At 45.3% G+C, this 143,857-nt stretch overlaps 4 protein-coding genes and 4 pseudogenes across 7 annotated transcripts; 5 read left to right on the top strand and 3 right to left on the bottom strand.

Moving 5' to 3' along the window:
- Positions 1-5,016: 5,016 nt before the first annotated feature.
- On the bottom strand, positions 5,017-6,438 carry LOC130887477 (splicing factor U2AF 65 kDa subunit-like). Its single transcript, XM_057789958.1, has one exon. The coding sequence runs from the start codon at positions 6,436-6,438 to the stop codon at positions 5,017-5,019; it is 1,422 nt and encodes a 473-aa protein (XP_057645941.1).
- A 7,195-nt stretch (positions 6,439-13,633) lies between these two features.
- LOC130887636 (transcription elongation factor A protein-like 8) lies at positions 13,634-14,129 on the bottom strand (annotated as a pseudogene).
- Positions 14,130-33,235: 19,106 nt separating this feature from the next.
- Positions 33,236-33,901, top strand: LOC130887542 (transcription initiation factor TFIID subunit 10-like). The gene has a single exon (XM_057790036.1). It carries the CDS (start codon positions 33,236-33,238, stop codon positions 33,899-33,901), a length of 666 nt encoding a protein of 221 aa, XP_057646019.1.
- A 7,941-nt stretch (positions 33,902-41,842) lies between these two features.
- LOC130887316 (splicing factor U2AF 65 kDa subunit-like) lies at positions 41,843-101,712 on the top strand. 2 transcript variants are annotated; one of them, XM_057789693.1, is made up of 2 exons: positions 41,843-41,917; positions 100,555-101,712. In XM_057789693.1, exon 2 carries the CDS (start codon positions 100,609-100,611, stop codon positions 101,710-101,712), a length of 1,104 nt encoding a protein of 367 aa, XP_057645676.1. In that variant the 5' UTR covers positions 41,843-41,917; positions 100,555-100,608. The 2 variants fall into 2 exon arrangements, with proteins under 2 accessions (XP_057645676.1, XP_057645675.1); XM_057789692.1 differs by lacking the exon at positions 41,843-41,917 and having other exon boundaries at positions 100,294-101,712.
- LOC130887319 (transcription elongation factor A protein-like 8) lies at positions 60,589-61,101 on the top strand (annotated as a pseudogene).
- LOC130887317 (splicing factor U2AF 65 kDa subunit-like) lies at positions 68,231-69,725 on the top strand. Of its 3 annotated transcripts, none has more exons than XM_057789697.1 (2): positions 68,231-68,450; positions 68,551-69,725. In XM_057789697.1, the coding sequence occupies exons 1-2, from the start codon at positions 68,231-68,233 to the stop codon at positions 69,723-69,725; spliced, it is 1,395 nt and encodes a 464-aa protein (XP_057645680.1). The 3 variants fall into 3 exon arrangements, with proteins under 3 accessions (XP_057645680.1, XP_057645679.1, XP_057645678.1); XM_057789696.1 differs by having other exon boundaries at positions 68,536-69,725; XM_057789695.1 differs by having other exon boundaries at positions 68,231-68,497; positions 68,577-69,725.
- On the top strand, positions 92,603-93,098 carry LOC130887318 (transcription elongation factor A protein-like 8; annotated as a pseudogene).
- A 36,161-nt stretch (positions 101,713-137,873) lies between the features above and the next one.
- Positions 137,874-139,458, bottom strand: LOC130887514 (splicing factor U2AF 65 kDa subunit-like; annotated as a pseudogene).
- Between the last annotated feature and the right edge of the window lie 4,399 nt (positions 139,459-143,857).

Below are 143,857 nucleotides of genomic sequence, written 5' to 3'. Positions count from 1 at the left end.
ATCTCTGTGAGTTTGAGGCCAGCATGGTCTAGAAGAGCTAGTTCCAGGACAGTCACCAAAGCTACAGAGAAACCCTGTCTTGAAAAACAAAAAAAAAAAAAACAAAAAAAAAAAAAAAGGAAAAAAGAAAAAAGAAAAAAAAATCCAAAGAATGCAGGTTCAATTCCCGGCACCCATGTGGCAGCTCCCAACTATAACTCCCTGTAACTCCAGTTCCAGAGAATCTTATACCTTTCACACAGACACACATGCAGGCAACACACCACTCAATACTCATTAAAAAATAAAAATATTTTTAAATATCTCAGCAAAGAAATGCTTTTGAAATAGTAAATTTTTTTTCGGTTTGTAGTTTTAAATTTTTTTTAACTGACTTTTACTGCACTCAACAATTTTCTCTGCTCCCCTCCCTGACTTTCTGCTCCCCTTCAACCCTCCTCCATGGTCTCCATGCTCCCAATTTACTCGGAAGATCTCAGGAGATCATGTCTTCTTCTACTTCCCATGTAGATTAGATCTATGTATGTCTCTAAAAAAATTTTAATCTTTAGTTTTGATATAGTCATCCGATTGGTTCTGTTTGCCATGAAGTGCTTTTGCAAACTTCAAAGCTGTGGGAATATGGTCGCTTGTCATTAACTGTACTGTAAAGATGAGGCGAGCAGAGGGCCGCTTCCAACCACCAGGCTTCTGGCCACCGTCTAGCTTTACCTGAAATAACAACACACAAATTGTATTCATTTAAATTACTGCCTGGCCCAGTAATTTCTACCCTCTTATTGCCTAATTCTCACATCTTGATTAACCCATTACTAATAATCTGTGTAGAACCACGACATGGTGGCTTATCGGGGAATATTCAGCATGTCTAACCTGGTGGCTGGATCAATGGCATCTGGCTCCATGGCATCTGACCTCATTGCCCTTCTTCCCAGCATTCTGTTCTGTCTACTCCACCCACCTAAGGTTAGACTATCTAATGGGCCAAGGCAGTTTCTTTATTAACCAATGAAATCAACACAAACAGAAGACCCTCCCACATAACTGTACTCATCAGCATCAAAGACCCTGGAGGAGATCGTGTTAAAGATTAAGAATGGAAACCTGGACAGAGGCGAGGATGCAGATCGTCAGGCATCCAGTTCTCTTCTTTTGGCAAACAGGTTCGGTAGTCACAAGTTTGCCCCACCAGGCCCAACCCCACCCCTCACATCACCCTTGTCAGTCTGCTACTGAGCCTGCTAATCTCTCCTCCACCTTGGAGGAAGCATCAGTTACCGTTGTCTCAAGTGAGGGACCTGAGGTTGAGGGTCCAAGTACCCTGCTCAGAGTCCTGGGATGAATGGACAGGTCTGCCCTATCTGCAGGTTTCCGCAACTTCTGTAACTGGGGTTTGCATTTTCCAGTGATTTGGGGTGTTTCCCTAGATTCCTTGCTTCCTGATGCTGTTTCTGCTCATTAGTAAATCTGCATGCCTTAACTTTCAAAAATGGACTTGGGAAGATGGAGGGACGGCTCAGCAGTTAAAAGCACACACTGTTCCTGAGGAGGACCCGAGTTCCGTTCCCAGCACCCATGTCAGGTGTCTCACAACCACCATAACTCCAGCTTTAGGGGTTCCAACATCTTCCGGCCTTCGCTGGCATTGCACTCAAAATCAGATACAGACACACATACAATTTATTAGAAACAAAGCAAAACAAAAAATTCTACATAGCCCTAGTTGTCCTTGAACTCAGTATGTAGACCAGGCTGATTCTTGAAGATCTGCCTGCCTCTGCTCCCTGGGACTAAAAGCAAGTGCCACTATACTCTTCTTTCTTTAAAAATATGCCTATAATCCTAGCACTTGGGAGGCAGAGTCAAGTAGGTGGCAGAGACAGGTGGATCTCTAAGTATGAGGTCAGTCTGGTCTACAGATCAGGTTTCAGGACAGCCAGGGCTACATAGAGAAACCCTGTCTCAAGAAGAAGAAAAATATAAACAAATAAAATCAGATAATTTTTAATGTGGGTAATGGGAATTGAACCCAGGTCTTCTGGAAGAGCAGCCACTGCTGTTAAACACTGAGCCATCTCTCCATCCCCCAAAATCAGATCTTTTAAAAACTAGAACCTGTGAGCAAGGTATGGTGGCTTATACTTAAAATCCCAACATTTGGAAGATGGAGACAGGAGGATGAACATTACAAGACTTTCCTGAGCTCCATAGAGTTTGAGGCCTATCTGGACCAAAAAAAAAAAAAAAAAAAAAAAATCTGGGGCTGAGGGTGTAGCTCAGTGGCAGAGAGCTCAAGCTGGGATAACAAGGGAAAATTATCGGAACATGAGAACAGAAAGGAACCTCTCCATCTGAGTCTAGTTAAACTCTCCCTGCTGAAAAGCAGGAATTCCGGCATAATTAACAACACTTGCTTTGAAAGCTGCCCACAGAGGGACATTATTTCTTTTATATATCTATGTTTTCAAATAAAAATGTTGAAATGGCAATAAACCAATCTTAATGCCTCGATTCATATGATCTCAGTGAGGGCCTCACTCTTGGCCAGATATTTTGTGAGAGTCTCACAAATAAGACGACTCACCTTGGTTCACAGCGAAGCTACCCTGACCTCCTATATCCCTGTGCTCGGGTGGGATTTTTGTTTTATTTTCCAGACAGGATCTTACATAGCCCAGGTTAGTCTTTGTCTTGGTTTCGGTTTCTACTGCTGTGAAGAGACACCATGATCGAGGCAACTCTAATTTTATTGGTGTGGCTTACAGTTTCAGAGATTTAATCCATTATCATCATGGTGAGAAGCATGGTGTGGTGCAGGCAAACCTGGTGCTGGAGAAGAAGCAGAAGAGTTCTACATCTTGATCCACTGGCAATGGCAAGTAACTGTCATATTGGGTGTGGCTTGAGCATATGGGAGGCCTCAAAGCCCACCTCTGCAGTGACACACCTACTCCAACAAGGCCACACCTCCTAATAGTACCCCTCCCTATGGGCCAAGCATCTAAAGACATGAGTGTATGGGGGTCATACCTATTCAAGCCACCACAACCATGAACTGACTTTGTAGCAAGGATGACTTTGAACTTCTTATCCTCCTTTCTCTATCTCCAATGTGCTAGGATTATAGGGTTGCACCAGCATCCCTGGTTTATGTGGTGCTAGGGATCAAACCCAGGGATTCTTTCTCTACCAAGTGTCCAGTATCGCTAATCCTGACCTAGTGTTTCGTCTGATCTGCTCTGATCTTCCCTGCATATTTCAGGGATCTCATGAAATGATTAGGATTTAAATATAATAGCTTCAAAACTCACCAAAAGTTTGTGTGTGTGTTTGTGTGTGTGCGCGCACATGCGCGTGTGTGTCAGGAGCCAATTTCCCAAAGATTATAGCAAGGATCATTGTCCTGGTGGTGTTTGCAGAGAGCCCCACGACCGAACTGTATTGAGAACTGTTTGTTGGCACAGCCCACTCCACACCCACCTATCTTGAGAGGTATCTGTTAGCTGAACCTGCCCCACATTCCAACTGGGTAGAAAACTGTTTGTGGTTGGAATCACAAAAGGAACGATTCCGTTTTCATAGAGAACACTAGGTGTGTCGACTTGTGACCTCCTAACCGACAACTTGTGACCTTCTGACCAAAGACTCGTGACCTTGTGACTGACTCGTGACCAAATGTTGACTCGTGACCATTGCTGCAAGATCCCTTCATGCCCTCTCTGCCTGTGTTTCCTCAGCCTCCAGTGCCTTGCCTGAAGCTGGCCAACTGAATTCTAGTGCATAGAGTGCAGATGGGGGTTGTGAGGCACAGGGCAGTTGGAGGTCCCACCGTGGCAGACAAGGTCAAGAGGAACTTGCTGGGGGTGCCTTCCTTGATCCCATCTCCTCCTCTGGTTTCTTGGGTCTGTGATGTCGCTGTAAGGGACAGCTGTCACTGTCCTCGCTGTCCCCATATGCACCCAGCTGGCTCAGGGAGGAGGCCCGGGATGTCTGGGTTGCAAGTTTGTCTGTCTTCCTGCTCTTGGGGACACCCATGACAGGCATCTGGAGCTGCTGAGCCCCTGTTGGCTTCAGCCAAGCAGTGTGTACACTTAATATAGAAGCTGAAGATAGGCAGGCCCAGGTAGGCCTCGCTAAGGAATGGGCTGAATTCAGCCTTCTACGTCACGGCTTTAATCCTCTCCAAAAAGACTCATGTAGTCAGATAGAGAGATTCAAAGATGAAGAAAACCTCTAAATGGTTTACAATGTGTTAAAAATATATGCAGGCTAAAGGTTAATTTTTTCTTATATACAACAAAATGTTTAATGAGCAAATTCTTATTAGCAAATATAAAACTGCCACAGAGAAGAAGAGCAGGACAGAGACAATGGGTTGGGGGTCAGGAAAAGGCTAAAGAATCAACTACTTAAGAAACCAGGAGCGGGGGGAGGGGGCAATATGTGGGAGTTGGGGGAGGGAAATGGGAAACGGGGAGCAGTTGGAAATTTTAAGTAAAAAAGAATAAAAAAAAAAAAAAAGAAACCAGGATGGAGAACTGGAAGGACCAAAAGCCAGAGGACGGGAGCTGTGGTCCGCAAAGGGAGAGGGCAGGGCACTGAGGGCCAGACAAGAAAATTCAAAATAGTTTGGCCATAAAATATAAACACGCTATGTTCCTACCATGTGGGAAAAGGCCGAGGAAAAAGGTGTCAAGGGATAAGAAGCTGTTTGGGACGGGGCTGTGGGGGTACTACCTGCCTGGCTGTGCACACAGTCCTCATCCCAGCCCCTTCCCTCTGTGTCTGTGTGGGTGCGTGTGTCTATGTGGGCCTGTGTGCACTTGCCCAGTCCACTTCCTGCCCTAGCCCCCCGAACCCCCCACCCCCATAATTGCTGCCATTCCAGTTGCTGCCTTCTGTCATTCGGCTGTCACTCCTCTGCCCATCCATCATCTTCAGAGGGGAGAAAGGAGGGGGGGAAAGGTGGGGGGAAAGTCCCCAGCCAGCCCTCCCCCTACCCTCCCCCAGCCACATCTACCAGAAGTCCCGGCAGTGGTAAGAGTCAGGGTCACAGTATTTTGTGACCACCACTCTGTTGGCGAACTGGCGGCCAGTTAGGCCCTGCATGGCTTTCTGGCAGTCTAACACAGAGGTGAACTCCACAAAGATCTTTCCACAGCCAGGCACCTCGACGCCGTCCACGGGCCGGGGAATCTCGATGGACTTGACCAGCCCGTATTTGCTGCACTCATCTCGCACGTCCTCCACAATCTCCTCGTACTCCTCATCGTCCAACAGCTCTTCAGGCAGCACCATGTTCATGAGGCAGAGGACCTCAGTCGGGTGACCGCCCATCTGCACCTGAGAGCCCATCAGGCCGGGCACTTGAAGGGTTACAGTTGTCTGATTGATGGTACTCAGCGTGGCATTCTTGGCTCCCACACTCGCCCTCTGGACAAGCAGCTTCTTGTCCCCTAGTTGCATCCCATGCAGCCCCGTAATGGCCTGATCTGTGACGCTGATGTCCACGTACTCACAGAAGGCATAACCCTTGGAGAGCCCTGTGGCACTATCCTTGACCAAGTTGAAGGCCTTCAGAGGCCCAAAGGATGTCAGCAGTTCTTTCACCTGGTCATCATTCAGGTAGTTGGACAAGCCCCCGATGAACAGTTTGTGCGCAGAGTCTGGAACTACACTGGATACAATGCCAGGCACATAAACAGAGGGGTTCTCTGACATGCCAGGCAGTGGCTGATAGTCATGAGGCCTTCGAATCTTCAGTGACTGGCCCTGGAAGATGATGCCATCCAAGGCCATGGCCTGGGTCGTTTCATCCACTGAGCGGAACTCCAAAAAGGCAAAATTCTTGTCTTGATTGATCTGCACAGCCAAGACTGGGTTGCCAGGGGCCTGAGTCAATCCGCAGAAGCACATCTGGGCATTGAAGAAGTCCATCATAGCTTCCTCAGTGATGCCAAATGGAATGCTGCCCACGTAGAGGCGTCTGGCCTGTCTGGTCATCTGACTCCCAACAACAGGCACGGGCGTTGGGATCACAGCCAGACCATCAGGAGTCATAGTGGGGAGAAGGGCAGTGGCTGGAATCTGACCCGCAGCTTGCATGGCCTTGTACTGCATTGGGGTGATGTGCTCAAAGCCAGGTGGTGGCACGTCCCAGTATTTACGCACCTTCTTCTTCTTCTTCTTCTCATGGTGAGGGGGATGAATCAATCCACCATGCTCCTCTTTATCGCCTCTGGTCAAAGGTTTGCTTTGCCTTCGTCTGTCTCGGTAGGCACTGTGCTCATCCTGGTTAAGATGATCTCGGCTCCGGTTCCTGTGCTTCTGGTCCCGGGTTCTAGAACGGCTGTGGCTACGCTTCCAATGGTGGTTCTCCTTGTCCCGTTGTTGTTTGTTCTCGTTGAGCTTCAGCTGGAACTCGTCCAAGTCCAGCATGCTTATGCGTCTGCATAGGGTCCTGTGCAGCTTTGCCTCACTGTGTGCTGCCTGCCCCTTTTAAAAGAAAGAGAGTAGTTGGGTGTGGCGGTACACACCTTTAATCCCAAAACTTGCAAGGCAGAGGTAGATTGATCTCTGTGACTTCAAGGTGTGCTAGCGTGCACCTTTAATCCCAATGCCTGGGAGGCAGAGACAGACTGATCTCTGTGAGTTCAAGTTGTGGTAGCACACACCTTTAATCCTAGCACTGGGGAGCCAGAGACTGGTGGTTCTCTGTGAATTCAAGGACAGCCTGATCTACACAGTTATTCCAGGACAAAGATGTACAGAGAGCCTGTCTCAAAAAAGAAAAGTAAAAATAAGAGAAATAGAGGTTAAAAGAAAGACGCATAAACATGGAAAATACAGAGAATCTTGATACTGTATGCTATTAAGCTCTGTTTGAATTGTTTGAATGCCTAGGAAGGAGCAACAGCTGCTAAAAGACTTTTGTTTATAAATGCTGCCTCGTAACCCAAGATAGATACTGTGAAAATATTTGCCTTCAAAACAGAAGTCAAAAATTATGTTAATTTGGAGAAGAGATTTTGCTTTTGTTTCCACAGAAAATGAGAGGCTGTGGATTCATTCTGAGTTAAAAAAAAAATTCAGTTTGAGCCGGGTGGTGGTGGCCCACGCCTTTAATCCCCGCACTCGGGAGAAAGAGGCAGGAGGATCTCTGGGAGTTCGAGGCCAGCCTGGTCTAGAAGAGCTAGTTCCAGGACAGGAACCAAAAGCCACGGAAAAACCCTGTCTCGAAAAATAACACACACACACACAAAAAAAATCCAGTTTGATCAAGCAAGAACACCTGAAAAATCTCCAGGAGGAAGAGATAGCCCAGATGTCTGAGGTCTACATCCAGAACAGATTCAAGACTGCTACTGAGATGATCAGGACTCACAGGATATTTCAGTCAGGACTTGACTATAACTCTAAATTTTCTTTAGGTCCCCATTAGATTATCAGCGGCCCCCAATCAGCAGGAAGTAGCCTGAAAAACTACACCCACTTTCCCCCAAAAAATGAACTAAGAATGTTTTCCTTTGTTTATAAAAAGAGGGGGAAGTGGTGCGGGAGAATTGTCTGTATTCTGTCAAACGCGTTTTAAATAAACACTGGTTGGCCAGGCTGGAAGTATAGGTTGGTAAACCAGATACGAGTAGAAGAGGAGAATGCTAGGAAGGAGGAAGCCCATTCCTCACAGGGCAGCCCAGACCACCGAAGAAGCAACATGGGAGCTGCCCAGCTAGAAAAGGTACTGAGTCATTTGGCTAGCATAGATAAGAACAATGGGTTAATATACGTGATATGAGGGTGATAAAAAGCCTGAGTTAATGGGCCAATCAGTTTATAATCTTATGGAGACCTCTGTGTAATTTTCTTTGGGGCTTGCCGGTTCTGAGGTACAGGGTGGGATGGAAATCCCCACAGCTGGCCCTCATGTTACAGACACCTGTCATTCTCTTGAGCCTCCTGGTGAGTCCCAGTCAAGTGGAAAGCACTGTGTGAAGGCTGGTAAGAAACCCCCTTGTATTGACCAGTGAGCCAAGCTAGTTCTTTGTAGGGGGTGGGGGTGGTGGGGAGTGGGTTGGGGTGCTGCCATCCTGAGGTCATATAGAGGCAGATCACAGTTTATTGGGGCCGCTGTTGCTGTTTGTATTCGGGAGTGTGCAACAATTGGTTTTTTTCATCCAGATAATGACTGTGATCGACCCGCAGAACGACAACTGGGTTGCTGTTTTCACTATTATGAGTGTTGCCACAAATGTTTGTGTGCAAGCTTCGAGGGGGCTCAGTTTATCTTCCTCTCCTCCTCCTTGTTTGCAATACCCGCCCCACCATATAACTGCTGTTATATGGAAGTATTCTGGGTACATTGATTTGAATAAATATTTGTTGAGTGCTTATTGCATGTTAGGTATCGTCCAAAGTCCCAGGGTCTGTGGGGAATGAATCAGGTAAAGGTCACTGCCCTCCTGGAATCTCTACCCTTCTCTCTGGGTCAGAAAATGCTAAGGAGAAAGTAACAACAAAGCAGAGGGTATGCCAGGTGGGGACAGACACTAGACCAGAGGCAGATAGAATTTGTTGAGCAAACGGGTAGTGAGTGAGAAAATGTTTGGGGAAAGAGTTTTGGGATAGGGTGGAGGTGCCACAACAGGTGCAGAAGTCCTGGGCCAAGGCCCAGCTCGGTTTTCTTGATGGAACAGCCCATCAGGGAAATCATCTCCAGCGCTTCTCTGAGGAGCCATAGCATGTTGTGAGGGGGCTTCCAGAGCCGAATGCTCTGGGCCACGCCACCTGTGAAGTCTTTGAAAACCTCCATAGTGACCCCCCGCCCGCCACCGCCACGCCTAATAGGGTCCATTTAACCTGCAAGCAGACAGTGTGCTATTAAGTGCCAGGCTGGAGATGTGAACTGGAGGGAACAGTCAGGCAGAGTGGTGAGGGAAGTGAGACATGCCTGTCTCCTCCCCTGGTTCAGCCAGTGTGCCATGGCCCTTGGCCAGGCTTCTGAAGTCCAGTCCTGTTCCTAGTCCCGTTAACTGACTTGCCATATGCCTTCTCCAGCAGGGTGCTCCAGAATTCCTGGCGCTGGGCACCATGCATGAACAACAGCTTGTTATTCTTAGTGGGCAGTCGGTCGTCCACCACCACATTCATCCACTGCCCGAACTGCCAAAGATGTGGGTGGCAAGGGGACATTTCTTTGCATACAGGTGAACTTTATCCCCAGAGCGTCTCCTGGTGGCCTTTCCGAGAACATACATTACGATTTTTGTAAAAAACTGGTGTGTGTGTGTGGCAGGGTGGGGTAGGGGGTGTTATGTTATTTCTTTCCTACCACCTTCTGAGTTTCAGGGATCAAACTCAGGTCATCAGGTTTGGGATAAGTGCACTGAAGGCACCTTGACCAAGGCCCTTGGAATACGTGAAGGAAAGATAACAAAAGCCCCCAAATTTCTCGAAGTAACCAAACCCAGGTATTGCACCAGTGACAAGAAAACCCTACCCATGGGGCTAGAGATTTGGCTCAGTGCTTAAGAGTGCTGACTGTTCTTCTGGGGAGCACGGTTCAATTTCCAGCTAATGCATATAAAATTAGGATAAATCAGTCAATGAACAAGAAAAGAGAAAAGAAAACCCACCTTCATTTAGAATAAGGGCCTGTATTGATAAAAGACATCTGGAGGTTGAGCTTTCAGATCTTAAAATCCTCTCCCTATTCTATGACATTCAGAATTGTTCCTGGATCAGCTAAAGGGTCAGGTCATACAAAATACATGGTGGAGATTTTCAGTGTCATGATAACCATGTGTGTTCCTGAGAATGTGCATGCATGTGGGTTCAAATGTGTGTGTGCTCATGAGTGTGCTCACACACAAAAATGGGAATGGGGAGAGAACCACAAACCATTAATTATTTTCTTTAGCACTTTGAAAAACTTAGCTGACATGATTTCTTTCATGAGTGGGTATTTCTCTAAATATTGTGAGAAAGCTATTTCAATTAGTGCTATATTTGAGAATCCAAGTAAGTGCATACATGATCTCTCTCTCTCTCCTCTATCTTTCTCTGTTGGTTTGAATTAGAATGACCCCCATAGGCTCATATATTTGCCTGTTCATCACCAGGGAGTGCAAGTATTTGAAAAGATTTGAAGCACAGGGAGGTGTGGCCTTGCTGGAGGAAGTGTCTCACTGGGAGTGGGCTCTGAGGTTTCAAAAGCCCAAGCCAGGCCCAGTAGTTCTCTCTTCCTACTGCCTGTGGGTCAGGATTGTAGCTCTCAGCTCTAGATTCAGTGGCATGCTTGCCTTTGTGCTGCCAACGCTCCCTGCCTTGGTGGCAATGGACTAACCTCTGAAGCTGTAAGTCAGCCCCAGCTAAAGGCTTTCTTCTATAACAGTTTCCGTGGTCATGGTATCTCTTCAAAACAATAGAACAGTGACTCAGTCTCCCTCCATCTCACCCTCCCTTCCTCCCTCTTCCCTCCCTTCCCTTCACCTGAAAATGGAAGATGCTGGCATAGTTTTCCTTGACATTCTGCCCCTGGACATCACATAGAACAGCAGTTTGGGACATGTAATAAGGGTGCCAATGGCAGATAGCAGCCTGCAGTCCCCTTAAAGGCAGACAGGAGGGGTTGATCCTTGAATAGCCCCACGTGTGTAGAGGCCCCAGATCCCAGTCAGGGGAGCATCCCCCAGATCTCCCCAGCAGAGATAGCTCTGCCTTTTACTGAGGTGTGTTGGGTAAGGGGCCAAATGGAAAAACTGAGGCAGAGCTTGGGTTCTGAAACAGTGAGGACATTTGTAGTTCAGTCTGAGGAGCCACAAATCAGGGTATCATTTGTGGTTTGGGGGAACGTAGGGAGGCTGCATAGCACCCTGCTTTCCTATCTGTTGAACATATCCAATAACCCTTCTGTATGATTCCTTGTGAACGGGCTGGAGAAGCAGTCAAAGGCCCAAGAGGTCTCCCTAGAAAACTTCTGTCATCTCATCTCAGTATTTAGGTGGTGAAGGATAAAAGCTTTCTAAGTTCCTTGGCCACCAACCTGGTCTACAAAGAGAGCCCTTGTCTCTGAAAACCTGCCAAGAGCTGGAGAGATGGCTCAGCAGTTAGGAGTACTTCCTGCTCTTTCAGAGGGCTTAGGTTCAGTGCAGCACCCACATCAGATCCTTTGCAACCACCTGTAACTCTAGCTGCAGGGGACCTGACAGCGCCCTCTCCTGGCCTCTACAGGCACTGCACTCAAATGCACAAACCCATGCACAGAAACAACTATACAAAATTAAAAAGAAAAATTGCAAAATCCCCCCAAATTCCAATCAACCAATCAAGAAAAGATGCCTCGCAACTGGAAAACATCTCAGGAGTTAAGAGCACTTGCTGCTCTACCGTGCGCACCAGAATGCAGGTCCGAGCATCCACATCAGCTATCTTATTAACACCTGTAATTCCAACCCCAATGGATTGTAATATCTTTTTCCAGATGCTGAGGGCATCAGACACACATCTGTGAATACTCTTACACACATCTGTGCAAATTCTGACACATACACATACATCAATAATTAAAATAAAAGTTTAAATGTAAAAATGAAAAAAATGTCTATCCCATTGCCCACATGCTACTGGAAAAGCTGGGCTCTGTCCATATGCCACCATGAGCCCTGGAGCTAGCTGAGCATGGAGCACAGTGCCCCTGTGGAAGCATGGGAGCATGGTGCCATGCATCAGTCACCCACTGCCATCTGTCCCCTGGGATTGGCCCTCAGTGACAGGCCAGGTAACTGTTGGTGCTATGTGGACTCCAGGTTCTGGGAAGTTTCTGTGATGGTTGGTAGCCTCTGGGCTTTGGAGGGAGGCTGCAGTCTGGAGGGAATGGTAAAGACTCCACAGTCATCAACACAAGGGAGCTACAAAGGAGACACTGATCTCCTCCTCTTGTACCCAGCATCACTCGGGCCCACTGAGCCACAGAGACGATTGTGGTCCTAGGGCTCTTTGGCCTCTTGCTATACTTATTTCTGCCATTTTCCCTGCCACAAATATGAATTAGAGTGGCCCAGGGTCCTGCCCTGGGCCTGAAAGGGTGCGAGATTGTGAGGGAGGACTACCTCAGGGAGGAGGAGATAATCTGGTACCTGGAGTAGTGTCATGTCACTCTATTGCCCTGTTATTGATGGCCCAGACCAAAGAAGTCCTACCACCTACCCTGAACTCATTGGATTGTTGGCAGTGACCTTAAATTTTTCACCCCCTTTTGTTGTTGTTGTTGTTGCTCGGTCACTAGGCCTTTGGCTAGCCTAGAAATCACATTGTAGACCAGCCTGAACTTAAATTCATGAGTAATCCTCTTGCCTCTTCTAGATTTTGGGATTACAGGGACATGCCACCATATCCAGTTTTTTTCTTTATTGAAATAATTTATTCGTTTCTCTTTTATGCGCATCGCTGCTTCTCTGCCTCCGTGTATGACTGTGTGAGGGTGTCTGATTTTGGAACTCTTGCCAGTTGTGAACTGACACGTGGGTTCTGGGAATTGAAACTGAGTCCTCTGGAGGAACAGTCAGTGCTCTTTTTCAATTTTTATTATCTATTTATTACCGTTATTAGTTTTGTTTGTTTTGTTTTTGAGACAGGGTTTCTCTGTGGAATAGCCCTAGCTACATAGGGAGACCTCGTCTCAATAAATAAAATTTAAAAACCTTGAACAAAACAAATAAACGTAAAGTGCCTGTGTTTACCGTTGGACTACCAAGAAGCCCCACAGAGCTTCTGGGAAGGGGCTCAGGCTACACCTAGATCTCATGCACAGAAGGCAGTATCTCAACAGTGTGTAGCACTGGATTCAGCCACGCCATGAGACGAACAGGGTCCCAGAGTACAGCTGATGTCAGCTGCAACCTCATGAGACACTGGGTTAGCCCTGCCCCTCCACTTCTGAGGCTCTCCAACAGAACCTGGGAGGTGAGAATTTCTTGCTGGTTGTTTTGTTTGGGACAGTCTCACATGGCCTCAGGTTGTCCTTGAACTTTTGCTTCTTTTGTCCTTTTTATTTTATTTTATTTTTTTATCTATGATTGCCAGTTTTATTCCTCTGGCTAAGAAATCTAGAGGTAATTCCAGGTTTACATTTTTTTAATAGTTCTTCATCAAGAGTTTAGTGCCTTTATTGCCTCTACAAGCTGGTTACAAATTAATTTTAATTAACTCCCACTTATTAAAAAATCTGCAGTTCTTTGTGAGACACATATTCATTAAAAAATACACACAAGCAAAAGGCAAAATTAAAACACAACACACAAAAAAGCACTGTTAAGTTTTTTGATACGTATAATTATACATGTACACACATAATTAGGAATTTACCTATATATGCGAGTTGATACTATATATGCTGCTTTTAAATTGTATAATATGGAATGAACACATTTCCATGCATAAGGGTGAAACTTTCCAACTGAAAAATAAACGTGGAAAATGGGTCAAAATCCTAAAATCCAATGAGATGCTGGTAACACCAAAACTATCTAAAATACCGCCAGGTAATTAAAAGTAAAATGAAGTTCAAAGATACATCAGAAAACGCTAAGAGAAAGAAAGCAGCAGCCAGATTTCAACATCAGAGAAAAAAAAGATTTCAAGGCCTGAAGCACACAGGATACAGAGGGCTTCGGGAATGTCTTTGTTTCCAATGCATCATCACAAACTTGTTTCTTACTCTTCTTATCTCTTCCCTAAGCCTTTCCAACTCATCCACTCCTCTTATCACTTCATCAGGGTTCAGATGCCTTGTGGGAGTGTCCTCTTAGGGTTCAGGGCTGGGTTCAGCAGGCTCTGCTCTAAGACTTCCATCTGCATCCTCCCCCACACTTTCTCCAGAAGCCAGAAGATTTCCTCTTGCCTGCTGAGGGCAGTCTTCTGAAGGATGGCCTTCATCTGCCTTTGGTGTATTCTGGGGTGTTCCTTCACACTTGTCACAAGACTTTTGCATGTTGAGTATTTCTTTTTTTGAATAAATTAACCCTGTAGGTACCTGAAGATTTGCCTCTCTTCTTGCACCTTGATTTATGTCGCGCCCCAAAGACAAGAGTCCTGGAAAGCGCTGGGATACTCTTCTCTTGCAGGACTGAGCTGCTACTCTGCCCTTTTTATCTTGGTGCTAAAATTGTAGCTATGAACCACCATGCCTAGTTTGACGACTAAAAAACATTGTCTGTCTGAGAATGTGTGCAACTCTGGTGGCTTGGGGCCAGTGACCGGGGTGGGGTGGGGTACATTCCTGTGCACATAGTGGCCATTATGGGGTGCTGAATTCCTTGGAGCTGAAGCGGAGAACTTGGCTGTTGGGGTCTGAACTCCGGACTTCACTATTTTGTAGCAAGTGCTCTTAACTGCTGGGCTGTCTCTTCACGTGCCTCCAGTTGCTAAGCCTTGGGTAATACATTATGCAGCAACAAATATCTACTAATTGTATCATCCCAACTCACTCCCAAACCAGACCACAGTAGGTACAGAAGGGCCCTAGAGAACACAAGCAACCCAGACTTCCAGGATTGAGAGTCATTCCACAGACCAGTCCCTCACAACAATCATTATTTTTGGGGGTCCCACTTTCCCGATGGAGGCCAGCCTCTTGTTTTCCACTCACTGAGAACGCGTTGGCAGAAGTCTATGTGAGAGAGCTCATTAGTGATGAATTAATGATGAATTCGTGATATCCTATGGTGAAGGAATAGGAATGTTAAGGGATGAAGGGCCCCCTCCCTACCTCCCATGCACCTCTGAGTTCTAGTGAGCAGTAGGAGGTGCTGAGCTATCTGACCACAGCCTGGTTCTGAGAGACAGGCTTGGGTGCTAGCCCAGGATTAAACTAGGAGGCTTGGCAATAGCATGATCAGAACTGCCTTAGCTCTGATGGCATTGGGACCTAGTGCCAGGGACCTCCCTGCTTCCCAGTGCCCACCTTGGGCCGCTGCCAGGAGATGTTCTGCATCTTTTTAGCATTTTGACCGAGATCCTTGGAGCCTATAGACTTGGATACAGCAGGGTAAACATGGTGCTCAAACAGTTCCCCCTTCCTTAGACATGCCGCTCAGAGCTCCTCAAAGATTTGATTCTTGTAATTGTGGGCATTTTGGTGTTGGCCCACACCCTTGGCCTTGAGCCCGTTCCTTTTTATAGAAGGCACTGTTCCCTTTTCAATATAAATGGGCTCTGTTCGATTAAAAAATAAAGTCAAGTAACCCAATTTAAAGTGGTACTGAAGCTGGGTGGGTGGGAATAGCAACAGTTTGGGCGGTGGGAATAGGAGATTCAGAAGCTGACCGTCTATGCTTACAGAGGTTTTATCTTTTTAATACTATTCTGGGTGGTTTTATATGTCAAACTGACTCAAACTAGAGTCATTAGGAAGGAAGGAATTCTGAGGAGGTTTCTCAATTAGTGATCAAGGGGGAGGGTCCAGTTTACAGTGAGTGATACCATCCCTGGTCTGGTGGCCCTGGGTTCCATAAGAAAGCAGATGGACCAAACCATGGGAAGCAAGCCAGTAAGCAGCTCTCCTCCTCAGTCTCTGCATCAGCTCCTGCCTCCAGGATCCTGCTGTTTGAGTTCCTGTCTTGACTTGCTTCAGGGATGAACAGAGATGTGGAAGTGTAAGCCAAATCAACCCTTTCTTCCCCAGCTTGCTTTTTGGCCATGATGTTGTGCTGCAGCAATAAAACCCTCACTAAGACTTTACTTACTTACTTTTATATGCATTTGCACATGTGCCTGAGTGTTTATCTGTGCATCATATGCTCACAGGGGTCTAAATAGGCATCAGATCCCCTGGAACTGGAGTTACAGATGGCCGTGAGCTGCCACACAAGTGATGCGATTCAAGCCAAGTCTTCTGCAAGAGCAGTAGGTGCTCTTAACCCCTGAGCCCCTCCACCTGCATCTGCCTCCCAAGTGGTGGGTAAAGGTGTGCACCACCACGCTCAACCTTATTTAATTAAAAAACGTGTAGGGAGTCTTGTCTGCCGGTATGTCTGTGCAGGTGTATGCAGTGTCCTTGGATGCCAAAAAAGTCCATCAGATCCCCTGGAGCTGGAGTTAGTGTCGTTTGTGATCTGCCTAATGTCAGTGCAGGGAACTGAACCAGTGTCCTCTGGAAAATCAATGCTTCCTTCCTTCCTTCCTTCCTTCCTTCCTTCCTTCCTTCCTTCTTTCTTTCTCTCTCTTTCTCTCCTTTTTTTCCTCTCCTTCTCTCTTCCTTTCTCCTTTCTTTGAGACAGGATCTCACTCACTATGTAGCCCTGGCCTGGAATTTGTTATTGAGACCAAATTTGAACTCACAGAGATCCTCCTGCCTCTGCCTCCCAAGTACTATATTTTGTTGTTGTTGTTTTGTTATTAAATATGCACGGGTGTTTTGCATGCATGCACATCTGTGCATCATATGAGTTCCTGGTGCCCTCAGAGGCCAGAAGAAGAATCAGCTTCCCTGTAACTAAAGTTGCAGATGCTTGTGAACTGTCATGTGTGTTCTGGGAATTGAACCTGAATTCTCTGGGAGAGCAGCCAGTGCTCTAAATCATGGAGGAATAGCTCCAGCCACTGATTGTTTATTTTAATTTATGTGTCTATGTGTGGGTATATGCACATGGGTGCAGGTACCCAAGAAGCTCCTATGTGGGTGCTGGGAACCATGCCTTCATCCTTGGAAGATCAGCAAGCACTCTTAACCTCTGAGCCATCCCTCCAGTCCTTGTGCTCTGTTATCTGAGTCAGTGCTGTCAAACAATGCCCTCCAAAGGGACCCCATCATCTCTGCTCTCCCTGGCTGAGCTCAAGGCCTCCAATGTCTTCACTTCTTCGCTGTGCCTTATGAATGCCTCGCCATTCCTCCCATCTGTGAGCAGGAAGGGCATCTCTTCTTGATGCCCTTGAAGCCTTGATCTTCTCTTCTGTGAACCAGCCACCCCGTTTTCGTTTTCAGAGGCCGGGTGACAATAACCCAAGCACTCTGCAGACATGATGCTTGCTCTGCCTTTGTCCTGGAGTGATGACTCCACAGTCAAGAGCACTTGCTGCACAATAACGTGGCCCCGTATTGGATCTCATCTCCATAGGAGAAGCCTGAGGGTCTGTGAATGTCTGTAACCCTACCTCCCAGGAATCTGACAATATCCGCCCCCTCCAACACACACATGCACACACACTCACACAAACACAGACATGTACACATATAAATAAAACACATCTTTTAGATTTATGGGGCTGGAGAGATGGCTCAGAGGTTAAGGGCACTGAGTGATCTTCCAGAGGCACTGGTTCAGTTCCCAGCACCCATGTTAGGCAGCTCACAATTGCCACTAACTCCAGTCCCAGGGTATCTGATGTCCTTTTTTGGCATCCAAGGACACTGCATACACCTGCCCAGACATATAGACAGACAAGACTGCTTACACGTTTTTTAATTAAATAAGGTTGAGCATGGTGGTGCACACCTTTACCCAGCACTTGGGAGGCAGATGCACGTGGAGGGGCTCAGGGGTTAAGAGCACCTACTGCTCTTGCAGAAGACTTGGCTTGAATCGCATCACTCGTGTGGCATCTCACGGCCATCTGTAACACCAGTTCCAGGGGATCTGATGCCTATTTAGACCTCTGTGAGCACATGATGCACAGATAAACACTCAGGCACATGTGCAAATGCATATAAAAGTAAGTAAGTATTGTCTTAGTGAGGGTTTTATTGCTGCAGCACAACACCATGGCCAAAAAGCAAGCTGGGGAAGAAAGGGTTGATTTGGCTTACACTTCCACATCTCTGTTCATCCCTGAAGCAAGTCAAGACAGGAACTCAAACAGCAGGATCCTGGAGGCAGGAGCTGATGCAGAGACTGAGGAGGAGAGCTGCTTACTGGCTTGCTTCCCATGGCTTGGTCCATCCGCTTACTTATGGAACCCAGGGCCACCAGCCCTGGGATGGCACCACTCACTGTGAAGTGGACCCTCCCCCTTGATCACTAATTGAGAATCCTCCTCAGAGTTCCTTCCTCCCTAATGACTCTAGTTTGCGACACAACAAACCACCCACAAGAGTATTAAAAGGATAAAACCTCTATAAGCGAAGATGGTCAGCTTCTAACTCTCCTGTTCCCACCGTCCAAACACCTGCTATTCCCACCCACCCAGCTTCAGTACAGCTTTAAATTGGGTTACTTGTCTTTTACTTTTTTTTTATCGAACAGAGCCCATTTATATTGAAAAGGGAACGGAGGCTTCTATAAAAAGTAGCTGTCTCAAGGCCAATGGGGTTCTCGGTGAGTGGAAAACGAGGGGCTGGCCCCCATTGGGAAAGTGGGCCACCCCCCAAAAAAAGGTTGGGGTGGGAGAGGGGGCTATGGAATGGCTCTCAATACTGGAAGAGTGGGTTGTTTGTGTTCTCTAGGGCCCTTCTGTACCTACTGTGGTCTGGTTTGGGAGTGAGTTGGGATGATACAGTTAGTAGATATTTGTTGCTGCATAATGTATTACCCAAGGCTTAGCAACTGGAGGCACGTGAAGAGACAGCCCAGCAGTTAAGAGCACTTGCTACAAAATAGTGAAGTCCAGAGTTCAAACCCCAACAGCCAAGTTCTCAGCTCCAGCTCCAAGGAATTCAGCACCCCCTGCCGACCACCATGTGCACAGGAATGTACCCCACCCCACCCCAGCAACCGCCCCAAGACCACCACAGGTGCACACATTCTCACACAGACAATTATTTTTAGTTGTCAAACTAGGCATGGTGGTTCCAGCTGACGTAAGCTGCACTGTGGGACTCTGTTCCTCTGAAGGTGTGGCTGGGTCCAGTGCTCCACTGCTGAGATACTGCCCTCTGTGCATGAGATCTCAGTGCACCCTGAGCCCCTTCCCAGAAGCTCTGTGGGGCTCCATGGTAGCCGAAGAGTAAACACAGGCACTTTACGTTTATTTGTTTTGTTCATGGTTTTTAAATTTTATTTATTGAGACAAGGTCTCACTATGTAGCTAGGGCTGTTCCATAGTGTCAAAAACAAAACAAACAAACAAAACTAAGAACAATAAAAATTAAATAATAAAAATTGAAAAAGAGCACTGACTGCTCTTCCAGAGGACCCAGGTTCAATTCCCAGCACCCACGTGGCAGTTCACAACCGCCAAGAGGTGCAAGGTCTGACAACCTCTTACAGTCATACATACAGGCAAAGAAATCACCAATGCGCATGAAAGAAAAAATAAAAAACTTATTTCAATAAAGTAATAAACTGAGTATGGTGGCATATACCTGGAATCGCAAAATCTAGAAGAGGCAAGAGGATTACTCATGATTTCAAGGTCAGGCTGGTCTACAAAGTGAGTTCTAGGCTAGCCAAGAGCTTAGTGACCTTGCAACAAAAACAAAAACAGTAAAGGGGGGTGAGAAATTTAAGGTCACTCCCAGCAATGCAGTGAGTTCAGGGTAGCGTGGCTAGAGGAGACCCCGTCTTTTGTCTTTCAGACAAAGCTCAAAACTTTCTCACCTGTCACAGGGGGTAGGACTTCTTTGGTCTGGGCCATCAATAACTGGGCAATAGAGTCACATGACACTACTCCAGGCACCAGGTTATCTCCTCCTCCCTGAGGTAGTCCTCCCTCACAATCTCGCACCCTTTCAGGCCCAGGGCAGGAGCCAGGGCCACTCTATTTCATATTTGTGGCAGGGAAAATGGCAGAAATAAGTATAGCAAGAGGCCAAAGAGCCCTAGGACCACAATCGTCTCTGTGGCTCTATGGGCCTGAGGGATGCTGGGTACAGGAGGAGAAGATCAGTGTCTCCTTTGTAGCTCCCTTATGTTGATGACTGTGGAGTCTTTACCATTCCCTCCGGACTGCAGCCTCCCTCCAAGTCCCAGAGGCTACCAACCATGACAGAAACTTCCCAGACCCTGGAGCCCACACAGCACCACCTTTTACCTGGCCTGTCACTGAGGGCCGACCCAAGGGGACAGATGGCAGTGGGCGACTGATTCATGGCACCATGCTCCCATGCTTACACAGGAGCACTGTGCTTTATGCTCAGCTAGCTTCAGGGCTCATGGTGCCATATGGACAGAGCCCAGATTTTCCAGTAGAGTGTGGCGATGGGATAGACATTTTTTCAATTTTTGATTTAAACTTTTATTTTAATTATTGATGTGTGTGTGTGTGGGTCAGAGTTTGCACAGATGTGTGTCAGAGTAGGCACAGATGTGTGTCTGATGCCCTCAGTGTCCAGAAAAGAGTATTACAATTCCTTGGGGTGGGAATACAGGGTGTTAGATAGCTGATGTGGATGCTGGGACCTGCACTCTGGTGCTCATGGTAGAGCAGCAAGTGCTCTTAACTCCTGAGACTTCTTTCCAGTTGCGAGGCATCTTTTTTTGGTTGGTTGTCTGCATTTTGGAGGGACTTGCAATTTTTCTTTTTAATTATGTATAGGTGTTTTGTGCATGGGTTTATGCATTTGAGTGCAGTGCCTGTAGAGGCCAGGAGAGGGCGCTGTCAGGTCCCCTGCAGCTAGAGTTACAGGTGGTTGCAAAGGATCTGATGTGGGTGCTGTACTGAACCCAAGCCGTCTGAAAGAGCAGGAAGTACTCCTAACTGCTGAGCCATCTCTCCAGCTCTTGGCTGGTTTTCAGAGACAAGGGCTTACTTTGTAGACCAAGTTGGGGACCAAGAAACTTAGAAAGCTTTTATCCTTCGCCAGCTAAAAGCTGAGATGAGATGGCAGAAGTTTTCTAGGGAGACCTCTTGGGCCTTTGACTGCTTCCCCAGCCCATTCACAAGGAATCATACAGAAGGGTTATTGGATATGTTCAACAGATAGGAAAGCAGGGTGCTATGCAGCCTCCCCAAGTATCCCCAAACCACAAATGATTCCCTGATTAGTGGCTCCCCAGACTGAACTGAAAATGTGCTCACTGGGCTATTCAAGGATCAACCCCTCCTGTCTGCCTTTAAGGGGACTGCAGGCTGCTGGCTGCCATTGGCACCCTTACTGCATATCCCAAACAGCTGTTCCCTGTGGTGCCCAGGGGCCAGAATTTCAAGAAAAACTATGTTGGCATCTTCCATTTCCATGTGAAGGGAAGAGTGGGAGGAGGGAGGGAGTGAGGGAGGGAGGGAGGGAGACTGAGACACTGTTCTATTGTTTTGAAGAGTCACTGTTCTATTGTTTTGAAAGAATCTCAGATTCCGAAGATACCATAGAGAAAATAAACACGCTGATCAAAGAAAACAGCAAGGCCAACAATCTCTCATCACAAAACATTCAGAAAATATGGACACAATAAAAAGACCAAACCTAAGAATAATAAGAGTAGAAGAAGGGGAAGAAGCGCAGCTCAACGGTCCAGAAAATATATTTAATAAAATTATAGAAGAAAACTTTCCGAACCTAAAAAAAGATATACCTATGAAGGTTCAAGAAGCATATAGAACACCAAATAGGCTGGATCAAAAAAAAAAAATCCCCTCGCCATATAATAATCAAAACACAAAGCATTCAGAATAAAGAAAGAATATTAAGAGCTGCAAAGTGAAAAGGCCAAGTTACTTATAAAGGTAAACCTATCAGACTTACACCTGACTTCTCTATGGAAACCATGAAAGCCAGAAGGTCCTGGATAGATGCATTGCAGAAACAAAGAGACCATGGATACAAGCCCAGACTATTATACCCAGCCAAGATTTCGTTCACTATAAATGGAGGAAACAAAATTTTCCAGGATAAAAACAAATTTAAACAATATGTAGCCACAAATCCAACCTTATAGAAAGTAATAGAAGGAAAATCACGAACCAAGGAGTCCAACAATGACCACAATAACTCAGACATCTAGAGACCCTTCACCAGCACAACTCAAAGAAGGGAAACACACAAACTCTACTACTAAAAAAGTGACCGGAGTTAACAACCACTGGTCATTAATATCACTTAATGTCAATGGACTCAACTCACCTATAAAAAGGCACAGGCTAAGAGATTGGATACGAAAACAGGACCCAACATTCTGCTGTTTACAAGAAACACACCTCAACCACAAAGACAGGCACCTATTCAGAGTAAAGGGCTGGGATAAGGCTTATCAAGCAAATGGACCTAAGAAACAAGCAGGTGTGGCCATACTAATTTCTAACAAAGTTGACTTCAAACTAAAATCAATCAGAAGAGATGGAGAGGGACATTTTCTACTCATAACAGGAATAGTTCATCAGGATGAAGTCTCAATCCTGAATATCTATGCTCCTAATATAAAGGCACCCACGTACGTAAAAGAAACATTGCTAAAACTCAAGCCAGACATCAAACCACACACAGTAATAGTAGGAGACTTCAACACTCCTCTCTCACCAATGGACAGGTCAATTAGACAGAAACCTAACAGAGAAATAAGACAATTAATGGAGGTAATGAATCAAATGGACTTAACAGACATCTATAGAATATTCCACCCAAATAGAAGAGAATATACCTTCTTCTCTGCAGCTCATGGAACCTTCTTGAAAATTGAACACATACTCGGTAACAAAGCAAACATCCAGAGTTACAAAAAAATATTAGTAACCAAATGTATCTTATCAGATCACCATGGATTAAAGCTAGAATTCAACAACAATGCTACTCCCAGAAAGCTTACAAACTCATGGAAACTGAACAGTCAACTACTGAACCATACCTGGATTAAGGAAGAAATAAAGAAAGAAATTAAAGTCTTCCTTGAATTCAATGAAAATAAAGAAACAACATACTCAAACTTATGGGACACTATGAAAGCAGTCCTGAAAGGAAAGTTCACAGCACTAAGTGCCCACTTAAAGAAAACAGAGAAAGCACACATTGGAGACTTAACAGCCCACCTGAAAGCTCTAGAAAAAAGAAGCAGACTCACCTAGGAGGAGTAGAAGACAAAATAATCAAACTGAGGGCTGAAATCAACAGAATAGAAACACAGAAAACAATTGAAAGAATCAATGAAACAAAAGCTGGTTCCTGAAGGAAATGAACAAGATTGATAAACCCCTATCCAAACTAATCAAACGGCAGAGAGAGAATTTGCAAATTAATAAGATCAGAAATGAAAAGGGGGACATAAGCACAGACACAGAGGGAATTCAGAGAATCATTAGATCTTACTACAAAAGCCTGTATGCCACAAAACTGGAAAATGTAAAAGAAATGGACACTGTTTTAGATAAATACCATATATCAAAGTTAAACCAGGACCAGGTGAACAACCTAAATAGACCTGTTAGTCGCGAAGAATTAGAAGCTGTTATCAAAAACCTCCCATTCAAAAAAAGTCCCGGACCAGATGGTTTCAATGCGGAATTCTACCAGAACTTCCAAGAAGACCTAATACCTATACTCCTTAATGTATTTCACAATATAGAAATAGAGGAGTCATTGCCAATTCCTTTTATGAAGCTACAGTAACTCTGATACCAAAACAACACAAAGACTCAACCAAGAAAGAGAATTACAGGCCAATCTCACTCATGAACATCGACGCAAAAAGAAGCATACAGAACACCAAATAGGCTGGATCAAAAAAAAACATCCCCTTGCCATATAATAATCAAAACACAAAGCATACAGAATAAAGAACGAATATTAAGAGCTGCAAAGGAAAAAGGCCAAGTTACTTATGAAGGTAAACCTATCAGACTTACACCTGCCCTCTCTATGGAAACCAAGAAAGCCAGAAGGTCCTGGATAGATGCATTGCAGAAACTAAGAGACCGTGGATGCAAGCCCAGACTATTATACCCAGCCAAGCTTTCATTCACTATAAATGGAGAAAACAAAATTTTCCAGGATAAAAACAAATTTAAACCATATGTAGCCACAAATCCAGCCTTACAGAAAGTAATAGAAGAAAAATCACGAACCAAGGAGTCCAACAATGAGCACAATAACTCAGACATCTAGAGACCCTTCACCAGCACAACTCAAAGAAGGGAAACACACAAACTCTACTACTAAAAAAGTGACCGGAGTTAACAACCACTGGTCGTTAATATCACTTAATATCAATGGACTCAACTCACCTATAAAAAGGCACAGGCTAAGAGATTGGATACGAAAACAGGACCCAACATTCTGCTGTTTACAAGAAACACACCTCAACCACAAAGACAGGCACCTATTCAGAGTAAAGGGCTGGGATAAGGCTTATCAAGCAAATGGACCTAAGAAACAAGCAGGTGTGGCCATACTAATTTCTAACAAAGTTGACTTCAAACTAAAATCAATCAGAAGAGATGGAGAGGGACATTTTCTACTCATAACAGGAATAGTTCATCAGGATGAAGTCTCAATCCTGAATATCTATGCTCCTAATATAAAAGCACCCACGTACGTAAAAGAAACATTGCTAAAACTCAAGCCAGACATCAAACCACACACAGTAATAGTAGGAGACTTCAACACTCCTCTCTCACCAATGGACAGGTCAATTAGACAGAAACCTAACAGAGAAATAAGACAATTAATGGAGGTAATGAATCAAATGGACTTAACAGACATCTATAGAATATTCCACCCAAATAGAAGAGAATATACCTTCTTCTCTGCAGCTCATGGAACCTTCTTGAAAATTGAACACATACTCGGTAACAAAGCAAACATCCAGAGTTACAAAAAAAATATTAGTAACCAAATGTATCTTATCAGATCACCATGGATTAAAGCTAGAATTCAACAACAATGCTACTCCCAGAAAGCTTACAAACTCATGGAAACTGAACAGTCAACTACTGAACCATACCTGGATTAAGGAAGAAATAAAGAAAGAAATTAAAGTCTTCCTTGAATTCAATGAAAATAAAGAAACAACATACTCAAACTTATGAGACACTATGAAAGCAGTCCTGAGAGAAAGTTCACAGCACTAAGTGCCCACTTAAAGAAAACAGAGAAAGCACACATTGGAGACTTAACAGCCCACCTGAAAGCTCTAGAAAAAAAGAAGCAGACTCACCTAGGAGGAGTAGAAGACAAAATAATCAAACTGAGGGCTGAAATCAACAGAATAGAAACACAGAAAACAATTGAAAGAATCAATGAAACAAAAGCTGGTTCCTGAAGAAAATGAACAAGATTGATAAACCCCTATCCAAACTAATCAAACGGCAGAGAGAGAATTTGCAAATTAATAAGATCAGAAATGAAAAGGGGGACATAACCACAGACACAGAGGGAATTCAGAGAATCGTTAGATCTTACTACAAAAGCCTGTATGCCACAAAACTGGAAAATGTAAAAGAAATGGACACTTTTTAGATAAATACCATATATCAAAGTTAAACCAGGACCAGGTGAACAACCTAAATAGACCTGTTAGTCACGAAGAATTAGAAGCTGTTATCAAAAACCTCCCATTCAAAAAAAGTCCCGGACCAGATGGTTTCAATGCGGAATTCTACCAGAACTTCCAAGAAGACCTAATACCTATACTCCTTAATGTATTTCACAATATAGAAATAGAGGAGTCATTGCCAATTCCTTTTATGAAGCTACAGTAACTCTGATACCAAAACCACACAAAGACTCAACCAAGAAAGAGAATTACAGGCCAATCTCACTCATGAACATCGATGCAAAAAGAAGCATACAGAACACCAAATAGGCTGGATCAAACAAAAACATCCCCTTGCCATATAATAATCAAAACACAAAGCATACAGAATAAAGAAAGAATATTAAGAGCTGCAAAGGAAAAAGGCCAAGTTACTTATGAAGGTAAACCTATCAGACTTACACCTGCCCTCTCTATGGAAACCAAGAAAGCCAGAAGGTCCTGGATAGATGCATTGCAGAAACTAAGAGACCGTGGATGCAAGCCCAGACTATTATACCCAGCCAAGCTTTCACTCTCTCACCAATGGACAGGTCAATTAGACAGAAACCTAACAGAGAAATAAGAGAATTAATGGAGGTAATGAATCAAATGGACTTAACAGACATCATAGAATATTCCACCCAAATAGAAGAGAATATACCTTGTTCTCTGCAGCTCATGGAACCTTCTTGAAAATTGAACACATACTCGGTAACAAAGCAAACATCCAGAGTTACAAAAAAATATTAGTAACCAAATGTATCTTATCAGATCACCATGGATTAAAGCTAGAATTCAACAACAATGCTACTCCCAGAAAGCTTACAAACTCATGGAAACTGAACAGTCAACTACTGAACCATACCTGGATTAAGGAAGAAATAAAGAAAGAAATTAAAGTCTTCCTTGAATTCAATGAAAATAAAGAAACAACATACTCAAACTTATGGGACACTATGAAAGCAGTCCTGAAAGGAAAGTTCACAGCACTAAGTGCCCACTTAAAGAAAACAGAGAAAGCACACATTGGAGACTTAACAGCCCACCTGAAAGCTCTAGAAAAAAAGAAGCAGACTCACCTAGGAGGAGTAGAAGACAAAATAATCAAAATGAGGGCTGAAATCAACAAAATAGAAACACAGAAAACAATTGAAAGAATCAATGAAACAAAAGCTGGTTCCTGAAGAAAATGAACAAGATTGATAAACCCCTATCCAAACTAATCAAACGGCAGAGAGAGAATTTGCAAATTAATAAGATCAGAAATGAAAAGGGGGACATAACCACAGACACAGAGGGAATTCAGAGAATCGTTAGATCTTACTACAAAAGCCTGTATGCCACAAAACTGGAAAATGTAAAAGAAATGGACACTTTTTAGATAAATACCATATATCAAAGTTAAACCAGGACCAGGTGAACAACCTAAATAGACCTGTTAGTCACGAAGAATTAGAAGCTGTTATCAAAAACCTCCCATTCAAAAAAAGTCCCGGACCAGATGGTTTCAATGCGGAATTCTACCAGAACTTCCAAGAAGACCTAATACCTATACTCCTTAATGTATTTCACAATATAGAAATAGAGGAGTCATTGCCAATTCCTTTTATGAAGCTACAGTAACTCTGATACCAAAACCACACAAAGACTCAACCAAGAAAGAGAATTACAGGCCAATCTCACTCATGAACATCGACGCAAAAAGAAGCATACAGAACACCAAATAGGCTGGATCAAACAAAAACATCCCCTTGCCATATAATAATCAAAACACAAAGCATACAGAATAAAGAAAGAATATTAAGAGCTGCAAAGGAAAAAGGCCAAGTTACTTATGAAGGAAAACCTATCAGACTTACACCTGCCCTCTCTATGGAAACCAAGAAAGCCAGAAGGTCCTGGATAGATGCATTGCAGAAACTAAGAGACCGTGGATGCAAGCCCAGACTATTATACCCAGCCAAGCTTTCACTCTCTCACCAATGGACAGGTCAATTAGACAGAAACCTAACAGAGAAATAAGAGAATTAATGGAGGTAATGAATCAAATGGACTTAACAGACATCTATAGAATATTCCACCCTAATAGAAGAGAATATACCTTCTTCTCTGCAGCTCATGGAACCTTCTTGAAAATTGAACACATACTCGGTAACAAAGCAAACATCCAGAGTTACAAAAAAATATTAGTAACCAAATGTATCTTATCAGATCACCATGGATTAAAGCTAGAATTCAACAACAATGCTACTCCCAGAAAGCTTACAAACTCATGGAAACTGAACAGTCAACTACTGAACCATACCTGGATTAAGGAAGAAATAAAGAAAGAAATTAAAGTCTTCCTTGAATTCAATGAAAATAAAGAAACAACATACTCAAACTTATGGGACCCTATGAAAGCAGTCCTGAGAGGAAAGTTCACAGCACTAAGTGCCCACTTAAAGAAAACAGAGAAAGCACACATTGGAGACTTAACAGCCCACCTGAAAGCTCTAGAAAAAAAGAAGCAGACTCACCTAGGAGGAGTAGAAGACAAAATAATCAAAATGAGGGCTGAAATCAACAAAATAGAAACACAGAAAACAATTGAAAGAATCAATGAAACAAAAGCTGGTTCCTGAAGAATATGAACAAGATTGATAAACCCCTATCCAAACTAATCAAACGGCAGAGAGAGAATTTGCAAATTAATAAGATCAGAAATGAAAAGGGGAACATAACCACAGACACAGAGGGAATTCAGAGAATCATTAGATCTTACTACAAAAGCCTGTATGCCACAAAACTGGAAAATGTAAAAGAAATGGACACTTTTTAGATAAATACCATATATCAAAGTTAAACCAGGACCAGGTGAACAACCTAAATAGACCTGTTAGTCACGAAGAATTAGAAGCTGTTATCAAAAACCTCCCATTCAAAAAAAGTCCCGGACCAGATGGTTTCAATGCGGAATTCTACCAGAACTTCCAAGAAGACCTAATACCTATACTCCTTAATGTATTTCACAATATAGAAATAGAGGAGTCATTGCCAATTCCTTTTATGAAGCTACAGTAACTCTGACACCAAAACCACACAAAGACTCAACCAAGAAAGAGAATTACAGGCCAATCTCACTCATGAACATCGACGCAAAAATCCTCAACAAAATACTGGCAAACCGAATCCAAGAACACATTAGAAAAATTATCCATTATGATCAAGTAGGCTTCATACCAGAGATGCAGGGCTGGTTCAACATACGCAAATCTATCAATGTAATCCATCATATAAATAAACTGAAAGAAAAAAAACCATATGATCGTTTCATTAGATGGTGAAAAAGCATTTGACAAAATTCAACATCCCTTTATGATAAAAGTCTTGGAGAGATTAGGGATACAAGGGTCATACCTAAATATAATTAAAGCTATTTACAGCAAGCCAACAGCTAACATCAAATTAAATGGAGAGAAACTTAAAGCCATCCCACTATAATCAGGAACACGCCAAGGCTGTCCACTCTCTCCATACCTCTTCAATATAGTCCTTGAAGTTTTAGCAATAGCAATAAGACAACATAAGGGGATCAAGGGGATTCGAATTGGAAAGGAAGAAGTTAAACTTGCATTATTTGCAGATGATATGGTAGTGTACATAAGTGACCCCAAAAACTCCACCAAAGAACTCCTACAGCTGATAAACACCTTTAGCAATGTGGCAGGATACAAGATCAACTCCAAAAAATAAGTCACCCTCTTAAACACAAAGAATATGGAAGCAGAGAGGGAAATAAGAGAATCATCACCTTTCACGATAGCCACAAACAGCATAAAATATCTTGGGGTAACTCTAACCAAGGAAGTGAAAGATCTATTTGACAAGAACTTTAAGGCATTGAAGAAAGAAATTGAAGAGGATACCAGAAAATGGAGGAATCTCCCCTGCTCTTGGATTGGGAGGATCAACATAGTAAAAATGGCAATTCTACCAAAGGCAATCTATAGATTCAATGCAATCCCCATCAATGTCCCATCAAAATTCTTCACAGATCCTGAGAGAACAATAATCAACTTTATATAGATAAACAAAAAACCCAGGATAGCCAAAACAATCTTATACAATAAAGGAACTTCTGGAGGCATTACCATCCCTGACTTCAAACTCTATTACTGAGCTACAGTAATGAAAACAGCGCGGTACTGGCTTAAAAACAGAGAAATCTTCCAATCGAATCGTATAGAACACCCGGATTTTAACCCACAAACCTATGAACACCTCATTTTCGATAAAGGAGCTAAAAGTATACAATAGAAGAAAGAAAGCATCTTCAACAAATGGTGATGGCACAACTGGATGTCAACCTGTAGAAGAATGAAAATAGACCCATATGTATCACCATGCACAAAAATCAAGTCCAAATGGATCAAAGACCTCAATATCAATTTGAACACACTGAAACTGATAGAAGAGAAAATGGGAAGTACCCTACAACACATGGGCACAGGAGATCGCTTCCTATGTATAACCGCAACAGCACAGACATTAAGGGCAACATTGAATAAATGGGACCTCCTGAAACTGAGAAGCTTCTGTAAAGCAAAGGACACTGTCACTAAGACAAAAAGGCAGCCTACTGACTGGGAGAAGATCTTCACCAACCCCGCAACAGACAAAGGTCTGATCTCCAAAATATATAAAGAACTCAAGAAACTAGACTTTAAAATGCTAAATAACCCAATTAAAAAATGGGACACTGATTTGAACAGAGAATTCTCAACAGAAGAAGTTCAAATGGCCAAAAGACACTTAAGGTCATGCTCAACCTCCTTAGCGATCAGAGAAATGCAAATCAAAACAACTTTGAGATATCATCTTACACCTGTCAGAATGGCTAAAATCAAAAACACCAAGGATAGCCTTTGCTGGAGAGGTTGTGGAGAAAGGGGTACCATAATCCATTGCTGGTGGGAATGCAAACTTGTGCAACCACTTTGGAAATCAGTGTGGCGGTTTCACAGGAAATTTGGGATCAACCTACCCCTGGACCCAGCAATACCACTCTTGGGAATATACCCAAGAGAGGCCCTATCATATGACAAAAGCATTTGTTCAACTATGTTCATAACAGCATTATTTGTAATAGCCAGAACCTGGAAGCAACCTAGATTTCCTTCAATGGAAGAATGGATGAAGAAAGTGTGGAATATATATACATTAGAGTACTACTCTGCCGAAAAAAAATGACTTCTCGAATTTTGCATGCAAATGGATGGAAATAGAAAATACTATCCTGAGTGAGGTAACCCAGACCCAAAAAGAAGATCATGGGATGTACTCACTCATAATTGGTTTCTAGCCGTGGATAGGGGCCAATGAGTCTATAATTTGTGATCCTAAAGAAGCTAAATAAGAGGGTGAGCCCAAGGAAAAACATATAGTTATCCTCCTGGCTGTGGGAAGTAGACAAGATTGCCGGGCAAAAAATTGGAATCTTGGTGGTGGGGGGAGATGGGGGGAAGGGGAGATGGGGAGAGAAAAGTGCTAAGGAGAGGATGGGGGGATCTTGGGGAAATGGGATGATTGGAGATAAAGGAAGATTGGATAGGTGAGCAGGGAAGCACATATCTTAGTTAAGGGAGCCACCTAAGGGTTGGCAAGAGACTTGAACCTGGAGTGGCTACCAGGTGCCAGGGCAATGTCCCCATTTATTTCCTTGGGCAGCTGAGGATAGGGAACCTGAAATGACCCTATCCTATAGCCATACTGATGAATATCTTGCATATCACCATAGAACCTTTATCTAGCGATGGATGGAGAAAGAGACAGAGGCCCACACTGGAGCACCGGACTGAGCTCCCAAGGTCCTAACTAGGAGCAGAAGGAGGGAGAACATGAGCAAAGAAGGCAGGACCACGAGGGGTGCACCCACCCACTGAGACAGTGGGTCTGATCTATTGCGAGCTCACCAATGCCAGCTGGACTGTGACTGAAAAAGCATGGGATAAAACCGGACTCTCTGAACATGGCGGACAATGAGAGCTGATGAGAGGCCAAAGACAATGTCATGAGGTTTTAATCCTACTTCAGGTTCTGGCTTTGTGGGAGCCTAGACAGTTTGGATGTTCACCTTCCTAGACCTGGATGGAGTGGGGAGGACCTTGGACTTTCCATAGGGCAGGGAACCCTGACTGCTCTTGGGGCTGGAGAGGGAGGAGAAGAGGAGTGTGGGAAGGGGAGAGGGGAGGGAGGAGGGAGAGGGAAATGGGAGGCGTGGAGGAGGTAGAAATATTTTTTCAATAAAAAAGTAAAAAAAAAAAAAGAATGCAAACAGCAACAGCGGCCCCAATAAACTGTGATCTGCCTCTATATGACCCTAGGATGGCAGTACCCAACCCTACTCCCCGCCAACCCCATCTACTACAAAGAACTAGCTTGGCTCACTGGTCAATACAAGGGGGTTTCTTACCAACATTCACATAGTGCTTTCCACTTCATTGGGACTCACCAGGAGGCTCAAGAGAACGACAGGTGTCTGTAACATGAGGGCCAGCTGTGGGGATTGACAGAATACAGACAATTCTCCTGCACCACTTCCTCCTCTTACTTTTATAAACAAAAGAAAACATTCATAGTTCATTTTTTTCGGGAAAGTGGGCGTAGCTTTCCAGGCTACATCCTGCTGTTTGAGGGCACTGATAATCTTATGGGGACCTAAAGAAAATTTAGAGTTATAATCATGTCCTGACTGGAGTATCCTGTGAGTCTTGATCATCTCAGGCAGCAGTCTTGAATCTGTTCTGGATGTAGACCTCAGACATCTGGGCCATCTGTTCCTACCGGAGCCTTCTCAGGTGGTCTTCCTTGAGCAAACTGGATTTTTCTTAACTCAGAATGAATCCACAGCCTCTCATTTTCTGTGGAAACAAAAGCAAAATCTCTTCTCCAAAGTAACATACCTTTTACCTTCAGTTTTCAAGCCAAGGTATTTTCAAAATACCTATCTTGGGTTAGTTCAGCAGCATTTATAAACAAAAGTCTTTTAGCAGCTGTTGCTCCTTCCTCAGCATTCAAGCAGTTCAAAGAGAGCATAATAGCATACAGTATCAAGATTCTCTGTGTATTTTCCATCTTTATGCAGCTTTATTTTAACCTCTATTACGTTTATTTTTATTTTTACTTTTACTTTTTGAGACAGGTTCTCTGTATATCTGGAATAACTCTGTATACCAGGCTGTCCTTGAACTCACAGAGGGAGAAGCACCAGTCTCTGCCTCCCCAGTGCTAGGCTTAAAGGTGTGTGCAACCACAACTTGATCTCACAGAGATGAGTCTGTCTCTGCCTCCCAGGCATTGGGATTAAAGGTGTATGCTACTACCACACCTTGAAGTCACAGAGATCAATCTACCTCTGCCTCTCTGCCTTGCAAGTGTTGCGATTAAAGGTGTGTACCCTGGTTCCTGGGGTGCATCTTGAGGACAGTTTCTGGTCAGCTAACTAAATCATTCTGTTTGTGTCTGGTCAGCTAACTAAAGCATTCTGCCCCACGTGGAGATTAGCTGCAGGGCTTTGACTCCACCCTTGGTATGGTAATTTCCCACCTGCGTGGGTGGAAATCCTAATGCAGCAGCTAGGTATATAAGGATTTCCCCAAGGTTGAATAAATGGCATTCTGCTGATCTCCTTCGAATGACCTAGGGCTCTTTGTGTGTTCTTTCAATCTCCAGGCCCTTGCCTGACCTGCAGAAGGTACAGTGGCCCGCGAACTGTACCGAGGGTGTAACACAAAATCGGGTGTTACACACCCAACTACTCTCTTTCTTTCTTTTATACTTTTAAAAACTTTACCTGGGGGTTCGTGGCCTCTCCCACCAGCCCCATGAGCTGCAGTGTCTTGGGTCCGGACCCCGAGGCAGCGCTGCTGGCCTGTGCCGCCTGTGTTTCGCATCCGGATCCGGCGCCTCAGTTGTCTGCTCCCGCCAAGCTGCCCACCAGCATAGCCACGGAGAGCAAGGCCAGCCCCGCGGGGATGACAGGGGGACCCGGGGCTGGAGTTGCCACTATGGCCATGGGCCCCATAGTGGCGCGAGCCAGGGAGCCTGCGGAGCTCCGCCAGCTGTCCTTGGTGGTAGTGGGCGGCGCGGCTCCCCCTGAAGGGGCAATGTCTAAGGGGGTTTACGCCCTGCCGAGCGCGCCCAACAGAGAAGTGAAGCCCATAGTGTCCAGCACGCCACCGGTGGACTTCTTGATGCAGCTGGAGGATTACACCCCTACGATCCCAGATGCAGTGACTGGTTATTACCTGAACCGTGCTGGCTTTGAAGCTTCAGACCCACGCATAATCCGGCTCATCTCACTAGCTGCCCAGAAATTCATCTCAGATATTGCTAATGATGCCCTACAGCACTGCAAAATGAAGGGCACAGCCTCTGGCAGCTCCCGGAGCAAGAGCAAGGACCGCAAGTACACCCTAACGATGGAGGACTTGACCCCAGCCCTCAGTGACCATGGCATCAATGTGAAGAAGCCGCACTACTTCACCTGAACCACCTAACCCAGGTGTATTTGTCTTTCCCTCTGTCCCCACAACAGCCTGTTTTCATAATAAACTTCATTGTGGAAAAACAGCAACAACAACTGTGGCGGAGCAAATGAATGTAGACAGATTATATAGATATATACAGCTTTAATAAGGAAATAGACTTACAGGACCACAGGTTCCCGCGGCGGAGCAAAAGACAAAAAAGGGCTGCTGGGCTCACGCCCGGCAGATTTATCCGTAAACATTAGCCCGAGGCGAACACGCCCCCAATGGGTGGGGCTATGTCCCTACATCTCCCCCTTTTGTCTAAATAAGATAGAACCAAACCAAATACAACTATATACAATAATAACAAATAATAAATATAACAAACAATATTGAGAACAAAACTTTTGCTAAACATTCTATCTCAAGGAGTCTAAATAACATAGAGAGTAACTACAATTATATAATCTTCAACTCCGTCAAAGATCTGAGAAGGGAATAAAGATTACTTAACAATCGAGAGATATCCAAAATGTGCAACAATTGACAGAGACAACTGACTACCTGGGCAATCACCCAAAGTCTCGTTTGCAATGTTGAGTCAACCAACTTTGGCTAAGGCCTAACATAACTGGCATACCATTATTAAAGGCAAGGAACTTTCTTAGGACTATCCTACCCTGTCTTGGCAAGATAAGACAATCCTGTTTCATCCACTTAGGGATATTCTGTATCTTTGTCAGAAGTTGAGGTATGGGCTTTTCTTAACCCAAAGGCCAGTTCTGCCAAGAAGACAAACTCCCAGTGGAGTGTCTTTGGTGCTCAACGTTCTCTCGGGAGTAGAGTGGTGTTGCCAGGAGTAATTGTGTCTCTTTGGCATAGAAATTTTAGGTTAGATTAAAGGCCATTTTCTACAGCTCTTCGAAGAGGCTGAAGATCATACTATCTATACTAAATATAATCTCTATGTAACTAAAAGACCTGATAAACTTAAAAATAAATATGACAAACATATAATTCTCAATACCTATCTAACTTTGAAGACTAAAAGAATAAACAACTGTGCAATATATGAAGACAATGATCTTCAACTGTAAACAATGTCATAGTATCAGAGGTAGAAATGTACAATGTAATATGGTAGAAGTATCAATACAATATAGACAAAGTTATAAGCATACTCATACAAAAATAGAGGTAGGAACACTCACATTCAATATTCAACATATCAGTATACAAGAAACAGTACCAGTACAATTTTCTATAAACAGTAATTCACAAATACCAATCATCCCAAAAAACCAGTTAATCCCCCTTCTTCTTCCTCTTCTCTCTTTTTTTTTTTTTTTTTTTTTTTCCAAAAAATTATCACCCCATCCCCTCAACCCTAAACCAACCACTAAAAGATGCCCCCAACCCTGAGGGCAAACTCTGTTGGGAGAGGGGACGTCGTCCTCTAAGATTGCTTCTAGCTGACATGGGGGCGACGTTCTTCTTAGGGGGTCCTGTGAAAGCAAATGTTGGTAAAATTCCCAAATTAACCTTTGACCTAAGAAAATTGTAACTAGTCTCAGAGCATTTTGAGAAGGTCCGACCAGAGTGTTGTCAAAAATGTGCACCATTCGAAATTGTCTCTTGTAGTTGGTACCAAAAAACAGGTCTAATATTAGCGCTTTTTTTAAAAAAAAAATCATGACGTCATAAAAACCAGATGGAGTTGATGTTGTGGGGCCCCATCTTCATCCTGGAAACTTCAAAGATTACTGTAGGAAAATTTGTTGCTTGTTACGGGAAATTTAAACATTAACAACAAGGACATATACTGACATATAAAGAAAGACACAGATATGAGGAAAAGCAAAGAAAGTTTAAGACATATATATATATATATAAATTAATACTTACAGAACAAGTCCCTCCATCAGTAATTAAATATTAGGGGTACCTTAAATTCTTTGAAGATGGGTATTTTCCTGTGGAGATAAGAAGAGAACCCTGCCCCCAACCTATTTGTATTACTTACCATCAGTATGATTGCCATCCATGTGATTGAATTGTTATTTATCTTTCCCAACTGGCTTCTCTTCATCAAAACGAACCTTTATCAATTTTGTTGGAATCCACAATTTTTCCTCACCTGTGGAGACAAGAGCAAATCCCCTTCCCCAACGCAGCACATCTCCTGGCTTCCATTGTGAGGTCAGCACATCCTTGAAATAAACTGGTTGATTTAGTTCAGTAGACTTTTCCATTATCCAATGTCTTTCTGCAGCCGATGTTCCCTTCTCATTAGCGTTGAGGAAATTCAAGGTTAACAAAGCATTATGTAACCTATTTCTGGGGGTGTTTTCCACCCCTTTCTGTTTGTTCAACATATCCTTTATAGTTCGATTTGATCTTTCTATGACTGCTTGACCTGTAGGATTGTATGGTATACCTGTAACATGCTTGATATTGTAATAATCAAAAAACCGTTTCATTTTTCTAGAGACATAAGCAGGACCATTATCTGTCTTTATTTGTGTAGGAATACCCATAATAGCCATGACTTCTAATAAATGAGTGATAACTGAATCAGCTTTTTCTGAACTTAAAGCCGTTGCCCACTGAAAGCCTGAATACGTGTCAATGGTGTGATGAACATATTTTAATTTGCCAAATTCTGCAAAGTGGAACACATCCATCTGCCAGATTTCATTCCTTTGGGTGCCCTTTGGATTAGCCCCTGCAGGCAGTGGCGTTTGGTTATAGAAAGAGCAAGTAGGGCATTTCTTTACAATCTCCCTAGCTTGTTGCCATGTAATAGAAAACTCTTTCTTCAAACCTTTGCTATTAACATGATGTTTTTTATGAAATTCAGAGGCTTGTAGCACACTACCAATCAATAATTGATCAATTTCTGCATTACCTTGTGCTAGAGGACCTGGCAGACCCGTATGGGATCGGATGTGTGTTATGTACATAGGGCAAAGCCTGTTCCTAATCAAATCTTGCACCTGGATAAACAAAGAGGTTAGTTCTGTATCATCAGGTATAAATTCAGCAGTTTCAATATGTAAAATAACTCTTTCTGCATATTGTGAATCAGTAACTATATTAATAGGTTCTTTAAAATCCCTTAGCACCATAAGAATGGCATATAATTCTGCCTTCTGGACAGAATCATAAGGACTTTGTTCCACCTTACCCAAGTCTTCTGATTTGTAACCTGCCTTCCCTGATTTATTGGCATCAGTATAGAACGTACGGGCTCCAGTTATTGGAGTATCACGGACGATTCGAGGAAGGATCCAAGAAGTTCTCTTTATGAAGTTAAGCCTCTTGCTTTTTGGATAGTTGTTATTAATGTCTCCCAAGAAATTAGCACAAGCTCTTTGCCATGGTTCATTATCTTCCCATAATTTCTTTAGTTCATCAGCAGTGAAAGGCACTATAATTTCTGCTGGGTCTATGCCTGCTAGTTGACGAAGTCTCAACTTGCCTTTTATAATTAACTCAGAGACTTTTTCTACATAAGTTTTCAGTTTCTTACTTGGTTTATGTGGTAAAAAGATCCATTCCAAGATAATATCATCTCTCTGCATTAAAATTCCTGTAGGGGAAATTTTTGATGGTAGTATGACGAGAATACAGTCGAGCTCTGGATTTACCCTGTCCACATGCGCCTGTTGTAATTTTTCCTCAATCATTGTCAGTTCCTTTTCTGCTTCAGCTGTTAATTCTCTGGGACTGTTTAAATCTTTGTCACCATCCAAGGTTTTGTTCAAATGAATTATTAGATCAGGTGTTATTCCAATAGCTGGCCGTAGACTGGAAATGTCCCCTAATAGTCTTTGAAAGTCATTAAGAGTCCGTAGGCGATCTCTCCGAATTTGTGCCTTTTGTGTCTTAATTTTTTGTAAACCTATTTTATAACCTAAATAATTAACAGAATCTCCCTTCTGAATCTTTTCAGGAGCAATTTGCAATCCCCATTTTGGTAAAAGTATTTTTATTTCTTCAAACAGTCTGTTCAAGGTATCCATGTTTGAATCGGATAACAAAATGTCGTCCATGTAGTGATATACTATCGATTTGGGAAATTTCTTGCGTATTATTTGCAATGGTTGATTCACAAAATATTGGCACAGGGAGGGGCTATTTAACATACCCTGGGGGAGGACGGTCCAGTGGTACCTCCTCGAAGGTTGAGAATTATTATAAGTAGGCACTGTGAAGGCAAATTTTTCTCTATCTTCTTTTTGTAAAGGTATAGTGAAAAAACAATCCTTTAAATCAATAACTATGAGAGGCCATCCTTTTGGCAATAAAGAGGGCAAAGGAATTCCAGATTGCAGAGGGCCCATAGGTTGAATAACCTTGTTGATAGCCCTGAGATCTGTCACCATTCTCCATTTACCTGATTTTTTCTTAACCACAAATACAGGAGAATTCCAAGGGCTGGTAGATTCTTCTATATGTCCAGCATCTAATTGCTCTTGTACCAACTGTTCTAAAGCCTGTAACTTTTCCTCAGCTAAAGGCCATTGCTTTGTCCATATTGGTTTTTCAGTCAACCATTTTAAAGGCAAGGCTGTTGGTATCTCTGAAGGGACATCAATTGCTTGTTCTTGTACAGCCCGAATGGCCGGTTTTCTCCGTTTGTAATATCTTTTAATATTATCCCCAGAAATATAGGCTCTAGAAGTAGCAGGGATGTTAATTTGGGTATTCCATTGTTGTAATAGGTCACGACCCCATAAATTCATTGCAATATTGGCTACATATGGCCTTAATTTTCCTATTTGTCCCTCTGGACCTATACATTCAACCCATCTCGTGCTCTGCCTTACTCGAGATAGGGTTCCAATTCCCAGGAGCTGAACATTTACATTCTGAAGAGGCCAATATGGATGCCAAGATTCTGGGGTAATGATACTTACATCCGCACCTGTGTCCAGCAGGCCAGTAATAAAAATGCCATTTACACACACTCTCAGCTTTGGTCTTTGGTCATTTATAGAAGTTTGCCAAAACACACGGAACTCATCTTTCTGATCATTATTGCTTGTAACAGTAGGCATGGGGCTTTCTAATTGTCCTGACGAGTCACGTTCTCTGTAGTAACTGGAAATGACTGAACCATGTTTGCCATGGGGGCCTGTGAGGCCCCCCTCTCACGTTTCCCGTCTGTATCAGGTTGCCTTGTCTATCTCTTGTAGACCTGCACTCATTCGTCCAGTGTCTGCCCTTTCCACATCTTCTACATAAACCTGAAGGCTGAGTCCTCCTATTTCTGTTATTTCTAGAAGATGCATTATTATTATTCCTGAAAATCCGTTGTCTACAATTCCTTTTCATATGACCCATTTTGCCACAATTAAAACATTTGGTATTCTGATGTCTCCTTTTACCATTGGAAATTGCTTCTTCTACCCATGCTTCAGTGCCATAGTCAAATGTATCAACATCTAGTGTATGCAAGACCCATTCTTCTAATGGCGCTGATCTGAGCTTTAAAGGTCCCAAAATCCTTTTGCATTCCACATTTGCATTTTCATAAGCCAAAGTCTCGATCATTATACGTCTTACTTCTGGGTCAGATATCCCTATTTGTACAGCTTTAGTTATTCTTTGTAAAAAGTCACTAAAGGGTTCTCTCTGACCCTGTTTAACTCTGACAAATGATTCCATCCTCTGTCCTGGGTCTTGCACCCTGTCCCAAGCCCTTAAGGCTGCTGTAGTACACACGGAGAGTATGTTTTCATCCAAATTAGCTTGTTCCTGAGGCTCAGAAAATAGCCCCTCTCCCAAAATTTGATCTATGGAAATCTCAGTTCCCTTTGCTCTTTCTTGCTGTTCTAAAAGTCTAGCCTCTTGCCTGAATAAGCATTTCCATTTTAATTGCGTTCCACTCTCAAGGACAGCAGAGCTCAGCTGAAACCAGTCAGAGGGCGTGACCTTATTCGTGGTGGCCCAAGACCTTAGCATCTCTTTAACAAAAGAGGCATTCATTCCAAAAGTCATTACAGCCTGTTTAATTTCTTTGAGATCATTCATACGGACAGGTTCCCATGTATCTTCCTTGATGAACCTAGGGTTTCTGGAACCAACTACTTTCTCAGTTGTTACAACTGGAAAGGCAGGTAGAACTGTAGGTAGAGCTTTGTGGGAATTGTCCCGGAGGGATTTACCCACAGATTTAGTTAAAATATGCTTTTCTACCTCTTGCTCTTCTTCCTCAGAATTTAGAAATTCCTCAATCATTTCAATTCTATTCACCATTGCCTTCTTTAATGTCTGAATCTCCTGTCCAGAATTATGTTCTAAAGCCTTCATTGAGGATTCTAAAGTATGAAGTTTGTCCATTAGAGATAATGTCTCATCTTTGGACATAAGTTTTATAGCATATACCGTGCCTTCTTGTACAGATAATCTTTCTGTCAATCTGTCATAAGCTTTAGACAAAATCCGATTGTCACATTCAGCAGTTTTGATTCTCTCAGTTAATGTTTCTGTTCCTACTGAAAGGGACTGTAGCTTACGATCCAAATCAGCTGTTCCTTCTTCCATAGTAATGAATTTCTCCTTAATATCAGCCGTTAATATTTCAGTTCCTACTGAAAGGGACTGAAGCTTACAACTCAAATCAGCTGTTCCCTCTTCCATAGTAATGAATTTCTCCTTAACATCAGCCTGTACCTCTTCTAAATTTTTTTCAGTTTGTCGAGTTGTGTTAAACAAAGATCTGTTCTCTGCCTGGAGAACTTCAAACTGATTTTTGAGAAGATTGTTGTCATTCTCAATTGTTTTTAAGCGTTTTTCAGTTTGTCGAGTTGTGTTAAACAAAGATCTGTTCTCTGTCTGGAGAACTTCAAACTGATTTTTGAGAAGATTGTTGTCATTCTCAATTATTTTTAAGCGTTCAACCTCGTCTCGTAAAGACTTTATCATATTTCTATTATCAAACCATACAGTACCAAGGAAAACTACGAATCCCAGAAAGATCCATATCTGTGGGCTGACAGACACTTCTTGTAAAATCTCCCACATGGTACAACTGAAAAGGCTGTTAAAGTCTTGAATGGTAATGTTTTCAGACATTTTTCTTATTTATAAAAGAAAATTATGTACCTGTAATGAAGTTTTCCTGCCAGTGGTGGCTAAAGAAATGCACCTGAGTCCACGTGGTCTAAGCCAGAGCCGGTCTGAAACAATTAACTCAAAACAAAAATTATTGTACTGCCTGTTAAGGAAAGGGGTTGGTGGCTTTTACTTCAAAACCGCGGGTGCTTCACTTAAATCAGGCAGTGAAGGTTTGGAAGAAACAGGGAGCTATTAACTGCTCTGTGGGGGTTGCTGCTCTGCGACCGTAGTGGCCTGGAGTGGGGGAAGGGAAAGCGAGCAGGGAGCACGCTGTAAATCGCCTTCCTGAGCTCAGGCAACTAGCCGGGAAAGGTGGAGCTTGCGCCCCCCCTGTCTCAGGGTCGTGGGTTCGAGCCCCACGTTGGGCGCCAAATGTGGCGGAGCAAATGAATGTAGACAGATTATATAGATATATACAGCTTTAATAAGGAAATAGACTTACAGGACCACAGGTTCCCGCGGCGGAGCAAAAGACAAAAAAGGGCTGCTGGGCTCACGCCCGGCAGATTTATCCGTAAACATTAGCCCGAGGCGAACACGACCCCAATGGGTGGGGCTATGTCCCTACAAACAACAACAACAACTAACAAACCTGGGGCAGGTGGCAAGGTGAGGGGAGAGTTGCACAGGGCCCCACGTGGCCGCATAAGCATGTGGGAAGTTGACGAGTTCGAGCTGAAGCTCAACAAGAATAAATAAGAACTGGACAAGGAGAACCTGCATTGGAAGAGTAGCCGCAGCCACTCTAGAAGCTGGGACCGGAAGCACAGGAGCCGGAGCCGAGATCTGCATAACCGGGACCAGTGCAGGGTCTCATGAGTCAGACTAAGGCGAAGCAAACCTTTGACCAGAGGCGCTAAAGAGGGGCACTGTGGATTGATTCGTTCCCCTCGCCATGAGAAGAAGAAGGTGCATAAATACTGGGACGTGCCACCACCTGGCTTTGAGCACATCACCCCAATGCAGTACAAGGCCATGCAAGCTGTGGGTCAGATTCCAGCCACTGCCTTTCTTCCCACGGTGACTCCTGATGGTCTGGCTCTGACCCCAACGCCCGTGCCTGTTGTTGGCAGCCAGATGACCAGACAGGCCAGACGCCTCTATATGGCAACATTTCATTTGGCATCACTGAAGAAGCCATGATGGACTTCTTCAATGCACAGATTCGCTTGGGTGGATTGACTCAGTCCCCTGGCAACCCAGTCTTGTCTTGATTTATCTGCACAGCCAAGAATTTTGCCTTTTTGGAGTTCTGCTCAGTGGATGAATCGACCCAGGCCATGGCCCTGGATGGCATCATCTTCCAGGGCCAGTCACAGAAGATTCGAAGGCCTCATGACTATCAGCCACTGCTTGGCATGTCAGAGAACACCCATCTGCACTCTTTGCGCTAGAATCCAGTTCGCCAGTTTCGGGCAAGGGGCTCGAGGCTGAGGAAACACAGGCAGAGACAGACCAACACATGGACCTCCAATCGCTGGTACAAAAGCCCTTCTTTAATAGCACCATGGAGGCTTAAGGACCCTGCAGTCAATGGCCAACAGGTGAAAATCCCATCCTCTGATCCTCTAGGCAAAGCACAGCTTTCAGTATCTTCAATTAGAAGGGGAAGAGCAGCTAAAGGCCGGGACTCAATTAGTCCCAAACATTCTTCCCATTTCCTCAGTGAGAGAAGTCCTCAGCAAGGTCAGCAGTCTCTCACTGAGCCCTACTCTTGAGACTTTTATCTACATAACAAGACAATCTACTTATTCTCCATGCTGCTCTGTGTATCTGCCGCCCCTACTTTGTCTCTCACTCCAGGAAGCCTCGTGATGCTATCATTTCTGTTGCTCAGGATGGTACACTGGCCACAATGCTTGCACCCTTATGTTTTTCCCTATAGAACTCCCATTAGTCCATACATAATGAAAATTGATTTCCCCCATCAATCTGTTTTCAGATCAGTTTCATTTATACACTAGGCAAAGAATTTTGGAAAGTCAAGGGACGCAGCAAAGCCTTGGGCAGAATTTACTGTTGTCTGAGGCATAATTAAGGAACAGTAAAGAGGCCAGGCCTGCCTGGAGTAGACAGTAAGAGAGGCAAGAATCAGAGGCTGGGGACTGGAGAGATGACTCCATGGTTCAAAGCAGTTAGCTGCCCTTGCAGAGGAATCAGGTTCAGTTTCCAGCATCCACATGGTGGGTCACAACCATGTGTATCTCCAGCTCCAGAAGATCTGATGCCCTCTCCTGGCCTCAGCAGGCACTGCATGCATGAGGTTCATAAATATACCTGTAGGCAAAGCCCTCATATACATGAATTAAAAATAAATAAGTAGGGGGCTGGAGAAATGGCTCAGAGGTTGGGAGCACTGACTGCTCTTCCATAGGTCCTGAGTTCGGTTCCCAGCAACCACATGGTGGCTCACAGCCATCTATGAGCTGTGCCCTCTTCTGGCATGTAAGCATTCATGGAGGGAATGTTGTATACATAATGAATACATAAATCTTTAAAACAATAAATAAAAATAAATAAGTAGGGGCTGGAGAGAAGGCTCAGTAGTAGTTAGGAGCACTAACTGCTCTTCCAGAGAATCTGGGATTTCGTTCCCAGCACCCACATGGTGGCTCACAACTGTCTGTAAAATTCCAGTCTCAGGGGACCTGATGCCTTTTTCTGGCCTCCATGGGCAATCCTGTAGTTTATAGACATCCTCACACACAAACAAAAACAAAACAGAACATAAATATACCTAAAATAATCATAATACTGTTTTGTTTTCCTTTTTTGAGACAGGGTTACTCTGTAGCTTTGGAGCCTATCCTCAAAACGAACTCTTGGAGATCAGGCTGGCCTCGAACTCATAGAGATCTGCCTGCCTCTGCCTCCCGAGTGCTGGGATTAAAGTGAAAGACCCCCTTACTTGAAAAACCCCCATGCCCATGTTCTATTTTAAACTTTGCTGAAATTCAGTTGGGCCCCTCAGCTCAGCAGCCGATGCTAAAACTGGATATCTATGGGTTGCAGACTCCCTGACTAGGTAAGAAGAGGGAATGCTCCACCCCCCAAGGCAGTCTATCCAAATTGTCAAACTTGCTGCAGAGTGCTCTATCTAGCTTTGTGGATTTTGGGGACTATTCCACCCCCCACCCAAGACATCCTATCTAAATTGTCAACCTGCTACAGGGTGTTTTGTTTGGCTTCATGGTTTTTTGGCGAAATTTGAGAATAGACACGGGGCCATCCCCAGGGTGATCTAAGCCCGCCAATTTGAGAACCAAGAAAATGCTGTTGCTAGACAAGCTTCTTATGTAACTCCTAAATCCTTATAAATACATGATGTGCCATCAGCCTGGCGTGCTCAGTAACTTAATTGTAACTTAGTTGCTGCAGCATCCTCAGGCACCTGTGTAATCAATAAAGACACCTCTTGCTGATTGCATCTGTTGGCCTGAATTATTGAGACTGGCAGATTTCTCCCACCACCCTTGAGGCGTGTGCCACCTCCACCCAGCTCATCATTCCTTTTTAAAGGAAAAGAAATTATGAATATCCTTACAAAGCCATAAAACATTTTTTAGATGAGTTAGAAATGAAATCAGGGAGAAACCAATCAGGAAGAGAGGTCACATTATCCATGGCCCCTGAGGGTGATTGCAGAACCCTTTGTGTTTGTTTATTTGTGGTGTTTGTTTATATTTTGGCTTTGGGTTGCCTGGTTCAGAGCTGGGAGTGAAACCCGGGTCCCCAAATTTTGTCGGTGAGAGGCCTATTACTGAGCTATACATCCTGAAATCCTGGCCTTAACTGCTAAGGCCTTTCCTGACTTAAAGATGAGGTGGGAACCATGGGCCATTGGAAGAGTGGCGCCCAGACATGGGGCACTGAATCTACAGAAAGCCTGAGAAAGCTTGGGAAAGAATAAAGTGTGTTTTCTTGGTAGCAACAATTTCTTGGGTCTGCTCTGCCTGCTAGAGGCAAGCAAGCACTCTCATCTAAGAGAGGCTTCCTGACTCAGCTTCAGCTGCAAAACCCTGCAGCTCATTAAGAGGTCCTGCCACGAAACACTTAAATGGTATTGATAAAAGCTGACTGAATGCTTGTTTTCGGCCGTAGCAAAAAAAAAAAAAAAAAAAAAAAAGTTGTGCTGTTTTAAAATGCTGGCATTCTGGTCCATCCTGCCAGGGCAAACTCTGACTGTTTGAGGCGGGAGGGCCGACTACAGAGAGGACTTGATTGTTGTCTGTGGATGTAATGCTGCAGTTTGCTTGTTGGCAAAGACCTTGAAACGCCACAGAGTTGTGGTGATAAACATGGCTACAGCCGGTACCTCAGCAATGAGGCTGGAAAGCTAAGGAATGACTTGATCCAGCCGTCAAAGCCACGGCTTTCGTCCTACTGATATTGCTTGGTAAATTAAAGACTCATGTGGTCAGAAAAAGAGAGAGATACAGTAAAGAGAGATTCAAAGACAAAGAAAATTTTAAATGATTTACAGTGTGTTTAAAAATATATTGAGGCTGAAAGATAAAGTTCTTAAAAGTAAAAAAAAAAAAACAAAAATAAGGAAGTAGTTGGGTGTGGTAGTACACACCTTTACTCCCAACACTTGGGAGGCAGAGGGAGATTGACCTCTGTGACTTCAAGGTGTGGTAGCACACGCCTTTAATCCCACTGCCTGGGAGGCAGAGACAGACAGATCTCTGTGAGTTCAAGGACAGCCTGGTCTAAAGAGTTATTCCAGGACGAAGATATACAGAAAATATAAAATAAAAGTAAAAGTAAACAAAATAGAGTTAAAATAAAGCTGCACAAAGATGGAAAATACACAGAGAATCTTGATACTGTATGCTATTATGCTCTCTTTGAATTGTTTTAATGCTGAGGAAGGAGCAACAGATGCTAAAAGATATTTGTTTATAAATGCTGCTGAACTAATCCAAGATAGATATTTTCAAAATACCTTGACTTCAGAATTTGGATCTAAGGATATGATACTTTGGAAAAGAGTTTCTTCTTTTGTTTTCACAGAGGATGAGACACCGTGGATTGCTTCTTTGATCACAATATGGTATGATAGACCATGCCCTCCTGAAGGGTTGCTGTGAACACCCTTAAAAAATTGCTTCGCTCAACTGCCAACTGAGATGAACCTAGCAGACAACAGGTTATCCTATAAAAGACCCGAATAACAGCGCCCCCATTCAGCAGGAAGCAGTTTGGAGAGAAAAAACTGCGCCCATGTTCCCATATATTGTTTATAAATGTTCTTTTACATTTAAAGAGGGAGATGATATAGATGTGAATAATTTGCATTGATATGAATCTTGGTTTACTGATATTAATTTAAGGTCAATTTTATTATATGTATATGTATTTCTGATATTGATTAAGGTATTGTGATTGTGTAGTTCACTTAAAAATGTAATGTCTATAGGTTGTTAATGGATAATTATCAATAATAGTCAAGTTTGTAGTCATGTTAGTTAGATTTTCTAGATGTGCATGCATATATTTCAGATAGGCATTCATCATATCTTTCAAAGGCTAGAGAATATGGTATTTTAAATGTTTTAATAACTTAGGGTTTTTCATGACAATGAGACACTCTGCTCCTGGCAGCACCAATCTACTTCAAGAAGAAGATGGCATCGAAGAGGATCCTTATGGAGTCTGATAGCCATCAGGGCAAGGAACTGTTCTTGCCTGGACTATTGCATAAACTGGACACAAAGAACCCGCAGAGAGAGGACTGCTGAACTTGCCTAAAGGTGAGATGATCTTTCGGGGTTCCTGATTTATGAAAGAGTCTGTGAGACATTCTGCAGGACCTAGCAGATAGTGACTGAACTGCCTTTAAATTTCCTGCTTCATGGAAAAGTCTCTGGATACGATGGGCCTGTAGGCCGAAGATGGATGCCCCAACGGTACAGAGAAACTTTGGGTGACTGTCCAGGCAGCGAGATGTCTCTGTCGTTTCTAGAGTTTTGAATATTGCTTACTTTTTGTTTGCTTAGGTAATATTGTATTCTTCTGGCGTCTTTGATGGATTTGAAGAATAGATAGATAGTTATAGTTTTCCATTGTTATGATAAAAGATAAAATAGATATAACTGTTTTGTCATATGTAATTTTGCTATGTTAAAGTTAAAGCCTTCCTTTTTTTGTTTAAACAGAAAAAGGGGAAGTGATGTGGGAGTGTCATATATCAATCTGTTGATTTCATTGGTTAAGTAATAAAGGAACTGCTTGGCCCTCATAGGTTAAAATGTAGGTGGGTGGAGTAGACAGAACAGAATGCTTGGAGGAAGAGGAAGTGAGCTCAGACTCGACAGCTCTGCTCTCTGGAGCAGACGCCATGCTCCCCTCTCCCTGGTAGATGCGATGAAGCTCTGACCCAGGATGGACGTAGGCTAGAATCTTCCTGGTAAGCACACCTTGGGGTGCTACATACATGAATAGAAATGGGCCAGGCAGTGTTTAAATGAATAGAGTTTGTGTGTCATTATTTTGGGGCATAAGCTAGCCAGGCAACCATGAGCCGGGCTGTGGGAAGAGGCCCGCAGCCCCTACTACAGAAGAGAGGAGGGCAGATTCAATTCATGTTTTCTGAAAACCTTTTGGGCCCTAAAAGAGAAGTAGAAACATAGCCTAATGGCTATTGCAGTAATCCTAGAGAGCGTTCTCAGGAGAGTAGTTACAATAGCAGCAGAGACCCTGCAGCCTCAGGCTAGATGAAGTAATCAGTGGTAAAGGGGTGCAGACACTCACTGTTCCTTGTCTGCAGGCACTTGAGGAGTTAGTTCCCTTAATCCTCTGGGCCAGAGAGTCTAGAGACCTCCACACAGGAAAATCCTTTGGCACGGAAAAGAGTTTCATAAAAATCAGTATGAAGCAGAGTTGAAGTTTATTGTTTTTTTTAAAGATTTATTTATTTATTATGTTTACAACATTCCTTCCATGTATGCTTGCACAGCAGAAGAGGGCACCAGACCTCATTATAGACAGCTGTGAGCCACCATGTGGTTGCTGGGAATTGAACTCAGGACCTCTAGAAGAGCAGTCTGTGCTCTTAACCTCTGAGCCATCTCTCTAGCCCCCAGATTTGAAGTTTATTATAGAACGTTTTTATCAGATTGAAGAACAGGGATTATTAGAAAGCAACTCAGGGAAAAAGTGAAACAGAAGTGTGGGTATTGTTTTCCCAAAGGAGCCCCCCCCACTCACTTTTGGTGGGTTTTAAAGCTATTATATTTAAATCCTAATCATTTCATGAGATCCCTGAAATATGCAGGGAAGATCAGAGCAGATCAGACGAAACACTAGGTCAGGATTAGCGATACTGGACACTTGGTAGAGAATGAATCTCTGGGTTTGATCCCTAGCACCACACAGGGATGTTGGTGCAGCCCTGTAATCCTAGCACATTGGAGATAGAGAAAGGAGGATAGAAGTTCAAAGTCATCCTTGCTACAAAGTCAGTTCATGGTTGTGGTGGCTTGAATAGGTATGACCCCCATAACTCATGTCTTTAAATGCTTGGCCCATAGGGAGGGGTACTATTAGGAGGTGTGGCCTTGTTGGAGTAGGTGTGTCACTGCAGAGGTGGGCTTTGAGGCCTCCCATATGCTCAAGCCACACCCAATATGACAGTTACTTGCCATTGCCAGTGGATCAAGATGTAGAACTCTTCTGCTTCTTCTCCAGCACCAGGTCTGCCTGCACCACACCATGCTTCTCACCATGATGTTAATGGACTAAATCTCTGAAACTGTAAGCAACACCAATTAAATGTTTTCCTTTATAAGCGTTGCCATGATCACGGTGTCTCTTCACAGCAGTAGAAACCCAAACCAAGACAAAGACTAACCTGGGCTATGTAAGATCCTGTCTGGAAAATAAAACAAAAATCCCAGCCTTGGCTGTCCTGGAACTCACTCTGTAGACTGTACTAGCCTTGAAGTCAGAGATCCACCTGCCTCTGCCTCCCGAGTACTGGGATTGAAAGTGTGTGTCACTGCCGTCTAGCGTCACCAAGTCTCTTAGGTGGCTAGAAAGCACAAAATCGAGTGGCTGGGACCTAGGTGAGAATCCAGTGGCTTTTGTCTTGAGAGTCCATTGCTAGTAATCCCACCTACTCTTGACAAAGATGACAATGGTTGCTGTACTTGCAGCACAAGGCCCCACAACACCATGCGAAAGGACTTGGGGCAGCTGTCTTCTTTAGAAATGTTAGCCATAGCAATGGCAGTGGGGGGCAAAGCAGGGTTTATGACTCGCTGCTGTCAGCACTAAGAAACAAGCTCAGACACTGGCAACCCAAATGGGGGTTCTAACCAACCTTTACAGTCAGAATGGTGAGACATGACTCTTAGGTGGACGATGATCCTGGACGGCACTTGCAGGGAAATGAGGAGGTAAAGCTCACCTTAAATGGCCTGGGCTGTCCATGGTGATGTCCAATTCTCTTGGGTGCCAGGACCTTCTGAGATGCTTGCAGACCTCCAGCAGAGGCTGAGCCCCCTCAGTCCTAGTGCAGCCATGACAGAGGCCTCCCAGGAAAGCTCAGAGTGTAAGGCACCCAAGTCACTCACTTCCCTGTGTAGATGGCCTGAGATCTGACCCAGATTTTCCAGCCTCTGCAGAGCTGCTGACATCTCAGGATGAGTGACCTTTGGTCCATATAGAGGCAATGCTGTCCCAAGCATTGTAAAGTAGTTAGCTCATCTGTGGGTGCTGTCTACTAGAAGCCAATAGCAACCAGCCTCCAGCTGTGGCAGCCAACAGAGTCTCTAGACATGGCCAAGAATCCTTAGGCTGGGTAAAATAGTCTCCCTTGTTGAGAACTTCTGTCCTTCCTTCCTTCCTTCCTTCCTTCCTTCCTTCCTTCCTTCCTTCCTTCTTCCCTCCTTCCCTCCCTTTCTCTGTCACTCCCCCTTTCTTCCTTTCTTCCTTCCTTTCTTTCTTCCTTCCTTTCTCTCTCTTTCTCTCCCTTTTTTCCTCTCCTTCTCTCTTCCTTTCTTCTTTTCTTTGAAACAGGATCTCACTCACTATGTAGCCCTGCCTGGAATTTGTTATTTAGACCAAATTTGAATTCACAGAGATACACCTGCCTCTGCCTCTCAAGTGCTATATTTTGTTGTTGTTGCTTTGTTATTAAATATGCACGGGTGTTTTGCATGCATGCATATCTGTGCATCATATGAGTTCCTGGTGCCCTCAGAGGCCAGAAGAAAGAATCAGCTTCCCTGCAACTAAAGTTGCAGATGCTTGTGAATTGACATGTGGGTTCTAGGAATTGAACCTGAATTCTCTGGGAGAGCAGCCAGTGCTCTAAATCATGGAGGAATAGCTCCAGTCCCTGATTGTTTATTTTAATTTATGTGTCTATGTGTGGGTATATGCACATGGGTGCAGGTACCCAAGAAGCTCCCATGTGGGTGCTGGGAACCAAGCCTGCATCCTTGGAAGAACAGCAAGCACTCTTAACCTCTGAGCCATCCCTCCAGTCCTTGTGCTCTGTTATCTGAGTCAGTGCTGTCAAACAATGCCCTCCAAAGGGACCCCATCATCTCTGCTCTCCCTGGCTGAGCTCAAGCCCTCCAATGTCTTCACTTCTTCGCTGTGCCTTATGAATGTCTCGCCATTCCTCCCATCTGTGAGCAGGAAGGGCATCTCTTCTTGATGCCCTTGAAGCTTTGGTCTTCTCTTCTGTGAACCAGCCACCCCGTTTTCCTTTTCAGAGGCCGGGTGACAATAACCCAAGCACTCTGCAGACATGATGCTTGCTCTGCCTTTGTCCTGGAGCGATGACTCCACAGTCAAGAGCACTTGCTGCACAATAACGAGACCCCGTATTGGATCGGACTATTTTACATAGCAGAATTAATTTACCATAGACAGAAACTAAAGAGAACCCCAAATGTTTTTCTCTTGTATCAATAATAAATGAAAATCATGTTTTTAAATATCTATAAACATTATAAAGAATCAAAAGAGCCATTTTGATCTAAGCTCATCTCTTTCATACCACGAGAGGGTGCAGGACCTCAGGACAGACAGCCAAGAGCCACCCTGTCTCCACTGGGAATCAAGCCCAGGACATCTCACATTACAGGCAGTGCTCTTAACCACTGAGCTATCTCTCCACTCAGTAGCAGGGAGAGCTATCTGTGAGTAGAGGTGGGAAGGATTGTTGGCAGCTGAGCTCAGGAGTAGAGGATCCTAGCCATGGAGCACCTTTGTGACAGGGGAGGCTGCAGCTGCTCTGAGAGTCCCCACAGCGTGGTGCCCGGGACTGTGCACAGAGGTTCCTAGCTTGGGCAACATAGCTGGAGCCTGTGGCGAATTCTCCCTGGGCCTGCTTTTTTACCCATGGTGACGGCTGCCGGGAGAGTCCCCTCAGCAAGACCACGGCTGCCCCCCAAATCCTACAGTGACCAGGGTGGCCTGCCACGCCCAACCCGGTTGCAAAGATTGCTCCTGCGGGCCCTGCTCCCTGCCCCAGAGACCTGCACTCTCCAGTAGTGGGGGTGCCTAAACAGGTGCAGAAGTCCTGGGCCAAGGCCCAGCTCGGTTTACTTCGATGGAACAGCCCATAAGGGAAGACATCCTCAGTGCTTCTCTGAGGAGCCATAGCATGTTGTAAGGGGGCTTCCAGAGCCTAATGCTCTGGGCCACGCCACCTGTGAAGTCATCAGCACCCTCCATAGTGCTACCTCCCCGCCAGGGTCTCGTAGGGTCCATTTAGCCTGCAAGCAGACAGTGTGCTGTTAAGCGCCAGGCTGGAGATCTGAACTGGAGGGAACGAACAGTCAGGCAGAGTGGTGAGGGAAGTGAGACATGCCTGTCTCCTCCCCTGGTTCAGCCAGTGGCCCTTGGCCCTTGGCCAGGCTCCTGAAGGCCAGTCTGGTTCCTAGTCTAGGTAACTTACTTGGCATAGGCCTTCTCCAGCAGGGCGCTTCAGAATTCCTGGCGTGGGCACCATGCACGAACAACAGCTTGTTATTCTTAGTGGGCAGTCGGTCGTCCACCACCACATTCATCCACTGCCTGAACTGCCAAAGCTGTGGGTGGCAAGGGGACATTTGTCTGCATACAGGTGAACTTTATCCTCAGAGCGCCTTCTGGTGGCCATGCCGAGAACATACCAGCAGTAATCACTCACATTAGGATTTTAGTAAAAAACTGGGGGGTGTTTGTGTGTGCATGTGTGTGTGTGTGTATGTTTGTATTATGTCATTTCTTTCCTACCACACTCTGAGTTTCAGGGATCAAACTCAGGTCATCAGGTTTGGGATAAGTGCACTGAAGCCACCTTGACCAAGGCCCTTAGAATACATGAAGGAAAGATAACAAAAGCCCCCAAATTTCTCGAAGTTTCCAAAGCCAGGTATTGCACCAGCGAAAAGAAAACCCTACCCATAGGGCTGGAGATTTGGCTCAGTGGTTAAGAGTACTGACTGTTCTTCCAATGACCAAGGTTCAATTTCCAGCTAATGAATATAAAATTAAAATAAATCAGTCAATGAACAAGAAAAGAAAGAAAGAAATCCCAATCTATCTTTAGATTGAGGCCCTGTCTTGATAAAAGGCTTCTGGAAGTTGAGCTTTCAGATCTTGAAATCCTCTCCCTATTCTCTAACATTTAGAATTGTTCCTGGATCAGCGAAAGTGCCAGGTCAAAAAAAATACAAGGTGGAGATTTTCAGTATCATGATAACCATGTGTGTTCCTTGGAATGGGCACGCACGTGCATTTACATGTGTGTGTGTGTGTGTGTGTGTGCATGCGTGTGCACACACACACAAATGCGATTGGGGCGAGAACCACAAACAACTGTTTTCTTTAGCACTTTAAAAACCTTAGCTGAAATGATTTCTTTCATGAGCGGGTATTTCTCTAAATATTGTCAGAAAGCCATTTCAATTAGTGCTACATTTGAGAATCCTAGTAAGTGCATACATGATCTCTCTCTCTCTCCTCTATCTTTCCCTGGTGGTTTGAATGAGAATGACCCCCAAAGGCTCATATATTTGCATGTTCATCACCAGGGAGTGCAAGTATTTTAAAAGATTGGAAGCACAGGGAGGTATGGCCTTGCTGGAGGAAGTGTCTCACTGGGAGTGGGCTCTGAGGTTTCAAAAGCCCAAGCCAGGCCCAGTAGTTCTCTCTTCCTACTGCCTGTGGGTCAGGATTGTAGCTCTCAGCTCTAGATTCAGTGGCATACTTGCCTGCGTGCTGCCAACGCTCCCTGCCTTGGTGGCAATGGACTAACCTCTGAAGCTGTAAGCCAGCCCCCAGTTAAAGGCTTTCTTCTATAAGAGTTACAATGGTCATGGTGTCTCTTCAAAGCAATAGAACAGTGACTCATGCTCCCTTCATCCCTCCCTCTCTCCTTCCGTCTCCCCCCCCACCTCCCTCCTTCCCTCCCTCACTCCCTCCCTCCTCCCACTCTTCCCTTCACATGGAAATGGAAGATGCCAGCATAGTTTTTCTTGAAATTCTGGCCCCTGGGCACCACAGGGAACAGCTGTTTGGGATATGCAGTAAGGGCACCAATGGCAGCCAGCAGCCTGCAGTCCCCTTAAAGGCAGACAGGAGGGGTTGATCCTTGAATAGCCCAGTGAGCACATTTTCAGTTCAGTCTGGGGAGCCACAAATCAGGGTATCATTTGTGGTTTGGGGGAACTTTGGGAGGCTGCAAAGCACCCTGCTTTCCTATCTGTTGAACATATCCAATAACCCTTCTGTATGATTCCTTGTGAATGGCTGGGGAAGCAGTCAAAGGCCCAAGAGGTCTCCTAGAAAATTTCTGCCATCTTATCTCGGTATTTAGGTGGTGAAGGAGAAAAGCTTTCTAAGTTCCTTGGTCACCAACTTGGTCTACAAAGTGAGCCCTTGTCTCTGAAAACCAGCCAAGAGCTGGAGAGATGGCTCAGCAGTTAGGAGTACTTCATGCTCTTTCAGACGGCTTGGGTTCAGTGCAGCACCCACATCAGATCCTTTGCAACCACCTGTTACTCTAGCTGCACGGGACCTGACAGCGCCCTCTCCTGGCCTCTACAGGCACTGCACTCAAATGCACAAACCCATGCACAAAACACCTATACAAAGTTAAAAAGAAAAATTGCAAGCCCCTCCAAAATGCAGACAACCAACCAAAAAAAAGATGCCTCGCAACTGGAAAGAAGTCTCAGGAGTTAAGAGCACTTGCTGCTCTACCATGAGCACCAGAGTGCAGGTCCCAGCATCCACATCAGCTATCTAACACCCTGTAATTCCCACCCCAAGGAATTGTAATACTCTTTTCTGGACACTGAGGGCATCAGACACACATCTGTGCCTACTCTGATACACATCTGTGCAAACTCTTACACAAACACACACACACACATCAATAATTAAAATAAAAGTTTAAATCAAAAATTGAAAAATGTCTATCCCATCGCCACACTCTACTGGAAAAGCTGGGCTCTGTCCATATGGCACCATGAGCCCTGAAGTTAGCTGAGCATGGACCACAGTGCACCTGTGTAAGCATGGGAGCATGGTGCCATGAATCAGTCGCCCACTGCCATCTGTCCCCTTGGGTCGGCCCTCAGTGACAGGCCAGGTAAAAGGTGGTGCTGTGTGGGCTCCAGGGTCTGGGAAGTTTCTGTCATGGTTGGTAGCCTCTGGGACTTGGAGGGAGGCTGCAGTCCCGAGGGAATGGTAAAGACTCCACAGTCATCAACAAAAGAGAGCTACAAAGGAGACACTGATCTTCTCCTCCTGTACCCAGCAACCCTCAGGCCCATTGAGCCACAGAGACGATTGTGGTACTAGGGCACTTTGGCCTCTTGCTATACTTATTTCTGCCATTTTCCCTGCCACAAATATGAAATAGAGTGGCCCAGGGTCCTGGCCTGGGCCTGAAAGGGTGCGAGATTGTGAGGGAGGACTACCTCAGGGAGGAGGAGATAACCTGGTGCCTGGAGTAGTGTCATGTGACTCTATTGCCCAGTTACTGATGGCCCAGACCAAAGAAGTCCTACCCCCTGTGACAGGTGAGAAAGTTTTGAGCTTTGTCTCAAAGACAAAAGACGGGGTCTCCTCTAGCCAGGCTACCCTGACCTCACTGCATTGCTGGGAGTGACCTTAAATTTCTCACCCCCCTTTACTGTTGTTGTTGTTGTTGCAAGGTCACTAAGCTCTTGGCTAGCCTAGAACTCACTTTGTAGACCAGCCTGACCTTGAAATCATGAGTAATCCTCTTGCCTCTTCTAGATTTTGCGATTCCAGGTATATGCCACCATACTCAGTTTATTACTTTAATGAAATAAGTTTTTCATTTTTTCTTTCATTCGCATTGGTGATTTCTTTGCCTGTGTGTATGACTGTAAGAGGTTGTCAGACCTTGCAACTCTTGGCGGTTGTGAACTGCCACGTGGGTGCTGGGAATTGAACCTGGGTCCTCTGGAAGAGCAGTCAGTGCTCTTTTTCAATTTTTATTATTTATTTTTTATTGTTCTTAGTTTTGTTTGTTTGTTTTGTTTTTGAAACTATGGAACAGCCCTAGCTACATAGTGAGACCTTGTCTCAATAAATAAAATTTAAAACCCTTGAACAAAACAAATAAACGTAAAGTGCCTGTGTTTACACTTCGGCTACCATGGAGCCCCACAGAGCTTCTGGGAAGGGGCTCAGGGTGCACTGAGATCTCATGCACAGAGGGCAGTATCTCAGCAGTGGAGCACTGGACCCAGCCACACCTTCAGAGGAACAGAGTCCCACAGTGCAGCTTACGTCAGCTGGAACCACCATGCCTAGTTTGAAAACTAAAAATAATTGTCTGTGTGAGAATGTGTGCACCTGTGGTGGTCTTGGGGCGGTTGCTGGGGTGGGGTGGGGTACATTCCTGTGCACATGGTGGTCGGCAGGGGGTGCTGAATTCCTTGGAGCTGGAGCTGAGAACTTGGCTGTTGGGGTCTGAACTCTGGACTTTACTATTTTGTAGCAAGTGCTCTTAACTGCTGGGCTGTCTCTTCATGCGCCTCCAGTTGCTAAGCCTTGGGTAATACATTATGCAGCAACAAATATCTACTAACTGTATCATCCCAACTCACTCCCAAACCAGACCACAGTAGGTACAGAAGGGCCCTAGAGAACACAAGCAACCCAGTCTTCCAGGATTGAGAGCCATTCCACAGCCCCCTCTCCCACCCCAACCTTTTTTGGGGGGTGGCCCACTTTCCCGATGGGGGCCAGCCCCTCGTTTTCCACTCACCGAGGACCCCATTGGCCTTGAGACGGCTACTTTTTATAGAAGCCTCCGTTCCCTTTTCAATATAAATGCCTCTGTTCGATAAAAAAAAAAGTAAAAGACAAGTAACCCAATTTAAAGCGGTACTGAAGCTGGGTGGGTGGGAGTAGCAGCTGTTTGGACGGTGGGAACAGGAGAGTTAGAAGCTGACCATCTTCGCTTATATAGGTTTTATCCTTTTAATACTCTTGTGGGTGGTTTGTTGTGTTGCAAACTAGTCATTAGGGAGGAAGGAACTCTGAGGAGGATTCTCAATTAGTGATCAAGGGGGAGGGTCCACTTAACAGAGAGTGGTGCCATCCCGGGGCTGGTGGTCCTGGGTTCCATAAGAAAGCAGATGGACCAAGCCATGGGAAGCAAGCCAGTAAGCAGCTCTCCTCCTCAGTCTCTGCATCAGCTCCTGCCTCCAGGATCCTGCTGTTTGAGTTCCTGTCTTGACTTGCTTCAGGGATGAACAGAGATGTGGAAGTGTAAGCCAAATCAACCCTTTCTTCCCCAGCTTGCTTTTTGGCCATGATGTTGTGCTGCAGCAATAAAACCCTCACTAAAACAATACTTACTTTTATATGCATTTGCACATGTGCCTGAGTGTTTATCTGTGCATCATGTGCTCACAGAGGTCTAAATAGGCATCAGATCCCCTGGAACTGGAGTTACAGATGGCTGTGAGATGCCACATGAGTGATGCGATTCAAGTCAAGTCTTCTGCAAGAGCAGTAGGTGCTCTTAACCCCTGAGCCCTTCCACGTGCATCTGCCTCCCAAGTGGTGGGTAAAGGTGTGCACTACCACGCTCAACCTTATTTAATTCAAAAACGTGTAAGCAGACTTGTCTGCCTATATGTCTGGGCAGGTGTATGCAGTGTCCTTGGATGCCAAAAAAGGACATCAGATCCCCTGGGACTGGAGTTAGTGGCATTTGTGAGCTGCCTAACATGGGTGCTGGGAACTGAACCAGTGCCTCTGGAAGATGAGTCAGTGCCCTTAACCTCTGAGCCATCTCTCCAGCCCCATAAATCTAAAAGATGTGTTTTATTTATATGTGTACATGTCTGATTTTGTTTGAGTGTGTGTGCATGTGTGTGTTGGAGGGGGCGGATAGGGTCAGATTCCTGGGAGGTAGAGTTACAGCCATTCGAAGACCCTCAGGCTTCTCCTATGGTGATGAGATCCAATACGGGGCCTCGTTATTGTGCAGCAAGTGCTCTTGACTGTGAAGTCATCGCTCCAGGACAAAGGCAGAGCAAGCATCATGTCTGCAGAGTGCTTGGGTTATTGTCACCCGGCCTCTGAAAAGGAAAACGGGGTGGCTGGTTCACAGAAGAGAAGATCAAGGCTTCAAGGGCATCAAGAAGAGATGCCCTTCCTGCTCACCGATGGGAGGAATGGCGAGGCATTCATAAGGCACAGCGAAGAAGTGAAGACATTGGAGGGCTTGAGCTCAGCCAGGGAGAGCAGAGATGATGGGGTCCCTTTGGAGGGCATTGTTTGACAGCACTGACTCAGATAACAGAGCACAAGGACTGGAGGGATGGCTCAGAGGTTAAGAGTGCTTGCTGTTCTTCCAAGGATGCAGGCTTGGTTCCCAGCACCCACATGGGAGCTTCTTGGGTACCTGCACCCATGTGCATATACCCTACATAGACACATAAATTAAAATAAACAATCAGGGGCTGGAGCTATTCCTCCATGATTTAGAGCACTGGCTGCTCTCCCAGAGAATTCAGGTTCAATTCCCAGAACCCACATGACAGTTCACAAGCATCTGCAACTTTAGTTACAGGGAAGCTGATTCTTCTTCTGGCCTCTGAGGGCACCAGGAACTCATATGATGCACAGATGTACATGCATGCAAAACACCCGTGCATATTTAATAACAAAACAACAACAACAAAATATAGTACTTGGGAGGCAGTGGCAGGAGGATCTCTGTGAGTTCAAATTTGGTCTCAATAACAAATTCCAGGCCAGGGCTACATAGTTAGTGAGATTCTGTCTCAAAGAAAGGAAGAAAGGAAGAGAGAAGGAGAGGAAAAAAAGGAGAGAAAGAGAGAGAAAGAAGGAAGGAAGGAAGGAAGGAAGGAAGGAAGGAAGGGGGAGGAACAGAGAAAGGGAGCAAAGGAGGAAGAAGGAAAGAAGGAAGGAAGGAAGGAAGGAAGGAAGGAAGGAAGGAAGGAAGGAAGGAAGGAAGGAAGCATTGATTTTCCAGAGGACACTGGTTCAGATCCCTGCACTGACATTAGGCAGATCACAACCGACACTAACTCCAGCTCCAGGGGATCTGATGTCCTTTTTTGGCATCCAAACACTGCATACACCTGCACCGACATATAGGCAGACAAGACTCCCTACACGTTTTTTAATTAAATAAGGTTGAGCATGGTGGTGCACACCTTTACCCACCACTTGGGAGGCAGATGCAGGTGGAAGGGCTCGGGGGTTAAGAGCACCTACTGCTCTTGCAGAAGACTTGGCTTGAATCGCATCACTCGTGTGGCAGCTCACAGCCATCTGTAACTCCAGTTCCAGGGGATCTGATGCCTATTTAGACCCCTGTGAGCACATGATGCACAGATAAACACTCAAGCACATGTGCAAATGCATATAAAAGTAAGTAAGTATTGTCTTAGTGAGGGTTTTATTGCTATAGCACAACACCATGGCCAAAAAGCAAGCTGGGGAAGAAAGGGTTGATTTGGCTTACACTTCCACATCTCTGTTCATCCCTGAAGGAAGTCAAGACAGGAACTCAAACAGCAGGATCCTGGAGGCAGGAACTGATGCAGAGACTGAGGAGGAGAGCTGCTTATTGGCTTGCTTCCCATGGCGTGGTCCATCTGCTTTCTTATGGAACCCAGGGCCACCAGCCCAGGGATGGCACCACTCACTGTGAAGTGGACCCTCCCCCTTGATCACTAATTGAGAATCCTCCATACAGTTCCTTCCTCCCTAATGACTCCAGTTTGCGTCAGGTTGACATATAAAACCACCCAGAACAGTATTAAAAAGATAAAACCTCTGTAAGCATTGATGGTCAGCTTCTGAATCTCCTATTCCCACCTCCAAAACTGTTGCTATTCCAACCGACCCAGCTTCAGTACAGCTTTAAATTGGGTTACTTGTCTTTATTTTTTAATCGAACAGAGCCCATTTATATAGAAAAGGGAACAGTGCCTTCTATAAAAAGTAGCGGGCTCAAGGCCAAGGGTGTGGGCCAACACCAAAATGCCCACAATTACAAGAATCAAAACTTTGAGGAGCTCTGAGCGGCTTGTCTAAGGAAGGGGGAACTGTTTGAGCACCATGTTTACCCTGCTGTATCCAAGTCTATAGGCTTCAAGGATCTGGGTCCCAATGCTAAAAAGATGCAGAACATCTCCTGGCAGCGGCCCAAGGTGGGCACTGGGAAGCAGGGAGGTCCCTGGCACTAGGCCCCAATGCCATCAGAGCTAGGGCAGTTCTGATCGTGCTTTTGCCAAGCCTCCGGTTTAATCCTGGGCTGGCACCCAAGCCTGTCTCTCAGAACCAGGCTGTGGTCAGATAGCTCAGCACCTCCTACTGCTCACTAGAACTCAGAGGTGAATGGGAGGTAGGGATGGGGCCCTTCATCCCTTAACATTCTTATTCCTTCACCATAGGATATCACGAATTCATCATTAATTCATCACTAATGAGCTCTCTCACATAGACATCTGCCAAGGCGTTCTCAGTGAGTGGAAAACAAGAGGCGGGCCTCCATCGGGAAAGTGGGACCCCCCAAAAATAATGGTTGTTGTGGGGGACTGGTCTGTGGAATGACTCTCAATCCTGGAAGTCTGGGTCGCATGTGTCCTCTAGGGCCCTTCTGTACCTGCTGTGGTCTGGTTTGGGAGTGAGTTGGGATGAAACAGTTAGTAGATATTTGTTGCTGCATAATGTATTACCCAAGGCTTAGCAACTGGAGGCAGGTGAGGAGACAGCCCAGCAGTTAAGAGCACTTGCTACAAAATAGTGAAGTCTGGAGTTCAGACCCCAACAGCCAAGTTCTCAGCTCCAGCTCCAAGGAATTCAGCACCCCGTAATGGCTACTATGTGCACAGGAATGTACCCCACCCCACCCCAGTCACTGCCCCCAGGCCACCAGAGATGCACACATTCTCAGACAGACAATTTTTTTTAATCGTCAAGTAGGCATGGTGGTTCATAGCTACAATTTTAGCACCAAGATAAAAAGGGCAGAGTAGCAGCTCAGTCCTGCAAGAGAAGAGTAACCCAGTGCTTTCCAGGACTCTTTTCTTTGGGGCGCCACATAAATCGAGGTGCAAGAAGAGAGGCAAATCTTCAGGTACCTACAGGGTTAATTTATTCAAAAAAAGAAATACTCAACATGCAAAAGTCTTGTGACAAGTGTGAAGGAACACCCCAGAATACACCAAAGGCAGATGAAGGCCATCCTTCAGAAGACTCACCTCAGCAGGCAAGAGGAAATCTTCAGGCTTCTGGAGAAAGTGTGGGGGAGGATGCAGATGGAAGTCTTAGAGCAGAGCCTGCTCAACCCAGCCCTGAACCCAAAGATGACACTCCCACAAGGCATCTGAACCCTGATGAAGTGATAAGAGGAGTGGATGAGTTGGAAAGGCTTAGGGAAGAGATAAGAAGAGCAAGAAACTAGTTTGTGATGATGCATTGGAAACAAAGACATTCCCGAAGCCGTCTGTATCCTGTGTGCTTCAGGCCTTGAAATCTTTTTTTCTCTGATGTTGAAATCTGGCTGCTGCTTTCTTTCTCTTAGCGTTTTCTGATGTATCTTTGAACTTCATTTTACTTTTAATTACCTGGTGGTATTTTAGATAAATTTGGTGTTACCAGCATCTCATTGGATTTTAGGATTTTGACCCATTTTCCACGTTTATATTTCAGTTGGAAAGTTTCACCCTTATGCATGGAAATGTGTTCATTCCATATTATACAATTTAAAAGCAGCATATTTAGTATCAACTCGCATATATAGGAAAATTCCTAATTATGTGTGTACATGTATAATTATACGCATCAAAAAACTTAACAGTGCTTTTTTTGTGTGTTGTGTTTTAATTTTGCCTTTTGCTTGTGTGTATTTTTTAATGAATATGTGTCTCACAAAGAACTGCAGATTTTTTAATAAGTGGGAGTTAATTAAAATTAATTTGTAACCAGCTTGTAGAGGCAATAAAGGCACTAAACTCTTGATGAAGAACTATTAAAAAGAAATGTAAACCTGGAATTACCTCTGGATTTCTTAGCCAGAGGAATAAAACTGGCAATCATAGATTAAAAAATTAAATAAAATAAAAAGGACAAAAGAAGCAAAAGTTCAGGGCCAACCTGAGGCCATGTGAGACTGTCCCAAACAAAACAACCAGCAAGAAATTCTCACCTCCCAGGTTCTGTTGGAGAGCCTCAGAAGTGGAGGGGCAGGGCTAACCCAGTGTCTCATGAGGTTGCAGCTGACATCAGCTGTACTCTGGGACCCTGTTCGTCTCATGGCGTGGCTGAATCCAGTGCTACACACTGTTGAGATACTGCCTTCTGTGCATGAGATCTAGGTGTAGCCTGAGCCCCTTCCCAGAAGCTCTGTGGGGCTTCTTGGTAGTCCAACGGTAAACACAGGCACTTTACGTTTATTTGTTTTGTTCAAGGTTTTTAAATTTTATTTATTGAGACGAGGTCTCCCTATGTAGCTAGGGCTATTCCACAGAGAAACCCTGTCTCAAAAACAAAACAAACAAAACTAATAACGGTAATAAATAGATAATAAAAATTGAAAAAGAGCACTGACTGTTCCTCCAGAGGACTCAGTTTCAATTCCCAGAACCCACGTGTCAGTTCACAACTGGCAAGAGTTCCAAAATCAGACACCCTCACACAGTCATACACGGAGGCAGAGAAGCAGTGATGCGCATAAAAGAGAAACGAATAAATTATTTCAATAAAGAAAAAAACTGGATATGGTGGCATGTCCCTGTAATCCCAAAATCTAGAAGAGGCAAGAGGATTACTCATGAATTTAAGTTCAGGCTGGTCTACAACGTGATTTCTAGGCTAGCCAAAGGCCTAGTGACCGAGAAACAACAACAACAACAAAAGGGGGTGAAAAATTTAAGGTCACTGCCAACAATCCAATGAGTTCAGGGTAGGTGGTAGGACGTCTTTGGTCTGGGCCATCAATAACAGGGCAATAGAGTCACATGACACTACTCCAGGTACCAGGTTATCTCCTCCTCCCTGAGGTAGTCCTCCCTCACAATCTCACACCCTTTCAGGCCCAGGCCAGGACCCTGGGCCACTCTATTTCATATTTGTGGCAGGGAAAATGGCAGAAATAAGTATAGCAAGAGGCCAAAGAGCCCTAGGACCACAATTGTCTCTGTGGCTCAGTGGGCCCGAGTGATGCTGGGTACAAGAGGAGGAGATCAGTGTCTCCTTTGTAGTTCCCTTGTGTTGATGACTGTGGAGTCTTTACCATTCCCTCCAGACTGCAGCCTCCCTCCAAATCCCAGAGGCTACCAACCATCACAGAAACTTCCCAGAACCTGGACTCCACATAGCACCAACAGTTACCTGGCCTGTCAATGAGGGCCAATCCCAGGGGACAGATGGCAGTGGGCGACTGAACCTGGCACCATGCTCCCATGGTTCCACAGGGGCACTGTGCTCCATGTTCAGCTAGATCCAGGGCTCATGGTGGCATATGGACAGAGCCCAGCTTTTCCAGTAGCATGTGGGCGATGGGATAGACATTTTTTTCATTTTTAGATTTAAACTTTTATTTTAATTATTGATGTATGTGTATGTGTCAGAGTTTGCACAGATGTGTGTAAGAGTATTCACAGATGTGTGTCTGATGCCCTCAGCATCCGGAAAAAGGTATTACAATCCATTGGGGTTGGAATTACAGGTGTTAATAAGATAGCTGATGTGGATGCTGGGACCTGCATTCTGGTGTGCAGGGTAGAGCAGCAAGTGCTCTTAACTCCTGAGATGTTTTCCAGTTGCGAGGCATCTTTTCTTGATTGGTTGATTGGAATTTGGGGGGATTTTGCAATTTTTCTTTTTAATTTTGTATAGGTGTTTCTGTGCATGGTTTTGTGCATTTGAGTCCAGGAGAGGACGCTGTCAGGTCCCCTGCAGCTAGAGTTACAGGTGGTTGCAAAGGATCTGATGTGGGTGCTGCACTGAACCTAAGCCCTCTGAAAGAGCAGGAAGTACTCCTAACTGCTGAGCCATCTCTCCAGCTCTTGGCTGGTTTTCAGAGACAAGGGCTCTCTTTGTAGACCAGGTTGGTGGCCAAGGAACTTAGAAAGCTTTTATCCTTCACCACCTAAATACTGAGATGAGATGACAGAAGTTTTCTAGGGAGATTTCTTGGGCCTTTGACCGCTTCTCCAGCCCGTTCACAAGGAATCATACACAAGGGTTATTGGATATGTTCAACAGATAGGAAAGCAGGGTGCTATGCAGCCTCCCTACGTTCCCCCAAACCACAAATGATACCATGATTTGTGGCACCCCAGACTGAACTACAAATGTCCTCACTGTTTCAGAACCCAAGCTCTGCCTCAGTTTTTCCATTAGGCCCCTTACCCAACACACCTCAGTAAAAGGCAGAGCTATCTCTGCTGGGGAGATCTGGGGGATGCTCCCGTGACTGGGATCTGGGGCCTCTACACACGTGGGGCTATTCAAAGATCACCCCTCCTGTCTGCCTTTAAGGGGACTGCAGGCTGCTAGCTGCCATTGGCGCCCTTATTACATGTCCCAAACTGCTGTTCTATGTGATGTCCAGGGGCAGAATGTCAAGGAAAACTATGCCAGCATCTTCCATTTTCAGGTGAAGGGAAGTGAGGGAAGAGGGAGGAAGGGAGGGTGAGATGGAGGGAGACTGAGTCACTGTTCTATTGTTTTGAAGAGATACCATGACCACGGAAACTCTTATAGAAGAAAGCCTTTAACTGGGGGCTGACTTACAGCTTCAGAGGTTAGTCCATTGCCACCAAGGCAGGGAGCGTTGGCAGCACACAGGCAAGCATGCCACTGAATCTAGAGCTGAGAGCTACAATCCTGACCCACAGGCAGTAGGAAGAGAGAACTACTGGGCCTGGCTTGGGCTTTTGAAACCTCAGAGCCCACTCCCAGTGAGACACTTCCTCCAGCAAGGCCACACCTCCCTGTGCTTCCAACCTTTTCAAATACTTGCACTCCCTGGAGATGAACATGCAAATATATGAGCCTATGGGGGTCATTCTCATTCAAACCACCAGAGAAAGATAGAGGAGAGAGAGAGATCATGTATGCACTTACTTGGATTCTCAAATATAGCACTAATTGAAATAGCTTTCTCACAATATTTAGAGAAATACCCACTCATGAAAGAAATCATGTCAGCTAAGTTTTTCAAAGTGGTAAAGAAAATAATTAGTTGTTTGTGGTTCTCTCCCCCTTCCCATTTTTGTGTGTGAGCACACTCATGAGCACACACACATTTGAACCCACATGCATGCACATTCTCAGGAACACACATGGTTATCATGACACTGAAAATCTCCACCATGTATTTTGTATGACCTGACCCTTTAGCTGATCCAGGAACAATTCTGACTGTCATAGAATAGGGAGAAGATTTTAAGATATGAAAGCTCAACCTCCAGATGTCTTTTATCAATACAGGCCCTTATTCTAAATGAAGGTGGGGTTTTCTTTTCTCTTTTGTTGTTCATTGACTGATTTATTCTAATTTTATATGCATTAGCTGGAAATTGAACCGTGCTCCCCAGAAGAACAGTCAGCACTCTTAAGCACTGAGCCAAATCTCCAGCCCCATGGGTAGGGTTTTCTTGTCACTGGTGCAATACCTGGGTTTGGTTACTTCGAGAAATTTGGGGGCTTTTGTTATCTTTCCTTCACGTATTCTAAGGGCCTTGGTCAAGGTGGCTTCCGTGCACTTATCCCAAACCTGATGACCTGAGTTTGATCCCTGAAACTCAGAAGGTAGTAGGAAAGAAATAACATAACACTCCCTACCCCACCCCCGACACACAGACACACACCAGTTTTTTACAAAAATCGTAATGTATGTTCTCGGAAAGGCCACCAGGAGATGCTCTGGGGATAAAGTTCACCTGTATGCAGAGAAATGTCCCCTTGCCACCCACATCTTTGGCAGTTCGGGCAGTGGATGAATGTGGTGGTGGACGACCGACTGCCCACTAAGAATAACAAGCTGCTGTTCATGCATGGTGCCCAGCGCTAGGAATTCTGGAGCACCCTGCTGGAGAAGGCATTTGGCAAATCAGTTAACCAGACTAGGATCCGGACTGGGCTTCAGGAGCCTGGCCAAGGACCATGGCACACTGGCTGAACCAGGGGAAGAGTCAGGCATGTCTCACTTCCCTCACCATTCTGACTGACTGTTCCCTCCAGTTCACATCTCCAGCCTGGCACTTAAGAGCACACTGTCTGCTTGCAGGTTAAATGGACCCTATGAAGCATGTTGGTGGCGGGCGTGGGGGGCACTATGGAGGTTTTCAAAGACTTCACAGGTGGCGTGGCCCAGAGCATTCGGCTCTGGAATTTCCCTCACAACATGCTATGGCTCCTCAGAGAAGCGCTGGAGATGTCTTCCCTGATGGGCTGTTCCATCAAAGTAAACCGAGCTGGGCCTTGGCCCAGGATTTCTGCACCTGTTGTGGCACCCCCACCCTATCCCAAAACTCTTTCCCCAAACATTTTCTCACTCACTTCCCGTTTGCTCAACAAATTCTATCTGCCTCTGGTCTAGTGTCTGTCCCCACCTGGCATACCCTCTGCTTTGTTGTTACTTTCTCCTTAGCATTTTCTGACCCAGAGAGAAGGGTAGAGATTCCAGGAGGGCAGTGACCTTTACCTGGTTCATTCCCCACAGACCCTGGGACTTTGGACGATACCTAACATGCAATAAGCACTCAACAAATATTTATTCAAATCAATGTACCCAGAATACTTCCATATAACAGCAGTTATATGGTGGGGTGGGTATTGCAAACAAGGAGGAGGAGAGGAAGATAAACTGAGCCCCCTCGAAGCTTGCACATAAACACTTGTGGCAACTCTCAAAATAGTGAAAACAGCAACCCAGTTGTCGTTCTGTGAGTCGATCACAGTCATTATCTGGATGAAAAAAACCAATTGTTGTACACTCCCTAATACAAACAGCAACAGCAGCCCCAATAAACTGTGATCTGCCTCTATATGACCTCAGGATGGCAGCACCCCAACCCACTCCCCACCACCCCCACCCCCTACAAAGAACTAGCTTGGCTCACTGGTCGATACAAGGGGGTTTCTTACCAGCCTTCACACAGTGCTTTCCACTTGACTGGGACTCACCAGGAGGCTCAAGAGAATGACAGGTGTCTGTAACATGAGGGCCAGCTGTGGGGATTTCCATCCCACCCTGTACCTCAGAACCGGCAAGCCCCAAAGAAATTACACAGAGGTCTCCATAAGATTATAAACTGATTGGCCCATTAACTCAGGCTTTTTATCACCCTCATATCACATATATTAACCCATTGTTCTTATCTATGCTAGCCAAATGACTCAGTACCTTTTCTAGCTGGGCAGCTCCCCTGTTGCTTCTTCGGTGGTCTGGGCTGCCCTATGAGGAATGGGCTTCTTCCTTCCCAGCATTCTCCTCTTCTACTCCTATCTGGTTTACCAACCTATACTTCCAGCCTGGCCAACCAGCGTTTATTTAAAACACGTTTGACAGAATACAGACAATTCTCCCGCACCACTTCCCCCTCTTTTTTTGTAAACAAAGGAAAACATTCTTAGTTCATTTTTTTGGGGAAAGTGGGTGTAGTTTTTCAGGCTACTTCCTGCTGGTTGGGGGGCGCTGATAATCTAATGGGGACCTAAAGAAAATTTAGAGTTATAGTCAAGTCCTGACTGGAATATCCTGTGAGTCCTGATCATCTCAGGCAACAGTCTTGAATCTCTTCTGGATGTAGACCTCAGACATCTGGGCTATCTCTTCCTCCTGGAGATTTTTCAGGTGGTCTTGCTTGATCAAACTGGATTTGTGTGTGTGTGTGTGTGTGTGTGTGTGTGTGTGTGTGTGTGTGTGTGTGTGTGATTTTTCGGACAGGGTTTTTCCGTGGCTTTTGGTTCCTGTCCTGGAACTAGCTCTTCTAGACCAGGCTGGCCTCGAACTCCCAGAGATCCTCCTGCCTCTGTCTCCCGAGTGCTGGGATTAAAGGCGTGGGCCACCACCACCCGGCTCAAACTGGATTTTTTTTTAACTGAGAATGAATCCACAGCCTCTCATTTTCTGTGGAAACAAAAGCAAAATCTCTTCTCCAAATTAACATAATTTTTGACTTCTGTTTTGAAGCCAAATATTTTCACAGTATCTATCTTGGGTTAGGAGGCAGCATTTATAAACAAAAGACTTTTAGCAGCTGTTGCTCCTTCCTAGGCATTCAAACAATTCAAAGAGAGCATAATAGCATACAGTATCAAGATTCTTTGTATTTTCCATGTTTATGCGTCTTTCTTTTAACCTCTATTTCTCTTATTTTTACTTTTCCTTTTTGAGACAGGCTCTCTGTACATCTTTGTCCTGGAATAACTGTGTAGACCAGGCTGTCCTTGAATTCACAGAGAACCACCAGTCTCTGCCTCCCCAGTGCTAGGATTAAAGGTGCTACCACAACTTGAACTCACAGAGATCAGTCTGTCTCTGCCTCCCAGGCATTGGGATTAAAGGTGCATGCTACCACACCTTGAAGTCACAGAGATCGATCTACCTCTGCCTTGCATGTTTTGGGATTAAAGGTGTGTACCGCCACACCCAACTACTCTCTTTCTTTCAAAAGGGGCAGGCAGCACACAGTGAGGCGAGAGCTGCACAGGACCCTATGCGGACGCATAAGCATGCTGGACTTGGACGAGTTCCAGCTGAAGCTCGACGAGAATAAACAACAACGGGACAAGGAGAACCACCATTGGAAGCGTAGCCACAACCATTCTAGAACCCGGGACCAGAAGCACAGGAACCGGAGCCGAGATCGTCTTAACCAGCACGAGCACAGTGCCTCCCGAGACAGACAAAGGCGAAGCAAACCTTTGACCAGAGGCAATAAGGAGGAGCATGGTGGATTGATTCATCCCCCTCGCCATGAGAAGAAAAGAAGAAGAAGAAGAAGAAGAAGAAGAAGAAGAAGAAGAAGAAGAAGAAGAAGAAGAAGAAGAAGAAGAAGAAGAAGAAGAAGGTGCGTATAAATACTGGGACGTGCCACCACCTGGCTTTGAGCACATCACCCCAATGCAGTACAAGGCCATGCAAGCAGCGGGTCAGATTCCAGCCACTGCCCTTCTCCCCACTATGACTCCTGATGGTCTGGCTCTGATCCCAACGCCCGTGCCTGTTGTTGGGAGTCAGATGACCAGACAGGCCAGACGCCTCTATGTGGGCAACATTCCATTTGGCATCACTGAGGAAGCTATGATGGACTTCTTCAATGCCCAGATGTGCTTCTGCGGATTGACTCAGGCCCCTGGCAACCCAGTCTTGGCTGTGCAGATCAATCAAGACAAGAATTTTGCCTTTTTGGAGTTCCGCTCAGTGGATGAAACGACCCAGGCCATGGCCTTGGATGGCATCAACTTCCAGGGCCAGTCACTGAAGATTCGAAGGCCTCATGACTATCAGCCACTGCCTGGCATGTCAGAGAACCCCTCTGTTTATGTGCCTGGCATTGTATCCAGTGTAGTTCCAGACTCTGCGCACAAACTGTTCATCGGGGGCTTGTCCAACTACCTGAATGATGACCAGGTGAAAGAACTGCTGACATCCTTTGGGCCTCTGAAGGCCTTCAACTTGGTCAAGGATAGTGCCACAGGGCTGTCCAAGGGCTATGCCTTCTGTGAGTACGTGGACATCAGCGTCACAGATCAGGCCATTGTGGGGCTGCATGGGATGCAGCTAGGGGACAAGAAGCTGCTTGTCCAGAGGGCGAGTATGGGAGCCAAGAATGCCACACTGAGTACCATCAATCAGACAACTGTAACCCTTCAAGTGCCCGGCCTGATGGGCTCTCAGGTGCAGATGGGCGGTCACCCGACTGAGGTCCTCTGCCTCATGAACATGGTGCTGCCTGAAGAGCTGTTGGACGATGAGGAGTACGAGGAGATTGTGGAGGACGTGCGAGATGAGTGCAGCAAATACGGGCTGGTCAAGTCCATCGAGATTCCCCGGCCCGTGGACGGCGTCGAGGTGCCTGGCTGTGGAAAGATCTTTGTGGAGTTCACCTCTGTGTTAGACTGCCAGAAAGCTATGCAGGGCCTAACTGGCCGCCAGTTCTCCAACAGAGTGGTGGTCACAAAATACTGTGACCCTGACTCTTACCACTGCCGGGACTTCTGGTAGAGGTGGCTGGGAGAGGGTAGGGGGAGGGCTGGCTGCGGACTTTCCCCCCACCTTTCCCCCCCTCCTTTCTCCCCTCTGAAGATGATGGATGGGCAGAGGAGTGACAGCCGAATGACAGACGGCAGCAACTGGAATGGCAGCAATAATGGTGGGTGGGCGGTTCGGGGGGCTAGGGCAGGAAGGGGACTGGGCAAGTGCACACAGGCCCACATAGACACACGCACCCACACAGACACAGAGGAAAGGGGCTGGGATGAGGACTGTGTGCACAGCCAGGCAGGTAGTACCCCCACAGCCCCGTCCCAAACAGCTTCTTATCCCTTGACACCTTTTTCCTCGGCCTTTTCCCACATGGTAGGAACATAGCGTGTTTACATTTTATGGCCAAACTATTTTGAATTTTCTTGTCTGGCCCTCAGTGCCCTGCCCTCTCCCTTTGCGGACCACAGCTCCCGTCCTCTGGCTTTTGGTCCTTCCAGTTCTCCATCCTGGTTTCTGAAGTAGTTGATTCTTTAGCCTTTTCCTGACCCCCAACCCATTGTCTCTGTCCTGCTCTTCTTCTCTGTGGCAGTTTTATATTTGCTAATAAGAATTTGCTCATTAAACATTTTGTTGTATATAAGAAAAAATTAACCTTTAGCCTGCATATATTTTTAACACATTGTAAACCATTTAGAGGTTTTCTTCATCTTTGAATCTCTCTATCTGACTACATGAGTCTTTGTGGAGAGGATTAAAGCCGTGACGTAGAAGGCTGAATTCAGCCCATTCCTTAGCGAGGCCTACCTGGGCCTGCCTATCTTCAGCTTCTATATTAAGTGTACACACTGCTTGGCTGAAGCCAACAGGGGCTCAGAGCAGCTCCAGATGCCTGTCATGGGTGTCCCCAAGAGCAGGAAGACAGACAAACTTGCAACCCAGACATCCCGGGCCTCCTCCCTGAGCCAGCTGGGTGCATATGGGGACAGCGAGGACAGTGACTGCTGTCCCTTACAGCGACATCACAGACCCAAGAAACCAGAGGAGGAGATGGGATCAAGGAAGGCACCCCCAGCAAGTTCCTCTTGACCTTGTCTGCCACGGTGGGACCTCCAACTGCCCTGTTCCTCACAACCCCCGTCTGCACTCTATGCACTAGAATCCAGTTGGTCGGCTTCAGGCAAGGCACTGGAGGCTGAGGAAACACAGGCAGAGAGGGCACGAAGGGATCTTGCAGCAATGGTCACGAGTCAACATTTGGTCACGAGTCAGTCACAAGGTCACGAGTCTTTGCTCAGGAGGTCACAAGTTGTCGGTTAGGAGGTCACAAGTCGACACACTTAGTGTTCTCTATGAAAATGGAATCATTCCTTTTGTTATTATAACCACAAAAAGTTTTCTACACAGTTGGAATGTGGGGCAGGTTCAGCTAACAGATACCTCTCAAGATAGGTGGGTGTGGAGTGGGCTCTGCCAACAAACAGTTCTCAATACAGTTCGGTCGTGGGGCTCTCTGCAAACACCCCCAGGACAATGATCCTTGCTATAATCTTTGGGAAATTGGCTCTTGACACCCACGCGCATGTGCGCGCGCACACACAAACACACACACAAACTTTTGGTGAGTTTTAAAGCTATTATATTTAAATCCTTATAATTTCATGAGATCCCTGAAATATGCAGGGAAGATCAGAGCAGATCAGACAAAACACTAGGTCAGGATTAGCGATACTGGACACTTGGTAGAGAAAGAATCCCTGGGTTTGATCCCTAGCACCACATAAACCAGGGATGCTGGTGCAACCCTATAATCCTAGCACATTGGAGATAGAGAAAGGAGGATAAGAAGTTCAAAGTCATCCTTGCTACAAAGTCAGTTCATGGTTGTGGTGGCTTGAATAGGTATGACCCCCATACACTCATGTCTTTAAATGCTTGGCCCATAGGGAGGGGTACTATTAGGAGGTGTGGCCTTGTTGGAGTAGGTGTGTCACTGCAGAGGTGGGCTTTGAGGCCTCCCATATGCTCAAGCCACACCCAATATGACAGTTACTTGCCATTGCCAGTGGATCAAGATGTAGAACTCTTCTGCTTCTTGTCCAGCACCAGATCTGCCTGCACCACACCATGCTTCTCACCATGATGATAATGGACTAAATCTCTGAAACTGTAAGCCACACCAATAAAATAAGAGTTGCCTTGATCATGGTGTCTCTTCTCAGCAGTAGAAACCCAAACCAAGACAAAGACTAACCTGGGCTATGTAAGATCCTGTCTGGAAAATAAAACAAAATCCCACCCGAGCACAGGGATATAGGAGGTCAGGGTAGCTTCGCTGTGAACCAAGGTGAGTCGTCTTATTTGTGAGACTCTCACAAAATATCTGGGCAAGAGTGAGGCCCTCACTGAGATCATATGAATCGAGGCATTAAGATTGGTTTATTGCCATTTCAACATTTTTATTTGAAAACACAGATATATAAAAGAAATAATGTCCCTCTGTGGGCAGCTTTCACAGTAAGTATTGCTAATTATGCCGGAATTCCTGCTTTTCAGCAGGGAGAGTTTTAACTAGTCTCAGATGGAGAGGTTCCTTTCTGTTCTCATGCTCCGATAATTTTCCCTTGTTAATCCAGCTTGAGCTCTCTGCCACTGAGCTACACCCTCAGCCCCAGATTTTTTTTTTTTTTTTTTGGTCCAGATAGGCCTCAAACTCTATGGAGCTCAGGAAAGTCTTGTAATGTTCATCCTCCTGTCTCCACCTTCCAAATGTTGGGATTTTAAGTATAAGCCACCGTACCTTGCTCACAGGTTCTAGTTTTTAAAAGATCTGATTTTGGGGGATGGAGAGATGGCTCAGTGTTTAACAGCAGTGGCTGCTCTTCCAGAAGACCTGGGTTCAATTCCCATTACCCACATTAAAAATTATCTGATTTTATTTGTTTATATTTTTCTTCTTCTTGAGACAGGGTTTCTCTATGTAGCCCTGGCTGTCCTGAAACCTGATCTGTAGACCAGACTGACCTCATACTTAGAGATCCACCTGTCTCTGCCACCTACTTGACTCTGCCTCCCAAGTGCTAGGATTATAGGCATATTTTTAAAGAATGAAGAGTATTGTGGCACTTGCTTTTAGTCCCAGGGAAGCAGAGGCAGGCAGATCTTCAAGAATCAGCCTGGTCTACATACTGAGTTCAAGGACAACTAGGGCTATGTACAATTTTTTGTTTTGCTTTGTTTCTAATAAATTGTATGTGTGTCTGTATCTGATTTTGAGTGCAATACCAGCGAAGGCCGGAAGATGTTGGAACCCCTAAAGCTGAGTTATGGTGGTTGTGAGACACCTGACATGGGTGCTGGGAACGGAACTCAGGTCCTCCTCAGGAACAGTATGTGCTTTTAACTGCTGAGCCGTCCCTCCATCTTCCCAAGTCCATTTTTGAAAGTTAAGGCATGCAGATTTACTAATGAGCAGAAACAGCATCAGGAAGCAAGGAATCTAGGGAAACACCCCAAATCACTGGAAAATGCAAACCCCAGTTACAGAAGGTGGGGAAACCTGCAGATAGGGCAGACCTGTCCATTCATCCCAGGACTCTGAACAGGGTACTTGGACCCTCAACCTCAGGTCCCTCACTTTTGAGACAACTGTAACTGATGCTTCCTCCAAGGTGGAGGAGAGATTAGCAGGCTCAGTAGCAGACTGAAAAGGGTGATGTGAGGGGTGGGGTTGGGCCTGGTGGGGCAAACTTGTGACTACCGAACCTGTTTGCCAAAAGAAGAGAACAACTGGATACCTGGCGATCTGCATCCTTGCCTCTGTCCAGGTTTCCATTCTTAATCTTTAACACGATCTCCTCCAGGGTCTTTGATGCTGATGAGTACAGTTATGTGGGAGGGTCTTCTATTTGTGTTGATTTCATTGGTTAATAAAGAAACTGCCTTGGCCCATTATATAGTCTAACCTTAGGTGGGTGGAGTAGACAGAACAGAATGCTGGGAAGAAGGGCAATGAGGTCAGATGCCATGGAGCCAGACGCCATTGAGCCAGCCACCACGATAGACATGCTGAATATTCCCCGATAAGCCACCATGTCGTGGTTCTACACAGATTATTTGTAATGGGTTAATCAAGATGTGAGAATTAGGCAATAAGAGGCTAGAAATTACTGGGCCAGGCAGTAATTTAAATGAATACAATTTGTGTGTTGTTATTTCAGGTAAAGCTAGACGGTGGCCAGAAGCCTGGTGGTGGGAAGCGGCCCTCTGCTCGCCTCATCTTTACAGTACAGTTAATGACAAGCGACCATATTCCCACAGCTTTGAAGTTTGCAAAAGCACTTCATGGCAAACAGAACCAATCGGATGACTATATCAAAACTAAAGATTAAAATTTTTTTAGAGACATACATAGATCTAATCTACATGGGAAGTAGAAGAAGACATGATCTCCTGAGAACTTCCGAGTAAATTGGGAGCATGGGGACCATGGAGGAGGGTTGAAGGGGAGCAGAAAGTCAGGGAGGGGAGCAGAGAAAAATGTTGAGTGCAATAAAAATCAGTTAAAAAAATTTAAAACTACAAACCGAAAAAAAAATTTACTATTTCAAAAAGCATTTCTTTGCTGAGATATTTAAAAATATTTATATTTTTTAATGAGTATTGAGTGGTGTGTTGCCTGCATGTGTGTCTGTGTGAAAGGTATAAGATTCTCTGGAACTGGAGTTACAGGGAGTTACAGTTGGGAGCTGCCACATGGGTGCCGGGAATTGAACCTGCATTCTTTGGATATTCTTTTTTTTTTCTTTTTTCTTTTTTCCTTTTTTTTTAGTTTTTCAAGAGAGGGTTTCTCTGTAGCTTTGGTGACTGTCCTGGAACTAGCTCTTCTAGACCAGGCTGGCCTCAAACTCACAGAGATCTGCCTGCCTCTGCCTCTCGGTGTTAGGATTAAAACGCGTGTCCCACCACTGCCCGGCTGTACCTGCATCCATTGGAATAGGAATCAATGTTCTTAACCCCTGAGCCATCTATCTCTTCAGCCCCCAGATTAAAGAATTTAATTAAATCAATTAAGAACAAGAGGGACGCCAATCCACGAGAGTCATATCAATTTCCTTCTGTCATGTCCTTTTTTTTTTTTTTTTTTTTTTTTTTATATATTTTTTTTTATTCTTTTTTAATTAAAATTTCCAACTGCTCCCCGTTTCCCATTTCCCTCCCCTCCTCCCACACATTGCCCCCTCCCCCCTCTCCCCTCCCCTATCCCCACTCCTCTTCTCCTCCCCCCAGTCCATTCCCCCTCCCTCTCGCTACTGAAGAGCAGTCCAAATTCCCTGCCCTACAGGAAGACCAAGGTCCTCCCACTTCCATCCAGGCCCAGGAAGGTGAGCATCAAAACAGGCTAAGCTCCCACAAAGCCAGTTCATGTATTAGGATCGAAACCTAGTGCCATTGTCCTTGGCTTCTCATCAGCCTTCATTGTCCGCCATGTTCAGAGAGTCCAGTTTCAACCCATGCTTATTCAGTCCCAGTCCAGCTGGCCTTGGAGAGCTCCCAATAGATCAGTTCCACTGTCACTGTGGGTGGGTGCACGCCTCGTGGTCCTGATTTCCTTGCTCTTGTTCTCCCTCCTTCTGCTCTTCATTTGGACCTTAAGAGCTCAGACGGTTGATCCAAATTGGGTCTCTGTCTCTCTCTCTCGATCCATCGCCAGATGAAAGTTCCTGTGCCATTCTCCTTGGCCTCTCGTCAGCTCTCATTGTCCGCCACATTCCGAGAGTCCGGTTTTATCCCATGTTTTTTTCAGTAGCAGTCCAGCTGACCTTGGTGAGCTCCCAATAGATCGGCCCCACTGTCTCAGTGGTTGGGTGCACCCCTCATGGTCCTGACTTCCTTGTTCATGTTCTCTCTCCTTCTGCTCCTCATTATAACCTTGGGAGCTCAGTCCGGTGCTCCAGTGTGGGTCTCTGTCTCTATCTCCATCCATCGCTAGATGAAGGTTCTATGGCGATATGCAAGATATTCATCAGTAAGATTATAGGATAGGTTCATTTCAGGTTCCCTATCCTCAGGTGCCCCAATGAACTAACTGGGGACATTGCCCTGGGCATCTGGTAGCCATTCCAAGTTCAAGTCTCTTGTCACCCCTTAGGTGGCTCCCTTACCTAAGGTATGAGTTTCCCTGCTCCCCTATCCAACCTTTCTTTATCCCCATTCACCCCGATTCCCCCAGTTCCCCTCATCCTCTCCTTCACACTTTTCTCTCCCCATCACCCCTCATCCCCATCCCACCCCACCCCCAAGATTCCAATTTTTTGCCCATCAGTCATGACTATTTCCCATAGCTGGGAGGATATCTATATGTTTTCCCTTGGGTTTACCCTCTTGTTTAGCTTCTTTAGGATCACAAATTATAGACTCAGTGGCCCCTATCCATGGCTAGAAACCAATTATGAGTGAGTACATCCCATGTTCTTCTTTTTGGGTCTGGGTTACCTCACTAAGGATCGTATTTTCTATTTCCATCCATTTGCATGCAAAATTCGAGAAGTCATTGTTTTTTACCGCAGAGTAGTACTCTAATGTGTATATATTCCACACTTTCTTCATCCATTCTTCCATTGAAGGGCATCTAGGTTGTTTCCAGGCTCTGGCTATTACAAATAATGCTGCTATGAACAAAGTTGGACAAATGCTTTTGTCATATGATAGGGCATCTCTTGGGTATATTCCCAAGAGTGGTATTGCTGGGTCCAGGGGTAGGTTGATCCCAATTTTTCTGAGAAACCGCCACACTGATTTCCAAAGTGGTTGCACAAGTTTGCAGTCCCACCAGCAATGGATGAGGGTACCCCTTTCTCCACTCCATCCAGGTCTAGGAAGGTGAACATCCAAACTGTCTAGGCTCCCACAAAGCCAGAACCTGAAGTAGGATTAAAACCTCATGACATTGTCTTTGGCCTCTCATCAGCTCTCATTGTCCGCCATGTTCAGAGAGTCCGGTTTTATCCCATGCTTTTTCAGTCACAGTCCAGCTGGCATTGGTGAGCTCGCAATAGATCAGACCCACTGTCTCAGTGGGTGGGTGCACCCCTCGTGGTCCTGCCTTCTTTGCTCATGTTCTCCCTCCTTCTGCTCCTAGTTAGGACCTTGGGAGCTCAGTCCGGTGCTCCAGTGTGGGCCTCTGTCTCTTTCTCCATCCATCGCTAGATAAAGGTTCTATGGTGATATGCAAGATATTCATCAGTATGGCTATAGGATAGGGTCATTTCAGGTTCCCTATCCTCAGCTGCCCAAGGAAATAAATGGGGACATTGCCCTGGCACCTGGTAGCCACTCCAGGTTCAAGTCTCTTGCCAACCCTTAGGTGGCTCCCTTAACTAAGATATGTGCTTCCCTGCTCACCTATCCAATCTTCCTTTATCTCCAATCATCCCATTTCCCCAAGATCCCCCCATCCTCTCCTTAGCACTTTTCTCTCCCCATCTCCCCTTCCCCCCATCTCCCCCCACCACCAAGATTCCAATTTTTTGCCCGGCAATCTTGTCTACTTCCCACAGCCAGGAGGATAACTATATGTTTTTCCTTGGGCTCACCCTCTTATTTAGCTTCTTTAGGATCACAAATTATAGACTCATTGGCCCCTATCCACGGCTAGAAACCAATTATGAGTGACTACATCCCATGATCTTCTTTTTGGGTCTGGGTTACCTCACTCAGGATAGTATTTTCTATTTCCATCCATTTGCATGCAAAATTCGAGAAGTCATTTTTTTTCGGCAGAGTAGTACTCTAATGTATATATATTCCACACTTTCTTCATCCATTCTTCCATTGAAGGAAATCTAGGTTGCTTCCAGGTTCTGGCTATTACAAATAATGCTGTTATGAACATAGTTGAACAAATGCTTTTGTCATATGATAGGGCCTCTCTTGGGTATATTCCCAAGAGTGGTATTGCTGGGTCCAGGGGTAGGTTGATCCCAAATTTCCTGTGAAACCGCCACACTGATTTCCAAAGTGGTTGCACAAGTTTGCATTCCCACCAGCAATGGATTATGGTACCCCTTTCTCCACAACCTCTCCAGCAAAGGCTATCCTTGGTGTTTTTGATTTTAGCCATTCTGACAGGTGTAAGATGATATCTCAAAGTTGTTTTGATTTGCATTTCTCTGATCGCTAAGGAGGTTGAGCATGACCTTAAGTGTCTTTTGGCCATTTGAACTTCTTCTGTTGAGAATTCTCTGTTCAAATCAGTGTCCCATTTTTTAATTGGGTTATTTAGCATTTTAAAGTCTAGTTTCTTGAGTTCTTTATATATTTTGGAGATCAGACCTTTGTCTGTTGCGGGGTTGGTGAAGATCTTCTCCCAGTCAGTAGGCTGCCTTTTTGTCTTAGTGACAGTGTCCTTTGCTTTACAGAAGCTTCTCAGTTTCAGGAGGTCCCATTTATTCAATGTTGCCCTTAATGTCTGTGCTGTTGCGGTTATACATAGGAAGCGATCTCCTGTGCCCATGTGTTGTAGGGTACTTCCCATTTTCTCTTCTATCAGTTTCAGTGTGTTCAAATTGATATTGAGGTCTTTGATCCATTTGGACTTGATTTTTGTGCATGGTGATACATATGGGTCTATTTTCATTCTTCTACAGGTTGACATCCAGTTGTGCCATCACCATTTGTTGAAGATGCTTTCTTTCTTCTATTGTATACTTTTAGCTCCTTTATCGAAAATGAGGTGTTCATAGGTTTGTGGGTTAAAATCCGGGTGTTCTATACGATTCGATTGGAAGATTTCTCTGTTTTTAAGCCAGTACCGCGCTGTTTTCATTACTGTAGCTCAGTAATAGAGTTTGAAGTCAGGGATGGTAATGCCTCCAGAAGTTCCTTTATTGTATAAGATTGTTTTGGCTATCCTGGGTTTTTTGTTTATCTATATAAAGTTGATTATTGTTCTCTCAGGATCTGTGAAGAATTTTGATGGGACATTGATGGGGATTGCATTGAATCTATAGATTGCCTTTGGTAGAATTGCCATTTTTACTATGTTGATCCTCCCAATCCAAGAGCAGGGGAGATTCCTCCATTTTCTGGTATCCTCTTCAATTTCTTTCTTCAATGCCTTAAAGTTCTTGTCAAATAGATCTTTCACTTCCTTGGTTAGAGTTACCCCAAGATATTTTATGCTGTTTGTGGCTATCGTGAAAGGTGATGATTCTCTTATTTCCCTCTCTGCTTCCATATTCTTTGTGTTTAAGAGGGTGACTTATTTTTTGGAGTTGATCTTGTATCCTGCCACATTGCTAAAGGTGTTTATCAGCTGTAGGAGTTCTTTGGTGGAGTTTTTGGGGTCACTTATGTACACTACCATATCATCTGCAAATAATGCAAGTTTAACTTCTTCCTTTCCAATTCGAATCCCCTTGATCCCCTTATGTTGTCTTATTGCTATTGCTAAAACTTCAAGGACTATATTGAAGAGGTATGGAGAGAGTGGACAGCCTTGGCGTGTTCCTGATTATAGTGGGATGGCTTTAAGTTTCTCTCCATTTAATTTGATGTTAGCTGTTGGCTTGCTGTAAATAGCTTTAATTATATTTAGGTATGACCCTTGTATCCCTAATCTCTCCAAGACTTTTATCATAAAGGGATGTTGAATTTTGTCAAATGCTTTTTCACCATCTAATGAAACGATCATATGGTTTTTTTTCTTTCAGTTTATTTATATGATGGATTACATTGATAGATTTGCGTATGTTGAACCAGCCCTGCATCTCTGGTATGAAGCCTACTTGATCATAATGGATAATTTTTCTAATGTGTTCTTGGATTCGGTTTGCCAGTATTTTGTTGAGGATTTTTGCGTCGATGTTCATGAGTGAGATTGGCCTGTAATTCTCTTTCTTGGTTGAGTCTTTGTGTGGTTTTGGTATCAGAGTTACTGTAGCTTCATAAAAGGAATTGGCAATGACTCCTCTATTTCTATATTGTGAAATACATTAAGGAGTATAGGTATTAGGTCTTCTTGGAAGTTCTGGTAGAATTCCGCATTGAAACCATCTGGTCCGGGACTTTTTTTGAATGGGAGGTTTTTGATAACAGCTTCTAATTCTTCGTGACTAACAGGTCTATTTAGGTTGTTCACCTGGTCCTGGTTTAACTTTGATATATGGTATTTATCTAAAAAGTGTCCATTTCTTTTACATTTTCCAGTTTTGTGGCATACAGGCTTTTGTAGTAAGATCTAACGATTCTCTGAATTCCCTCTGTGTCTGTGGTTATGTCCCCCTTTTCATTTCTGATCTTATTAATTTGCAAATTCTCTCTCTGCCGTTTGATTAGTTTGGATAGGGGTTTATCAATCTTGTTCATTTTCTTCAGGAACCAGCTTTTGTTTCATTGATTCTTTCAATTGTTTTCTGTGTTTCTATTTTGTTGATTTCAGCCCTCAGTTTGATTATTTTGTCTTCTACTCCTCCTAGGTGAGTCTGCTTCTTTTTTTCTAGAGCTTTCAGGTGGGCTGTTAAGTCTCCAATGTGTGCTTTCTCTGTTTTCTTTAAGTGGGCACTTAGTGCTGTGAACTTTCCTTTCAGGACTGCTTTCATAGTGTCCCATAAGTTTGAGTATGTTGTTTCTTTATTTTCATTGAATTCAAGGAAGACTTTAATTTCTTTCTTTATTTCTTCCTTAATCCAGGTATGGTTCAGTAGTTGACTGTTCAGTTTCCATGAGTTTGTAAGCTTTCTGGGAGTAGCATTGTTGTTGAATTCTAGCTTTAATCCATGGTGATCTGATAAGATACATTTGGTTACTAATATTTTTTTGTAACTCTGGATGTTTGCTTTGTTACCGAGTATGTGTTCAATTTTCAAGAAGGTTCCATGAGCTGCAGAGAAGAAGGTATATTCTCTTCTATTTGGGTGGAATATTCTATGATGTCTGTTAAGTCCATTTGATTCATTACCTCCATTAATTCTCTTATTTCTCTGTTAGGTTTCTGTCTAATTGACCTGTCCATTGGTGAGAGAGTGAAAGCTTGGCTGGGTATAATAGTCTGGGCTTGCATCCACGGTCTCTTAGTTTCTGCAATGCATCTATCCAGGACCTTCTGGCTTTCTTGGTTTCCATAGAGAGGGCAGGTGTAAGTCTGATAGGTTTACCTTCATAAGTAACTTGGCCTTTTTCCTTTGCAGCTCTTAATATTCTTTCTTTATTCTGTATGCTTTGTGTTTTGATTATTATATGGCAAGGGGATGTTTTTGTTTGATCCAGCCTATTTGGTGTTCTGTATGCTTCTTTTTGCATCGATGTTCATGAGTGAGATTGGCCTGTAATTCTCTTTCTTGGTTGAGTCTTTGTGTGGTTTTGGTATCAGAGTTACTGTAGCTTCATAAAAGGAATTGGCAATGACTCCTCTATTTCTATATTGTGAAATACATTAAGGAGTATAGGTATTAGGTCTTCTTGGAAGTTCTGGTAGAATTCCGCATTGAAACCATCTGGTCCGGGACTTTTTTTGAATGGGAGGTTTTTGATAACAGCTTCTAATTCTTCGTGACTAACAGGTCTATTTAGGTTGTTCACCTGGTCCTGGTTTAACTTTGATATATGGTATTTATCTAAAAAGTGTCCATTTCTTTTACATTTTCCAGTTTTGTGGCATACAGGCTTTTGTAGTAAGATCTAACGATTCTCTGAATTCCCTCTGTGTCTGTGGTTATGTCCCCCTTTTCATTTCTGATCTTATTAATTTGCAAATTCTCTCTCTGCCGTTTGATTAGTTTGGATAGGGGTTTATCAATCTTGTTCATTTTCTTCAGGAACCAGCTTTTGTTTCATTGATTCTTTCAATTGTTTTCTGTGTTTCTATTCTGTTGATTTCAGCCCTCAGTTTGATTATTTTGTCTTCTACTCCTCCTAGGTGAGTCTGCTTCTTTTTTTCTAGAGCTTTCAGGTGGGCTGTTAAGTCTCAAATGTGTGCTTTCTCTGTTTTCTTTAAGTGGGCACTTAGTGCTGTGAACTTTCTCTCAGGACTGCTTTCATAGTGTCTCATAAGTTTGAGTATGTTGTTTCTTTATTTTCATTGAATTCAAGGAAGACTTTAATTTCTTTCTTTATTTCTTCCTTAATCCAGGTATGGTTCAGTAGTTGACTGTTCAGTTTCCATGAGTTTGTAAGCTTTCTGGGAGTAGCATTGTTGTTGAATTCTAGCTTTAATCCATGGTGATCTGATAAGATACATTTGGTTACTAATATTTTTTTTGTAACTCTGGATGTTTGCTTTGTTACCGAGTATGTGTTCAATTTTCAAGAAGGTTCCATGAGCTGCAGAGAAGAAGGTATATTCTCTTCTATTTGGGTGGAATATTCTATAGATGTCTGTTAAGTCCATTTGATTCATTACCTCCATTAATTGTCTTATTTCTCTGTTAGGTTTCTGTCTAATTGACCTGTCCATTGGTGAGAGAGGAGTGTTGAAGTCTCCTACTATTACTGTGTGTGGTTTGATGTCTGGCTTGAGTTTTAGCAATGTTTCTTTTACGTACGTGGGTGCTTTTATATTAGGAGCATAGATATTCAGGATTGAGACTTCATCCTGATGAACTATTCCTGTTATGAGTAGAAAATGTCCCTCTCCATCTCTTCTGATTGATTTTAGTTTGAAGTCAACTTTGTTAGAAATTAGTATGGCCACACCTGCTTGTTTCTTAGGTCCATTTGCTTGATAAGCCTTATCCCAGCCCTTTACTCTGAATAGGTGCCTGTCTTTGTGGTTGAGGTGTGTTTCTTGTAAACAGCAGAATGTTGGGTCCTGTTTTCGTATCCAATCTCTTAGCCTGTGCCTTTTTATAGGTGAGTTGAGTCCATTGATATTAAGTGATATTAACGACCAGTGGTTGTTAACTCCGGTCACTTTTTTAGTAGTAGAGTTTGTGTGTTTCCCTTCTTTGAGTTGTGCTGGTGAAGGGTCTCTAGATGTCTGAGTTATTGTGCTCATTGTTGGACTCCTTGGTTCGTGATTTTTCTTCTATTACTTTCTGTAAGGCTGGATTTGTGGCTACATATGGTTTAAATTTGTTTTTATCCTGGAAAATTTTGTTTTCTCCATTTATAGTGAATGAAAGCTTGGCTGGGTATAATAGTCTGGGCTTGCATCCACGGTCTCTTAGTTTCTGCAATGCATCTATCCAGGACCTTCTGGCTTTCTTGGTTTCCATAGAGAGGGCAGGTGTAAGTCTGATAGGTTTACCTTCATAAGTAACTTGGCCTTTTTCCTTTGCAGCTCTTAATATTCGTTCTTTATTCTGTATGCTTTGTGTTTTGATTATTATATGGCAAGGGGATGTTTTTTTTTGATCCAGCCTATTTGGTGTTCTGTATGCTTCTTTTTGCGTCGATGTTCATGAGTGAGATTGGCCTGTAATTCTCTTTCTTGGTTGAGTCTTTGTGTTGTTTTGGTATCAGAGTTACTGTAGCTTCATAAAAGGAATTGGCAATGACTCCTCTATTTCTATATTGTGAAATACATTAAGGAGTATAGGTATTAGGTCTTCTTGGAAGTTCTGGTAGAATTCCGCATTGAAACCATCTGGTCCGGGACTTTTTTTGAATGGGAGGTTTTTGATAACAGCTTCTAATTCTTCGCGACTAACAGGTCTATTTAGGTTGTTCACCTGGTCCTGGTTTAACTTTGATATATGGTATTTATCTAAAACAGTGTCCATTTCTTTTACATTTTCCAGTTTTGTGGCATACAGGCTTTTGTAGTAAGATCTAATGATTCTCTGAATTCCCTCTGTGTCTGTGCTTATGTCCCCCTTTTCATTTCTGATCTTATTAATTTGCAAATTCTCTCTCTGCCGTTTGATTAGTTTGGATAGGGGTTTATCAATCTTGTTCATTTCCTTCAGGAACCAGCTTTTGTTTCATTGATTCTTTCAATTGTTTTCTGTGTTTCTATTTTGTTGATTTCAGCCCTCAGTTTGATTATTTTGTCTTCTACTCCTCCTAGGTGAGTCTGCTTCTTTTTTCTAGAGCTTTCAGGTGGGCTGTTAAGTCTCCAATGTGTGCTTTCTCTGTTTTCTTTAAGTGGGCACTTAGTGCTGTGAACTTTCCTTTCAGGACTGCTTTCATAGTGTCCCATAAGTTTGAGTATGTTGTTTCTTTATTTTCATTGAATTCAAGGAAGACTTTAATTTCTTTCTTTATTTCTTCCTTAATCCAGGTATGGTTCAGTAGTTGACTGTTCAGTTTCCATGAGTTTGTAAGCTTTCTGGGAGTAGCATTGTTGTTGAATTCTAGCTTTAATCCATGGTGATCTGATAAGATACATTTGGTTACTAATATTTTTTTGTAACTCTGGATGTTTGCTTTGTTACCGAGTATGTGTTCAATTTTCAAGAAGGTTCCATGAGCTGCAGAGAAGAAGGTATATTCTCTTCTATTTGGGTGGAATATTCTATAGATGTCTGTTAAGTCCATTTGATTCATTACCTCCATTAATTGTCTTATTTCTCTGTTAGGTTTCTGTCTAATTGACCTGTCCATTGGTGAGAGAGGAGTGTTGAAGTCTCCTACTATTACTGTGTGTGGTTTGATGTCTGGCTTGAGTTTTAGCAATGTTTCTTTTACGTACGTGGGTGCTTTTATATTAGGAGCATAGATATTCAGGATTGAGACTTCATCCTGATGAACTATTCCTGTTATGAGTAGAAAATGTCCCTCTCCATCTCTTCTGATTGATTTTAGTTTGAAGTCAACTTTGTTAGAAATTAGTATGGCCACACCTGCTTGTTTCTTAGGTCCATTTGCTTGATAAGCCTTATCCCAGCCCTTTACTCTGAATAGGTGCCTGTCTTTGTGGTTGAGGTGTGTTTCTTGTAAACAGCAGAATGTTGGGTCCTGTTTTCGTATCCAATCTCTTAGCCTGTGCCTTTTTATAGGTGAGTTGAGTCCATTGACATTAAGTGATATTAATGACCAGTGGTTGTTAACTCCGGTCACTTTTTTAGTAGTAGAGTTTGTGTGTTTCCCTTCTTTGAGTTGTGCTGGTGAAGGGTCTCTAGATGTCTGAGTTATTGTGGTCATTGTTGGACTCCTTGGTTCGTGATTTTCCTTCTATTACTTTCTATAAGGTTGGATTTGTGGCTACATATTGTTTAAATTTGTTTTTATCCTGGAAAATTTTGTTTCCTCCATTTATAGTGAACGAAATCTTGGCTGGGTATAATAGTCTGGGCTTGTATCCATGGTCTCTTTGTTTCTGCAATGCATCTATCCAGGACCTTCTGGCTTTCATGGTTTCCATAGAGAAGTCAGGTGTAAGTCTGATAGGTTTACCTTTATAAGTAACTTGGCCTTTTCACTTTGCAGCTCTTAATATTCTTTCTTTATTCTGAATGCTTTGTGTTTTGATTATTATATGGCGAGGGGATTTTTTTTTTTGATCCAGCCTATTTGGTGTTCTATATGCTTCTTGAACCTTCATAGGTATATCTTTTTTTAGGTTCGGAAAGTTTTCTTCTATAATTTTATTAAATATATTTTCTGGACCGTTGAGCTGCGCTTCTTCCCCTTCTTCTACTCTTATTATTCTTAGGTTTGGTCTTTTTATTGTGTCCATATTTTCTGAATGTTTTGTGATGAGAGATTGTTGGCCTTGCTGTTTTCTTTGATCAGCGTGTTTATTTTCTCTATGGTATCTTCGGAATCTGAGATTCTTTCAAAACAATAGAACAGTGACTCTTCAAAACAATAGAACAGTGTCTCAGTCTCCCTCCCTCCCTCCCTCACTCCCTCCCTCCTCCCACTCTTCCCTTCACATGGAAATGGAAGATGCCAACATAGTTTTTCTTGAAATTCTGGCCCCTGGGCACCACAGGGAACAGCTGTTTGGGATATGCAGTAAGGGTGCCAATGGCAGCCAGCAGCCTGCAGTCCCCTTAAAGGCAGACAGGAGGGGTTGATCCTTGAATAGCCCAGTGAGCACATTTTCAGTTCAGTCTGGGGAGCCACTAATCAGGGAATCATTTGTGGTTTGGGGATACTTGGGGAGGCTGCATAGCACCCTGCTTTCCTATCTGTTGAACATATCCAATAACCCTTCTGTATGATTCCTTGTGAATGGGCTGGGGAAGCAGTCAAAGGCCCAAGAGGTCTCCCTAGAAAACTTCTGCCATCTCATCTCAGCTTTTAGCTGGCGAAGGATAAAAGCTTTCTAAGTTTCTTGGTCCCCAACTTGGTCTACAAAGTAAGCCCTTGTCTCTGAAAACCAGCCAAGAGCTGGAGAGATGGCTCAGCAGTTAGGAGTACTTCCTGCTCTTTCAGACGGCTTGGGTTCAGTACAGCACCCACATCAGATCCTTTGCAACCACCTGTAACTCTAGCTGCAGGGGACCTGACAGCGCCCTCTCCTGGCCTCTACAGGCACTGCACTCAAATGCATAAACCCATGCACAAAACACCTATACATAATTAAAAAGAAAAATTGCAAGTCCCTCCAAAATGCAGACAACCAACCAAAAAAAGATGCCTCGCAACTGGAAAGAAGTCTCAGGAGTTAAGAGCACTTGCTGCTCTACCATGAGCACCAGAGTGCAGGTCCCAGCATCCACATCAGCTATCTAACACCCTGTATTCCCACCCCAAGGAATTGTAATACTCTTTTCTGGACACTGAGGGCATCAGACACACATCTGTGCCTACTCTGACACACATCTGTGCAAACTCTGACCCACACACACACACATCAATAATTAAAATAAAAGTTTAAATCAAAAATTGAAAAAATGTCTATCCCATCGCCACACTCTACTGGAAAATCTGGGCTCTGTCCATATGGCACCATGAGCCCTGAAGCTAGCTGAGCATAAAGCACAGTGCTCCTGTGTAAGCATGGGAGCATGGTGCCATGAATCAGTCGCCCACTGCCATCTGTCCCCTTGGGTCGGCCCTCAGTGACAGGCCAGGTAAAAGGTGGTGCTGTGTGGGCTCCAGGGTCTGGGAAGTTTCTGTCATGGTTGGTAGCCTCTGGGACTTGGAGGGAGGCTGCAGTCCGGAGGGAATGGTAAAGACTCCACAGTCATCAACATAAGGGAGCTACAAAGGAGACACTGATCTTCTCCTCCTGTACCCAGCATCCCTCAGGCCCATTGAGCCACAGAGACGATTGTGGTCCTAGGGCTCTTTGGCCTCTTGCTATACTTATTTCTGCCATTTTCCCTGCCACAAATATGAAATAGAGTGGCCCTGGCTCCTGCCCTGGGCCTGAAAGGGTGCGAGATTGTGAGGGAGGACTACCTCAGGGAGGAGGAGATAACCTGGTGCCTGGATTAGTGTCATGTGACTCTATTGCCCAGTTATTGATGGCCCAGACCAAAGAAGTCCTACCCCCTGTGACAGGTGAGAAAGTTTTGAGCTTTGTCTGAAAGACAAAAGACGGGGTCTCCTCTAGCCACGCTACCCTGAACTCACTGCATTGCTGGGAGTGACCTTAAATTTCTCACCCCCCTTTACTGTTTTTGTTTTTGTTGCAAGGTCACTAAGCTCTTGGCTAGCCTAGAACTCACTTTGTAGACCAGCCTGACCTTGAAATCATGAGTAATCCTCTTGCCTCTTCTAGATTTTGCGATTCCAGGTATATGCCACCATACTCAGTTTATTACTTTATTGAAATAAGTTTTTTATTTTTTCTTTCATGCGCATTGGTGATTTCTTTGCCTGTATGTATGACTGTAAGAGGTTGTCAGACCTTGCACCTCTTGGCGGTTGTGAACTGCCACGTGGGTGCTGGGAATTGAACCTGGGTCCTCTGGAAGAGCAGTCAGTGCTCTTTTTCAATTTTTATTATTTAATTTTTATTGTTCTTAGTTTTGTTTGTTTGTTTTGTTTTTGACACTATGGAACAGCCCTAGCTACATAGTGAGACCTTGTCTCAATAAATAAAATTTAAAAACCATGAACAAAACAAATAAACGTAAAGTGCCTGTGTTTACTCTTCGGCTACCATGGAGCCCCACATAGCTTCTGGGAAGGGGCTCAGGGTGCACTGAGATCTCATGCACAGAGGGCAGTATCTCAGCAGTGGAGCACTGGACCCAGCCACACCTTCAGAGGAACAGAGTCCCACAGTGCAGCTTACGTCAGCTGGAACCACCATGCCTAGTTTGACAACTAAAAATAATTGTCTGTGTGAGAATGTGTGCACCTGTGGTGGTCTTGGGGCGGTTGCTGGGGTGGGGTGGGGTACATTCCTGTGCACATGGTGGTCGGCAGGGGGTGCTGAATTCCTTGGAGCTGGAGCTGAGAACTTGGCTGTTGGGGTTTGAACTCTGGACTTCACTATTTTGTAGCAAGTGCTCTTAACTGCTGGGCTGTCTCTTCACGTGCCTCCAGTTGCTAAGCCTTGGGTAATACATTATGCAGCAACAAATATCTACTAACTGTATCATCCCAACTCACTCCCAAACCAGACCACAGTAGGTACAGAAGGGCCCTAGAGAACACAAACAACCCACTCTTCCAGGATTGAGAGCCATTCCATAGCCCCCTCTCCCACCCCAACCTTTTTTTGGGGGGTGGCCCACTTTCCCAATGGGGGCCAGCCCCTCGTTTTCCACTCACCGAGAACCCCATTGGCCTTGAGACAGCTACTTTTTATAGAAGCCTCCGTTCCCTTTTCAATATAAATGGGCTCTGTTCGATAAAAAAAAAGTAAAAGACAAGTAACCCAATTTAAAGCTGTACTGAAGCTGGGTGGGTGGGAATAGCAGGTGTTTGGACGGTGGGAACAGGAGAGTTAGAAGCTGACCATCTTCGCTTATAGAGGTTTTATCCTTTTAATACTCTTGTGGGTGGTTTGTTGTGTCGCAAACTAGAGTCATTAGGGAGGAAGGAACTCTGAGGAGGATTCTCAATTAGTGATCAAGGGGGAGGGTCCACTTCACAGTGAGTGGTGCCATCCCAGGGCTGGTGGCCCTGGGTTCCATAAGTAAGCGGATGGACCAAGCCATGGGAAGCAAGCCAGTAAGCAGCTCTCCTCCTCAGTCTCTGCATCAGCTCCTGCCTCCAGGATCCTGCTGTTTGAGTTCCTGTCTTGACTTGCTTCAGGGATGAACAGAGATGTGGAAGTGTAAGCCAAATCAACCCTTTCTTCCCCAGCTTGCTTTTTGGCCATGGTGTTGTGCTGCAGCAATAAAACCCTCACTAAGACAATACTTACTTACTTTTATATGCATTTGCACATGTGCCTGAGTGTTTATCTGTGCATCATGTGCTCACAGAGGTCTAAATAGGCATCAGATCCCCTGGAACTGGTGTTACAGATGGCCGTGAGATGCCACACGAGTGATGCGATTCAAGCCAAGTCTTCTGCAAGAGCAGTAGGTGCTCTTAACCCCTGAGCCCCTCCACGTGCATCTGCCTCCCAAGTGCTGGGTAAAGGTGTGCACCACCATGCTCAACCTTATTTAATTAAAAAACGTGTAGGCAGTCTTGTCTGTCTATATGTCTGGGCAGGTGTATGCAGTGTCCTTGGATGCCAAAAAAGGACATCAGATACCCTGGGACTGGAGTTAGTGGCAATTGTGAGCTGCCTAACATGGGTGCTGGGAACTGAACCAGTGCCTCTGGAAGATCACTCAGTGCCCTTAACCTCTGAGCCATCTCTCCAGCCCCATAAATCTAAAAGATGTGTTTTATTTATATGTGTACATGTCTGTGTTTGTGTGAGTGTGTGTGCATGTGTGTGTTGGAGGGGGCGGATATTGTCAGATTCCTGGGAGGTAGGGTTACAGACATTCACAGACCCTCAGGCTTCTCCTATGGAGATGAGATCCAATACGGGGCCACGTTATTGTGCAGCAAGTGCTCTTGACTGTGGAGTCATCACTCCAGGACAAAGGCAGAGCAAGCATCATGTCTGCAGAGTGCTTGGGTTATTGTCACCCGGCCTCTGAAAACGAAAACGGGGTGGCTGGTTCACAGAAGAGAAGATCAAGGCTTCAAGGGCATCAAGAAGAGATGCCCTTCCTGCTCACAGATGGGAGGAATGGCGAGGCATTCATAAGGCACAGCGAAGAAGTGAAGACATTGGAGGCCTTGAGCTCAGCCAGGGAGAGCAGAGATGATGGGGTCCCTTTGGAGGGCATTGTTTGACAGGACTGACTCAGATAACAGAGCACAAGGACTGGAGGGATGGCTCAGAGGTTAAGAGTGCTTGCTGATCTTCCAAGGATGAAGGCATGGTTCCCAGCACCCACATAGGAGCTTCTTGGGTACCTGCACCCATGTGCATATACCCACACATAGACACATAAATTAAAATAAACAATCAGTGGCTGGAGCTATTCCTCCATGATTTAGAGCACTGGCTGCTCTCCCAGAGAATTCAGGTTCAATTCCCAGAACACACATGACAGTTCACAAGCATCTGCAACTTTAGTTACAGGGAAGCTGATTCTTCTTCTGGCCTCTGAGGGCACCAGGAACTCATATGATGCACAGATGTGCATGCATGCAAAACACCCGTGCATATTTAATAACAAAACAACAACAACAAAATATAGTACTTGGGAGGCAGAGGCAGGAGGATCTCTGTGAGTTCAAATTTGGTCTCAATAACAAATTCCAGGCCAGGGCTACATAGTGAGTGAGATCCTGTCTCAAAGAAAGGAGAAAGGAAGAGAGAAGGAGAGGAAAAAAAGGAGAGAAAGAGAGAGAAAGAAAGAAGGAAGGAAGGAAGGAAGGAAGGAAGGAAGGAAGGAAGGAAGGAAGGAAGGGGGAGGAACAGAGAAAGGAGCGAAGGAGGGAAGAAGGAAAGAAGGAAGGAAGGAAGGAAGGAAGGAAGGAAGGAAGGAAGGAAGAAAGGAAGCATTGATTTTCCAGAGGACACTGGTTCAGTTCCCTGCACTGACATTAGGCAGATCACAAACGACACTAACTCCAGCTCCAGGGGATCTGATGGACTTTTTTGGCATCCAAGGACACTGCATACACCTGCACAGACATACCGGCAGACAAGACTCCCTACACGTTTTTTAATTAAATAAGGTTGAGCGTGGTGGTGCACACCTTTACCCACCACTTGGGAGGCAGATGCACGTGGAGGGGCTCAGGGGTTAAGAGCACCTACTGCTCTTGCAGAAGACTTGGCTTGAATCGCATCACTTGTGTGGCAGCTCACGGCCATCTGTAACTCCAGTTCCAGGGGATCTGATGCCTATTTAGACCCCTGTGAGCATATGATGCACAGATAAACACTCAGGCACATGTGCAAATGCATATAAAAGTAAGTAAGTAAAGTCTTAGTGAGGGTTTTATTGCTGCAGCACAACATCATGGCCAAAAAGCAAGCTGGGGAAGAAAGGGTTGATTTGGCTTACACTTCCACATCTCTGTTCATCCCTGAAGCAAGTCAAGACAGGAACTCAAACAGCAGGATCCTGGAGGCAGGAGCTGATGCAGAGACTGAGGAGGAGAGCTGCTTACTGGCTTGCTTCCCATGGTTTGGTCCATCTGCTTTCTTATGGAACCCAGGGCCACCAGACCAGGGATGGTATCACTCACTGTAAACTGGACCCTCCCCCTTGATCACTAATTGAGAAACCTCCTCAGAATTCCTTCCTTCCTAATGACTCTAGTTTGAGTCAGTTTGACATATAAAACCACCCAGAATAGTATTAAAAAGATAAAACCTCTGTAAGCATAGACGGTCAGCTTCTGAATCTCCTATTCCCACCGCCCAAACTGTTGCTATTCCCACCCACCCAGCTTCAGTACCACTTTAAATTGGGTTACTTGACTTTATTTTTTAATCGAACAGAGCCCATTTATATTGAAAAGGGAACAGTGCCTTCTATAAAAAGGAACGGGCTCAAGGCCAAGGGTGTGGGCCAACACCAAAATGCCCACAATTACAAGAATCAAATCTTTGAGGAGCTCTGAGCGGCATGTCTAAGGAAGGGGGAACTGTTTGAGCACCATGTTTACCCTGCTGTATCCAAGTCTATAGGCTCCAAGGATCTCGGTCAAAATGCTAAAAAGATGCAGAACATCTCCTGGCAGCGGCCCAAGGTGGGCACTGGGAAGCAGGGAGGTCCCTGGCACTAGGTCCCAATGCCATCAGAGCTAAGGCAGTTCTGATCATGCTATTGCCAAGCCTCCTAGTTTAATCCTGGGCTAGCACCCAAGCCTGTCTCTCAGAACCAGGCTGTGGTCAGATAGCTCAGCACCTCCTACTGCTCACTAGAACTCAGAGGTGCATGGGAGGTAGGGAGGGGGCCCTTCATCCCTTAACATTCTTATTCCTTCACCATAGGATATCACGAATTCATCATTAATTCATCACTAATGAGCTCTCTCACATAGACTTCTGCCAACGCGTTCTCAGTGAGTGGAAAACAAGAGGCTGGCCTCCATCGGGAAAGTGGGACCCCCAAAAATAATGATTGTTGTGAGGGACTGGTCTGTGGAATGACTCTCAATCCTGGAAGTCTGGGTTGCTTGTGTTCTCTAGGGCCCTTCTGTACCTACTGTGGTCTGGTTTGGGAGTGAGTTGGGATGATACAATTAGTAGATATTTGTTGCTGCATAATGTATTACCCAAGGCTTAGCAACTGGAGGCACGTGAAGAGACAGCCCAGCAGTTAAGAGCACTTGCTACAAAATAGTGAAGTCCGGAGTTCAGACCCCAACAGCCAAGTTCTCCGCTTCAGCTCCAAGGAATTCAGCACCCCATAATGGCCACTATGTGCACAGGAATGTACCCCACCCCACCCCGGTCACTGGCCCCAAGCCACCAGAGTTGCACACATTCTCAGACAGACAATGTTTTTTAGTCGTCAAACTAGGCATGGTGGTTCATAGCTACAATTTTAGCACCAAGATAAAAAGGGCAGAGTAGCAGCTCAGTCCTGCAAGAGAAGAGTATCCCAGCGCTTTCCAGGACTCTTGTCTTTGGGGCGCGACATAAATCAAGGTGCAAGAAGAGAGGCAAATCTTCAGGTACCTACAGGGTTAATTTATTCAAAAAAAGAAATACTCAACATGCAAAAGTCTTGTGACAAGTGTGAAGGAACACCCCAGAATACACCAAAGGCAGATGAAGGCCATCCTTCAGAAGACTGCCCTCAGCAGGCAAGAGGAAATCTTCTGGCTTCTGGAGAAAGTGTGGGGGAGGATGCAGATGGAAGTCTTAGAGCAGAGCCTGCTGAACCCAGCCCTGAACCCTAAGAGGACACTCCCACAAGGCATCTGAACCCTGATGAAGTGATAAGAGGAGTGGATGAGTTGGAAAGGCTTAGGGAAGAGATAAGAAGAGTAAGAAACAAGTTTGTGATGATGCATTGGAAACAAAGACATTCCCGAAGCCCTCTGTATCCTGTGTGCTTCAGGCCTTGAAATCTTTTTTTTCTCTGATGTTGAAATCTGGCTGCTGCTTTCTTTCTCTTAGCGTTTTCTGATGTATCTTTGAACTTCATTTTACTTTTAATTACCTGGCGGTATTTTAGATAGTTTTGGTGTTACCAGCATCTCATTGGATTTTAGGATTTTGACCCATTTTCCACGTTTATTTTTCAGTTGGAAAGTTTCACCCTTATGCATGGAAATGTGTTCATTCCATATTATACAATTTAAAAGCAGCATATATAGTATCAACTCGCATATATAGGTAAATTCCTAATTATGTGTGTACATGTATAATTATACGTATCAAAAAACTTAACAGTGCTTTTTTGTGTGTTGTGTTTTAATTTTGCCTTTTGCTTGTGTGTATTTTTTAATGAATATGTGTCTCACAAAGAACTGCAGATTTTTTAATAAGTGGGAGTTAATTAAAATTAATTTGTAACCAGCTTGTAGAGGCAATAAAGGCACTAAACTCTTGATGAAGAACTATTAAAAAAATGTAAACCTGGAATTACCTCTAGATTTCTTAGCCAGAGGAATAAAACTGGCAATCATAGATAAAAAAATAAAATAAAATAAAAAGGACAAAAGAAGCAAAAGTTCAAGGACAACCTGAGGCCATGTGAGACTGTCCCAAACAAAACAACCAGCAAGAAATTCTCACCTCCCAGGTTCTGTTGGAGAGCCTCAGAAGTGGAGGGGCAGGGCTAACCCAGTGTCTCATGAGGTTGCAGCTGACATCAGCTGTACTCTGGGACCCTGTTCGTCTCATGGCGTGGCTGAATCCAGTGCTACACACTGTTGAGATACTGCCTTCTGTGCATGAGATCTAGGTGTAGCCTGAGCCCCTTCCCAGAAGCTCTGTGGGGCTTCTTGGTAGTCCAACGGTAAACACAGGCACTTTACGTTTATTTGTTTTGTTCAAGGTTTTTAAATTTTATTTATTGAGACGAGGTCTCCCTATGTAGCTAGGGCTATTCCACAGAGAAACCCTGTCTCAAAAACAAAACAAACAAAACTAATAACGGTAATAAATAGATAATAAAAATTGAAAAAGAGCACTGACTGTTCCTCCAGAGGACTCAGTTTCAATTCCCAGAACCCACGTGTCAGTTCACAACTGGCAAGAGTTCCAAAATCAGACACCCTCACACAGTCATACACGGAGGCAGAGAAGCAGCGATGCGCATAAAAGAGAAACGAATAAATTATTTCAATAAAGAAAAAAACTGGATATGGTGGCATGTCCCTGTAATCCCAAAATCTAGAAGAGGCAAGAGGATTACTCATGAATTTAAGTTCAGGCTGGTCTACAATGTGATTTCTAGGCTAGCCAAAGGCCTAGTGACCGAGCAACAACAACAACAACAAAAGGGGGTGAAAAATTTAAGGTCACTGCCAACAATCCAATGAGTTCAGGGTAGGTGGTAGGACTTCTTTGGTCTGGGCCATCAATAACAGGGCAATAGAGTGACATGACACTACTCCAGGTACCAGATTATCTCCTCCTCCCTGAGGTAGTCCTCCCTCACAATCTCGCACCCTTTCAGGCCCAGGGCAGGACCCTGGGCCACTCTAATTCATATTTGTGGCAGGGAAAATGGCAGAAATAAGTATAGCAAGAGGCCAAAGAGCCCTAGGACCACAATCGTCTCTGTGGCTCAGTGGGCCCGAGTGATGCTGGGTACAAGAGGAGGAGATCAGTGTCTCCTTTGTAGCTCCCTTGTGTTGATGACTGTGGAGTCTTTACCATTCCCTCCAGACTGCAGCCTCCCTCCAAAGCCCAGAGGCTACCAACCATCACAGAAACTTCCCAGAACCTGGAGTCCACATAGCACCAACAGTTACCTGGCCTGTCACTGAGGGCCAATCCCAGGGGACAGATGGCAGTGGGTGACTGATGCATGGCACCATGCTCCCATGCTTCCACAGGGGCACTGTGCTCCATGCTCAGCTAGCTCCAGGGCTCATGGTGGCATATGGACAGAGCCCAGCTTTTCCAGTAGCATGTGGGCAATGGGATAGACATTTTTTTCATTTTTACATTTAAACTTTTATTTTAATTATTGATGTATGTGTATGTGTCAGAATTTGCACAGATGTGTGTAAGAGTATTCACAGATGTGTGTCTGATGCCCTCAGCATCTGGAAAAAGATATTACAATCCATTGGGGTTGGAATTACAGGTGTTAATAAGATAGCTGATGTGGATGCTCGGACCTGCATTCTGGTGCGCACGGTAGAGCAGCAAGTGCTCTTAACTCCTGAGATGTTTTCCAGTTGCGAGGCATCTTTTCTTGATTGGTTGATTGGAATTTGGGGGGATTTTGCAATTTTTCTTTTTAATTTTGTATAGTTGTTTCTGTGCATGGGTTTGTGTATTTGAGTGCAGTGCCTGTAGAGGCCAGGAGAGGGCGCTGTCAGGTCCCCTGCAGCTAGAGTTACAGGTGGTTGCAAAGGATCTGATGTGGGTGCTGCACTGAACCTAAGCCCTCTGAAAGAGCAGGAAGTACTCCTAACTGCTGAGCCATCTCTCCAGCTCTTGGCAGGTTTTCAGAGACAAGGGCTCTCTTTGTAGACCAGGTTGGTGGCCAAGGAACTTAGAAAGCTTTTATCCTTCACCACCTAAATACTGAGATGAGATGACAGAAGTTTTCTAGGGAGACCTCTTGGGCCTTTGACTGCTTCTCCAGCCCGTTCACAAGGAATCATACAGAAGGGTTATTGGATATGTTCAACAGATAGGAAAGCAGGGTGCTATGCAGCCTCCCTACGTTCCCCCAAACCACAAATGATACCATGATTTGTGGCTCCCCAGACTGAACTACAAATGTCCTCACTGTTTCAGAACCCAAGCTCTGCCTCAGTTTTTCCATTTGGCCCCTTACCCAACACACCTCAGTAAAAGGCAGAGCTATCTCTGCTGGGGAGATCTGGGGGATGCTCCCCTGACTGGGATCTGGGGCCTCTACACACGTGGGGCTATTCAAGGATCAACCCCTCCTGTCTGCCTTTAAGGGGACTGCAGGCTGCTATCTGCCATTGGCACCCTTATTACATGTCCCAAACTGCTGTTCTATGTGATGTCCAGGGGCAGAATGTCAAGGAAAACTATGCCAGCATCTTCCATTTTCAGGTGAAGGGAAGTGAGGGAAGAGGGAGGAAGGGAGGGTGAGATGGAGGGAGACTGAGTCACTGTTCTATTGTTTTGAAGAGATACCATGACCACGGAAACTGTTATAGAAGAAAGCCTTTAGCTGGGGCTGACTTACAGCTTCAGAGGTTAGTCCATTGCCACCAAGGCAGGGAGCGTTGGCAGCACAAAGGCAAGCATGCCACTGAATCTAGAGCTGAGAGCTACAATCCTGACCCACAGGCAGTAGGAAGAGAGAACTACTGGGCCTGGCTTGGGCTTTTGAAACCTCAGAGCCCACTCCCAGTGAGACACTTCCTCCAGCAAGGCCACACCTCCCTGTGCTTCAAATCTTTTCAAATACTTGCACTCCCTGGTGATGAACAGGCAAATATATGAGCCTATGGGGGTCATTCTAATTCAAACCAACAGAGAAAGATAGAGGAGAGAGAGAGAGATCATGTATGCACTTACTTGGATTCTCAAATATAGCACTAATTGAAATAGCTTTCTCACAATATTTAGAGAAATACCCACTCATGAAAGAAATCATGTCAGCTAAGTTTTTCAAAGTGCTAAAGAAAATAATTAATTGTTTGTGGTTCTCTCCCCATTCCCATTTTTGTGTGTGAGCACACTCATGAGCACACACACATTTGAACCCACATGCATGCACATTCTCAGGAACACACATGGTTATCATGACACTGAAAATCTCCACCATGTATTTTGTATGACCTGACCCTTTAGCTGATCCAGGAACAATTCTGAATGTCATAGAATAGGGAGAGGATTTTAAGATCTGAAAGCTCAACCTCCAGATGTCTTTTATCAAGACAGGCCCTTAGTCTAAATGAAGGTGGGTTTTCTTTTCTCTTTTCTTGTTCATTGACTGATTTATCCTAATTTTATATGCATTAGCTGGAAATTGAACCGTGCTCCCCAGAAGAACAGTCAGCACTCTTAAGCACTGAGCCAAATCTCTAGCCCCATGGGTAGGGTTTTCTTGTCACTGGTGCAATACCTGGGTTTGGTTACTTCGAGAAATTTGGGGGCTTTTGTTATCTTTCCTTCACGTATTCCAAGGGCCTTGGTCAAGGTGCCTTCAGTGCACTTATCCCAAACCTGATGACCTGAGTTTGATCCCTGAAACTCAGAAGGTGGTAGGAAAGAAATAACATAACACCCCCTACCCCACCCTGCCACACACACACACCAGTTTTTTACAAAAATCGTAATGTATGTTCTCGGAAAGGCCACCAGGAGACGCTCTGGGGATAAAGTTCACCTGTATGCAAAGAAATGTCCCCTTGCCACCCACATCTTTGGCAGTTCGGGCAGTGGATGAATGTGGTGGTGGACGACCGACTGCCCACTAAGAATAACAAGCTGTTGTTCATGCATGGTGCCCAGCGCCAGGAATTCTGGAGCACCCTGCTGGAGAAGGCATATGGCAAGTCAGTTAACGGGACTAGGAACAGGACTGGACTTCAGAAGCCTGGCCAAGGGCCATGGCACACTGGCTGAACCAGGGGAGGAGACAGGCATGTCTCACTTCCCTCACCACTCTGCCTGACTGTTCCCTCCAGTTCACATCTCCAGCCTGGCACTTAATAGCACACTGTCTGCTTGCAGGTTAAATGGACCCTATTAGGCGTGGCGGCGGCGGGCGGGGGGTCACTATGGAGGTTTTCAAAGACTTCACAGGTGGCGTGGCCCAGAGCATTCGGCTCTGGAAGCCCCCTCACAACATGCTATGGCTCCTCAGAGAAGCGCTGGAGATGATTTCCCTGATGGGCTGTTCCATCAAGAAAACCGAGCTGGGCCTTGGCCCAGGACTTCTGCACCTGTTGTGGCACCTCCACCCTATCCCAAAACTCTTTCCCCAAACATTTTCTCACTCACTACCCGTTTGCTCAACAAATTCTATCTGCCTCTGGTCTAGTGTCTGTCCCCACCTGGCATACCCTCTGCTTTGTTGTTACTTTCTCCTTAGCATTTTCTGACCCAGAGAGAAGGGTAGAGATTCCAGGAGGGCAGTGACCTTTACCTGATTCATTCCCCACAGACCCTGGGACTTTGGACGATACCTAACATGCAATAAGCACTCAACAAATATTTATTCAAATCAATGTACCCAGAATACTTCCATATAACAGCAGTTATATGGTGGGGCGGGTATTGCAAACAAGGAGGAGGAGAGGAAGATAAACTGAGCCCCCTCGAAGCTTGCACACAAACATTTGTGGCAACACTCATAATAGTGAAAACAGCAACCCAGTTGTCGTTCTGCGGGTCGATCACAGTCATTATCTGGATGAAAAAAACCAATTGTTGCACACTCCCGAATACAAACAGCAACAGCGGCCCCAATAAACTGTGATCTGCCTCTATATGACCTCAGGATGGCAGCACCCCAACCCACTCCCCACCACCCCCACCCCCTACAAAGAACTAGCTTGGCTCACTGGTCAATACAAGGGGGTTTCTTACCAGCCTTCACACAGTGCTTTCCACTTGACTGGGACTCACCAGGAGGCTCAAGAGAATGACAGGTGTCTGTAACATGAGGGCCAGCTGTGGGGATTTCCATCCCACCCTGTACCTCAGAACCGGCAAGCCCCAAAGAAAATTACACAGAGGTCTCCATAAGATTATAAACTGATTGGCCCATTAACTCAGGCTTTTTATCACCCTCATATCACGTATATTAACCCATTGTTCTTATCTATGCTAGCCAAATGACTCAGTACCTTTTCTAGCTGGGCAGCTCCCATGTTGCTTCTTCGGTGGTCTGGGCTGCCCTGTGAGGAATGGGCTTCCTCCTTCCTAGCATTCTCCTCTTCTACTCGTATCTGGTTTACCAACCTATACTTCCAGCCTGGCCAACCAGTGTTTATTTAAAACGCGTTTGACAGAATACAGACAATTCTCCCGCACCACTTCCCCCTCTTTTTATAAACAAAGGAAAACATTCTTAGTTCATTTTTTGGGGGAAAGTGGGTGTAGTTTTTCAGGCTACTTCCTGCTGATTGGGGGCCGCTGATAATCTAATGGGGACCTAAAGAAAATTTAGAGTTATAGTCAAGTCCTGACTGAAATATCCTGTGAGTCCTGATCATCTCAGTAGCAGTCTTGAATCTGTTCTGGATGTAGACCTCAGACATCTGGGCTATCTCTTCCTCCTGGAGATTTTTCAGGTGTTCTTGCTTGATCAAACTGGATTTTTTGTGTGTGTGTGTGTGTTATTTTTCGAGACAGGGTTTTTCCGTGGCTTTTGGTTCCTGTCCTGGAACTAGCTCTTCTAGACCAGGCTGGCCTCGAACTCCCAGAGATCCTCCTGCCTCTTTCTCCCGAGTGCGGGGATTAAAGGCGTGGGCCACCACCACCCGGCTCAAACTGAATTTTTTTTTTAACTCAGAATGAATCCACAGCCTCTCATTTTCTGTGGAAACAAAAGCAAAATCTCTTCTCCAAATTAACATAATTTTTGACTTCTGTTTTGAAGGCAAATATTTTCACAGTATCTATCTTGGGTTACGAGGCAGCATTTATAAACAAAAGTCTTTTAGCAGCTGTTGCTCCTTCCTAGGCATTCAAACAATTCAAACAGAGCTTAATAGCATACAGTATCAAGATTCTCTGTATTTTCCATGTTTATGCGTCTTTCTTTTAACCTCTATTTCTCTTATTTTTACTTTTCTTTTTTGAGACAGGCTCTCTGTACATCTTTGTCCTGGAATAACTGTGTAGATCAGGCTGTCCTTGAATTCACAGAGAACCACCAGTCTCTGGCTCCCCAGTGCTAGGATTAAAGGTGTGTGCTACCACAACTTGAACTCACAGAGATCAGTCTGTCTCTGCCTCCCAGGCATTGGGATTAAAGGTGCACGCTAGCACACCTTGAAGTCACAGAGATCAATCTACCTCTGCCTTGCAAGTTTTGGGATTAAAGGTGTGTACCGCCACACCCAACTACTCTCTTTCTTTTAAAAGGGGCAGGCAGCACACAGTGAGGCAAAGCTGCACAGGACCCTATGCAGACGCATAAGCATGCTGGACTTGGACGAGTTCCAGCTGAAGCTCAACGAGAACAAACAACAACGGGACAAGGAGAACCACCATTGGAAGCGTAGCCACAGCCGTTCTAGAACCCGGGACCAGAAGCACAGGAACCGGAGCCGAGATCATCTTAACCAGGATGAGCACAGTGCCTACCGAGACAGACGAAGGCAAAGCAAACCTTTGACCAGAGGCGATAAAGAGGAGCATGGTGGATTGATTCATCCCCCTCACCATGAGAAGAAGAAGAAGAAGGTGCGTAAATACTGGGACGTGCCACCACCTGGCTTTGAGCACATCACCCCAATGCAGTACAAGGCCATGCAAGCTGCGGGTCAGATTCCAGCCACTGCCCTTCTCCCCACTATGACTCCTGATGGTCTGGCTGTGATCCCAACGCCCGTGCCTGTTGTTGGGAGTCAGATGACCAGACAGGCCAGACGCCTCTACGTGGGCAGCATTCCATTTGGCATCACTGAGGAAGCTATGATGGACTTCTTCAATGCCCAGATGTGCTTCTGCGGATTGACTCAGGCCCCTGGCAACCCAGTCTTGGCTGTGCAGATCAATCAAGACAAGAATTTTGCCTTTTTGGAGTTCCGCTCAGTGGATGAAACGACCCAGGCCATGGCCTTGGATGGCATCATCTTCCAGGGCCAGTCACTGAAGATTCGAAGGCCTCATGACTATCAGCCACTGCCTGGCATGTCAGAGAACCCCTCTGTTTATGTGCCTGGCATTGTATCCAGTGTAGTTCCAGACTCTGCGCACAAACTGTTCATCGGGGGCTTGTCCAACTACCTGAATGATGACCAGGTGAAAGAACTGCTGACATCCTTTGGGCCTCTGAAGGCCTTCAACTTGGTCAAGGATAGTGCCACAGGGCTCTCCAAGGGTTATGCCTTCTGTGAGTACGTGGACATCAGCGTCACAGATCAGGCCATTGCGGGGCTGCATGGGATGCAACTAGGGGACAAGAAGCTGCTTGTCCAGAGGGCGAGTGTGGGAGCCAAGAATGCCACGCTGAGTACCATCAATCAGACAACTGTAACCCTTCAAGTGCCCGGCCTGATGGGCTCTCAGGTGCAGATGGGCGGTCACCCGACTGAGGTCCTCTGCCTCATGAACATGGTGCTGCCTGAAGAGCTGTTGGACGATGAGGAGTACGAGGAGATTGTGGAGGACGTGCGAGATGAGTGCAGCAAATACGGGCTGGTCAAGTCCATCGAGATTCCCCGGCCCGTGGACGGCGTCGAGGTGCCTGGCTGTGGAAAGATCTTTGTGGAGTTCACCTCTGTGTTAGACTGCCAGAAAGCCATGCAGGGCCTAACTGGCCGCCAGTTCGCCAACAGAGTGGTGGTCACAAAATACTGTGACCCTGACTCTTACCACTGCCGGGACTTCTGGTAGATGTGGCTGGGGGAGGGTAGGGGGAGGGCTGGCTGGGGACTTTCCCCCCACCTTTCCCCCCCTCCTTTCTCCCCTCTGAAGATGATGGATGGGCAGAGGAGTGACAGCCGAATGACAGACGGCAGCAACTGGAATGGCAGCAATTATGGGGGTGGGGGGTTCGGGGGGCTAGGGCAGGAAGGGGACTGGGCAAGTGCACACAGGCCCACATAGACACACGCACCCACACAGACACAGAGGGAAGGGGCTGGGATGAGGACTGTGTGCACAGCCAGGCAGGTAGGACCCCCACAGCCCCGTCCCAAACAGCTTCTTATCCCTTGACACCTTTTTCCTCGGCCTTTTCCCACATGGTAGGAACATAGCGTGTTTATATTTTATGGCCAAACTATTTTGAATTTTCTTGTCTGGCCCTCAGTGCCCTGCCCTCTCCCTTTGCGGACCACAGCTCCCGTCCTCTGGCTTTTGGTCCTTCCAGTTCTCCATCCTGGTTTCTTTTTTTTTTTTTTATTCTTTTTTACTTAAAATTTCCAACTGCTCCCCGTTTCCCATTTCCCTCCCCCAACTCCCACATATTGCCCCCTCCCCCCGCTCCTGGTTTCTTAAGTAGTTGATTCTTTAGCCTTTTCCTGACCCCCAACCCATTGTCTCTGTCCTGCTCTTCTTCTCTGTGGCAGTTTTATATTTGCTAATAAGAATTTGCTCATTAAACATTTTGTTGTATATAAGAAAAAATTAACCTTTAGCCTGCATATATTTTTAACACATTGTAAACCATTTAGAGGTTTTCTTCATCTTTGAATCTCTCTATCTGACTACATGAGTCTTTTTGGAGAGGATTAAAGCCGTGACGTAGAAGGCTGAATTCAGCCCATTCCTTAGCGAGGCCTACCTGGGCCTGCCTATCTTCAGCTTCTATATTAAGTGTACACACTGCTTGGCTGAAGCCAACAGGGGCTCAGCAGCTCCAGATGCCTGTCATGGGTGTCCCCAAGAGCAGGAAGACAGACAAACTTGCAACCCAGACATCCCGGGCCTCCTCCCTGAGCCAGCTGGGTGCATATGGGGACAGCGAGGACAGTGACAGCTGTCCCTTACAGCGACATCACAGACCCAAGAAACCAGAGGAGGAGATGGGATCAAGGAAGGCACCCCCAGCAAGTTCCTCTTGACCTTGTCTGCCACGGTGGGACCTCCAACTGCCCTGTGCCTCACAACCCCCGTCTGCACTCTATGCACTAGAATTCAGTTGGCCAGCTTCAGGCAAGGCACTGGAGGCTGAGGAAACACAGGCAGAGAGGGCATGAAGGGATCTTGCAGCAATGGTCACGAGTCAACATTTGGTCACGAGTCAGTCACAAGGTCACGAGTCTTTGGTCAGAAGGTCACAAGTTGTCGGTTAGGAGGTCACAAGTCAACACACCTAGTGTTCTCTATGAAAACGGAATCGTTCCTTTTGTGATTCCAACCACAAACAGTTTTCTACCCAGTTGGAATGTGGGGCAGGTTCAGCTAACAGATACCTCTCAAGATAGGTGGGTGTGGAGTGGGCTGTGCCAACAAACAGTTCTCAATACAGTTCGGTCGTGGGGCTCTCTGCAAACACCCCCAGGACAATGATCCTTGCTATAATCTTTGGGAAATTGGCTCCTGACACACACGCGCATGTGCGCGCACACACACAAACACACACACAAACTTTTGGTGAGTTTTGAAGCTATTATATTTAAATCCTAATCATTTCATGAGATCCCTGAAATATGCAGGGAAGATCAGAGCAGATCAGACGAAACACTAGGTCAGGATTAGCGATACTGGACACTTGGTAGAGAAAGAATCCCTGGGTTTGATCCCTAGCACCACATAAACCAGGGATGCTGGTGCAACCCTATAATCCTAGCACATTGGAGATAGAGAAAGGAGGATAAGAAGTTCAAAGTCATCCTTGCTACAAAGTCAGTTCATGGTTGTGGTGGCTTGAATAGGTATGACCCCCATACACTCATGTCTTTAGATGCTTGGCCCATAGGGAGGGGTACTATTAGGAGGTGTGGCCTTGTTGGAGTAGGTGTGTCACTGCAGAGGTGGGCTTTGAGGCCTCCCATATGCTCAAGCCACACCCAATATGACAGTTACTTGCCATTGCCAGTGGATCAAGATGTAGAACTCTTCTGCTTCTTCTCCAGCACCAGGTTTGCCTGCACCACACCATGCTTCTCACCATGATGATAATGGATTAAATCTCTGAAACTGTAAGCCACACCAATAAAATTAGAGTTGCCTCGATCATGGTGTCTCTTCACAGCAGTAGAAACCGAAACCAAGACAAAGACTAACCTGGGCTATGTAAGATCCTGTCTGGAAAATAAAACAAAAATCCCACCCGAGCACAGGGATATAGGAGGTCAGGGTAGCTTCGCTGTGAACCAAGGTGAGTCGTCTTATTTGTGAGACTCTCACAAAATATCTGGCCAAGAGTGAGGCCCTCACTGAGATCATATGAATCGAGGCATTAAGATTGGTTTATTGCCATTTCAACATTTTTATTTGAAAACATAGATATATAAAAGAAATAATGTCCCTCTGTGGGCAGCTTTCAAAGCAAGTGTTGTTAATTATGCCGGAATTCCTGCTTTTCAGCAGGGAGAGTTTAACTAGACTCAGATGGAGAGGTTCCTTTCTGTTCTCATGTTCCGATAATTTTCCCTTGTTATCCCAGCTTGAGCTCTCTGCCACTGAGCTACACCCTCAGCCCCAGATTTTTTTTTTTTTTTTTTTTTTGGTCCAGATAGGCCTCAAACTCTATGGAGCTCAGGAAAGTCTTGTAATGTTCATCCTCCTGTCTCCATCTTCCAAATGTTGGGATTTTAAGTATAAGCCACCATACCTTGCTCACAGGTTCTAGTTTTTAAAAGATCTGATTTTGGGGGATGGAGAGATGGCTCAGTGTTTAACAGCAGTGGCTGCTCTTCCAGAAGACCTGGGTTCAATTCCCATTACCCACATTAAAAATTATCTGATTTTATTTGTTTATATTTTTCTTCTTCTTGAGACAGGGTTTCTCTATGTAGCCCTGGCTGTCCTGAAACCTGATCTGTAGACCAGACTGACCTCATACTGAGAGATCCACCTGTCTCTGCCTCCTACTTGACTCTGCCTCCCAAGTGCTAGGATTATAGGCATATTTTTAAAGAAAGAAGAGTATAGTGGCACTTGCTTTTAGTCCCAGGGAGCAGAGGCAGGCAGATCTTCAAGAATCAGCCTGGTCTACATACTGAGTTCAAGGACAACTAGGGCTATGTAGAATTTTTTGTTTTGCTTTGTTTCTAATAAATTGTATGTGTGTCTGTATCTGATTTTGAGTGCAATGCCAGCGAAGGCCGGAAGATGTTGGAACCCCTAAAGCTGGAGTTATGGTGGTTGTGAGACACCTGACATGGGTGCTGGGAACGGAACTCGGGTCCTCCTCAGGAACAGTGTGTGCTTTTAACTGCTGAGCCGTCCCTCCATCTTCCCAAGTCCATTTTTGAAAGTTAAGGCATGCAGATTTACTAATGAGCAGAAACAGCATCAGGAAGCAAGGAATCTAGGGAAACACCCCAAATCACTGGAAAATGCAAACCCCAGTTACAGAAGTTGCGGAAACCTGCAGATAGGGCAGACCTGTCCATTCATCCCAGGACTCTGAGCAGGGTACTTGGACCCTCAACCTCAGGTCCCTCACTTGAGACAACGGTAACTGATGCTTCCTCCAAGGTGGAGGAGAGATTAGCAGGCTCAGTAGCAGACTGACAAGGGTGATGTGAGGGGTGGGGTTGGGCCTGGTGGGGCAAACTTGTGACTACCGAACCTGTTTGCCAAAAGAAGAGAACTGGATGCCTGGCGATCTGCATCCTCGCCTCTGTCCAGGTTTCCATTCTTAATCTTTAACACGATCTCCTCCAGGGTCTTTGATGCTGATGAGTACAGTTATGTGGGAGGGTCTTCTGTTTGTGTTGATTTCATTGGTTAATAAAGAAACTGCCTTGGCCCATTAGATAGTCTAACCTTAGGTGGGTGGAGTAGACAGAACAGAATGCTGGGAAGAAGGGCAATGAGGTCAGATGCCATGGAGCCAGATGCCATTGATCCAGCCACCAGGTTAGACATGCTGAATATTCCCCGATAAGCCACCATGTCGTGGTTCTACACAGATTATTAGTAATGGGTTAATCAAGATGTGAGAATTAGGCAATAAGAGGGTAGAAATTACTGGGCCAGGCAGTAATTTAAATGAATACAATTTGTGTGTTGTTATTTCAGGTAAAGCTAGACGGTGGCCAGAAGCCTGGTGGTTGGAAGCGGCCCTCTGCTCGCCTCATCTTTACAGTACAGTTAATGACAAGCGACCATATTCCCACAGCTTTGAAGTTTGCAAAAGCACTTCATGGCAAACAGAACCAATCGGATGACTATATCAAAACTAAAGATTAAAATTTTTTTAGAGACATACATAGATCTAATCTACATGGGAAGTAGAAGAAGACATGATCTCCTGAGATCTTCCGAGTAAATTGGGAGCATGGAGACCATGGAGGAGGGTTGAAGGGGAGCAGAAAGTCAGGGAGGGGAGCAGAGAAAATTGTTGAGTGCAGTAAAAGTCAGTTAAAAAAAATTTAAAACTACAAACCGAAAAAAAATTTACTATTTCAAAAGCATTTCTTTGCTGAGATATTTAAAAATATTTTTATTTTTTAATGAGTATTGAGTGGTGTGTTGCCTGCATGTGTGTCTGTGTGAAAGGTATAAGATTCTCTGGAACTGGAGTTACAGGGAGTTATAGTTGGGAGCTGCCACATGGGTGCCGGGAATTGAACCTGCATTCTTTGGATTTTTTTTTCTTTTTTCTTTTTTCCTTTTTTTTTTTTTTTTTGTTTTTTTTTTTTTGTTTTTCAAGACAGGGTTTCTCTGTAGCTTTGGTGACTGTCCTGGAACTAGCTCTTCTAGACCATGCTGGCCTCAAACTCACAGAGATCTGCCTGCCTCTGCCTCTCGGTGTTAGGATTAAAGGCGTGTCCACCACTGCCCGGCTGTACCTGCATCCATTGGAATAGGAATCAATGTTCTTAACCCCTGAGCCATCTATCTCTTCAGCCCCCGATTAAAGAATTTAATTAAATCAATTAAGAACAAGAGGGACGCCAATCCACGAGAGTCATATCAATTTCCTTCTGTCATGTCCTTTTGATCAGGACTCCTGCTTCCACCACTAGGGTGACTCTTCCTAAATCAATTAAGACAATCAGGATGTTCTTCAGGAGAGGCTCCCTACTTAGGTGACCTTAATTTGTGGCAAGTTGACATAAAACCAACCCTAATAGCCACTATCTCTCCTGAATGCAGCCTTGAATTACAGCTCCTTTCTGAAGGAGAATGAAATTCTTCTGAAGTCTTAATTATTCACATATTTCATGTATATGAGTCTGTCTTCATGCACACCAGAAAAAGGAATCTGATCCCATCACAGAGGGTTGTGACCCACCATGTTGTTGGTGGGAATTGAACTCATGACCTCTGGGGAGCAGTCAAGTGCTCTTAACCGCTGAGCCACCTCTCCATCCCTGAGTCCAAAATTCTTAAAATAAGAAAAAATACAAAACCAAATAAAATTCAGGTCATATACCCAACCAGACATGGCTAGAACTCCTGTGTGTGTGTGTGTGTGTGTGTGTGTGTGTGTGTGTGTACACCCTCATTTAGTCTAAGTTTTGGGATGATGCAGAACTTTATGTCCCTCCTTCTGTTCAGGAGTGGCCATGCCATTCACCTATGACAGGAGCTGTGTGTCCCACCCTCTGCCTCTGAAGATGGCCTACAGAGAACCCTAAGGCCCTCACTGGCTTGGCCTTTGGAGTAACATGGAAGGGCTTAGGAATTGTCTGTACACATCGTTACTGCATCTGAGGTATCAACCACTGCTGTCGTCTTCTGTGCTTCCTCCTGTTCTTTCTCCACTTCCAGTGGTAACACGTAAAGTGACCAGAGCCCAGAAGAGTCCACACGCTTCAGGTCACAGAGCAGACTCTGAGCTCTGTCTTTCCCAGGGGAATTCCTGCATGTGTCCCCTCTTCCTTTTCAGACTGGAAGAGGGACCAGCTGTACTCATTATGCCAGGTGCCAGAACACAGCTGTTCCCTCATTGTAGGCCTCCACACCCAAGTGAGCTGAGCATGGGGGAGCCTAATGGGGGGTGGGGCTACCTCGTGCTAGCCAGTGATGCTGTGTCCACAGTAGGCAAATGCATCCTGAAACTGATTCAGAGCAGCAGTTCTGACTGTGAGAGCCACCACTGACCGGTTAGAGGTGGTGGATGGCAGGGCAAGGAGTAGAGGCCTCGGGTCAGATTATGCAAAGGTGTGTGTACATATGTGTGTGTGTGCGCAGGCACACTCGCAAGTACATGTGTATCTAAAGGGGGTTAATTAAAGGAAGTGGGACTGGAGAGTAACAGTGCCAGTGAAGGCAAGAACATCAAGCTTTAGCCCCAGTTCCCCTGCACCCTGGGGTTCAGTTCCCATCTGGACCAACAGTGAGTGAACCCCCTGAGCCAGTGGTCTTCCTGCGATCAAGGATTGCACCAAAACAAAGCTAATCCATGAGCTGAAGGCTAGGAAGCACACAGGTATGAGCTGAAGGGAGGACTCCTGTCTGCCCGCAGTGTAGTCTAGAACCTGGGTTCTCTTTACATGTCTAGGCTCTGCCATGCCCTCTCCACATCTCTCATTGCTGCTTCCATAGCTGCTCTCCAGCCTCCTGCTGCTTTACTCAGGAAGTGTTGGGCACAAAGCATGAGCCAGCATTCACAAACAAATGCTTCAGTTTTCAAGATGGCTCTGGGAAGGTAGCTCACCTTTAGGATTGATTGCTGCACAATCATGATTACATGCCAGCACCCATGTAATCGATCACCTGTGTAACTCCAGCTCTGAGGGATCCAACTGCCTTTGTGCAGGAACAGACTTGAGAAGTCACACACAGGTGCACACACACAGGGGCACACATACAAGTGCGTGCACACACAGACACAGACACACACACACACAACTTGACAGAGTGTAGGGACATAGCCCCACCCATTGGGGGCGTGTTCGCCTCGGGCTAATGTTTACCGATAATTCTGCTGGGCATGAGCCCAGCAGCCCCTTTTCTTTTGCTCCGCTTTTCCAGTGCTCCACGGGAACCTGTGGTCCTGTAAGTCTATTTCCTTATTAAAGCTGTGTATATCTATATAATCTGTCTGCATTCATTTGCGCCACCACAACAGAGGACTAGGGGTTTAAGCCCAGTTGTAGACCTCTGGTTTAGCATCTAAGGGAGAGCCTGGTTTAGTTCCCAGGACAACAAAGAATACAGGGAAAGGATTTGATTTGACTTCTTTGGCACCAGATCCCCTATAGTGATGAGGCTATCAGGCCTGCTTCATCCCACCCAGATCCCACACGTTGATCTTTACACCGGAAAAGATTCAGCATGTCTGATCTGGTGGCTGGCTCCATTGTGTCTGATCAACTATGCTGTCTTTCTCCCAGCATCCTGTTCTGTCTTCCCTGCCTACCTATGTTCTGACCTATTGGGGCTAGAAGTTTTCTTTATTAATCAACCAATGAAACAACAGATAGATAAAAACCCTCCTACATCATTTCCCCTTTTTCTGATTAAACAAAAAGGAAGGCTTTCACTTTAACATAGGAAAATTATATATAAAGCCGGGCGGTGGTGGCGCACACCTTTAATCCCAGCACTCGGGAGGCAGAGGCAGGCGGATCTCTGTGAGTTCGAGACCAGCCTGGTCTACAGAGTAGTTCCAGGACAGGCTCCAAAACCACAGAGAAACCCTGTCTCGAAAAAACCAAAAAAAAAAAAAAAAAAAAAAAGGAAAATTATATATAGCACAGCAGTTATAAACTAGAATTACAGTCACAATATTTACATCTATTTTATCTTTTATCATAACAATGGAAAACTATAATTATAACTATCCATCTATTCTTCAACTCAATCAAAGACTCCAGAAGGATATAATATTCCCTAAGTAAACAAGAAGTAAGCTGCTTCCAAAACTCTAGAAATGACAGAGACGTCTCACTGCCTGGACAGTCACCCAAAGTTCTTTTGTACCATTGAGGCATTCATCTTCAGCTTAAAGGCTCATAGTACCCAGCAGATATTGCCATGAAGCAGGAAATTTCAAAGACAGTTGAGTCACTATCTTCTGTGTCCTGCAGAATGTCTTCCAGACTCTTTCATGAGTCAGGACCCCGAAAGACCATCTCACCTTTATGCAAGTTCAGCATTCCTCTTTCTGTGGGTTCTTCATGTCCAGTTTATGCAACAGTCCAGGCAAGTGCAGTTTCTTGCCCAAATGGCTATCAAAGTCCATAAGGAGCCCATTCAATGCCCATCTTCCTCTTGAAGTAGCTGGTGCTGCCAGGAGCAGACATGTCTCATTGTCATGAAAAGCCCTAAGTTATTAAAACATTTAAAATGCCATATTCTGTAGTCTTTGAAAGATATGAAGAATGCCTATCTAACTAAAATATATCTCTATATATCCAGAAAATCCAACTAACATGACTACAAGCTTGACTATTATTGATGATTATCCATTAACAACCTATATACATTACATTTTAAATGAATTACACAATCACAATACTTTAATCAAGATCAGAAATACATATACATATAACAAAATAGACCTTAAATTTAAATCACTAAAGCAAAATCCATATCAATGCAAATTATTCATATTTATATCTCATCCCCCATTAAATGTAAAAGACCATTTATAAACAATATTTGGGAACATGGGCACAGTTTTTTCTCTCCAAACTGCTTCCTGCTGTTTTGGGGTGCTTTTAATCAGGTCTTTTATTTTATAACCTGTGTGCTTGATTTAACTCAGTCAGCAGCTGAGTGAAGTAATTTTTGAGGGTGGTCACAGCAACGTTTCAGGAGGGCATGGTCTATCATACCATATTGGGATAGAAACAATCCACAGGGTCTCATCCTCTGTGAAAAAAAAAAGAAGGACTTTCCCAAAGCATTATAACCTTAGATCCAAATTTTGAAGTCAAGGTATTTTCAAAATATCTATCTTGGATTAGTTCAGCAGCATTTATGAACAAATATCTTTTAGCATCTGTTGCTCTTTCCTCAGCATCAAACAATTCAAAGACAACATAATAGCATACAGTATCAAGATTCTCTGTGTATTGTCCATCTTTGTGTGGCTTTATTTTAACCTCTATTTTGTTTATTTTTACTTTTAGTTTTTGGGACAAGCTTTTCATATATCTTTGTCCTGGAAAAACTCAGTATACCAGGCTGTCCTTGAACTTACAGAGATCCTTTGGTCTCTGCCTCCCAGGCATTGGGATTAAAGGCGTGTCCTGCCACACTTTGAAGTCACAGAGGTCAATCTATCACTGCCTAGCAAGTTTTGGGATTAAAGGTATGTACTACCACACCCAACTATTCTCTTTCTTTCTTTCTTTCTTTCTTTCTTTCTTTCTTTCTTTCTTTTTTGTTTTTACTTTAAGAACTTTAACTTTTAGCCTGTATATATTAGCCTGTATATGTATATATACATATATATAATATATATATATATATTTTTTTTTCCAAGAAAGGGTTTTTCTGTGGCTTTGGAGCCTGTTCTGGAACTAGCTCTTGTAGACCAGACTGGTCACGAACTCACAGAGTTCTGCCTGCCTCTGCCTTCCGAGTGCTTCGATTAAAGGCATGTGCCACCAATGCCCGGCCTTTTTTTTTTTTACCTGCATATTATTTTAACACACTATAAATCATTTAGAGGTTTTCTTTAATTTTGAATCTCTCTTTACTGTTTCTCTCTCTCTTTATCTCACCACATGAGCCTTTAAATTATTTAACAATATGACTAATATTAAAGCCGTGGCTTGCGGGCAGGATCCAGCCCATTCCTAAGCCTTCCTGCTTTCTCAGGCTTGATGTAGATTCAGTTATTCAAGTCTGGGCACGTTGATAGTGATGAGGCTAGCAGGCCTGCTTCATCCCACCCAGCTCACACATGGTTAGCTTGACAACGGGAAAGATTCAGCATGTCTGATTTGCTGGCTGGCTCCATTGTGTCTGATCAACTATGCTTTCTTTCTCCCAGCATCCTGTTCTGTCTTCCCCACCTACCTGTGTTCTGACCTATCAGGCAAGAAGTTTTCTTTATTAATCAACCAATGAAACAACAGATAGATAAAAACCCTCCTACATTAATCCCCTGATGTGTGAGTAGCAGGAATCCAAGATCTATTCAGCATGGGAGTTGGGATCCAAACTGAGTTCCTCTGGAAGCCCAGCAAGCTCTCTTAACTGCTGAATCACCTCACCAGTCTGAGACGCCTTTACACACGCACACACCCCACACACACACCAGACAGGACAGGCTAGGCTAGATACTATGCTTCTATACGGTACACATAAACTTCATTTTCCTGCCTCTTGTCCCCCAAGTGCTAGATTACAAGAATGAGATTATAAGAATGAATCATGACTGGTTCAGTCAGCTCTCAGACTCCATCCTAGGACTTTCTATATGCCACGCAAACACTCTCTATCAGCTGAGCTACAATCTAACCTTAAAATATTTCCATTTGGGAAGCTGGAGAGATGGCTCGGCAGTTAAGAGCACTTGCTCTTGCAGAAGATGAGGGTTTAATTCCCAGAGCCCAGGGTGTGGCTCACAAGTATCTGTAATTTCAGTTCTAGGGAAACAGTGCCCTCTTCTGGCCCCAAGGGGTACTGTGTGCACAAGCTGCACAAAGAGATAGGTTGGCAAAGTACCCATACACATAAAATAATACTTAAAAATAAATGAATAGAAAAAAATTTTAAAAGATGCGCGAAATTTAAAGATACTAAAATTTATATTTCATGTCATTTTCACTTTTCAAAATACCGTCTTTAACTCGGGCAATGTGGCATTTGCTTGTCCCGGCATTCTGGAAGCTGAAGCAGAGTAGCCTAGGAATCACTGGGAAACCAGCCAAAGTGAGAAAAAGGCAGGCAGCTAGACTGACGACAAACAGGAGTGCGAAGGGATTAATTTTATGTTTCTGACTTTTTTCCAACAAAAGATGGAAAAAATGAGTCTTTGCCTACAGGTCATGAAAGAGAAGCATGGGCTCAGATGTAGCAGCTAGTGGCCTGTTCATTCCTGTTTTAGCTGGCCACCTTCCAACAGCTTTTGAGGCCTGACCAAGCAAAATCACCATCTTCGGAACAATGGTGGTTGATGTTGCAGATGGGCACAAGGGTCACTTTCCCTAGTGACCTTCCTCACACTTCAGCTTAGAATTTAGCTAGGTACCTGCAGTCTTTTATAACCCAGCCCCTGCCTCAGGGCCACTTTCAGTTCTTCTCCAGCTTTCCAGTAGGGGTTCCTGAGCTATGGTTCCTCTCTAGGTCACTGACAGTCTCCTGGCTTTTTCTGTTTTTCTGGGAGCAGACTTCTCCACTAACCTGACTCCACAGGCCCTAACCCTGTCCCCTTCCTCAGGCCACCCTGATTCATCCTTGGCCCAAGCAGACTAATGGTTCCTGATCCCCACCCATCTAGTGCACATTTTTTTGCATCCTCAGGCAAGGCTTTTCAGTGGGGACCCAAGAGTGTCAGTGGAAGGAGGGGGGGGAATCTTCCGGACACAGAGAGGTCTCCAGACAGCTAGGAAACCATCCTACTACTCAACTATCTCTCCGGTCCTCCTCCCTCCTTTTAAAAGTTTTTTTTAAGAGAGAGAGAGAGAGAGAGAGAGAGAGAGAGAGAGAGAGAGAATTTATCAGCTGGTGCATTCCTTCAATCCCAGCACTCAGAAGGCAGTTGGATCTCTGAGTTCGAGGCCTGTCTGGTCTACAAATGGAGTTCCTACAAAGCTACACTGAGAGATACTATTTTTTGGCATCCTGTGCCCCAAGAAGAAGAGAATTTATGATATGAATAAGATATGTGAGAGCCAGGTGGTGGTGGCATATGCCTTTAATACAAGCACTTGCAGGCAGGGGCAGGTGAATCTCTAAGTTCAAGGCCAGCCGGGTCTGCAGAGTAAGTTACCGGAAGCTAGGACTCCATAGAAAAACCTTGTTCCAAAAATAAAAAAGCATTTGTGTGTGTGTGTAAACATGGTAAGTACGGTGCACTGGCACCTCTGTGCACATACAGAGGCTGGAGGACAATTTTAGGGTTAAGTTCCCTCCTTTCGCCATGGATCTGGGATCAAGTTCAGGTCTAGTCTGAGGCTTGCAGGACAAGGGCAAGTGCTTTTAGCCACTGAGTCATTAGTTCCCTAGGCAAGCCATCTCCCCCTCTGTTTTTGAGACAGAGTCTACTACTTAACCCTTAACTGTTCTGGTAATGTGTAGGAACACTGGCCTTGGAATTACAGGCATCCTCCTGTCTCAACCACACTAATACTGAGACAGACGTGTGCCACCAGATCCAGCAAGGTAAAATGAATCCTTGAGTTGGAACAAAATGACTTTTTCTCATTTTTAGTAACTATTAATGCAACAGGATCTCTCTTAGCCTATGCCAGCCTATAACTTGTAATCCTTTTGCCTCCGTTGCTCCTGTGCTGGAATTATAGGTGTGTATCACAATGCCCAATGATTTTTTCCCAATGAGATTCACCAGTAAGGGGGGGGAGGGGCCCTGGAGGTCACGCCCTGCCCCTCAACCCCCCACCCCCACTCCTTGGACACTAAAAAACAATTTATTAGAATAAAAGCCCCTCCTCCTTGCCTGTCCCCTGCTTTCATTAAGGTATTTAAACCTGGGGATTTCACTGCTCTCCCCCATCATGGAGGGAGGATGGGAGCCCCTCAACCTCAGTGAGGACAGCCCTGAGCAAGCCCCGGCAAAGAGGGGTGTGGTGGGAGTTTCCCCAGATCAGCCTCAACACTCAGTAACGTGGGCAGGAAAGGGTTAATGAGGGCCAAGGTGGGTACTTGGTGCCATGACTGGAGACCTGGGGAGAACAAACACATCTCTGGCTGCTCCCAGCTCTCCTCTTCCCTGCTCCTGATTCAGGGCCTCCAGGGACATGGAGTCTGCAGCCCTCTGTGATGCAGTAGAAGGGAGGGGTGCAGAGTGAGAGGTGGAGTCAGTCCTATACCAGGGGATGACCAGGGGGGCTATGGCTGACACTGTAAAATGGAATTTTGCACTTGGTCTGATTTTTGTTTTTGTTTTCCTTTAAAATTAAAACAAAAGCTCCAAACTTGTGTCTGATTGGGAGCACAGCCCTGGAACCTCATGCCCTGCTCTTCAGTGAGGTCCTAATTACAGTACTAGAATGAGCTCCCTGCTTTGTTAAAGAGGGACCATCCCTTAAGGAAGAAGCTCTGGGCTCAGGCCACCTCAAGCCAGCCCTATGCTCTGAGCATCCCAAGAATTCCTAGAGACAAAGGGTCATGAGAGAAAACTGCACTAGCTTTGCACCAGGTGGACCCAAGAAGAGGGTGGGGCCTCTCCAGCACCTCGGTGTGGCGTACCTCAAACCCACATGTCTCCCGGAGCCCCATTCTCTAGGTATTTTTTTCTTAAGTCCCCAAACTCACCTTCTCTAAGGGCTCTCTCTAGGCATCTCAGCAAGGACAGCCATGTGTATACCCACAGCGTGTCATGTGCCGCAAAGGCCAGAGAGCCTCTGTCCCAGGCTGGTTGTGTCACCAGCTGGCTATGTGTCTCTGAGAAAGCCTACAGCCCTCTCTGGACTTGTTTTCTAAGTCAAATCAAGCTGTATGGCCACGTAACCTTGAAAGCCAACCTCACGTGCCATTCTCCAGCCTTGGTCTCTGTTGACAGGAGTTTAATGTCCTGTTGGTTTGCTTGCTGGTTTTTACAGAGACAGGGTTTCTCTTTGTAGCCTTGGCTGTCCTCGAACTCACTCTGTAGACAAGGCTGACCTTGAAGTCAGAGATCCTCCTGCCTCTGCTTCCTGAGTGCTGGGATTAAAGGCATGTGCTACTACTGCCTAGTAAATTTTCCATCCTTCAACAAAAAGATGGGAAAGTGAGTTGAGGTCTGTCCAGAGAGAAGAGGTCCAGTATAGGAAGACAACAAAACAAAACAGATACCCAAAGGCCTGTAGAGACAAGAGGGTAGGCAGAGAAGACCACAAGGACCCTGATGATGGCATCTTGAACAGAAGTTAGGTACCTCCCTAGAAGTGGTGGTACCATCTGCACCATAAAAACCTCCAACAAATGCACACAGAGGTAGTGCTCATGGCAACTGATCATGGGCATAGGACCAAGCTAGTTACTGTGAGGAAAGCACCATAAATCTCCTCCCCCACATACACACACAACACAGTGCTCACAGCAACTGACCATGGGCGTAGGACCAAGCCAGTTACCATGATGAAAGGCATGGCCTTGGTCCTAGTCCAAGTCCTCCTGTAAACTCTGAGCTGCAGCCTTCAGTATGAGCTCCCAGGCAGAGTCCCTTAAGTGCTAGAAGGGGAACAGCTGCCAGGCCAAGGGCTGGAGGCAGAGTACCAGCTCCTGGTAGCAGAAGCTGAGGAGAGTCTGAAGCAAGCATCTCAGCTTCAGAAAGGATCCTAAGCATCGTCTGTATGGCTGTGCAGGCACAGCACACCCTACCTTGAAAGTTCCAATGCCTGCCCAATGTATCCTGGACAACTGTAGCCCTGACCTCGCTGCTCAACTGTATAGTGTACCTCCTGGCCCTGGGGTGGAGGTGGAAATGGGGTCCTCGTGGTTCTACCATGGGGAGTCTCCTGGTGGGCCTCAAGTTCTAAGCCAAACTGAAATGCTTAGGGATAAGAAATGAGGTAAGATTCAAACAGCTCATAGCGGGGGTATTGAGGAGAGCCATTCCCTAGGGTCAAAGGCTGCAATGGAGAAGGCCCAAGCCCACCTATTCCTGGCTCCTGGTATTCAACAGAACTCAGGTCAACTGGGACCCAGTTGTAGTAGTATTCGGCAAACAGTACTTAGCTCTGGTCTGGGTTCTTCAAGAAACCTAACAGTCTCCACAACCTATTGTCTTTCTCCTGGCTACAGGTAGAGGAAGAGCAAGGAAGTGGCCTCAGGGAGTCTCCCGGGTATCCTCCTTCTATGGGATAATAGGTAAGGGCTGAGGCTTTAGGTTCACACCCCTGGACCTCACCTACAAATGGAGACTAGGAGCTGGGGTGTTGCTCAACTGATGTGGTGTTTGCCTAGCATGCCCAAATATGGATTTGATCCCTAGCAAGGTGTGAACTAGGTGTGGGGGTGCACTAAAGGTCAGAAGGTCAGGGGCCCAGGAGATGGCTCAGCAGGATGAAGCATTTGCCATAATGATCTGAGTTCAAGCCCTGGAACCCACAGTGGGAGAGAACAGGATGTCAGAGTTGTCATCTGGTGTTCTCATGCACATGGCATATGAAGGAAGGAGGAGGGGCAGGTAGCACATGCCCACAGTCTCAACACTTGGGAGGAAGCGACAAGGAGGACCCTGGGTTCAAGGCCTTAGCTATGAAGCAAGTTCGAAGCTAGCATGGGCTATGTATCTTCAAAAAAATGGTGAGGTAGTAATACACAAAGACATGACACAGACTTGTGACATGATAGCTTTTTCGTAAACGAGAAGCTTTTCAGGATAAAAAATGCAGGCTGAAGGGATAGGAACAACCACTTCCAGAAATCTCAGACTGACAGGGAGGGACTTGCCCTAGGGTGGCTCCCCAGTTAGGTGCTTGTTCCCATCCCACTAGGGACAGGCCTTGGACCTAGCAGATCGGAAGGGCCAAGGTAAAAGGGCCAAGTGGGAAGGACAGAAAGGCAACTGCCCCTGGCTTAAGGCTCCCCCTACATTAGAGAGTTCTGGGTGGGGGAGGGGTGGTATGTGCCCCTCCAAAACCTTCATCTGTCAAGCACTGTGCTAGGTGCTCACCTGATTGCCTTCGGTATGCTGTACTCCCCAGGTAGGCACTAAAGGGGCCAGTCCCTTCTGTATACTAGCACTTCCTGCGGAAATGGAGCTGTGTTCTCTGAGACCTCAGACAGGGAAGAGAGGGTCCTTCTTCATGCTGGATTCGCTGAGGGTAAAAGCTGGTCTTTTTCCTCAGACGTAGGGAAAGAATGTCATTTCACCAACACTCTGATAGGTAGGGCAATGTCCCATACCCTTCAGTCATGGCTGGCCACAAATGGGTTTGTGTAAGGGGCCCCCATTAGCCATTAGAGATATGTCAAACCCTAGGGAACAGAGAATATCTCCCAATCCTAGAAATGTTGCCTTCTTATTCCCAAAACCTGAGGTTGGAAGATAACGCAGAAGCAAGCTACTTGCAAGGAGCCTGAGCCCTCATCTTGGATCCAGGATGGTTTGGTCTGGTAGCAGGGCAGGTAAGAGAGGCCTTTGGGGGATCCAGCTTCAGCAGCAGAGGAGGATCAGGGCTCAGCTCTGGCCCTCCCCCTTAAACCTGTAAGAGGGAGGGAACTGAAAAGGCCTCTAGACCCTGCCTCTAGGCTTCTGTGACAAGCAGGAGACCAGACCCCTGTATGTGTAGGTTTGAAGGAGACCCCAAACCCCTAGAGAATTCTGAAGCAGAATCTCAGTTTCCTCCACTCACTGGAGAGCAAACTCTCCATAAAACTACTGGTTCCCTGATTGCAATGTAATAGGTTTAAAAGTCACTGGGAATGGGACTGGAGGGGTGGCTCGTTAGACCCTATAATGCTCTTGCAGAGGACCCAAGTTTGGTTGCCAGCACCCATGTTGAGGGGCTCACAACCACCTGTAAATCCAGCTCACAGGAGACCCATACACATAATTAAAAACAGATTTTTTTATATCACTGACAATAGCAATTGGAATGTAACTGAGGCGGTAGAATGATCGAATGCATGAAACCCTGAGTTCCATCCCTGTAAAATGATAAACTGAATGCTAAGACCCAGACCTTTCATCTGAGCACGCAGGAGGTAAAGTGGGAGTGTCTGCAGTTCAAGGTCTCCTTCCCTACACTACTGGGAGAGTGTGAAGCCATCCTAGTCTCTCTGAGACCCTGTCTTCAAAACAAAACAATAGCATCATAGTGTTCTTACCACAACAAAAAGTGTGTGAGGTTGGGCTTCACATATTAATTATAATTAGCTCAACTGACGCAACCAAAATAAATAGATTTACGGCATTGGGAGGCAGTATTCTTGGTTTTTTGTTTCAGAGACTGGATTTCATTCACTCTGTGGCTTTGGTCTCAAAAGCAGGATCCTTGCCAGCAAAATAGCTCAGCAGATAAAGACACTTGCCCCGAACCATGAGGACCTGTGTTCAATCCCCAAGAACCTACAGGTTGTTCTCTGACCTCCAGATAGATATGTTCTGGCACATATATGTGCCTATAAAACATAATGAACACGGAAATAGGTGCAATATGCATGATCCCTAGTCTGATGAGGTTGCTCATCTTGACGTTTAGTCTGATGGAGGAGGCAGTTTCATATGTAGTGGGTCTCCTTTTGTTGTTGTTGTTCAAGACAGGATTTCTCTGTGTAGCCTCGGCTGCCCTGGAACTCACTCTGTAGACTGTACTAGCCTTGAAGTCAGAGATTCACCAGCCTCTGCCTCCCGAGTGCTGGGATTGAAAGTGTGTGTTACCACCGTCTAGCGTCACCAAGTCTCCGGTCACTGGAAAGTGCAAGACCGAGTGGCTGGGACCTAGGTGAAGATCCAGTGGCTTTCGTCTTGAGAGTCCATTGCTAGTAATCCCCGCTAGTCTGATCAAGATGACAATGGTTGCTGTACTTGCAGAAAAAGGCCCCACAACACCATGCGACAGGTCTTGGGTCAGCTGTCTTCTTTAGAAATGTTTGCCATAGCAATGGCAGTGGGGGGGGGGGAAGTAGGGTGCATGACTCCGTGCTGTCAGCACTAAGTAACAAGCTCAGACACTGGTAACCCGAATGGGTGCTCTAACAGCCATTACAGTCAGAATGGTGAGACATGACTCTTAGCTGGACAATGATCGCCGAAGGAACTTGCAGGGAAATGAGGAGGTAAAGCTGCACCTTCACTGGGCTGGGCTGTCCGTGGTGATGTCCAATTCTCTTGGGTGCCAGGACCTTCTGAGATGCTTGCAGACCTCCAGCAGAGGCTGAGCCCCCTCAATCCTAGTGCAGCCATGACAGAGGCCTCCCAGGAAAGCTCAGAGTGGAAGGCACCCAAGTCACTCACTTCCCTGTGTAGATGGCCTGAGTTCTGACCCAGATTTTCCAGCCTCTGCAGAGCTGCTGACATCTAAGGCTGAGGGAACTTTGGTCCATATAGAGGCAATGCTGTCCCAAGCATTGTAAAGTAGTTAGCTCATCTGTGGGCGCTGTCTGCTAGATGCCAATAGCAAGCACCCTCCAGTTGTGGCAGCCAACAGCATCTCTAGACATGGCCAAGAATCCTTAGGCTGGGTAAAACAGGCTCCCTTGTTGAGAACTGCTTTCCTTCCTTCCTTCCTTCTTTCCTTCCTTCCTTCCTTCCTTCCTTCCTTCCTTCCTTCTTTCCTTCCGTCCATCCTTCCTTTCTTTCTTTTTCCCTCCTTCCCTCCCTTTCTCTGTTCCTCCACCTTCCTTCCTTCCTTCCTTCCTTCCTTCCTTCCTTCCTTCCCTCCCTCCCTCCCTCCCTTCTTCCTTCCTTCCTTCCTTCCTTCCTTCCTTCCTTCCTTCCTTCCTTTCTCTCTCTTTCTCTGCATTTTTTCCTCTCCTTCTCTCTCCTTTCTTCCTTTCTTTGAGACAGGATCTCACTCTCTATGTAGCCCTGGACTGTAATTTGTTATTTAGACCAAATTTGAACTCACAGAGATCCACCTGCCTCTGCCTCCCAAGTGCTATATTTTGTTGTTGTTGTTTTGTTAGTAAATATGCACGGGTGTTTTGCATGCATGTACATCTGTGCATCATATGAGTTCCTGGTGCCCTCAGAGGCCAGAAGAAAGAATCAGCTTCCCTGTAACTAAAGTTGCAGATGCTTGTGAACTGTCATGTGGGTTCTGGGAATTGAACCTGAATTCTCTGGGAGAGCAGCCAATGCTCTAAATCATGGAGGAATAGCTCCAGCCACTGATTGTTTATTTTAATTTATGTGTCTATGTAGGGTATATGCACATGGGTGCAGGTACCCAAGAAGCTCCCATGTGGGTGCTGGGAACCAAGCCTGCATCCTTGGAAGAAGAGCAAGCACTCTTAACCTCTGAGCCATCCCTCCAGTCCTTGTGCTCTGTTATCTGAGTCAGTCCTGTCAAACAATGCCCTCCAAAGGGACGCCATCATCTCTGCTCTCCCTGGCTGAGCTCAAGGCCTCCAATGTCTTCCCTTCTTCACTGTGTCTTATGAATGCCTCGCCATTCCTCCCATCTGTGAGCAGGAAGGGCATCTCTTCTTGATGCCCTTGAAGCCTTGGTCTTCTCTTCTGTGAACCAGTCACCCTGTTTTCGTTTTCAGAGGCCGGGTGACAATAACCCAAGCACTCTGCAGACATGATGCTTGCTCTGCCTTTGTCCTGGAGCGATGACTCCCCAGTCAAGAGCACTTGCTGCACAATAACGAGGCCCCGTATTGGATCTCATCACCATAGGAGAAGCCTGAGAGTCTGCGAATGTCTGTAACTCTACCTCCCAGGAATCTGACCCCATCTGCCCCCTCCAACACACACATGCACACACACTCAACAAACACAGACATGTACACATATAAATAAAACACATCTTCTAGATTTATGGGGCTGGAGAGATGGCTCAGAGGTTAAGGGCACTGACTGATCTTCCAGAGACACTGGTTCAGTTCCCAGCACCCATGTTAGGCAGCTCACAAATGCCACTAACTACAGTCCCAGGGGATCTGATATCCTTTTTTAGCATCCACGGACATTGCATACACCTGCACAGACATATAGGCAGGCAAGACTCCCTACACATTTTTTAATTAAATAAGGTTGGGCGTGGTGGTGCACACCTTTACCCAGCACTTGGGAGGCAGAGGCAAGTGGAGGGGCTTGGCGGTTAAGAGCACCTACTGCTCTTGCAGAAGACTTGGCTTGAATCGCATCACTCGCGTGGCAGCTCTCGGCCATCTGTAACTCCAGTTCCAGGGGATCTGATGCCTATTTAGACCTCTGTGAGCACGTGGTGCACAGATAAACACTCAGGCACATGTGCAAATGCATATAAAAGTAAGTAAGTATTGTCTTAGTGAGGGTTTCTATTGCTGCAGCAAAATGTCATTGCCAAAAAGCAAGCTGGGGAAGAAAGGGTTGATTTGGCTTACACTTCCACATCTCTTTTCATCCCTGAAGCAAGTCAAGACAGGAACTCAAACAGCAGGATCCTGGAGGCAGGAGCTGATACAGAGACTGAGGAGGAGAGTTGCTTACTGGCTTGCTTCCCATGGCTTGGTCCATCTACTTTCTTATGGAACCAAGGCCACCAGCCGAGGGATTGCACCTCCCCCATTGATCACTAATTGAGAAACCTCCTTACAGTTTTTTCCTCCCTAATGACTCTAGTTTGCATCAGATTAACACACAAAACCACCCAGAAGTGTGTTAAAAAGATAAAACCTCTGTAAGCAAAGATGGTCAGCTTCTGACTCTCCTGTTCCCACCTTCCAAACAGCTGCTATTCCCACCCACCCAGCTTCAGTACCATTTAAATTGGGTGACTGGTCTTTTTTTTTTTTATCGAACAGAGGCATTTATATTGAAAAGGGAACGGAGGCTTCTATAAACAGTAGCCAGCTCAAGGCCAAAGGCATGGGCCAAAGCCAAAATGCCCACAACTACAAGAATCAAAACTTTGAGGAGCTCTGAGCAGCATGTCTAAGGAAGGGGGAAATGTTTGAGGACCCTGTTTTCTCTGTTGAATCCAAGTCTATAGGCTTCAAGGATCTGTGTCCTAACTCCAAAAAGATGCAGAACTTCTCCAGGCAGCAGCCCAAGGTGGGCACTGGGAAGCGGGGAGGTCCCTGGCACTAGGCCCCAGTGCCATCAGAGCTAGGGCAGTTCTGAATGTGCTTCTGCAAAGACTCCTAGTTTAATCCTGGCCTGGCACCCAAGCCTGTCTCTGGGAGCCAGGCTGTGGTCAGATAGCTCAGCACCTCCTACTGCTCACTAGAACTCAGAGGTGCATGGGAGGTAGGGAGGGGGCCATTCACCCCTTAAAATTCTTATTCCTTCACCATAAGATATCACGAATTCATCATTAATTCATCACTAAGGAGCTCTCTGACACAGACATCTGCAAAGGAGTCCTCGGTGAGTGGAAAACGAGGGGCTGGCCTCCATCGGGAAAGTGGGTCACCCCCCAAAAAAAGGTTGGGGTGGGAGAGGGGGCTGTGGAATGGCTCTCAATCCTGGAAGTCTGGGTTGCTTGTGTTCTCTAGGGCCCTTCTCTACCTACTGTGGTCTGGTTTGGGAGTGAGTTGGGATGATACAGTTAGTAGATATTTGTTGCTGCATAATGTATTACCCAAGGCTTAGCAACTGGAGGCAGGTGAGGAGACAGCCCAGCAGTTAAGAGCACCTGCTACAAAATAGTGAAGTCCAGAGCTCAGACCCCAACAGCCAAGTTCTCACCTCCAGGTCCAAGGAATTCAGTACCCCCTGCTGACCACCATGTGCACAGGAATGTACCCCACCCCACCCCAGCAACCGCCCCCACACCACCACAGGTGCACACATTCTCAGACAGACAATTTTTTTTAATTGTCAAACTAGGCATGGTGGTGCATAGCTACACTTTTAGCACCAGGATAAAAGGGGCAAAATGAGCAAGAGTTCAAGGCCAACCTGAGGCCACATGAGACTGTCCCAAACAAAACAACCAGCAAGCAATTCTCACCTCCCAGGTTCTGTGGGAGAGCCTCAGATGTGGAGGGGCAGGGCTAACCCAGTGTCTCATGAGGTTGCAGCTGACATCAGCTGCACTCTGGGACCCTGTTCGTCTCATGGCGTGGCTGGTTCCAGTGGTCCAATGCTGAGATACTGCCCTCTCTGCATGAGATCTCAGTGCACCCTGAGCCCCTTCCCAGAAGCTCTGTGGGGCTCCATGGTAGCCGAAGAGTAAACACAGGCACTTTACATTTATTTGTTTCGTTCAAGGATTTATTATTTTATTTATTGAGACGAGGTTCACTATGTAGCTAGGGCTGTTCCATAGTGTCAAAAACAAAACAAACAAACAAAACTAAGAACAATAAAAAATAAATAATAAAAGTTGAAAAAGAGCACTGACTGCTCTTCCAGAGGACCCAGGTTCAATTCCCAGCACCCACGTGGCAGTTCACAACCGCCAAGAGGTGCAAGGTCTGACAACCTCCCACAGTCATACATACAGCACGAAATCGCCAATGCGCATTAAAAAATGAAAAACTTATTTCAATAATGTAATAAACTGATTATGGTGGCATATACTTGGAATCGCAAAATCTAGAGGAGGCTAGAGGATTACCCATGATTTCAAGGTCAGGCTGGTCTACAAAGTGAGTTCTAGGCTAGCCAAGAGCTTAGTGACCTTGCAACAACAACAACAACAGTAAAGGGGGGTGAGAAATTTAAGGTCACTCCCAGCAATGCAGTGAGTTCAGGATAGCCTGGCTAGAGGAGACCCTGTCTTTTGTCTTAGAGACAAAACTCAAAACTTTCTCACCTGTCACAGGGGGTAGGACTTCTTTTGTCTGGGCCATCAATAAGGGGGCAATAGAGTCACATGACACTACTCCAGGCACCAGGTTATCTCCTTCTCCCTGAGGTAGTCCTCCCTCACAATCTCGCACCCTTTCAGGCCCAGGGCAAGATCCAGGTCTACTCTATTTCATTTTGTGGCAGGGAAAATGGCAGAAATAAGTATAGCAAGAGGCCAAAGAGCCCTAAGACCACAATCGTCTCTGTGGCTCAATGGGCCCAAGGGATGCTGGGTATAAGAGGAGGAGATCAGTGTCTCCTTTGTAGCTCCCTTGTGTTGATGACTGTGGAGTCTTTACCATTCCCTCCAGACTGCAGCCTCCCTCCAAAGCCCAGAGGCTATCAACCATGACAGAAACTTCCCAGACCCTGGAGTCCGCAAAGCACCACCAGTTACCTGGCCTGTCACTAAGGGCCAATCCCAGGGGACAGATGGCAGTGGGTGACTGATGCATGGCACCATGCTCCCATGCTTCCACAGGAGCACTGTGCTCCATGCTCAGCTAGCTCCAGGGCTCATGGTGGCATATGGACAGAGCCCAGATTTTCCAGTAGCGTGTGGGCAATGGGATAGACATTTTTTTCATTTTTAGATTTAAACTTTTATTTTAATTATTGATGTATGTGTATGTGTTAGAGTTTGCACAGATGTTTGTCAGAGTAGGCACATATGTGTGTCTGATGTCCTCAGTGTTCAGAAACGGGTATTAAATCCCTTGGGGTTGGAATTACAGGGTGTTAATTAGATAGCTGATGTGGCCTTGGTCAAGGTGGCTTCAGTGCACTTATCCCAAACCTGATGACCTGAGTTTGATCCCTGAAACTCAGAATGTGGTAGGAAAGAAATGATATAATACACACACACACACACACCCATGCACACACAAACACCCCCCAGTTTTTCACTAAAATCCTAATGTGAGTGATTACTGCTGGTATGTTATCGGCAAGGCCACTAGGAGGCGCTCTGAGGATAAAGTTCACTTTATGCAGACAAATGTCCCCTTGCCACCCACAGCTTTGGCAGTTCAGGCAGTGGATGAATGTGTTGGTGGACGACCGACTGCCCACTAAGAATAACAAGCTGTTGTTCATGCATGATGCCCAGCGCCAGGAATTCTGAAGCGCCCTGCTGGAGAAGGCCTATGCCAATTAAGTTACCCAGACTAGGAATCAGACTGGCTTTCAGGAGCCTGGCCAAGGGCCAAGGGCCACTGGCTGAACCAGGGGAGGAGACAGGCATGTCTCACTTCCCTCACCTCTCTGCCTGACTGTTCCCTCCAGTTCACATCTCCTGTCTGGCGCTTAACAGCACACTGTCTGCTTGCAGGCTAAATGGACCCTACGAGGCCCTGGCAGAGTGGTAGCACTATGGAGGGTGCTGATGACTTCACAGGCAGCGTACCCAGAGCATTAGGCTCTGGAAGCCCCCTCACAACGTTCTATTTCTCCTCAGAGAATCGCTGGAGATGTCTTCCCTGATGGGCTGTTCCATCAAGTAAACCGAGCTGGGCCTTGGCCCAGGACTTCTGCACCTGTTGTGGCACCCCCACCCTATCCCAAAACTATTTCCCCAAACATTTTCTCACTCACTACCCGTTTGCTCAACAAATTCTATCTGCCTCTGGTCTAGTGTCTGTCCCCACCTGGCACACCCTCTGCTTTGTTGTTACTTTCTCCTTAGTATTTTCTGACCCAGAGAGAAGGGCAGAGATTCCAGGAGGGCAGTGTCCTTTAATTGGTTCATTCCCCACAGACCCTGGGACTTTGGACGATACCCAGCATGCAATAAGCACCCAACAAATATTTATTCCAATCAATGTACCAAGAATACTTACATATAACAGCAGTTATATGGTGGGGCGGGTATTGCAAACAAGGAGGAGGAGAGGAAGATAAACTGAGCCCCCTCAAAGCCTGCCCACAAACACTTGTGGCAACTCTCATAATAGTGAAAACAGCAACCCAGTTGTCGTTCTGCGGGTCGATCACAGTCATTATCTGGTTGAAAAGAAACCAATTGTTGCACACTCCAGAATACAAACAGCAACAGCAGCCCCAATAAACTGTGATCTGCCTCTATATGACCCTAGGATGGCAGTACCCCACCGTACTCCCCGCCACCCCCATCCCCTACAAAGAACTAGCTTGGCTCACTGGTCAATACAAGGGGGTTTCTTACCAGCCTTCACACAGTGCTTTCCACTTGATTGGGACTCACCAGAAGGCTCAAGAGAATGACAGGTGTCTGTAACATGAGGGCCAGCTGTGGGGATTGACAGAATACAGACAATTCTCCTGCACCACTTCCCCCTCTTTCTTTTATAAACAAAAGAAAACATTCATAAATTCTCTCTCTCTCTCTCTCTCTCTCTCTCTCTCTCTCTCAAAAAAAAAAAAAAAAACTTTTAAAAGGAGGGAGGAGGACCGTAGAGATAGTTGAGTAGTAGGATGGTTTCCTAGCTGTCTGGAGACCCCTCTGTGTCCGGAAGATTCCCCCCTCCTTCCACTGACACTCTTGGGTCCCCACTGAAAAGCCTTGCCTGAGGATGCAAAGAAATGTGCACAAGAACGGTGGGGAGCAGGAACCCTTACTCTGCTTGGGCCAAGGATGAACCAGGGTGGCCTGAGGAAGGGGACAGGCTTAGGGCCTGTGGAGTCAGGTTAGTGGAGAAGTCTGCTCCCAGAAAAACAGAAAAAGCCAGGAGACTGCCAGTGACCTAGAGAGGAACCATAGCTCAGGAACCCCTACTGGAAAGCTGGAGAAGAACTGAAAGTGGCCCTGAGGCAGGGGCTGGGTTATAAAAGACTGCAGGTACCTAGCTAAATTCAAAGCTGAAGTGTGAGGAAGGTCACTAGGGAAAGTGACCCTTGGGCCCAGCTGCAACATCAACCACCATTGTTCCGAAGATGGTGATTTTGCTTGGTCAGGCCTCAAAAGCTGTTGGAAGGTGGCCAGCTAAAACAGGAATGAACAGGCCACTAGCTGCTACATCTGAGCCCATGCTTCTCTTTCATGACCTGTAGGCAAAGACTTATTTTTTCCATTGTTCGTTGGAAAAAAAGTCAGAAACATAAAATTAATCCCTTCGCACTCCTGTTTGTCGTCAGTCTAGCTGCCTGCCTTTTTCTCACTTTGGCTGGTTTCCCAGTGATGTCTAGGCTACTCTGCTTCAGCTTCCAGAATGCCGGGACAAGCAAATGCCACCATGCCCGAGTTAAAGATGGTATTTTGAAAAGAGAAAATGACATGAAATATAAATTTTAGTATCTTTAAATTTCGTGCATCTTTTAAAATTTTTTTCTATTCATTTATTTTTAAGTATTATTTTATGTGTATGGGTACTTTGCCAACCTATCTCTTTGTGCAGCTTGTGCACACAGTACCCCTTGGGGCCAGAAGAGGGCACTGTTTCCGTAGAACTGAAATTACAGATACTTGTGAGCCACAACCTGGGCTCTGGGAATTAAACCCTCATCTTCTGCAAGAGCAAGTGCTCTTAACTGCCGAGCCATCTCTCCAGCTTCCCAAATGGAAATATTTTAAGGTTAGATTGTAGCTCAGCTGATAGAGAGTGTTTGCGTGGCATGTAGAAAGTCCTAGGATGGAGTCTGAGAGCTGACTGAACCATGATTCATTCTTATAATCTCATTCTTGTAATCTAGCACTTGGGGGACAAGAGGCAGGAAAATGAAGTTTATGTGTACCATATAGAAGCATAGTATCTAGCCTAGCCTGTCCTGTCTGGTGTGTGTGTGTGTGGGGAGGGGGGGGTGTAAAGGCGTCTCAGGCTGGAGAGGTGATTCAGCAGTTAAGAGAGCTTGCTGGGCTTCCAGAGGAACTCAGTTTGGATCCCAACTCCCATGCTGAATAGATCTTGGATTCCTGCCACTCACACATCAGGGGATTAATGTAGGAGGGTTTTTATCTATCTGTTTTTCATTGCTTGATTAATAAAGAAAACTTCTTGGCCTGATAGGTCAGAACACAGGTAGGTGGGGAAGACAGAACAGGATGCTGGGAGAAAGAAAGCATAGTTGATCAGACACAATGGAGCCAGCCAGCAAATCAGACATGCTGAATCTTTCCCGTTGTCAAGCTAACCACGTGTGAGCTGGGTGGGATGAAGCAGGCCTGCTAGCCTCATCACTATCAACGTGCCCAGACTTGAATAACTGAATCTACATCAAGCCTGAGAAAGCAGGAAGGCTTAGGAATGGGCTGGATCCTGCCCGCAAGCCACGGCTTTAATATTATTCATATTATTCAGTAATTTTAAGGCTCATGTGGTGAGATAAAGAGAGAGAGAGAAACCGTAAAAAGAGATTCAAATTTAAAGAAAACCTCTAAATGATTTATAGTGTGTTAAAAAAATATGCAGGTAAAAAAAAAAAGCCAGGCATTGGTGGCACATGACTTTAATTGAAGCACTTGGAAGGCAGAGGCAGGCAGATCTCCGTGAGTTCGTGACCAGTCTGGTCTACAAGAGCTAGTTCCAGGACAGGCTCCAAAGCCACAGAAAAACCTGTCTTGGAAAAAAAAATACACACACACACACACACACACACACAGGCTAAAAGTTAAAGTTCTTAAAGTAAAAACAAAAAAGAAAGAAAGAAAGAAAGAAAGAAAGAAAGAAAGAAAGAAAGAAAGAAAGAGAGTAGTTGGGTGTGGTAGTACATACCTTTAATCCCAACACTTGCTAGGCAGTGATAGATTGACCTCTGTGACTTCAAAGTGTGGCAGGACACACCTTTAATCCCAATGCCTGGGAGGCAGAGACCAAAGGATCTCTGTAAGTTCAAGGACAGCCTGGTATACTGAGTTTTTCCAGGACAAAGATATATGAAAAGCTTGTCCCAAAAACTAAAAGTAAAAATAAACAAAATAGAGGTTAAAATAAAGCCACACAAAGATGGACAATACACAGAGAATCTTGATACTGTATGCTATTATGTTGTCTTTGAATTGTTTGATGCTGAGGAAAGAGCAACAGATGCTAAAAGATATTTGTTCATAAATGCTGCTGAACTAATCCAAGATAGATATTTTGAAAATACCTTGACTTCAAAATTTGGATCTAAGGTTATGATGCTTTGGGAAAGTCCTTCTTTTTTTTTTTCACAGAGGATGAGACCCTGTGGATTGTTTCTATCCCAATATGGTATGATAGACCATGCCCTCCTGAAACGTTGCTGTGACCACCCTCAAAAATTACTTCACTCAGCTGCTGACTGAGTTAAATCAAGCACACAGGTTATAAAATAAAAGACCTGATTAAAAGCGCCAAAACAGTAGGAAGCAGTTTGGAGAGAAAAAACTGTGCCCATGTTCCCAAATATTGTTTATAAATGGTCTTTTACATTTAATGGGGGATGAGATATAAATCTGAATAATTAGCATTGATATGGATTTTGCTTTAGTGATTTAAATTTAAGGTCTATTTTGATATATGTATATGTATTTCTGATCTTGATTAAGGTATTGTGATTGTGTAGTTCATTTAAAATGTAATGTATATAGGTTGTTAATGGATAATCATCAATAATAGTCAAGCTTGTAGTCATGTTAGTTGGATTTTCTGGATATATAGAGATATATTTTAGTTAGATAGGCATTCTTCATATCTTTCAAAGACTACAGAATATGGCATTTTAAATGTTTTAATAACTTAGGGCTTTTCATAACAATGAGACATGTCTGCTCCTGGCAGCACCAGCTACTTCAAGAGGAAGATGGGCATTGAATGGGCTCCTTATGGACTTTGATAGCCATTTGGGCAAGAAACTGCACTTGCCTGAACTGTTACATAAACTGGACATGAAGAACCCGAAGAAAGAGGAATGCTGAACTTGCATAAAGGTGAGATTGTCTTTCGGGATCCTGACTCATGAAAGAGTCTGGAAGACATTCTGCAGGACACAGAAGATAGTGACTCAACTGTCTTTGAAATTTCCTGCTTCATGGCAATATCTGCTGGATACTATGAGCCTGTAAGCTGAAGATGAATGCCCCAATGGTACAAAAGAACTTTGGGTGACTGTCCAGGCAGTGAGACGTCTCTGTCATTTCTAGAGTTTTGGAAGCGGCTTACTTCTTGCTTACTTAGGGAATATTATATCCTTCTGGAGTCTTTGATGGAGTTGAAGAATAGATGGATAGTTATAATTATAGTTTTCCATTGTTATGATAAAAGATAAAATAGATGTAAATATTGTGACTGTAATTCTAGTTTATAACTGCTGTGCTATATATAATTTTCCTATGTTAAAGTGAAAGCCTTCCTTTTTGTTTAATCAGAAAAAGGGGAAATGATGTAGGAGGGTTTTTATCTATCTGTTGTTTCATTGGTTGATTAATAAAGAAAACTTCTAGCCCCAATAGGTCAGAACATAGGTAGGCAGGGAAGACAGAACAGGATGCTGGGAGAAAGACAGCATAGTTGATCAGACAAAATGGAGCCAGCCACCAGATCAGACATGCTGAATCTTTTCCGGTGTAAAGCTCAACATGTGGGATCTGGGTGGGATGAAGCAGTCCTGCTAGCCTCATCACTATAGGGGATCTGGTGCCAAAGAAGTCAAATCAAATCCTTTCCCTGTATTCTTTGTTGTCCTGGGAACTAAACCAGGCTCTCTCTTAGATGCTAAACCAGAGGTCTACAGCTGGGCTTAAACCCCTAGTCCTCTGTCAAGTTGTGTGTGTGTGTGTGTGTCTGTGTCTGTGTGTGCACGCACTTGTATGTGTGCACCTGTGTGTGTGCACCTGTGTGTGACTTCTCAAGTCTGTTCCTGCACAAAGGCAGTTGGATCCCTCAGAGCTGGAGTTACACAGGTGATCGATTACATGGGTGCTGGCATGTAATCATGATTGTGCAGCAATCAATCCTAAAGGTGAGCTACCTTCCCAGAGCCATCTTGAAAACTGAAGCATTTGTTTGTGAATGCTGGCTCATGCTTTTGTGCCCAACACTTCCTGAGTAAAGCAGCAGGAGGCTGGAGAGCAGCTATGGAAGCAGCAATGACAGATACGGAGAGGGCATGGCAGAGCCTAGACATGTAAAGAGAAGCCAGGTTCTAGACTACACTGCGGGCAGACAGGAGTCCTCCCTTCAGCTCATACCTGTGTGCTTCCTAGCCTTCAGCTCATGGATTAGCTTTGTTTTGGTGCAATCCTTTCTCTCAGGAAGACCACTGGCTCAGGGGGTTCACTCACTGTTGGTCCAGATGGGAACTGAACCCCAGGGTGCAGGGGAACTGGGGCTAAAGCTTGATGTTCTTGCCTTCACTGGCACTGTTACTCTCCAGTCCCACTTCCTTTAATTAACCCCCCTTTAGATACACAGGTACTTGCGCGCGTGCGGGCACGCGCGCACACACACACACACACACACACACACACGTACACACACCTTTGCATAATCTGACCCGAGGCCACTACTCCTTGCCCTGCCATCCACCACCTCTAACCGGTCAGTGGTGGCTCTCACCAGTCAGAACTGCTGCTCTGAATCAGTTTCAGGATGCATTTGCCTACTGTGGACACAGCATCACTGGCTAGCTCGAGGTAGCCCCACCCCCCATTAGGCTCCCCCATGCTCAGCTCACTTGGGTGTGGAGGCCTACAATGAGGGAACAGCTGTGTTCTGGCACCTGGCATAATGAGTACAGCTGGTCCCTCTTCCAGTCTGAAAAGGAAGAGGGGACACATGCAGGAATTCCCCTGGGAAAGACAGAGCTCAGAGTCTGCTCTGTGACCTGAAGCGTGTGGACTCTTCTGGGCTCTGGTCACTTTACGTGTTACCACTGGAAGTGGAGAAAGAACAGGAGGAAGCACAGAAGACGACAGCAGTGGTTGATACCTCAGATGCAGTAACGATGTGTACAGACAATTCCTAAACCCTTCCATGTTACTCCAAAGGCCAAGCCAGTGAGGGCCTTAGGGTTCTCTGTAGGCCATCTTCAGAGGCAGAGGGTGGGACACACAGCTTCTGTCATAGCTGAATGGCATGGCCACTCCTGAACAGAAGGAGGGACATAAAGTTCTGCAGTCATCCCAAAGCCTTAGACTAAATGAGGGTGTACACACACACACACACACACACACACACACACAGGAGTTCTAGCCATGTCTGGTTGGGTATATGACCTGAATTTTATTTGGTTTTGTATTTTTTCTTATTTTAAGAATTTTGGACTCAGGGATGGAGAGGTGGCTCAGCGGTTAAGAGCACTTGACTGCTCCCCAGAGGTCATGAGTTCAATTCCCACCAACAACATGGTGGGTCACAACCCTCTGTGATGGGATCAGATTCCTTTTTCTGGTGTGCATGAAGACAGACTCATATACATGAAATATGTGAATAATTAAGACTTCAGAAGAATTTCATTCTCCTTCAGAAAGGAGCTGTAATTCAAGGCTGCATTCAGGAGAGATAGTGGCTATTAGGGTTGGTTTTATGTCAACTTGCCACAAATTAAGGTCACCTAAGTAGGGAGCCTCTCCTGAAGAACATCCTGATTGTATTAATTGATTTAGGAAGAGTCACCCTAGTGGTGGAAGCAGGAGTCCTGATCAAAAGGACATGACAGAAGGAAATTGATAAACCCAGTCTTGAAAAACAAAAACAAAAAAAAAGGAAAAAAGAAAAAAAAAGAATATCCAAAGAATGCAGGTTCAATTCCCAGCACCCATGTGGCAGCTCTCAACTGTGACTCCCTGTAACTCCAGTTCCAGAGAATCTTATACCTTTCACACAGACACACATGCAGGCAACACATCACTCAATACTTATTAAAAAATAAAAATATTTTTAAATATCTCGGCAAAGAAATGCTTTTTGAAATAGTAAAATTTTTTTTCGGTTTGTAGTTTTAAATTTTTTTTAACTGATTTTTATTGCACTCAACATTTTTCTCTGCTCCCCTCCCTGACTTTCCGCTCCCCTTCATCCCTCCTCCATGGTCCCCATGCTCCCAATTTACTCAGAAGATCTCAGGAGATCATGTCTTCTTCTACTTTCCATGTAGATTAGATCTATGTATGTCTCTAAAAAAATTTTAATCTTTAGTTTTGATATAGTCATCCGATTGGTTCTGTTTGCCATGAAGTGCTTTTGCAAACTTCGAAGCTGTGGGAAAATGGTCGCTTGTCATTAACTGTACTGTAAAGATGAGGCGAGCAGAGGGCCCCTTCCCACCACCCGGCTTCTGGCCACCGGCTAGATTTACCTGAGATAACAACACACAAATTGTATTCATTTAAATTACTGCCTGGCCCAGTAATTTCTACCCTCTTATTGCCTAATTCTCACATCTTGATTAACCCATTACTAATAATCTGTGTAGAACCACGAAATGGTGGCTTATCAGGGAATATTCAGCATGTCTAACCTGGTGGCTAGATCAATGGCATCTGGCTCCATGGCATCTGACCTCACTTCCCTTCTTCCCAGAATTCTGTTCTGTCTACTCCACCCACCTAAGGTTGGACTATCTAATGGGCCAAGGCAGTTTCTTTATTAACCAATGAAATCAACAGAAACAGAAGACCATCCCACATAACTGTACTCATCAGCATCAAAGACCCTGGAGGAGATCATGTTAAAGATTAAGAATGGAAACCTGGACAGAGGCGAGGGTGCAGTTCTCCAGGCATCCAGTTGTTCTCTTCTTTTGGCAAACAGGTTCAGTAGTCACAAGTTTGCCCCACCAGGCCCAACCCCACCCCTCACATCAGCCTTGTCAGTCTGCTGCTGAGCCTGCTAATCTCTCCTCCACCTTGGAGGAAGCATCAGTTACCGTTGTCTCAAGTGAGGGACCTGAGGTTGAGGGTCCAAGTACCCTGTTCAGAGTCCTGGGATGAATGGACAGGTCTGCCCTATCTGCAGGTTTCCCCACCTTCTGTAACTGGAGTTTGCATTTTCCAGTGATTTGGGGTATTTCCCTAGATTCCTAGCTTCCTGATGCTGTTTCTGCTCATTAGTAAATCTGCATGCCTTAACTTTCAAAAATGGACTTGGGAAGATGGAGGGACGGCTCAGCAGTTAAAAGCACATACTGTTCCTGAGGAGAACCTGAGTTCCATTCCCAGCACCCATGTCAGGTGTCTGACAACCACTATAACTCCAGCTTTAGGGGATCCAACATCTTCCGGCCTCCGCTGGTATTGCACTCAAAATCAGATATGACATACATACAATTTATTAAAAACAAAGCAAAACAAAAAATTCTACATAGCCCTAGTTGTCCTTGAACACAGTATGTAGACCAGGCTGATTCTTGAAGATCTGCCTGCCTCTGCTTCCCTGGGACTAAAAGCAAGTGCCACTATACTCTTCTTTCTTTAAAAAAAATTGCCTATCATCCTAGCACTTGGGAGGCAGAGTCAAGTAGGAGGCAGAGACAGGTGGATCTCTAAGTATGAGGAGGTCAGTCTGGTCTACAGATCAGGTTTCAGGACAGCCGGGGCTACATAGAGAAACCCTGTCTCAAGAAGAAGAAAAATATAAACAAATAAAATCAGATAATTTTTAATGTGGGTAATGGGAATTGAACCCAGGTCTTCTGGAAGAGCAGCCACTGCTGTTAAACACTGAGCCATCTCTCCATCCCCCAAAATCAGATCTTTTAAAAACTGGAACCTGTGAGCATGGTATGGTGGCTTATGCTTAAAATCCCAACATTTGGACAGGAGGATGAACATTACAAGACTTTCCTGAGCTCCATAGAGTTTGAAGCCTGTCTGGACCAAAAAAAATCTGGGGCTGAGGGTGTAGCTCAGTGGCAGAGAGCTCAAGCTGGGATAACAAGGGAAAATTATGGGAGCATGAGAACAGAAAGGAACCTCTCCATCTGAGACTAGTTAAAACTCTCCCTGCTGAAAAGCAGGAATTCCGGCATAATTAGCAATACTTGCTATGAAAGCTCCCCGCAGAGGGACAATATTCTTTTATATATCTATGTTTTCAAATAAAAATGTTGAAATGGCAATAAACCAATCTTAATGCCTCGATTCATATGATCTCAGTGAGGGCCTCACTCTTGCCCAGATATTTTGTGAGAGTCTCACAAATAAGACGACTCACCTTGGTTCACAGCGAAGCTACCCTGACCTCCTATATCCCTGTGCTCGGGTGGGATTTTTGTTTTATTTTCCAGACAGGATCTTACATAGCCCAGGTTAGTCTTTGTCTTGGTTTCGGTTTCTACTGCTGTGAAGAGACACCATGATCGAGGCAACTCTAATTTTATTGGTGTGGCTTACAGTTTCAGAGATTTAGTCCATTATCATCATGGTGAGAAGCATGGTGTGGGGCAGGCAAACCTGGTGCTGGAGAAGAAGCAGAAGAGTTCTACATCTTGATCCACTGGCAATGGCAAGTAACTGTCATATTGGGTGTGGCTTGAGCATATGGGAGGCCTCAAAGCCCACCTCTGCAGTGACACACCTACTCCAACAAGGCCACACCTCCTAATAGTACCCTCCCTATGGGCCAAGCATTTAAAGACATGAGTTATGGGGGTCATACCTATTCAAGCCACCACAACCATGAACTGACTTTGTAGCAAGGATGACTTTGAACTTCTTATCCTCCTTTCTCTATCTCCAATGTGCTAGGATTATAGGGTTGCACCAGCATCCCTGGTTTATGTGGTGCTAGGGATCAAACCCAGGCATTCATTCTCTACCAAGTGTCCGGTATCGCTAATCCTGACCTAGTGTTTCGTCTGATCTGCTCTGATCTTCCCTGCATATTTCAGGGATCTCATTAAATGATTAGGATTTAAATATAATAGCTTTAAAACTCACCAAAAGTTTGTGTGTGTGTTTGTGTGTGTGTGCGCACATGCGCGTGTGTGTCAGGAGCCAATTTTCCAAAGATTATAGCAAGGATCATTGTCCTGGGGATGTTTGCAGAGAGACCCACAACCAAACTGTATTGAGAACTGTTTGTTGGCAGAGCCCACTCCACACCCACCTATCTTGAGAGGTATCTGTTAGCTGAACCTGCCCCACATTCCAACTGTGTAGAAAACTGTTTTTGGTTGGAATCACAAAAGGAATGATTCCATTTTCATAGAGAACACTAGGTGTGTCAACTTGTGACCTCCTAACCGACAACTCGTGACCTCCTGACCAAAGATTTGTGACCTTGTGACTGACTCGTGACCAAATGTTGACTCGTGACTATTGCTGCAAGATCCCTTCGTGCCCTCTCTGCCTGTGTTTCCTCAGCCTCCAGTGCCTTGCCTGAAGCTGGCCAACTGGATTCTAGTGCATAGAGTGCAGACGGGGGTTGTAAGGCACAGGGCAGTTGGAGGTCCCATCGTGGAAGACAAGGTCAAGAGGAACTTGCTGGGGGTGCCTTCCTTGATCCCATCTCCTCCTCTGGTTTCTTGGGTCTGTGATGTCACTGTAAGGGACAGCTATCACTGTCCTCGCTGTCCCCATATGCACCCAGCTGGCTCAGGGAGGAGGCCCGGGATGTCTGGGTTACAAGTTTGGCTGTGTTCCTGCTCTTGGGGACACCCATGACAGGCATCTGGAGCTGCTCTGAGCCCCTGTTGGCTTCAGCCAAGCAGTGTGTACACTTAATATAGAAGCTGAAGATAGGCAGGCCCAGGTAGGCCTCGCTAAGGAATGGGCTGAATTCAGCCTTCTACGTCATGGCTTTAATCCTCTCCAAAAAGACTCATGTAGTCAGATAGATAGATTCAAAGATGAAGAAAACCTCTAAATGGTTTACAATGTGTAAAAAATATATGCAGGCTAAAGGTTAATTTTTTCTTATATACAACAAAATGTTTAATGAGCAAATTCTTATTAGCAAATATAAAACTGCCACAGAGAGGAAGAACAAGACAGAGATAATGGGTTGGGGGTCAAGAAAAGGTTAAAGAATCAACTACTTAAGAAACCAGGATGGAGAACTGGAAGGACCAAAAGCCAGAAGACGGGAGCTGTGGTCCGCAAAGGGAGAGGGCAGGGCACTGAGGGCCAGACAAGAAAATTCAAAATAGTTTGGCCATAAAATGTAAACATGCTATGTTCCTACCATGTGGGAAAAGGCCGAGGAAAAAGGTGTCAAGTGATAAGAAGCTGTTTGGGACGGGGCTGTGGGGGTACTACCTGCCTGGCTGTGCACACAGTCCTCATCCCAGCCCCTTCCCTCTGTGTCTGTGTGGGTGCGTGTGTCTATGTGGGCCTGTGTGCACTTGCCCAGTCCCCTTCCTGCCCTAGCCCCCCGAACCCCCCACCCCCATAATTGCTGCCATTCCAGTTGCTGCCTTCTGTCATTCGGCTGTCACTCCTCTGCCCATCCATCATCTTCAGAGGGGAGAAAGGAGGGGGGGAAAGGTGGGGGGAAAGTCCACAGCCAGCCCTCCCCCTACCCTCTCCCAGCCACCTCTACCAGAAGTCCCGGCAGTGGTAAGAGTCAGGGTCACAGTATTTTGTGACCACCACTCTGTTGGCGAACTGGCGGCCAGTTAGGCCCTGCATGGCTTTCTGGCAGTCTAACACAGAGGTGAACTCCACAAAGATCTTTCCACAGCCAGGCACCTCGACGCCGTCCACGGGCCGGGGAATCTCGATGGACTTGACCAGCCCGTATTTGCTGCACTCATCTCGCACGTCCTCCACAATCTCCTTGTACTCCTCATCGTCCAACAGCTCTTCAGGCAGCACCATGTTCATGAGGCAGAGGACCTCAGTCGGGTGACCGCCCATCTGCACCTGAGAGCCCATCAGGCCGGGCACTTGAAGGGTTACAGTTGTCTGATTGATGGTACTCAGCGTGGCATTCTTGGCTCCCACACTCGCCCTCTGGACAAGCAGCTTCTTGTCCCCTAGCTGCATCCCATGCAGCCCCACAATGGCCTGATCTGTGACGTTGATGTCCACGTACTCACAGAAGGCGTAGCCCTTGGAGAGCCCTTGGCACTATCCTTGACCAAGTTGAAGGCCTTCAGAGGCCCAAAGGATGTCAGAAGTTCTTTCACCTGGTCATCATTCAGGTAGTTGGACAAGCCCCCGATGAACAGTTTGTGCGCAGAGTCTGGAACTACACTGGATACAATGCCAGGCACATAAACAGCCGGGATCTCTAAAATGCCAGGCAGTGGCTGACAGTCATGAGGCCTTCGAATCTTCAGTGACTGGCCCTGGAAAATGATGCCATCCAAGGCCATGGACTGGGTCATTTCATCCACTGAGCAGAACTCTAAAAAGGCAAAATTCTTGTCTTGATTGATCTGCACAGCCAAGACTGGGTTGCCAGGGGCCTGAGTCAATCTGCCAAAGCACATCTGGGCATTGAAGAAGTCCATCATAGCTTCCTCAGTGATGCCAGATGGAATGTTGCCCACGTAGAGGCGTCTGGCCTGTCTGGTCATCTGACTCCCAACAACAGGCACGGGCGTTGGGATCAGAGCCAGACCATCAGGAGTCATAGTGGGGAGAAGGGCAGTGGCTGAAATCTGACCCGCAGCTTGCATGGCCTTGTACTGCATTGGGGTGATGTGCTCAAAGTCAGTGGTGGCACGTCCCAGTATTTACGCACCTTCTTCTTCTTCTTCTTCTTCTTCTTCTTCTTCTTCTTCTTCTTCTTCTTCTTCTTCCTCTTCCTCTTCCTCTTCCTCTTCCTCTTCCTCTTCCACTTCCTCCTCTTCTTCTTCTTCTTCTTCTTCTTCTTCTTCTTCTTCTTCTTCTTCTTCTTCTTCTTCTTCTTCTTCTTCTTCTTCCTCTCATGGCGAGGGGGATGAATCAATCCACCATGCTCCTCTTTAGGGCCTCTGGTCAAAGGTTTGCTTCGCCTTCGTCTGTCTCGGGAGGCACTGTGCTCTTGCTGGTTAAGCCGATCTCGGCTCCGGTTCCTGTGCTTCTGGTCCCGGGTTCTAGAATGGATGTGGCTATGCTTCCAATGGTGGTTCTCCTTGTCCCGTTATTGTTTATTCTCGTCGAGCTTCAGCTGGAACTCGTCCAAGTCCAGCATGCTTATGCGTCCACGTAGGGCCCTGTGCAGCTCTTGCCTCACTGTGTGCTGCCTGCCCCTTTTAAAAGAAAGAGAGTAGTTGGGTGTGGCGGTACACACCTTTAATCCCAAAACTTGCAAGGCAGAGGTAGATTGATCTCTGTGACTTTAAGGTGTGCTAGCATGCACCTTTAATCCCAATGCCTGGGAGGCAGAGACAGACTGATCTCTGTGAGTTCAAGTTGTGGTAGCACACACCTTTAATCCTAGCACTGGGGAGGCAGAGACTGGTGGTTCTCTGTGAATTCAAGGACAGCCTGATCTACACAGTTATTCCAGGACAAAGATGTACAGAGAGCCTGTCTCAAAAAGGAAAAGTAAAAATAAGAGAAATAGAGGTTAAAAGAAAGACGCATAAACATGGAAAATACAGAGAATCTTGATACTGTATGCTGTTATGCTCTCTTTGAATTGTTTGAATGCCTAGGAAGGAGCAACAGCTGCTAAAAGACTTTTGTTTATAAATGCTGCCTCCTAACCCAACATAGATACTGTGAAAATATTTGGCTTCAAAACAGATGTCAAAAATTATGTTACTTTGGAGAAGAGATTTTGCTTTTGTTTCCACAGAAAATGAGAGGCTGTGGATTCATTCTGAGTTAAAAAAAAAATCCAGTTTGAGCCGGGTGGTGGTGGCGCAGGCCTTTAATCCCAGCACTCGGGAGACAGAGGCAGGAGGATCTCTGGGAGTTTGAGGCCAGCCTGGTCTAGAAGAGCTAGTTCCAGGACAGGAACCAAAAGCCACGGAAAAACCCTGTCTCGAAAAATCACACACACACAAAAAAAAAAAATCCAGCTTGATCAAGCAAGACCACCTGAAAAATCTCCAGGAGGAAGAGATAGCCCAGATGTCTGAGGTCTACATCCAGAACAGATTAAGACTGCTGCCTGAGATGATCAGGACTCACAGGATATTCCAGTCAGGACTTGACTATAACTCTAAATTTTCTTTAGGTCCCCATTAGATTATCAGCGGCCCCCAATCAGCAGGAAGTAGCCTGAAAAACTACACCCACTTTCCCCAAAAAGATGAACTAAGAATGTTTTCCTTTGATTATATAAAAAGAGGGGGAAGTGGTGTGGGAGAATTTTCTGTATTCTGTCAAACATGTTTTAAATAAACGCTGGTTGGCCAGGCTGAAGGATAGGTTGGTAAACAAGACAGGAGTAGAAGAGGAGAATGCTGGGAAGGAGGAAGCCCTATCCTCACAGGGCAGACCAGACCACCAAAGAAGCAACAGGGGAGCTGCCCAGCTAGAAAAGGTACTGAGTCATTTGGCTAGCATAGATAAGAACAGTGGGTTAATATACGTGATATGAGGGTGATAAAAAGCCTGAGCTAATGGGCCAATCAGTTTATAATCTTATGGAGACCTCTGTGTAATTTTCTTTGGGGCTTGCCGGTTCTGGGGTAAAGGGTGGGATGGAAATCCCCACAGCTGGCCCTCATGTTACAGACACCTGTCATTCTCTTGAGCCTCCTGGTGAGTCCCAATCAAGTGGAAAGCACTGTGTGAAGGCTGGTAAGAAACCCCCTTGTATTGACCAGTGAGCCAAGCTAGTTCTTTGTAGGGGGTGGGGGTGGTGGGGAGTGGGTTGGGGTGCTGCCATCCTGAGGTCATATAGAGGCAGATCACAGTTTATTGGGGCCGCTGTTGCTGTTTGTATTCGGGAGTGTGCAACAATTCGGTTTTTTTCATCCAGATAATGACTGTGATCGACCCGCAGAATGACAACTGGGTTGCTGTTTTTACTATTATGAGAGTTGCCACAAGTGTTTGTGTGCAGGCTTTGAGGGGGCTCAGTTTGTCTTCCTCTCCTCCTCCTTGTTTGCAATACCCACCCCACCATATAACTGCTGTTATATGGAAGTATTCTGGGTACATTGATTTGAATAAATATTTGTTGAGTGCTTATTGCATGTTAGGTATCGTCCAAAGGCCCAGGGTCTGTGGGGAATGAACCAGGTAAAGGTCACTGCCCTCCTGGAATCTCTACCCTTCTCTCTGGGTCAGAAAATGCTAAGGAGAAAGTAACAACAAAGCAGAGGGTATGCCAGGTGGGGACAGACACTAGACCAGAGGCAGATAGAATTTGTTGAGCAAACGGGTAGTGAGTGAGAAAATGTTTGGGGAAATAGTTTTGGGATAGGGTGAGGGTGCCATAACAGATGCAGAAATCCTGGGCCAAGGCCCAGCTCGGTTTACTTCGATGGAACAGCCCATCAGGGAAGACATCTCCAGCGCTTCTCTGAGGAGCCATAGCATGTTGTGAGGGGGCTTCCAGAGCCGAATGCTATGGGACACGCCAACTGTGAAGTCTTTGAAAACCTCCATAGTGCTGCCCCCTCCTCATCCCCGCCGCTGCCACGGCCTCCTAGGGTCCATTTAACCTGCAAGCAGACAGTGTGCTGTTAAGCGCCAGGCTGGAGATGTGAACTGGAGGGAACAGTCAGGCAGAATGGTGAGGGAAGTGAGACATGCCTGTCTCCTCCCCTGGTTCAGCCAGTGTGCCATGGCCCTTGGCCAGGCTTCTGAAGTCCAGTCCGGTTCCTAGTCCGGTTAACTGACTTGCCATATGCCTTCTCCAGCAGGATGCTCCAGAATTCCTGGCGCTGGGCACCATGCATGAACAACAGCTTGTTATTCTTAGTGGGCAGTCGGTCATCCACCACCACATTCATCCACTGCCAGAACTGCCAAAGCTGTGGGTGGCAAGGGGACATTTCTCTGCATACAGGTGAACTTTATCCCCAGAGCGTCTCCTGGTGGCCTTTCCGAGAACATACATTACGATTTTTGTAAAAAAACTGGTGTGTGTGTGGCGGGGGCTGGGGGGTGTTATGTTATTTCTTTCCTACCACCTTCTAAGTTTCAGGGATCAAACTCAGGTCATCAGGTTTGGGATAAGTGCACTGAAGGCACCTTGACCAAGGCCCTTAGAATACGTGAAGGAAAGATAACAAAAGCCCCCAAATTTCTCGAAGTAATCAAAGCCAGGTATTGCACCAGTGAAAAGAAAACCCTGCCCATGGGGCTGGAGATTTGGCTCAATGCTTAAGAGTGCTGACTGTTCTTCCAGGGAGCACGGTTCAATTTCCAGCTAATGCATATAAAATTAGAATAAATCAGTCAATGAACAAGAAAAGAGAAAAGAAAACCCCACCTTCATTTAGACTAAGGGCCTGTCTTGATAAAAGACATCTGGAGGTTGAGCTTTCATATCTTAAAATCTTCTCCCTATTCTATGACATTCAGAATTGTTCCTGGATCAGCTAAAGGGTCAGGTCATACAAAATACATGGTGGAGATTTTCAGTGTCATGATAACCATGTGTGTTCCTGAGAATGTGCATGCATGTGGGTTCAAATGTGTGTGTGCTCATGAGTGTGCTCACACACAAAAATGGGAATGGGGAAAGAACAACAAACAACTAATTATTTTCTTTAGCACTTTCAAAAACTTAGCTGACATGATTTCTTCCATGAGTGGGTATTTCTCTAAATATTGTGAGAAAGCTATTTCAATTAGTGCTATATTTGGGAATCCAAGTAAGTGCATACATGATCTCTCTCTCTCTCCTCTATCTTTCTCTGGTGGTTTGAATGAGAATGACCCCCATAGGCTCATATATTTGCCTGTTTATCACCAGGGAGTGCAAGTATTTGAAAAGATTGGAAGCACAGGGAGGTGTGGCCTTGCAGAAGTAAGTGTCTCACTGGAAGTGGGCTCTGAGGTTTCAAAAGCCCAAGCCAGGCCCAGTAGTTCTCTCTTCCTACTGCCTGTGGGTCAGGATTGTAGCTCTCAGCTCTAGATTCAGTGGCATGCTTGCCTGCGTCCTGCCAACGCTCCCTGCCTTGGTGGCAATGGACTAACCTCTGAAGCTGTAAGCCAGCCCCCAGTTAAAGGCTTTCTTCTATAAGAGTTTCCGTGGTCATGGTATCTCTTCAAAACAATAGAACAGTGATTCAGTCTCCCTCCGTCTCACCCTGCCTTCCTCCCTCTTCCCTCCCTTCCCTTCACCTGAAAATGGAAGATGCTGGCATAGTTTTCCTTGACATTCTGCCCCTGGACATCACATAGAACAGCAGTTTGGGACATGTAATAAGGGTGCCAATGGCAGCTAGCAGCCTGCAGTCCCCTTAAAGGCAGACAGGAGGGGTTGATACTTGAATATCCCCAGTGTGTAGAGGCCCCAGATCCCAGTCAGGGGAGCATCCCCCAGATCTCCCCAGCAGAGATAGCTCTGCCTTTTACTGAGGTGTGTTGGGTAAGGGGCCAAATGGAAAAACTGAGGCAGAGCTTGGGTTCTGAAACAGTGAGGACATTTTTAGTTCAGTCTGGGGAGCCACAAATCAGGG

The sequence above is a fragment of the Chionomys nivalis genome, chromosome 15 (genome assembly GCF_950005125.1).
Source record: "Chionomys nivalis chromosome 15, mChiNiv1.1, whole genome shotgun sequence".
Lineage (NCBI taxonomy): Eukaryota > Metazoa > Chordata > Mammalia > Rodentia > Cricetidae > Chionomys > Chionomys nivalis.
This window is presented reverse-complemented; position numbering and strand designations above follow the sequence as displayed.

Excerpts from the sequence above, each read along its gene's own strand:
- LOC130887477 (XM_057789958.1), bottom strand. The coding sequence starts at position 6,438 with ATGCTGGACTTGGACGAGTTCCAGCTGAAGCTCAACGAGAACAAACAA.
- LOC130887316 (XM_057789692.1), top strand. The coding sequence starts at position 100,294 with ATGCTGGACTTGGACGAGTTCCAGCTGAAGCTCAACGAGAACAAACAA.
- LOC130887317 (XM_057789695.1), top strand. The coding sequence starts at position 68,231 with ATGCTGGACTTGGACGAGTTCCAGCTGAAGCTCGACGAGAATAAACAA. Across the intron at positions 68,498-68,576 it reads AGAAGAAAAGAAGAAGAAGA|AAATACTGGGACGTGCCACC; the intron begins AGAAGAAGAAGA and ends GAAGGTGCGTAT.
- LOC130887542 (XM_057790036.1), top strand. The coding sequence starts at position 33,236 with ATGAGCTGCAGTGTCTTGGGTCCGGACCCCGAGGCAGCGCTGCTGGCC.